This window comes from Thermobia domestica, chromosome 17 (genome assembly GCF_964235325.1).
Source record: "Thermobia domestica chromosome 17, izTheDome1.hap1.1, whole genome shotgun sequence".
Taxonomy (NCBI): Eukaryota; Metazoa; Arthropoda; class Insecta; order Zygentoma; family Lepismatidae; genus Thermobia; species Thermobia domestica.
Window position 1 is genome coordinate 151,549,962 of NC_137470.1, and position 143,790 is coordinate 151,693,751.

Below are 143,790 nucleotides of genomic sequence, written 5' to 3' on the forward strand. Positions count from 1 at the left end.
TGGGAAGGTTTGATTCTTGTAGATTCACTAGCTCAAACACTGTCAAAGATGAGTTCTGGAGAATATGACTCTCAACGAATAACATTCGAACAAATTTATCAAGAATGTTTAGAGATATGCAAAGAAAATGGTCTTAAAATTCCAGAGCCGGAAACAGATAGACAATAGGGGTTCCTCGTGAAAACGAACTGGACATTCGCCATCGAAATATCACAAATTCATTTTGGATGAATCTCTTCCTTTATTTGAGGTAGAAAACGAATTTTCTAAAGATAATATAAAAGAGACATTTTTCTGCTTACTATTGATAAGGCAATCACTGAGATAGAAAACTACTTTGCATTATGTAGCAAAATCATTAGATCAATTATCGCTCTACATCTAAAAAGTTAAAATTTTCTAAATTACAACATCGTGGAGCCTATGACCCAGCATTATGGAAGTAATTTGGAAATATTCAAATGCGAACTCAAAATCCTCCCAAATACAATTAAGTTGTATAAAGACGAGAGAAAATCAAAGTTGATTTCATCATTAATTTCATTTATCTTTTTTTGTGTCTACAAAAACGCATTCCTAGAAATCTACAAGCTAGGTATCATCTCTGTGACTATACCAGTTTCTAGTGCTACATGTTAAAGGTTATTCTCATTTTTGAAAAGATGAAATACATATACACAGTTCAATGACTGATTATATGTTAAAGAACTTATGATTACTTTACATTGAGAAGAAAATTGCTAAATCGTTAGATCTTGAAAAAGTTCTTGATAAGTTTGCTGCTTTCCACAAGAATAGGAAGATCCTCTTAAGTAGAGGAATGAATCTATAAGTTATTTTCTTTACCTGTAAAAGTGTATTTCTCTGCTTCCACAAAGATGAAAACATTCACCTTGAACACACACATTCACACACAAATACACACACACACACACACACACACATATATATATATATATATATATATATATATATATATATATATATATATATATATATATATATATATATATATACATATATTTAATGTGAATAAAATGTTTCAGTCATTGGAGATGGCACCCTCAAAATTTTCTCGGGCACTTCATTGGCCCCCCCTGAAAAAATTCTAGCTACACTACTGATGGCCACAGATTCTAAATCTCTGCTGTAATCCTTACAATCATCTCCTTGGACTTCGAAATCCTCCTGGCTTCTCTCTGACAACCGTCTGCTTCGTTATCGTCGTACTTCCCTCAACTTCACTGCATGCTTAATGTGGTCAAAGGGCCATGTCGGTATCATTGGCAACTGCATTTCTTATGGGGCGTTTACACTTAGTCGATTTGCGTTCGATTCAGTTGAATTGACGTCACTTTCAACTTAATCGACCGTGTAAACGGGACTTCAATTTAATCGCTTGTTGATCGAAGACGACTAATCGACTGGCAACTGAATTGAAAGACGTTCTATTTTCTGTGGTTGAAATAATTGAACACATCAATCGATCTAATTCGGCCTAGTTGCTTCGATTTAGTGGCAAATGCAGCGAGTCGATTTAGTCGTGCGACTAAATCGACCAAGTGTAAACGCCCCATTACATAGCCGCACGCCATGCAGCCCTTCACGGGACTCCCATTGCTCTTTCCGTCTCGTCTTTCGATCTCTTCCCGCTCCTTACTTCTCCCCATTATCAACGCTGGACCGCTTATAATATTTCTCGTGCATTGGTATTGATACCATCCTTGTCCTCTGCGTTCCTCACCTTGGTTTCTCCATCATGAGTCTCCCCCCCCCCTCTTATTTTTATTTCCTCCTCTATAACTGACTTCACATCCTTTCTAATCCTCAACAATCATTTCTTCTTCGCAAACGCACTACTCCTCTCTGTATTTGTGGTTTAGATGCTGGCATCATCAATCATCTTATTTTTTCCTTTTCTGTCTACCAGCAATATTACCTCCAATGTTGCCAACCGTAGCGGAATTCCGCTACGTGTAGAGACTTTTGGTTGCCCTGGAGACAAAGCGGCGACGGACGAAAAATACGCAAAACGTAGCGACTTTTGAAAACCTATTTTAAAACTTCCAATTTCCCTCCATGGCTTGAAAGAAGTGAACAAATCAGCTTAGAAAACATTTATTTATTTCTAAAATGCTTATAATTTTGTGGAGGGAAAGTACACAAATTTCAATAAAAGGGATCGCTGTATGTAGGAGAAGAGGAGAATTGCACAAGTGTCCATGCTTACTGCTGCTGCTGATTTCATTCAAACTATAGGAATTGCAATTGAGCCATAAGGCGCATCTTTTGTTATTGTAACTGGCAGCCAGCGTCTACAAGAAGCCATATAATCGCCGACGTATGCTAAAGTTCTTTAGGCTTTGCTAATTTGAACTATACGTTATTTAAGTACGCAAACATGTACATATGCAGGGTACGAGGACAAGAACCGGGAGAAGAACCAGGAACCCGGAATACAAATTATGTAAATTTGATATAACTTCATTAGCACTTTACAGAGTTAATATACAATTTATGTTCAGGCTGAATTTAGACTCTAATTTGAAAAACTTAGAGATCACTCCCAATAAAATTCCTGGATACGCGCCTGTACGGAAGTTACTATATTTGTCGACCTAAATTATTTACATTTAACTCCATAAAATAGTTTTCCAAGAGTGCATATGAATCGCTGATTTTAGAAACGTCATAAGTCAGCCATATGCCGAAAACGAGTTTACATACATCTTTGATTCTTGAAGAGTAGCTACACCATTGAGATATGATGTAGCAGGAGTTACGCTAATAGTTCATGCAATTTCGAACTGCAACAAGTGTCCCTGAGTTGAGAAACAGAAATCATTGGCTTACGGCATTATTGACATTATTGACTTAAAACTTTTCTCAATTTAGCGATTCATATGTATTTCAGAAATAAAGTGCTAATAATCGTTTTTAAGAAATGTGCTTCTTAAAATAAGATTATATGCTGACAAGTGCATTGATAACAGGTTCGTAGCCATGTTTAAGAATTATCTTTAGGTAGGCTGCATTCATGAGATATCTCTAATAAAATCAAAAATTCTACTTAGATTAAATCTAATAAATATTTTCCGTCATAAAAACTTTAAAATGTTAGGGCTAATCCTAAAATTTCACCATATCTCATTGACTACTAATAAGGGCCAATTCTAAAGTGTCCTCTTATCTCTTTGATTACTAAGTGCTAGTCCTATAATGTCCTGCTAAGCTCTTCATCTTGCAGCCAAGAGGTCCTTTGTTCGATTCACGGTGGGAACACAGATGGTTTGGATTTCACTTTAAGCTGTAGGACAACACATCATTATCATTATCATCATCGCTCTAAGTGCCTGTTCTGCAACATTCTGGCATCTCTCTGATTACTAACAATCAGATAAAACAACGCGATAGTAAAACAAGTAATAACTATAACACTTGTAACAACAAGATCGGGACATTATGTGCGAAACGCAAGCACGGAAGAAAAGCAAATGTTGCAAGAGGGTATTGCAGTAAAAACTGTTTATTGAGAGTGTTGTCATCAAGGATCTTATAAAATAGAGGATCTGCTCTTACAACAAAATCTTGAAGCCATACGTCAAAGTTTCGCCACCCCTACTCTGCTCACTCCGCCTAATAGGATCGCAATGTTTAGAGCCAACAATCATGGCCGAAACGAAAGTAGCCAATCAGACGATGGCAAAAACGAGAGTAGCCAATCAGACATGCCGATGCTCGGTTGTTTTTTGGCTTCATCGATTTAATAGGATGAAGATACATATGGGCAGATCCTCTATTTATAACATCCTTGGTCGTCATCATGACAGTCATTTTGGATTCTGCCCTATTGGATATATTAACTTTTTTTAAAATGGAAGGGGAATGTGTGACTCGTTAATTTAGACTCATTAATCATTATTTTTAAAAGAAAAAATGTTTACAATTACAACTGATATTACACAATGGTAATATGTTCATAAAATCATTATAATACAATAATGATAATCACTGCCCGTGACTTTTACTTCAATAATATTAATACAAATAAGACTGAAATTCTTGTTTTTTTATTCATAAAATTTAGTGAAGCACTAAATCAGGGCTTTCCATTTAGAATTTAGGCCCATTGTTAATGTGTGAAATATTTTGCAGTTTGTTAAAAGAAGTTTAAAAAAAAAAAAAACATTAAAGTTTAATTTTATAATGTAGCAGAAAATAGCGGAATTTCAGTAAGGGTAGCGATAGGGACGGCCGGATCCGGATCTGGCCGGATCCGAAGATCCGGATCTGATTGGGTCCGGATCCTTTGGATCCGGATTTCGGATCCGGATCTCGGATTTCGGATCTGGGTCCGGATCTCGGATCTGGGTCCGGATCTCGGATTTCGGATCTGGATCCGGATCTCGGATCTGGATCCGGATCTCGGATCTGGGTCCGGATCTCGAATCTCGGATCTGGATCCGGACCTCTAATCTCGAATCTGGATTCGGATCTCGGATCTGGGTTTGAAATTCGGATCTGGATCCGAAATCCGGATCTCAGATTTTGATTCTTATCCAAACCAACATCCCACCCAAATTATGATAAACTTGAATATCTAAAATTCGCCGAAAGTAATTTCACTAAGTCCTCACAGTTAAGAAGAGAATAGAAAATTAAGACGAATATTGGCAAGTTTATTTGTTTCCTTCATTCTACTCTAAAGATCAAATGCTTGGCTTACTTAAAAAAAATGATCCGGATGAGAGTTCGAATGTCGAATCTAGGTCCACTCGGTTGCGGGACTGAGATGAAATACATGCATATACCGGAGTACAAAACTCGAATATATAAAATTCCTCAATACACCTATTTCATTGACAGTTAAGACAAGTATTGACTAGTTTTTACGTATATTTATCTTGCTCAGTCTGCTCAAAATATCAAATGTATATTTTACAATTAGATTTAATAATTATTTAGTAAATCACAATATGAGCACCGAGAATAAACTATGAATTTTGGTGCCCCTTATCTAGATTTGAAATTTCGGATTCAGACATAGAATCAGGCTGAAATATAAATATTTGAGATCTGGAAACCGAAACATATGCTAGTAGTTTGGGGAACACGAGAAACTAAAAACAGATAAATATTCTTTTTCAGGGGTAAGTCGCGCTTTAATATGACTTTTCATGAGTGTTGTGTTCAAATATGAAAACTCTAATGGCGACTTGTTTGAAAAAAAGGCCTTTTCATTTTTAACAATAAAGTTAGGTAGTTTCACATTGGGGAAAAATTAGCAAGACACATTCCGCTGATTAGGGTGCTGATTCTTATGGAAGCTTTCACTTGAACCGGAAGATTTCCTCATGTGGGTATCGGATTGCCGCAATTCACCTTGCTGAAAGATGTGGTTTATCAGGAGGTCGGCCAATATTCATTTGAACTTAGCCTGTAGACTGCTTCTGGTCTCAATTATTCCCATATAACAAGACTAACTATATATATAGTTGGTTCGAAATGAGTTAAAATATCACTAATTGACCTTAAGGGGATAATCGTGATTTAAATATTCGTAAATCAGAAAAAATGTGAAAGTTAAGCGTTAAAGTAAATCCGATAATTCCGGAATAAAGAGATTTATATGCAACCTAATGATAGCAATAAAACTATTTATGTAACATTTTCAAAGCTAAGATTAACAGTTATCTTCTTGAAGAGGGTTTACGGAAACATAGAATATTATAAATCCAATTATCATAGTAGTACCTCTGACAGACCCGCATTTCACATCACCATCGCCCTTCATCCTGACAAGTGAGCAATTCACTTACCCACAATGACTTTTCAGGCGTTCCAGTGACATCAATATCTCAGTTTGGGTTTGAGATCATGCTTCGGTGAACCTTGACTATCACCATCAGCAGCTACTAGAGAATCAGAACTTATTTCTGTATTAGATAATGTGGGTAACTATGGCTTTTCGTCTATAGAAGTCGGAGGGTGTATGGTATTATCGCAGGAAATATTTGATACATGACTTAGATTGTCAGTGTTTAGGAGCAACTTTTAAAATAATCAGTTACTTTAAATGTACCACAGATTAGCCGATAAAACTCGACAGCCATAGTCGAGTGGTCTGCGGCATTAGGCTGTGGATCGTTTACTGTGAATGTCTTGGATTCAAATCCCACTTCGGGCATAGGTGTTTTTAACTGTCCTCGTTTACTTCTATGTCTGTGTGGTGTCGTAATGGTTACAGTGTAATCCGTGCAAAGCGTTCAACAGGTTAAATAATCTGATAAAAAGCTGTTACCTTTTTATATATAAAAAACAGTGGTTAGCGCGTGCCTTCTTTGTCCGTGGTCATGGGTTCAATTTCCGGAGAGGCACTCAACAATTTCGATGTTGACCCAGCATCGTGAGGACAATTGGGGAGTTATCTTAAGTAAGAGGTAGAGGACTCCAGTCTAGAAAGCCGGCATTAGGGACTTTGGGTGTCGATGCGTTGACTACACCTTCCCACTTTGAACGTAAGTCCGCTGGTAGGAACCAAAGGACTGTCGTGCCAAGAATTTAGTTTGTTTTAATTATCATAAATGCCTTCTTTATTATTAAATTTTATCCAATATTTTCTTTTCAATCAGTTTGCGAAATTCAGAGCTAGCTACTAGTTTTCCTTTTAATTCATGTTCATAGTTAGCACAACTAATCACAAGGAAAAACAATCTTTTCGATAAAATTTGCCTCGCGTCTCTCGTAGCTTTAAGTTTAGTTATTTTTAGCTTTTTTTTTTAAAAAAAAAGCTGAATGGCGTTTTATCACTTTCCCCTTGCTTTCCCTATTTTTTTAGGTTTTACCTATGCTTCTTTTGCACGGACATTGCGCCTATATGCACATGCTTAGTGTGTTCGTTTACAAGAGCGGGCCATTTTCCTGCCACTATAGAAAGTAAGAGTGCCCTGTATCAGAGAAATATTAATTGACGTAAGTGAATATATCTGTGATGAAGTCATAATTTATCAGTTTTTGCATCGTACATAGTTTCCTCATCCTCATTAATCTCTTCACCCTCGTTTCCTGAATTCCAGTTCTAGTATTCTTTCTTGATGGGGGACTGATGTCTCATGTAGGGTTATTAACTATAACATCAGCAATAAAGAAAGTGGGGTTTAATTTGCACTAATTTTAGAACATCACGTTAATTAAATAATAATAATAATAATACGAAGCGAGCTCAGGCTACTTGTTAGGATTCTTGCTTCGCAATTGGATAATACCGGGTTCGAATTCGGAGACCAGCTATCCTGACTGAGGATTTTCCAGGGTTGTTCCTCAGTTATACTGGGCAAATGCTAGGTTAGTACCTTGATCTAAGGCTCTGGAGACCTTCCTTCCATTCCTTTCCCAATGTTTTCATCTGTTGATTACTACAGTGTAAAGTGGCCGCTGAGCATGTATCTGGTAGCTTATAGTAAATAAACAATAACGACGTAATATATCTTCACGAAACGTGCGGGTTAATTTAACTACAGCCTTACAGTCCCAATAGATAGCTAAAGTATTAATATCAATTTCCTGACTTTTAAATACTATTTTCATATTGTTTCAGCTTTCAATTTTCTCATGTATGTTCCACCGAGAATTAAACCTGAGATCACATGAAGAAATGCGAATATGTTAAATATTTTTGAACACTTTAATATACAAAACACAAAACGCTTCAATGATACGAGGCATGGATATGTTTTGGTTACGTCTTGCAATGTATGATAAAAGAAACCTGGAGGGTGAAGAAAAAAATAACAGAAACCTCTTTTATATTTACTCCAACCAGGGGTGCCCATCCCCCCCAAAGCTGATGGCGCACTCCCCCCCAAAACTAATAATCTCTTCCCTTCTCAAAACGCAAGTCCTCTAAAAACAATTGCCCAGTGTAGCAGTAGTTTTTATAGTACTAGTAATTGTTGTTTTTATTTCCTGTAGTAGTATTATACAATGTTTGTAGTAGTAGTAGGGGCAGTAATAATTATAAAAATGGCATTACTTTTATTAGTAGTCTTGGTAGTGTACAATACTAAATATGTTCTATAAGGATATTGAAGGGTATAAAAACTTCTACACACTGTGTATGGCACAGGTATTCTTTTTTTATAATTAGTAGTATTATTTTTTTCTTTACAAAATATTGATATAATTCCCGTGTACATGAAAAGTAAGACGCAAGTTACAAGTTATTGAGTTTGATACCAAAAGAAAATGTTATCCTCGAAATTAGCCTACAAAAAGAAGTGATATCCAACAAAAAACATTCCTGTAAAAGAGCCAAGTATGAGTGGCCTTAAAAAGAATTGAAATCACAAAAATAGGCGTCAAGTTCTGGTGGACAACAGTTACAAACACTCACTGGCTCACTTCAAATATAGATTTGAAACTTGGCTGTTGTCTGTATGGTTACCACTAGCTCACAATTATGTTAAACTACTTAATAATTTTCAACAGACAACATAGGCAAGTTTCAAATCTAAATTTGAAAGTGATTCCTTGAGTGTTTGTAACCGTTGTTCACCAGAACTTGGCGCCATCCTTTCATATAGCAACTTGCGCGGTACTTCATTCATAGAGTTTCTAAGCAGGGGGTAGGGGGATTCATTCTCGAGATTTTTTTTTTTAAATCGCATCGTGTTCCAATGTTAGTTATTCTGACGACAGCAAAATTACTTATTCTACATTAGAGTAAAATTCTTCTCCAATTGTTTTTATTCCCCCAATTTTTTTCTTGATGGCACAACTTGCGCCATTCATCCCTCCTGTGGGCGGCCCTTCTCTCTTAAAACGAACCAACCTTTCCTTTCATACGGCTACTTGCGTGGTACTTCATTCATCGAGTATCGAAGTAGGGGGTACGGGGATTCACCCCGGAAAACTTTTGAAAATTAGCTTCTCAAAATCGTGTTTTAATGCTATTCCGACAGTAAAATTGCTAGTTCGAAAGTAGAGTAAAATCCCCCCCAAAATTTTTCTCAATGGCGCAGCTTGCGCCATACATCCCCCCTGTGGGCGGCCCTGACTCCAACAAACTCCTGACCTCAGAAGGGCAAGCCATAAGTTAGGTAATAAAGTCATACAACGAATACTAATAATACTAAACAACCATATCGCTCTTCTGAAATTCTCGTGTGTATGTTTACAAATCTACTGTTGTTCCACGCCAACTAGTCTATATTTTTTGCTGTACCTTCGAAGTGAAAGATATTCATAATTACGTTTGTTGATGGTTGGACTCTAGTGAGTCAGAAACTACTATTAATAAAGAGTTTGTTTTGTCCAGTATTCCTGCGATTAGAAGGGTCTATCTAAAAGATATTTCATTTGTATATGAGAAAATAAGAAAGTTTATTTTCTAAGAATAAAATAAATATTTTCAATGTGAAGTTAACAGTAAGTTTCGAAGAGGAGCTAAACAGAAGAATTTGTTACCATTTAGATCAGTCTTCAGACAATTCAGTATACTCTGAAATGGGAAGAAGGCAAACTTGGAAATATTTTACTAAAGAGACTTCGATGTAAATATTGCAAGGTCAAAATAAAATAAAGAACAAAGGTAGCACAAACGTGTTATGGAAACATTTAAAAGCACAGCAATCTACTATATTAGTGAATCTGATAAAAGTTTTGACGAATTTTAGATATTCAATTTTATCATCACAATTTCAGATGCAGGTTTGGATACGAATCAAGATTTGAGATTCGAATTTCGGATCCAGATCCGAGATCCGAGATCCGGACCAAGATCCGCATTTCGGATCCAGATCCGAGATCCGAGTTTCGGATCCAGATCCGAGATCCGGACCCAGATCCGAGATCCGAGTTTCGGATCCAGATCCGAGATCCGGACCCAGATCCGAATTTCGGATCTAGATCCGAGATCCGGATCTGAGGTTCGGATCCGAGATCCGGATCTAGGTCCGGATCCGGCAAGATCCGGATCTCACTGGATCCGGGATATCCGGATCCGAAAATTTTTGGCCATCCCTAGTAGCGAAACGTGGCGGAAGTTCGACGGGATAGTAGCGACTTTTCGAGCTGGGGACCTGGCAACACTGATCACCTCCTTTTCGCTCCGTCCAGTGATGCCAATTGAAGGGAAATTTCCCTTGGCGCAGGGAAATTTTGAGTAAATTTTGGAGAAAAGGAAAAAAGGGAAATTGCTTGTAATCTCTCAATATTGCAGGGAAATTTGAACCTCTCTTCAATCATTTATAGATTGATGTATTTACGTATCTGATTAATCTAATTAAAATTCAGTATAAATTCAACATCCTATTTGTTCCAAAGATAATCCGTTGCACATATTTCACATAAATTCTTACAAGTTATCTTGCTTTGCATTCATTAATATTTATCAAAATTACACATCGATCAACATATTCATTTAAATTCGAAACATTACAACAATGCTTATTTAAAATCTTTTATCAAAATTAATCTTTCCATTGTTGAATATCCTTTTAATAAAAATATTGATGTGAATACATACTTATCGCGTACTTAGAAAGAAGATTCATCATGTAGAAGGCATTATGACGTTATTAATTTCAATTTGCTTTACAACTTATGTTTGGTTTATTGTACGATGTTGAATTAAATGCAATGCAATAAGATGAAATACTTCTCAATTAAATTATCATTCCAACTATTATAACAGTTTGGTTTGGATTCGTGTTCGGGGCGTGTCGTGAATGTAAATATGTTTATATGGGGAATACTGGGTCATTAGTGTATTCGTGTTAGTGTAAGTTTACAAATTTTCTGGGGACTGTGCGCACAGAATTATAAATTCTTAAGAATTCCGTATCTCTAAACTTTGATTTAGTTTGTATTGTGCTTACAAACATTCCTCGTGTACAGCCAAAGACAGCAGCAGCTAGAGTTTTCTTTGTAACTGTTCGTATTCGTTTCAATAAATATTGTAGTGCTGTTCTTAAGTAAGTACATAACAAATATATACTTAATATTTCCTTTGTACCTTAGGTTACATTAATATTAAAATCTATCATGAATAAAAATTAAATTTACATAATATTTATTTTATATTTTTTATGATTTATTTAGGTTGTCCGTCCTGACCAAGGTATTTATAGGATTTTTCCTCAGTCACACCAGGCAAATGCAGAGATTGCACCTTTAACATAGGTCCTGACCTACACCTTTCCATATCCTTTCCCTTCCTCTATCGCGACGCCTTAGATACCTAAACAACAAATCAAGTTCAAATTCTGCATAAGCTCAAAGGAAGGCTGTCAGGTATCTGCTTGTATGTGGTTATAAGATTGGGGTGAGGGGGTGGAAGAGAAAACGATTAAAAATACGTTTACTAAATACAGTACTTGAACAGTTTAGATGAAGGGAAATTTTGTCCGGAAAAGGGAAATTCTAAAGCGTGTGAAGGGAAAACGGCTCTGAAGGAATTGGCATCACTGGCTCCGTTCTTCATAACTTACATGGTTCTGAACCTTTCTATGTGGCTTCGTTAATTTTCACCTTTTCTCTACTCGTGCTTCATGCCTATTATTTATATTTACAACGCTCTACTTTATTTCGCATCTTATAAACATTCTTAAAGATTCATCTCGGTTATCCATATTTTTCTTTTGAGTATGGCACTTATAATTGCCGGAAGGGCTATCTTCCCTGAAAAAAGATAATGCCAAAGAAGAAGAAGAAGATTTTCATGATGGCGGAATGTTTAAAATGTTAAGTATTTCTTTGTAATATAAAGAGAAATATAAAGAATTAGTTTGGGCAAAAGTTACAAATGTTAAAGGGTAATTTGTGTTGTCAAATGCAATAATGTAGTTTCACTAAATTTCATTTCTAATTTCTGATTAAACTAATTACTTGTTATGGCCTTGTGATATGTATGTATGTATAGCCACTGAGTGGGCTTAATGCCTTATGGTACGTATTTTATGTCACAGGAATATTCCCAAAACACTGTTTACATGCGAAAAGTAGGTGGATGCTCTTAGCAGTAGCAAGTAGTGTACTTAGGTAAATTATTTCTAATATTGGCCTTAATTCCTATCGAAAAGGAAAACAAAACGTTCTGATTTACTATCAGCGCACCACTACAAAGAACTGATCAAAAATTATAATTCTATCAGTAATTTCCTTCTTATTGTTCCCTAAAAGATTTGCAATGGGCGACATAAAAATATCTGGCTTAGCAAAGATAAAATTCAAGGGAGCCACCAGAAGTAATTGGTGGAAAATTACAGTTCTTTTACGATTTGCGTATAAATACGGCTTTTGGTTGTATGGCATAAAAACAGCAAACGCTAACCGAATCAGGCAGAGCGAAGTTGGTGAGCCAGCGCGGTTGTGCGTCCGAAGGGAGCAGGCATGTCAGCAACGGTGGGTATACGCTTAAATGACGGTATTAAAAAGAAGTGAGTTTTGACAATAATACGAGTTGCAATAACACTAGTCATGGTTCCATACTAGTAACGCTCCACTCGTAGACATAATATACAGCTTCTGTACACTGTGCAGAAATACACCGCCGGTGGAAAATGGCCTGTAATAGAGTCAGCTTTCATATGTCCTCACTTATTTTATAGTTGTAATGATTTTACACTAGAAATGGGGCCGCGGTGGCTCAGTGGTAGAGCGTTCACCTCTGGTGCTTGTGTTCCGGCTTTGATCCCAACCCCGCCAAGTGAACTTTGTGGTGGACAACCACCGTGTGCGTGGGTTTCCTCGGGGTTTTCCCGTTTCGTCCCACTTTCTTCATTATAGCATTTTCATTCATTACTCATCATCACAGCCTCCTTTAGCGTAACAGGCATAATCGTGGGATGTAAAACTCATTTTTTTTTTCACTAGAAACCCTTCACTTTTAAACCTAAAATATAACCGTATTACATTGTTCTTAATTATGTCACCTGCTAAAATTTGTTCCATATAAATATATATTTTCATGCGAAGTGTTCAATATTACCGGTAAATCTTCCAAAATGTGGTGCTCCCAAACTATACTGGCACCTGACATTCATGAGAAGAAAACGTGTGTTGCATATACAGGGTGGTAAGAAACTATTTAAACAAACTTCGGGAGCTGATTCTCGACTCCGAGACTAGCAAAGAAGTCCTAATATTCTTCAACTACTGCTAGTTTTAATATACACGCCTACGAGCACATAAAGAGTAACTATGTCTCGTTATATACAGGGTGGTAAGAAACTATTTGGACGAACTTCGGAGCTGATTCCTGACACCGAAACAAGCAAGAAAGTCCTATGGAATTTTGGTCAGTGAGGGATGGTTTCGGCGATATAAGGTGCCGAGATTGTTGGAAGATGAACTTCAGAGGGCTGTAATTCAAAAACAACGCAACGTAGAGAGTGCGGTATAGAACATGAAACTCTATAAATCTAATCTAATCCAACCGAAGTTATCATTGAAAAATATATGTTTCAGACCTCCACAAGATGTGTACAAGCTTTTCCCCAAAGTAACTTATGGATTCCCTATAACCTGGCAAGTAATCCCTATGTTCTTTTGGGGAATCCCTCCCAAACATGTTGCGGGGGTTTTGAAGTATACATTTTTCAATCAAGCGAGCATGACTTCGAGTGTCATGTTCTAAACCGCACTCTCTACATTGCGTTGTTTTTGAATTACAGCCCTCTGAAGTTCATTTTCCCGCGTTTCGGCACCTTATATCGCCGAAACTATCTCTCACTGACCAAAGTTCCATAGGACTTTCTTGCTTGTTTCGGTGTCAGGAATCAGCTCCGAAGTTCGTCCAAATAGTTTCTTACCACCCTGTATATAACGAGACATAGTTACTCTTTATGTGCTCGTAGGCGTGTAGATTAAAACTAGCGGTAGTTGAAGAATATTAAACAGTCATTAATTGGAAATACTTTTCTGAAAAAAAATGAGAATAAATAAAGCGTTTTTGGCGAATGTATTCGATCGTATGAAGAGTAGCCTATTGTAACGTAGGATAAGGTAGACTAGCATACCGTAGAGTAGCATAGAATAGACATAAGTAAAGTAAGGTAGACTAAGGAAGAAAATTAGCGTACAGTAAGGGTAGCGTCCACGAATAGGACATGTTGAAGTGGAATAGTATAGAACGATTAATAAGTAATAGAGTACAGTGAAGTTGTATTCATGTAAAATACAGAACAAGATAAAGTAAAAGAACAGAGAATGGAGAAGCGTAGAATAAAGTAGCGTAAATTAGGAAAGGTTGCCAAACAATACAATATTTACAATCATGAAATATGAACTTCTCTTAGCAGGAAATGGATTTTTAGTACCTTAAAATGTGTTTCTTAAGGGGGAGTTGTATTAATGGGTGCAGATTGACTTTAGGAGACCTGAGTATAATTACAGCATGTGCACAGACGGCATAGAAAATTCAGTGCATAAAAATTTAAACTTAAAAACACAAACCAACTTGTTCTAGGTAGCCACTAAAAAGCACGAATGCTATCTAACTGTGTCGGAGGGAGCGGAGCAGGGGGACCGGAGCGGTAGCGAGGAGTTGCATCTGTAGGGAGCAGGCATGTTAGCGATGGTGGGTACGTGCGTTTACGAAAATACTTCCAATATAATTTTCTGCATGCATGGAGATTCCATATCATTGTATTATGTGTATTTTTGGTTCATTCTTATTATAGGGGGCCATGAACCATGTTACCACTCTTTCAAAATAAGATATCAATAATACATATAACACAAGGATACGGGATCTCAACGTATGCCAAAATAGACGCACAAGCGTTGTAAGGTATTACCCAAAATAAATTTGATTTAAATCATAGATTTTTTTTAACATTCAATTTAAATCAATCAACCTCCTTCTCAGCCAATGTCCGAACAATTCCCTTTTTGTTTCCAATTACATCTAAAACTATTTTCTCCCTCCGCTTTTTCTAACATCATCATCTGATTCGTTTTCCATTCGACCCGATCTTTTCCGTTCTTCAAACCCACATTTCCTAGGCTTCCAGTCTTTTTTTTTTTATTGTTTTTGCTCTATAGGGTACAATACGTCATAGGAAATTCAAAGACCCACAAAACAGGCTTCTTCCTCCTAAATCTTTTCTCGAGATTCTTGTAATTGCTTGTATTCATGTTCCCACTTCATATCATCACTAATAATACTACCTAGTTATCGAAAACTGGTCATACGTTCTATTTCCTCTCCTCTTCCTATCCTTCATACCGACTGCTTCATTCTAATCACCATGGTTTTTATCTCTTCTGTTTTCCATCTTATAACCTTCGCAATTCTTCGTCAAGTTTTCTAGGGGCCGCGGTGGCTCAGTGGTAGAGCGTTCACCTCTGGTGCTAGGGGTCTCGGGTTCAAACCCTGCTCCCGCCAAGTGAACTTTGTGGTGGACAAACACCGTGTGCGTGGGTTTTCTCGGGGTACTCCCGTTTCCTCCCACTTTCTTCATTCCACCATTTCATTCATTCATTATCACCGTCTCCTTTAGCCTAACCGGCATAATCGTGGGACGTAAAACTCAAAATTTCATTTCATTTCATTTCGTCAAGTTTTCTAGCAACTAACTATTTTTTTTTTTTCGTATTCCGCAAAGAGTGCCATGTCATCTGCAAACGTATATACCTGATCATTCATCCTCATACCGTCTTCATTATGCAGACAGTTCTTCACTATCTTTTCTAGATAGATTTTAAATACCGTCACCAAGAGACAATATCCCTGTCCTGCTCTCCTCCCAATTGAACTGCTCTCTATCATTTCTTCCCCTACACTAGCACTTACTCGTTGGTTCACATATAAGTTTCTTACGAGTCTTCGACCTCCCTTTCTAACCCGACAAATTGCTAGTTCACCCGGTCAAATACCTTTTCTAGATCAATAATAGAGAAACTAATAAGAAACACGCCAAATATAAAGAAACAAAGCCATTGTCAATTTTTCGTACCCTTGGTACCTGGGTAGTATTAGTAATGATATGAAATGTGAATGTAAAACAAAAGCAAGAACAGGAATGGTGAAAGAAGCCTTTAAGAGAAGGAAAAGACTATTTTGTGGGACCTTGAATAAAGAGTTCATAAAATGTCTCATAAAATGCTTCGTGTGGATTATTGTGCTGTATTGGTCAGAAACATGGGCATTACGCAAAAACAATGAAAGACGACTGGATGCTTTCGAAATGTTGGTGTGGAGAAGAATGTAAAGAATTAGCTGGGTCGAGTGGCAAACGAATGAGAGGGTATTAGCAATGGTGGGGGAGAAAAGAATAATTCTAGATATTATTAAGAACAGGAAAAGAAACTCGTTGAGACGTTGGCTAAGAAGGAACTGTATCATGGGTGACGTGCTACAGGGTATGGTGGCAGGAAAGATAGAGAGAGAGAGACGTAAGGAAACTACAATTAATGTACGGTATCAAAACGGATAAATCGTACAAGAAGACGAAGGGGTTAGCGGAGGACCGTGGAGCATTGAAGTTTCTCAGTTGCAGCAAGTGACCTGCCAATAATGGCATAATACCTATGATAATGATGATGATGTTGCCTATATGATAAGTAGGCTTTTTTCCTTCTTTCAAAATTATAACAAGTTAAAAGGAACGGAAAAATCATCGAACTGCTTCAACTTTTGAGGTTAGCCTTTGTATAATATATCAAAAACTAACCTGGATAATGCTCCTTTTTAATAGAATTTCTGCCGATATTTCCAGCGCGTCCACGGATACTCTTCTTCGCGGCTAAGGCTTAAGAATATTCTCTATGTTGTTATTCACATGTTATGAAATATGCATGCTCTTCCCAGGGTTTGAAAAAACCCGGGTATTTTTGAAAAAGCTCAACCCACCTGGGCCCATGTGGTTTTTTTGGGTATTTTCGGGTTTAACTGTTTTTTTTTTTTCTGGTTTAATTGGGTTTTTCTAAATATTTCAATGTCTTTGGGGTAAAAGTGTTCAAGTTTGATTTATATATCAAGATTGTCATTGTCGCAACTTGCAACAATATTCTGTTCACTACTGTTTTGAAAAAAATGTCCGCCATTTTGAAATTTTACATTGAATCGTCGAGAAAATCTACACGGCAAATTTAGAACGTCTTGCTTCTATTCTTAAAATTTAAACTTAAAAGTCCGAAAATTGCACCCTGTAGCGTGGATACCTTCTAGTTGAAAAATTTCCGCCATTTTGAAATTTTACGTTGGATGGCCGCCAAAATATATATACAGCTAATTTAGTGTGTCTCGTGCTTCTACTCTGAAAATTTCCATTCAAAAGACCCAAAATTGCGCCTTGTGTGGATACCCGCTATTTTGGGGAAAAAAAATTGCCACCATTTTGAAATTTTACGTTGGTATGCCGCCAAAATCTATACAGGAAATTTAGTGTGTCTCGTGCTTGTACCCTGAAAATTTAAGACCGAAAGTTGTACCCTGTAATGTGTGTGTGGTACAGACAGACAAACGAACAAGTGTAGATCAAGTCATCCCAGGAGCCTTAGTAACGTTCGCCAAATATGAATACCAAATATATTAATTTAAAACAAAGATATTCATGGCAAATATTTTACAGCGTAAAATAAATGGTTTTGTTTTTGAAGTTCACTTCCGATACTTTGCGCGTTCAATTACGGGAATTTCCCGAGCACTAGCAAGCGGTTCTTTCCTGAAAATGAATTTAAAACAATCAACAAAGAGATAATCCACATTAAAGTGTTTCAAACTGCCTTAAACGAAATTAAATATCTTTCAGCTTAAAATAAATAGTTTTATTGTTGAAGTATTCACTTCTGATGCTTTGTTCATTCAATTGCGGGAATTTTCCGAACACTTCTTTCACGACATGTTTTCCCCGACGACACTTCCACTAGTACGGAAGTTTAAATTCAGCACTTGAAATAGTAGAGTAACATACAGGTTCGTATCCAGAAGTAGTAGGACTGATATTTTCCCTGGCGCGCGGAGCAATGTAGGGGGGGGCTGCAAGGCCGGATGTTATGGAGGGGAGCCTTGGGAACAGGTGTCGACCGGCGGCAATCGCCTGCGTGCGTTAGTTGAGTGTAGACCACTGTGTTAGTGATCTCCTGTTGTGACGTCTCGTCGTCAGTTGCGATGGAGCGAAATTTGGAGCTGCGGTACGCCATCAAGTTTTGCGTCAAACTGGGAAAATCACCGACCGAAACCAAGGAAACCCTGAAGCCCTGATGTGGCATCGCCGAACTTCTTCCCGTTCCCCCGTATCAAGAGGCAGCTCAAGGGGCATCGTTTCGACTCGGTGCAAGCGGTCCAAGCGGCGACGACGAGGGCGCCGAATGGCATCCCGGAGGACGACTTCCAGAAGGGCTTCGCGACCTGAAAGGCTCGCTAGCAGAAGTGTGTGAATGCCCAAGGGACAGGACTTTGAAGAGTATTAAGTCGCTGTACCAAAATGTTCAATAAAGAAAAAAATCATTCCTACTTTTTCTGGATACGACCCTGTAGTCTTCGAGCCTTAAGCTTCTTAAATCTGACAAGAATTTTTACGCTATTGCTGGTGTTGATTCTACAGAATGCTTATTTGAAGAGTAGCAACTAATGACTTCTGTTACCACCAAATTTATGAAATAATACAAATGTATTTACATATTTACTGCTGGTACAGGCACCTATGGCCTTAAACTCGTCAAATGTATGGGGTATAACGTCACCGAGTCGGCGAGCACACTATTCACGGAAAGATTTTCTAAAATATAAAATTGCATATTTTACTTCAAGTAGGCTATAAACACAATCCATACATTAATTTGTTCTATAATTATCTCAAGCTAAAGTAAGATTTTTTATCCGTTCAGTGCATTCAGAACTTTATATAGGTCTAACGCTCAATGTTGTTGTATACTTTAACATGAAAGCATCTAATTCGCCAAAGGAAAGTTCAAGATCTGATAAAAATCACTTTAAATGTGATCACCTTAGTTGTACCAATAATATACTAACAAAAAGGTCAAAAACCCAGGTGGGTTTTAAAGTGGGTTTTTTCAGGTGGGTCCAGCCCGAAAAAACCCGGTGGCTTTTTTCGGGCTGTGCCCACTTGGACAAACCCTGGCTCTTCCTAAGCAAGCATACTCACAGTAATGCTGCTGCAAGGTTTACAGAAGGTCACTTGGTTAAAGGAAATCACTGGCAGAAATGAAATGTTAAGTACACTTTATTCCAACAAGTCTCAACAAAACTAAATAGGCAACAACTAATAACCAATACATATATATACAGGGGAATGACAAAAAAAAATCTAAAACGTTTGCAAAAGTGTGGGGCCTCGTTTTGCGTCCAAAACAGCTTGGGTTCGACGTGGAATGGACGTATACAGCTCCTGAATATTGGTGTGTGGAATTTTGTACAATTGTTCCTCCAAAACATGCTCCAGTTCCTTAAGGGATGCTGGTGAAGAGTAATGAGACCGAACACGCCTTTCTAACTCAGACCACAATGGCTCAATGATGTTCAGATCTGGTGATTGTGGGACCCAGGGGAGGTGTGATAGCTCCTGGTCATGCTCCTCAAACCATGATTTCACCGTTTTTGCGGCGTGACAGGGTGCCAAATCATCTTGGTAGATGCCATCACCATCAGGGAACAATATTTGGGTCATGGGTAGAACCTGGTCCCCCAAAATGGCCTCAAACGCCTTAGCATTCATCATTCCATGCAGAGCTATGACGGGACCTGCAGAAAACCACGATATCACTGCCCATACTGTAACAGAACCACCCCCATGCTTTACAGTTGGGAGCAGACAGTCTGTGTCATAGGCCTGCGACGGTGTTCTCCATACGTAAACACGACCGGTTGTTGGAAACAAGGTGAAGGTCGATTCATCGGACCACATTATCTGTTTCCACTGCTCATGAGTCCACGCCTTGTGGTCCTTGCTCCACTGAATACTCCTCTTCGTATTTACTGCTGTGATCAGGGGTTTGACGATAGCGGCCCTGCCATGAATTTTCATTTTATGAAATTCCCGTCGCACTGTTTTCGATGAAACCGGGTTCTGTAGGCCGGAATTGAGTTCAGACGTAATTTTCATTGCAGCGGTCTTCTTTCCAGCTGCTACAATCCGTTTTAATGCCCTCCGGTCCCTATCTGACAGGATTATCTTTCGGCCGCTGTTGTGCTTTGCAGACGTTGTTTGCCCATAAATTGTGTATGCCCTCGTGACATTGGACACAGTGTCTTTCGATACCCCCACAATGTTCGCCACTGTTGCCACTGAAGCTCCAACCAGACGGGCACCAACGATCATGCCTCTTTGGAAGTATGTCAGGTCGCCCATTTTACCGCACCACTTTCACACCACGACACTCACAGGTGAACTGCTTACTGCTGACGGAAGAGGAAGGTCCACATGACACATTGAAAACAAAAACGATCGGCAACCGCAACACGTGTTGTACAGGGGAGGGCCAAACTTACGTGTCCTGTATGAAGTATTTTTATTTTGTTCTATCCCCTGTATATAAATACACTAGCGTCAATTACCCACTTCGCTTGGTTAAAATAAGAAGCGCTCTCTGATATCGATCATTTTATATATCTCCCCCTCCCCCAAGTTACAGGGCTGAATTTGGATTCAAACAGCATCGAAAGTGTCACTGTTTATCTCAGTAACCTCGAAAACTATGGATTCGATACTAATATCGGTCATTTTCGTTCATTTTTATATATCTCCTTTCTCCCCATCCACCAAGTTGCGAGAATGAATTTGGATTTAAACGGCATTGGTTTTGTCACTGTTTATCTCAACGACTCCAAAAACTATGGATTCGGCACTAATTTCGATCATTTTTAAATATTTCCCTTTCCCTCTCCTCTAAGTTGCACCCCCAGAGTAAAAAGATAAAAAAAAAAAAACACCCAGGCCCGGATCCGATCTATGTTGAAAATTTGATCGAGATTGGTCGGGCGGTTCAAGAGGTATGACGTCACAAACAATCATTTTGATTTATATATATAAATACGTAAATAAACACTTCATAAAGTTCTAGTTTGTTTCCGAAATATAAGAATGATTTAGTTTGTGTTAAATCGTCGCATGAGAACCAGACAAACGTAACTCCATTTTCGTAGGTTTACAGGCGAGAGGACAAAAATATTATTTGCTTAGAAAGATGTATTTTCAATAAGATGGTAATTGAGCTACATTACAACAGATGATGGACAAGGAGAATAGATGGCGTTACGTTCCATTTACACCAAGTGGGCCTTTCAAAATTATGTCCAAATATGAAGAAAACGAAAACCGCACTTTTGGAGTTACGTTTCTCTGGTTCTCATGCGACAAAATGATTTAAACTTTTCTGCTGTTGAAAGTGGATTTTGTTAATTTTCACCTTTGCTTATAATTTTATGGATATAAATTTGCAAAAACTTATTTCTAATAAGGTAACCTGAAGGGCCACCAGAAATAAGGGCATTTGTATGCAAACACATATTGATATTTCACGAACTTCAGTTAAAATGAGTTACTATCTGTGTCAACAAAAGGATAGTACCGTATATTACCCACTTCGCTGGGTTGAAATCAGATGTGGACTGGGCCGCCCGAAAATTTCCGGGTGGGCTCTGGCCTCTGCAAAATCATTAAGATATTGCTTGATTAGTTATAACTAATTCAAAACTCCGTTCTCTTTCATAGTAACCAGTGGTGTAACTAACGGTCTCGCAATGCTGGCGAAGGGGGGAAGGGGCACTAGGAAAAGGGGTCGTCTGTCCAACCTGTAGCCTTGTTTGTTGAAAAATCAGTGAGACAATAAAAAAAGTCTCAAAAATACATGTAAGTTTTTAACTATGGAATTTTAAGCTATGGAACTATGTAAGCTATGGAATTTTGACATGTAAATGTAGCTTTCCCAGCTTGCTTTTAGTCAAAGATGCCTAAAAGCAATGAATTGAGTTGTCATATGTGGGGAAAAGGTTTGCAAATTTATTAAGTCCGGCTTTCTAAGTCAATGTGTCCGGCTATTTAATCACTGCCTTCTGGCCACCTTACATATAAAGAGCATGGAGCTGATTCCCTTACGGTAAGGAAACCGTGTTAGACATGGAGTTGTTGTACGTGAGTGCTGGCGATAAATAATGGTCCCCTGGGTACAGTGGTGATGTCAGAAAATGGTCCTGAAACTCCAGAAATCGGGCCCCTAAATTTCGAGCGTGTTCCCTATTATTCACAATGAAGTATGCAGTTATTAAACGTGGGAGGTGGTAATGGAAAGGTCATGGTCCCCTGAGCACAGCGGTGATGTCGCAAATCGAGGCCGGGGCCTGATGTCCCCAGATATCGGGCCCTGAAAGTATAGGGTCGGGTTCCTTCTATTCACCAATGAAGCGTGGAGTTTTTGGACGTTGGTGGTTGCATTGGAATGGGTCGGTTTCCCCTTAGCACACCAATGATGGCGTAAATCTGACCCGGGACCTGAAGCCCAGAAAATCGGGCCTCAAAGGATGTTCATGCTTTTTGCCCATAAAAGTAAGTTTCCTTATTATACTGCCTGAATGTTATTCAACCGAACATTACAATACAATACTGTTAGGGTTGACAATGACACAAGTAAGGTGAGTCATTTGATGGTGCTTCCAATATGAGAAGTGAATTTTCGGGGTTATAGAACTGTATTCGAAATGAATCGTCCGAGAGCGTACACATTTAGTGTTATTCTCACATTCTGAATTCGTGTATTACTGATGGATGTGAGAGTGTTGTAGAAGTGAAAACATTTATTGGCAATGTGCAACAGTCGATTACTTTAGTAAATGAATCTTTCAAGCGAATGAACATGTGGAAATCGTTCATCGCTAGTTACCAAGTGGACACGATAAATAAAAAAAAAAAAAAAAAAAAATGGGTGGGATTCGGTAGTGGTCGAAAAGTCGAGGTGTACAGAGATTATTTGGATGTAAAGATAATGGAGAAAGTGGGGTGTATGTTGAATTAATTGTTATGTTGCGTGCAATTGTAAGTTCTGGAAAATTTGATGCACAAGTAGAGGTAGTGGCTTTAGGATTGATCTCATATTGGTTGAAATTCGAGTCTGTGGTACTAGGTATTTTCTTTGTTCACTTGTTTGATATAATTTGTCCAGTTTCTTAGTACCTTCAGACAAAGGGAGTGGATATGCTAGCTGCATTCCACTTGTTAGAGGGCATCAATAAGGAGTTGAACAAATTGGTGCCTGAAGAAATTGTTGATCAAGGAAAAAAGCAGTTTGCTATGTGAATGAAGTACTCGAAACGTTAAACAATGATGATGAGGTAGAGTGAACATTTCTAAAGAAACGAGTTCGAAAAAGAAAGTCATTTTCTGACGAAACGATGATAGACACACAATTACCAGATGAAGTTGCAGCTTTCCGCGTTGGTATATTTCGACCTGTGCTCGAAGAAATCCAGGGTAGAATAAATGATAGATTTACAAACAAAAAATTAATCTTTGATGCTTCTTGTCTTGATCCTCGCCGATTTACTGATTTACTAAATGAAGATATTTCAGAAGGTGCTTTGCAGGAGATAGCTGAAAAATGTTCAGCTGAGCATGAAAATTTGAAATCTGAATTGTTGAATTTTGCTAAAATTTAAAAAAAAAACTCCAGAAAACTCTGCCAGACTATTGTGATAAGGCAAATAATAAAGACTACACTGACATACAATCCGACGTAGATGTTGCAGAATGCGACAGTTCTACTGAGTGTAGTGCCTCGGAGGGCGAAAGTGATCCTGAGGGATGCATTGCCTCCTTTCCAGAAAGCCAGTCTTATAAGATGTGCAACGAAAATCATCTGTTTAAGCAGTGTTACTTGTGTTGCTGCAGGTTGCTACTAAGATATAATATGCACGTTTCCACTTTCCAAACACTGATTACTTTATATAAATATTTGATAACTATTTCAGTTTCTAAAATATCGTGTGAGCGACCATTCAGTTACCTTAAATTAATTAAAACTCGTACACGTTCGTCTTTGTTAAGTCATATTCTGGAATAATTTGTGCTTATGGCTATCGAAAGGGATGTTCTGCAAAACATCTTTGATGATGAAATTATCGATGAAATTGGGAAATCTTGTCTTTAGAAAAATGCTGCTGTAAAAGTTGGTTTGGTAAATGAACTGTATTGCCCATGTATTTTATAAGAATTGCAAAACGCATCAAAAACATGACTAACAAATGCGTTATCACCTCTGTGTAGTCAATACGTATGCGAATTTTTACATCAAAAGATGGTGCTGTTCATTCCAGTTTTCTTTCTTGATTTTGAGAGGGTGATTCCTAACTGCCGTTAGTAGAAAAAATATTTTAGGCTGTCATGTTAATATATTGTAGTAATGTTCCAATTTAATTAGTGTTTAATAAGTCAACAAGAAATTATTTCTTAACAAACTCAGGGTGCTTTATTAGAAATGTTTTAAAACCAATTCTCTAAACTTTCTGTGTTTTCAAAATGTTACCTTCTTTTATCTCACCTCCATAATTGGATGGATACTCAATGTTCTTCATTATATATCATGTAAACAAATCTACAAGAATAGACTATCATTTTACGCGATAAAATTAAGTTTATTATAATTTATTCACTCATTTGCATATACTATTCATGAAAATTAAATTCCTCGTAATTCTGAAGATGAAATCGTATCATATTCAGATCTATTTCAATATAAACGGCCGCTGCTTTGAAGGCACATCTACGATTCATTGCAAATATTTTCAGAGTGTAGAAAATAAAGAAAACGAAACAATACTTGACTATAGATACGCTTGAAAACTTTACATTTCGTAGGGGCGGGGGTTTAGGCATGTAAGTCTCCAGCTAAGGGCTCATTCTTAAAAGGCCAGTCCAGACAAACTCGGTATTCATCAAGGCCCTTAAGCATCATTCTCCAGGTGGGCCCTTGTAATCCCAGTCCGCCTTTGGTTGAAATGAAAATTTAAATGCACAACTCCGTTTCGATCATTTTTAATTATATATTCTCCCTCCCCTCCCCCAAGTTGCGGGGTTGAATTTGAATTTAAACGGGATCAAAAGTATCACTGTTCACCTAAGCGACCCAGAAAACTATAAATTCGACACTAATAGTAGCCATTTTCGATAATTTTTATATCTCTTTCTCCCCCTTCCCCAAGTGGCGGGGCTGATTTTGGATTTAAACCGGATCGGAAATGTCACTGTTTATATGAGTGATCCCAAAAACTATGGATTAGACACTAATATTGGCCATTTTCGATTATTATTATTATATATAGCTCCCCCTCCTCCGTGCTGCAACACACGACATCAGAATTGTCACTGTTAATCTCAGCTACTCCTAAAACTATGGATTCGACACTAAAATTAGTCATTTTCGATCATTTTTAAATGTTTATCCCCCTCCCCTACGTTGTACCCTCCCCCTCCCTAACTATCAAGCTGAACTTGGATTGAAACAGCATCAGAGGTGTCAGTGTTTCTCTCATCGACCCCGAAAACTATGGATTCAACACTAATATCGTTTTTTTTATCATTTTTAAATTCCTCTCCCCTCCCCTTCGGTATATATAGATCCCCCTCCTCCGTGCTGCGACACACGGCATCAGAATTATCACTGTTAATTTCAGCTACTCCTAAAACTATGGATTCGACACTAAAATTAGTCATTTTCGATCATTTTTAAATGTTTATCCCCCTCCCCTCTCCAACTATCAGGCAGAACTTGGATTGAAACAGCATCAGAGGTGTCAGTGCTTCTCCCATCGACCCCGAAAACTATGTATTCAACACTGATATCGGTCATTTTTGATCATTTTTAAATTTCTCTCCCCCTCCCCTACTTTGCATCCTCAAAGTGAATAGCCTTAAGTAATCCCTGCCCATAAACTCATGTATGTTGAAAATTTGATTGAGATCGGTTGGGTGCTTCAAGTGTGATGAAGTCACAAAGGCAGTCATTTTAATTTTTTTTTTTTTACATATATCTCCCCCTCTCCCTCCCCTAGGTTGGCTCGTCAAAGTGAAACGATAAAAAACACCCAAGGCCCAACCCTCATATATGTAGAAATTTGATCGAGATTGTTTTAAAGGTTAATAAGTTCAAAAGTTAATAGGTTTTATTAGTTTTTATTTATACGTCACCCTCCCCCTTCCCTATTATCTACTGTTAAAGTGAAATTACAAAAAACTTTCCAAATCCGAATCTCATGTATCTTGAAAATTTGATTGAAATCGGTGGGATAGCTCAAGAGTTATTAAGTTACAAAAATAGTCACATTCAGTCTTATATAAATTGATTTTTATATATCTCTCCCTCCTTCTCCTCCACTACGTTGCTCCGTCAAATTTGAATCACAAAAACGATCCCAGGCCTGAACCTCATCTATGTTGAAAATTTGATCAAGATCGCTCGAGTGGGTCAGGAGTTATTAAGTTTTATTTATTTTTCTATACCTCCTCCCCCGCCCCTCAGTTCTACCATCAAAATGAATAGCCTAAAAGCAGCCCAGCCTCGAACCTCATCCATGTTTTAAATTTGATCGAGATCGGTCGTGCGGTTCAGGGGATTTAGAGTCACAAACATAGTGATTTTCAGTTTTATATATATTGATATATATATATATGAAAGTGAATATGTTTGTGACTTAATGATTCTTGAACCACCAGATCGATCTCGATGAAATTTGCCGCGTGGATGAGGTTCAGGCCTGGGAGCGATTTTATCATTTCACTTCGACAATACAACGTAGGGGTGGCGGGAGATATATATATAAAATTTAAAAAAAAAAAAAAAAAATATTAATGTTGAACCCCGAGACCGACCTCGATTAAATTTGCCGCATAGATGAGGTTTGGGCCTGGGATGGTTTTTGTCATTTCACTTTGATGGTATAACTTAGGAGAGAGGGAGGGGACAAATATAGAAAAATACATAATAATGAAAGAACTATCCTTGGGACTTAATAACTCTTGAACCACACGACCGATCTCGATCAAATTTTCAACTTAGATTAAGTTCAGGCCTGGGAGTGCTTTTATCAGTTTACTTTGGTGGTGTAACTTAGTTGAGAGGGTGGGGGGAGATGTTTAAAAATGACCAAAATTAATCAATATTAGTATTGAATCCATAGTTGTCGGGATCACTGTGATGAAGTGACACTTTCGATGCTGTTTAAATCAAATTTAGCCCCTCAACTTGAGGGAGATATATAAAAATGATGGAAAATGACCAATATTAGTGTCGAATCCAGAGTTTTTGGGGTCGCTGAAATGGAGAGTGACACTTTCAATGTTGTTTAAATCCAAATTGAGGCCACAAAATAGTAATATTTAGTTTCACTGTCATTTTTCCCAAACACACGACATAAGGAGTTGTCAGGATTCCCACTCGTCCTGGAAAACCTGGAAATCTCCTTGAATTGATTTTGTCCTAAAAATATCCTGGAAATGTCCTTGAAATGTGTAGCAGTACTGAATTTAAGATTTTTTATAGTTATAATGAAGATTTTAATTGATTGTCATTTTTGTTTGCTATTGTTGTTTTTGTGCTGAATAATAATTTGTCATGATCCTGCATGTGTGGGTAGTTGGTGGGCTTTCTTTCTCCCGATAAGGTGGTTGGCTGGGAGAACTTTTCTCTTCTTCTTTAATCCAGTAGTTTGTCAACCCATTTTTGGATGCTGTCTTCACTAGCACTATCCTCCAGAAACTGTGCTTAGTACCAGTATCAATCCTCCATAATCATTCTATTTTTGCAACAGTACTTACTCTTCAGTAATATTTCATATGAATGCTATTTGTGAGAAGATCATGTCTAGATGAAACTCATTTCCTTGCTATGCCAAAGAAACTTTTAAGTTTTCCTGAGTTGTTTAAGTTGTTTAAATTAGGATTTAATTAGAAGTTAGTGAGTCCTCTAATATTTATTTGTAACCCCGAGAAGCTGGATTGTTTTTACACAAAACTGTTGTTTGGTTCGGAAGAATTTAAGGATTTGCTAATCATAAAGAAGCGTCTGGTTTTCTCTCATGGAGAGACTGCTGTCGAACGGGGCTACAGTATAAGTAAATATGTGGTTGTTGAAAGTATGAAGGAGAAATCGTTAGTCCGTTTTGAGATGTAACATTTCCCATAAAGGCGTCACTTCAATCAACATCACGAAAAAAATGCTGCATCATGCCTTCCATGCAAGGCAGCGCTATATGATAGAGCTGGAGAAAATGAGAATTGTTGGAAGAGAAAGTAAAGTGCAGAGCAAGAGGAAAGAGATAAGTAAAAATGTACAGCAGTTGCAGAGAAAGAAAAGGAAATTGATGAAACAAGTGAAGCTTTGTAGACTGAAGCAAACCAGCTTGCACATGAAGCAGAGCAGAAATCTTGCGTTACTTTATTGACAAAATCAAGAGCAGCTTCGCTAAAGAAGAAAGAGATTATGTTTATAGATGGGGAAATCACACAACTCTATACTCAGTTGAAAAACTTGTAATATAATTCCTTCCTCCCCCCCCCCCCCCCCGTAGTTATATCTGTCACGCTGTCATGCAATGAAGATGAAATGTACGAAAAGTAGATTTTTGTTGTTTGTAAATTTGTTCGGTGCACAATTAAAATGTCACGTAGAGAGAATGAAAATACATGGTCTGGATGCGAGTGGATTGGATGGCTACAAGGGGAGTTGGGAGGCCACCAAAAAAGCAGCGCATTACGCTCCGCTTTGTGTATTTAATTATTATGTATTAAAACTGTACTTGCATTAATATTCACTGCGTAAGCTACTGTTTCATTTCATTGTTGTGAGTTTTGAACCTACAGTTGCAATCCTGTTATACCTTCCTGTGTTGAAGTCCTGGAAAATGGGTGATTTGTCCTGGAAACGTGCTGGAAATGTCCTGGAAATTTTTGGGGAACCCTGAGTTGTGTATTTAATTTTTTTATTTCAATACAGCGAAGCGGGTATATTGAAATCAACGCTGGTAAATATATAAGAAAAAATAATGATGTTAATAAGCACAAATACTAATTAAACCTTTTTGAATATAGATCCTACATTTGTACACAACTACATACAAACTTTATTTTTTCCTACATTATGTTCCACTTATTCAACATCTCAACACAAATTTCACAGGCCATTTAACTACAAGGCAATAAACGCAATCCGCGCAATTATCTTTCTTTGAATTCGCGGCTGACAGCGTGAGAATATTGCACGTAACCTTTATAGATTACAGCACCACTTAGAAGTCGCGTCAGCTCATATCCAGTTTTGTCATCTAACACAACAGACTCGTTGTACTTTTTTTCTCGAATAATGTTCTATAGTAGTCTTCTTCGTGACTAAAGCTTAAAAATATCCTTTATGCTGTTATTCACATGTTAATATTTTCACACGACTGTTTGCTAAAATATTAACATGTGAATAACAGAAAAGAGCCTTACGTCGAAGAAGATTACCGTGAAATATTATTCGAGAAAAAAATCAACGAGTCTGTTGTGTAAGACGACAAGTGCACTAACCCTAGAACGTTTACATCTTACATGGTAGGTTCACCTCTGCTATTACAAAATAGCGTGAAGTACCTTGGTGTAACTTTCGACAAACATCTCTCTTGGAACGCCTACCTCTCCAATTTACAAGCTAATATTCGTCTTCGGATCAATTTGTTGCGGAGTTTGAAAGGCACTAACTGGGGTCTTAACACCAAACTCATTCTTTATACATATAAAGGTTTAGTTCGTCCTGTTCTTACGCATGGACATGTCGCTTGGTTATCATCTCCACAAAAGTCTTGTGACAAGCTATAGGTCCTCGAACGTCATGTCTTACGCCTTGCTTATTCATTACCATCATAGACGCCAACATAAGAGCTCTACCATCGTACATCTGTACCAACACTCTTACCACATCTGTACAGACTTCGTTCTTGTTACATTCAACGCTGTATAGTGTATCTGATCCTCCATGAACTCTTAGGCAGACTCCAGCTCTACCACGTTACGCATATTCACCTTTTGATCACCTTCTTGCTATTCATGAACATGACCAGGTTAACGCTCACTATAACTCCCGTTCTCGTGTATATTATCAGCATCCATACATCCGTAGCACACAATTTCATCAGTGAACTCCTTTGTTTTCTAACTAACAGGGCTCCAAGCTTTTAGACCTGCTCTGAGTTGCCCCAGAGTAGAAGATTACCACCATCTTCGTAACTAATATCATATATATATCCTTGTGTTATGTTGCTGCACTTCATTTCATCATGATATTACATACCATGCTAAGGTCACCTTCTTCTGTATGTCTAACTAGATAAATATATCAATAAATATATAAATCCTGATACCCATTTCCCAATAATACTGTCAATAAATGAATGCTCATGGCCCCAGAGAAGGCGTTACCTTCCACAGTCCGCCCATCTTCGGATGGGAATGAACTTGTAGGTTACCAAAAAAAAAAAAAAAATCTAAAACCACCTGTTATGTATTTTTTAATAATATCTATTGCGGTGATCTTCTGCTTTCCATATGTCTTCCAACCTCCGTAAGTTTAAATCTTGTATGAGCAATATTTCTATACTTAGCATTGTTGCCAATTTAAGTCCTATAATTTTTTTTAAAAAATTTCCCATTTGTATTCTTCTTACAAGTTTTCTATTATTATTATTATTATTATTTATAAAGTGTTTGTATCTTAATAAGTATTTGTATCTCTTGATGGACACCAATTTTCATCAACGAAAAGCTTAAAATATTTTGCAAACTTGAAAAAGTCTGGTTTCATCATTGACATAAAATCTTCAGAACATCGTTGAGAATGGAAAAAGAATGGAATGAAATCTTTAAGGTTAACGTCCCACGGTTATGCCGGATAGGCTAAAGGAGACGGTGATGATGAGAAATGAGTGAAATGTTGGAATGAAGAAAGTGGGAGGAAACGGGAGAACCCCGAGAAAACCCACGAGCACGGTGTTTGTCCACCACAAAGTCCACAGGGCGCGAGCTGGAATCGAACCAGAGACCCCAAGCGCCGGAGGTGAACGCTCTACCACTGAGCCAGCGCCCTCCCCCTCCCCGTTGAGAGTGAAGGGTATTAACTATCATCAATCAGTTGTGCTTTAGTTGCTGATTTTCCTCTCGTCCAAATCATGTGTAAACGAGCACTGCCAGCCTTAGGCAATTTGGCGCCCCGTGCAATGTTATCATTTGCTCCCCCTGCCCCTTTCTCCAGAAAAGAACAAATCTTAAAAGCCAAGATTTTAAGTATGCTACCCCATCATGAACAACAAAGGTGAGGGAAACGGCAATCGCACTCAGAAAGGCCTAAATACTACAAATACAATCTCGTTGTATCTTTTTTTTTTTTTTTTTTTATTTAAACGATAATCTATTATGTTAGTAAAAGATGAAGCAAACAGATCTGCAGAGGAAAGATGGTAATCCTTTTTATAAAATTCAATATCGAGTTTCAATCTCAGTATATTAGTTTGTAATTCAAGTGCAACTATGTCTGTTATTGTTATTTCTTAATTTACCTTTTACATCTGTTAAAAAAATTAAAAATAAACTTGTTTCCACTTTCAATGGCAAGAAACTTGTTCATGACAAAGACAAGACTAGTTTTCATACCACAACTGTGATAACTAAATGGAACAGGTTCTTGTATTTGACAACAATCAAGCAATTGATGTTGGTATTTGATTGACCATTTGCTTTAGCACTGTCCATGTGATCTTAAACTAATGCGACCTAAATATGATTTATAAACGTAGTATTCAAATAAAAGGGTTCAGTTGATTTTAGTTCAGCGTCCCGTTCAGCAGCGAGGCTATATGAGACGTGGACCTACTGATTAACGTGTAATCCGAACCACATGAGCTCCTGCTGGGAATCGAACCCGGGTCTCCCACGCCATCAAATAAAAGGTCAACTTAGTAAATTTAAGTACCATCATTAAGAAGTGTGTTCCCAACAAGAAACATTTATTTTAAATAATATAGTTATGACAGATTTTGCCGACCCGTGGAAATGCACGTATTGCACATATGATAGAGCCGACCCTGTAAACGGGATATACTGAAAAATAGAAACAAGTTTAAGAGGGACAGCTTGTTTTGATTTTCTTTTGTTGTACATAGCCAATACACTGAATTGTGGAAATGAAATACAGTGAGTAGAAATTGCAAAATAATTTTATCACAGTTAAAAAGACGAAGTATTAAAAAAAAAAAAAGACTCGAGGAATAAAAATGCCTATCAACGTAATGCTTTAATTTTCATGCAGAATTTGTTTAGTGGATTTCAGTAACAACCTCAGAAAATTACCTGTGTCTCATTGTGGTTCCTAATAAATATATATTAGGGTCGTCAAGTCTAGAAGGCTTAGATGGGCGGGTCATGTAGCTCGAATGGAAGAAAGTATAAACGCTTTCAAAGTCTTGACCGGAAGACCAATCGGAAAACGACCATTAGGAAGACCTAGGCGCAGATGGGAGGACAATATTAAGATGGATCTCGCAGAGATTGGAATACAAAGTAGAAACTGGATCCAATTGGCTAAGGATAGAAGTCAGTGGAGAGCTTTTGTGAACGCGGCATTGAACCTCCGGGTTATAGGCCATAGAGTTATATATATATATATATATATATATATATATAGTTTCTATCATTCCACTTTGACGGACATCGTAGGGGAGAGGGAGGTGGAATATATATAAGAATGATTGGAAATGACCAATATAAGTGTCAAATCCATAGATTCCGGGGTCACTGAGATGAGCAGTGACATTTCAGATGCGGTTTCAACATAAATTCAGCCCACAGTAGTAATCAGGGTTAGCAAAAACCATTGTTTTTATTGAAAAAAAAACTTTTTTTAAACCTTTTTTTTTTGTTTGTTTGTTTGTTTAAACCAGGTTTTTTTGGTTTAAACAATTTGCTCTATGTATTTATATTACATATGGACAGAAATAAGTTTGTTTCACCTTGGTGTTATTATGCAACAACAGGATTATGCTGGAACGGGTCACATAAGCTTAAAGTGGAATCAAAATCGCTTCTCGGCTTACATCCAAGAGAAACTGTCCTCCATTTGGACTCGAAACCGGGACTAATTGGCCACAAAAGCGATGAGTCTTCCGACTCACTCACGAAGGACTCTTCATAAAAATACGTTGTACTGATCTTTACATACTTGTTAATATAATTGTTAAGAGTCATTTCAGAAGGACAAAAAGATAAAGTTTCACAGAATTATATATAAATCGAGAAACTCCCTCCTTGGCCATTGGTAAAATCCTGTTATTACTTTAAATGCAATTATTGCTTTGCATGTAAAATTTTAACGTCAACGTATCGTAATCAGTACCCTAAAACTGAGGTATTAAATTACAAATTTAGTACTTGCATATCATTGAAAGTCTAATCCTAGCTAATGTTGGTAGCTACGTAGGCAATCGATTAATTATGCCAATTCCTATCAATATATTTAAGCAACCTTGGCTTAGTTTATAAAACAGGCATTCAGGCAAGCAGAAATATACAATTTGGTTTCGTTTCATATGTTTATGCTTAACATCCTTACGTAATACCGAGGTTGTCAAGAAGACTAGCGTAAAGTGACATCCGTACCGCTATTGATTTATACTTGAAAGCGACCGAGAATTGAACATGGGACACCTTGACTAAAAAGTGAAAAGGAGATAAAACTAGTGGAGATGGTCTGATATGTGGAAACGTCATCATGATGTTCACATGATTTAAAGCATTTTTCGTCCCTTTCTTTTTCTTTCTTTTTCTTTTTTTTGGTTTAAACCAGTTTTTTTTTGAAAGAAAAAAAAAAAACAGGTGGTTTAAACCAAGGTTTCAACCTCCTTGGTTTAAGCCAGCCAGCCCTGGTAGTAATATTTAATTTTATTTATATAGATTAATTTTTGTTTTCTGATTTTTCCATTATATTTTCTTTGTTTCTATCGTTTAAGAATGCTTCAGTAATACTAAAAAGTGACTGAAAAACAGAACATATTACTAATTTTTCTTATTTTAACCTAGCAAAGCGGGTAACTGACGCTAGTTCTAGAATCTAGATAACGGTGTAGGGAGGGAGTGGGTAACAGTAAAACATTTAATGTTACGTAATAGTCTTCTTTCATTCGGCAGCTTCTCTATTACAAAGGATTTCAGTAACATTTGAGATTGAAATCCAGTTTTCTAATATGGCTGTCGTTCTGACAACATGTGCTTTTCCTCGTCAGGCAACATTAGTTAGATAAACTACAAAGTGTTTAATTTGCAACTTGAGCTGGGCCGCGGTGGCTCAGTGGTAAAGCGTTCACCTCTGGTGCTTGGGGTCCCGGGTTCGATCTCAGCTCCCGCCAAGTGAACTTTGTGGTGGACAGACACCGTGTGCGTGTGTTTTCTTGCGGTTCTCCCGTTTCCTCCCACTTTGTTCATTCCACCATTTCATTCATTTCTCATAATCACAGTCTCCTTTAGCCTAACCGGCATAACCGTGGGACGTAAAACTCAAAGATTTCATTTCATTTTTTTTTTGCAACTATATATTTAAGATACTCGATAGAAATGTTTTTGAACTGATAGACCTTTTCAAGTTTTCTGACGACTTTCGATTTTCTTTCTTTCTTTTTTTTTTTTTTTTTTTTTTTTTGACGAAGTATTCTGACGAAGGACGCGTACTGCACCAAAGAGATCAGGTCGAGAATTGCCATAGCCAAAGAAGCATTCAACAAGAAAAGGCCACTCTTAACTAGCAGCCTTAATATTGGACTAAGGAAGAAATTAGTCAAGTGCTATATATATGGAGCATTGGACTTTATGGTTCAGAGACTTGAACATTATGGAAGTTAGAGAAGAAATATTCAGAAAGTTCGAAATGTGGTATTGGAGGAAGGAGGTGGAAGTTAAAATAGACACAAAGACTAACAAACGAAGATGTTTTAAAACAGATAGGAGAGAAGAGAACGCTTCTAGCCAGCATCCTTCGTAGAAAGGCAATTGAATTGGATACATCTTGGGAAGAAATTGTCTTCATACCGCCAGAGAAGGAAAGCGAGGAATAGGAAGAAGAGCGAGGAATAGGAAGAAGAAGAACACAAGTGATCGATATTCTGAGAAATAGAAGAAAATATTGGGAGTTAAAAGAGGAAGCTGAAGATTGAGAAAGGTGGAAGAAAGATTTCCAGGCCCAAACTGAATATTAAGAAGAAAAGGAAAAAAACCCTCATTAGTACCAGGGCCTGCCAAAAGGCAAAATACTTAATAATAATAATGAAAATTTGCATTAAAAATCAAAGTACTATGAAAATATATAGTGTAGCCACAATTACTTGCTGAAATATCACAATTATTAAACCGTAGGTCAACACTGACATTTTTTTCTAATACACGAATAATATTATGTTCTGGAGAGAAACCAGGACATTTGAAGTTTTGAACAACATTTTGGCAACAGATCTGGGACTGTTCCTACTAAACTGTGATGTCTGCGAGCCTAAACATGTCGGTAGTTTAGTAATGAGTAGACAAAGTTGCTGCAAACATTTGGTTGGTGCTGAGAGTAGAATTTTTCAGTTGATACCTATACAGATAATAATGACTGGCTTGTTTCCACACAACCTCAAGAAAACATTTAAAATATTTCGATTAGAATGTATGTTCAATTATTAACCCAAAAGTGAATGTTAACTCGCCTACCCCCTCCCTGCATAAAAATAACGTGAACGCTACTACGGGAGTTTGGCTATGGCATATAATTTGAAGTACTCCCCAACTACCTCTATAAAAATTGTTGCAGAAGTACCACAGGATTCTGAAACATGGATGTTTGGATAGGGCACATACTAGTTCCTCAGTGAATTATTGATCCGAATACGGTAGGTCCCGTAGTATTAGAGCTATGTACCTTTCAAGTTCATATTTTCTTCAGCCTATAACTCCGAAATGGTGGATTTCTTCACCCAGGTTGGTGTATATTTTCTTGTCTTATCTTGATGTCAGAAATCACCTCCCAAACGTAGTCTGTGTTGTTTTGAAACACCCTGTATTTACCACAATCTTTCGTCTACCCGGCAGATAAAAACCTCGACATTTACTTGATCAAATTTGATCAGAAAGTAGAGGATCAAATATTAGGAATCGAGTTTGTTTTTGGACCCGATACTTAAACCGAAAGTGGCAGAAAGTAACCAATTCCGGTTTTATCGTTGATCGCCATAGAAGAAAAATGTAATATATAGCAAGAGGCGGTTTTCTATAATCAATTAAGCGCTCTAAAAATACATTCAATATCTACTCTAGTCTTTGTATTAACACCGGAAGTTGCAGAAATCAATCATTTCCAGTTTAAACGTTGATGGTTATAGAGTAAAAACGATAACACACAACGAGTTTTTTTTTTTTAATTAGTTTAATGTTCTAGGAATAGGTACATTCTTTCCTAACACTACTAAAACCAGTTCGCGCCAAGATGGCTTTGTGGTGGACAAACACCGTCTTCGTGGGGTTTCCTCGAAGTTCACACGTTTCCTCCCACTTTCTTCATTCCACCATTGCATTCATATCTCATCATCGCCGTCTCCTTTAGCCTAGACGGCATAGCCATGGGACGTAAAACTGAAAGAGTTCAAACCGGAAGTGATACATGTAAACCCCTTCCGGCTTTAGCATTAATCACCATGGAACAAAAACCGTAATGAATACCACGAAGTGGTTTATATAATTAATTAAATGTCCTAAAAGTATATTTTAGTTGGTGTTGTTTTGAAACACCCTATATATATAAAGGAGTTTCGGTAAACCAAACTCTTTAAACATGAAATAAGTTGCACTTGGAGCAAATTATGTTATATGAATGCACGGAACAAAGATATACATATGCTAGAATAGTGTGACGTCGTATCCTGTTCATTGCTGTAGTGATTCCTCCCCCCTCCTATGCAACTAAGATGACTAATGCCCAAGTAAGGGAAACTGATGTCCGTTAGTTGAATTGGAAGCGATGTTGCCAAAAGCGCTGAAACCGTAGAGACAACTACTGTGCCGATAAACATAGAACGTTTAACAAGTCATGATTCTATATTCGTAATAATATGTGAGAGAATGATATGTAACGGATGATAAACAACAAAAATAATATTTTTTGGAATATTTGACAGAAGATTCAATATTGAACTGCCGGCAACAGCGCGATCAGTCAGCTTGGTTGCCTAGTAACAGCTTGGAAGAACGCTGCAGTAATCAGTAAACAACTCTCCACTTCGTTTTGTTTACAGCACGTGCAGCTATCTGTTAGTCAGCTTTCTTTAACTGCGCAATAAAACAAAGCGAAAATGACACATTTTGGATTGTGACCTTGTAACCAGCACAATAAGAGAAATACTACTAAGTTTTTAGAGTTCCAACAGATAATGGTAAAGAAAATGGATGCTAGCTTCAATTTTGCCAGTAAAAACAATCGAGGGCGTAATCGCGGGACAGTGCAGGCAAGCGGTATAGAGTAAAGTGCTTATATAAGAAAAAGAACGTGGTAACGCACAGGAAATGATATATTTTTTTTTTTAAGTCAGAAATGATATCTACGGCTAGCCACCAGACAGCTACATTGTGTCATCCTTCCGTACATCCGTGAATCTTTTTTAAAAATCGATTTCGCATGCCTTTGGTGCACGTGGTGAAGAGCATTAAACGTATTACTGTGCATCGGATTTCACTTTAAAACCATAGGTTCACGTTTCATATAGCCAGGAGGCTGAAAAGAAACCCTTAACTTCAACAAATGCATTCTGCAGTTATGAAAAATCACTGTCTTAGTCGTGATATTAATAACAGTTGACATTTTTGAAGCGAAGTGCTGCTTCATCGGAAAAATAGGATATTTTTACTTACATTTGAACTTGTCCATCAGAGATTGAATTGAGTTGATTTTGAGTTTAACGTCCCGTTCAGCAGCAAGGCAATATGAGACGTGGACCTACTGATTAACGTGGAATCCGAACTACTTGAGTTCCCGCCGGGAATCGAACCCGGGTCTCCCGTGCCAAAGGCGCGTACGCTAACCGCTTAGCCACGAAGGAGCTCCTCCATCAGAGATTGAAATACCGGTAAACACTTTGTGCAATAAGTGCACTAATGTTGAATCATGTGGTAAGACAATCTGACAACCATATTTTCAGTAATGGTTTTGGAAATCTTCAGATTTCTCTCTCTCTCTCTCTCTCTCTCTCTCTATATATATATATATATATATATATATATAAATGAAATTGACTATGCTTGTGACTTAATAACTATTGAGCCTCCCGACCGATCTCGATCAAAGTTTCAACATAGATGAGGTTTAGACCTGCGAGTGATGTTATCATTTCACTTTGACGGTACAACGTAGGGGAGGGGGAGGTATATAAAAATAAATAAAACTTAATAACTCTTAAACCACGAGACCGATCTCGATCAAATTTGCCACACAGATGAGGTTCGGGCTTGCGATGGATTTTATTATTTCACTTTGACGGTGCAACTTAGCGGAAAGGGACGGGGTTAGATATTTAAAAATGATCGGAAATGAACGATATTAGTGTCGAGTCCATAGTTTTCGGAGTCGCTGAGATGAACAGTGACACTTCTGATGCCGTATAAATCCAAGTTCAGCCTCCATTAGAACTTTATCTCCAAAATGATTCTCCCCGCGCAAAGAACACGGGTTATTCAGCTAGTTCTATATAATATATATATATATATATATATATATATATATATATATCGTTGCTTGATCATTATTCCAGTGTTGTACAGAGTAAGAGAAGTTTTCTACTAAGTCATACAGAACAATACACTTCGTATCAATAATTCCTTCTTTCAGGAATAAAACTTGTTGACTAGCAATAAAGAAAGATTGAAACAGATGTGAAAGTTTTGCCAACAGGTTTTATATGAATGCCGCTGCAAACTTTGTAGTCTTTTAGTGTTGATCTATTGAAATCTATTGTTTACATGTTACTAATCTCAACAAAATGTTCTAAGAAAGTGTTAAAAAAAAAACTGAACAGTAACGCCGTTTCTGTTCACGCACTTTTTCTGTGCGGAGACATTATCAAAGTAACAGTTGTACTGAGTTACATGCTAACGCAAATAAATATACTTCGTTTGAATTTAGTAATACCAGGTGATTTAGAAGTCTATTTTAATATCGTATTGATAGAGGGAGAGAAAATCGAAGACATTGAGACGTTTCCTTATTTTGGAAGTCTAACATCCTCGGACGGCAGAAGTGGAAAAGCGTAGTTCCAGAATAGCGCAGGCTAAACAAGCATTCAATAGAAAAAGAAGACTGCTAACATCAAGAAATCTGTCATTGGACGTTCGTAAACGATTTATTAAGACCCTGGTATGGAGCGTGGCGCTTTATGGATCGGAGACGTGGACATTGAGAAAAACTGAAATATCCAAGCTTGAAGCATTTGAAATGTGGTGTTGGCGCAGAATGTTGCCCATATCATGGACCGAAAGGGGAGGAAATGAAGACGTACTAAAGGAAGCTGAGGAAGAACGACAGATCATGAAGATAATAGGAAAAAGAAGAAAGAGTATGCTTGCCCATCTTATTCGACACGCAGAAGGAAAACCAGGAAGAGGAAGACCAAAGATAGAATCCAGATGCAGTTACTAAGAAGAGACCTTATCAAAGTATAAAACATCTCTCCCAAGGGAGAGAAAAGTTTTAAAATTTCCCATGTTCCCCACCAACCTGTGGTTGAGGTAAGAAAGATGATGATTTTAATATCAATTTTAAATCGTACAGACGCAAATCCTGTGTTCCACTACTTCTAGCTTCTTTCTACTTTGGGCACAACTCGGCACAAAGTTGGAAAATCCAACATCAACATTTTTGTTCTCTTTGAACTAGAATCAATCTTAGGTTTATAATCAATCTTTTCACACGCATTTCGTTTTTTTTTTTTTTTTTTTTTTTTTTTAACGACATGTCCAAAGAAATCACTTTATCAGGTCCACTGTTATGTCCCAGAGAGTCCCTGTTAGACTTTGAAAGACGTATTTTAAAAATTCGATTTCTTTTCATCAATTCTGTCGCTTTACGGGCATTGTAAATTTTTGTTTCGGTTGTGTTTTGCTCTCATTTTCTACTGCATTCATTATTCGTGATTTTCAGAAATATTTAATACGTTTGTTCTGATAGCTGATTCTTTTGTGTTTTCCTGATTTTCTTTCCAGGGTATGTACTTGGCAAAGAATGCTATTACAAGGTAACAGGAAATGAAAGAATCATTCCTTATTCATAAATATAAATCGGCTTTAAATCTGGAATCTGGCAACATTCATGAAATCTGGCAATCTACCTTTGATGTATATTTTGGATCTGGCAACAGTGATGTAGCATAGACAACGTGCTTCTTCCAACCTCAATTCTTTCTTTCGTTCGTTCGCTGTGCTTTGCTCGTTCCCGCGGGAAGATATAATGGTAAGTATTTTTTTTTTTTTTTTTCTAAGCTTAACTCTGTGAATGTTCCGAAGATCGCCCCTTTTCATTCCTACGTTTGAAGATTACAGTAGATAATCATATTGGCAACACTGCAAATTAGTGCAGTCTGTGATGACGCTGGTGGATCGTTCCAGTAAGAACGTAGGCGAATGTTTCCGTTAGTTTGCTCAACCTTGCGCAACTTGCGAGAGGCGCCATTTGTAATAAAGAGGAGGTAGAGGAAGCCTACTGACTAACAGTGACTTACAGCGGAGGCATTCAATCAAGAGTTTTATTAGAGTTAGCCAGTACTTTTGCCATGTCGACGATGGTAAGTAAAGACTCGAATGCGGAAAAAGTGACTAAGTATAATAGTGGGTAATATATTAGTTATATTACCTTTATGTGTAAGTGGTCACATGGCATGCAACACCGGAAAAATAGCATTGATAAGAGCTTTTGTCATTGAGGGCGTGGTTGTGGTTTTCCAGTATTTCAAATATGATTTAAACTAGTAAATAGGGCAGCAGTGGCTCAGTGATAGAGCGTTCACCTGGTCCGTGAGGTCCTTGGCTCCATTTCAGCTCGCGCCACGTGGGCTTTGTGGTGGACGAACACCATGTGCATGGGTTTTTTCGTTTTCTTTCATTTACTTCATTCCACCATTTCATTACATTTCTCATCATCGTCTCCTTTAACCTACACTGCATAACCGTGGGACGTAAAACTGAAATATTTCATACCTGAGCAAAAATAAATAAATATTTACACTTTGGAATTTGAATCTAGAAAATGTGTATAAAATGGAAAGAAAAGTCACATTTCGGCATATTTTAATACAAAGTGCTTACTCATAGTTTTTGTTAACAAAATGGCGACGCGTGGTTTAAGGTTTATGTCACATTTAAAAAAGTTCTACCGGTAAGATTTACATTTGTAAGGAAATAACACGAAGTAGTCATAAGTTGAATATCATACCTGTTTGTGTATTAGTAACAATGCGAAGATACTTAAAGAAAAAAGTTTTATTTGTTCGTTCCCAGAACGAGAGTGAATTAGATGTCCGATAAATTCAATTAAGTTGCTGCCGGATATGAATAATATTACTTGAGTTGATTCTTTTTTTCTGATTCGTAGGGACCACGGTAACTCAATACTGGAGCGTTTACCTCTGGTGCATGGGGTCTTTGGTTCGATCCCATCTCGCGCCAAGTGAACCTTGTACTGAACAAACACCATGTGCGTGAGTTTTCTGGGGGTTCTACCGTTTCCTTTCGCTTTTTCTCTGCACCATTTCATTGATTCCCGACATCACCACCACCTTTAGCCTACATGAGTTCAAAAGAGTTCCATTTTTCTGATTCGCCTTTGGAATCGGTGAACCAAATGAGTTATTAAGCATATCAGCCTTGACTGAAAAAATAGATAATATAATTTTCTTGATTCTCGGTCATTACATTAAATTTGCATTTTTATCCTGTACTGCTTCTAATGCTTTGGCATGCAATATTTTAGAAAGGAAGAGGTTTTGTCTGAACAGAATTCGAACTTATAAATCATATAATAACAGTAAATACAAGCTTGGGCCACGGGGGCTCAATGGTGGAGTGCTCATCTGTGAGGTCCCTGTCTAACTGACTATATCGTGGCCTTTGTGATTGACAAGCACCATGTATGTGGGTTTTGTCGGGGTTCTCCCGTTTTCTTCAACTTTCTTCATTCCACCATTTCGTTCATTATCTTCACCACCTCTCTTAGTTTAGAAGCATAATCGTGAAACGTTAAATGTTTTTTTTTAAAAAATAAGTTAAAATATCTTATACCGTAAACCATCTGTGCGAACGGTTTCACGGTACTTCTGTCATCTTCCTCACAGGGTCTGTAGGAAAACTTATTGGTACATAGAAGGCATATCTGAAATTCTCTATTGTGTTTCAGTAGTTTTTGAAAAGTTTGGAGAGCTTTTTGGATCAAAATATGTTTCAATCAAAAATTTTCTTGCACGCTTTATATCTGGAGAACTAGATACAGTGTAGCCAAACCCAAACTATCACTTAACTCAGTATCATGTGCTTATTCTGTAGGAAATACGAAACCTGGATTAGGGCCCGTTCAAAAATTTTGAGGCTTCTGATCCAAAAATTAATTATTGGCCAAGATCGTAATCTTTTGATCAATTTTTGGTTTTCCTAAAATTCTTTTTGTATCAGTCATTCAAAGTAGTTTTTTTTTTCATTACAAATGTTTCTAAAATAGTATTATTTTAAGATAAAATTGCAAACTATAATGCCCAAGAACATAGAAAATAATTCAAACCAGAGCGAAATGTCTTGACGTACTATTTACAGCTGATAAATATGATTTATGACGCAATCCTTTTCTCAGCTGAAATAACATAACCGAAACTATCTACTCGCTAATTCTTAGTACTTTTTACGTTTTGGAGCACTGTATTTTCCACATTTTAATTTTTCTTTTATAATTACGTACATTCTAGTGTTAAAAGTTGCAGAATTTACTCTCAGTAAATCTGTAGTATTTTATGTGACCTTTTACTGTACTGTATACTTTGTGTTTGTTGAAGTTTTCGTATAATGCATTCCCTTTCTAATTTTCAGGATGTGTATTTAATGATACGGCGTAAAAAGACTACAATTTTAACTGATGCCAAAGAGACAACTTCTGTCTACGTGCTCAAGAAAATGATCGAAGGTGAGCATAAGAAAAACTAATCAACAAATTTAAAAATTTTGTTATTGAATTCTCTATGTCTGTGTATGTATGTATGTATGTTATTTGCGCATTTTTCAGTTTTTTCGCCCTCCATTCGATAGAGCATCAAAAATTATCTAAAGAGTGATGAAATTTTTCGCGTCACTCTTACCGTTCCTGAGATATTGGTAAAGAGATTCCGATTTCGAAAGATTTAAGGAGCCATATCTCGGGAGCCGTAAGTCATAGGAGCCCTTCCAGGTCAAATCAACTCAATTTAAAGACAAAATTTACCTTACCATCACAGATTCTCATGAAATTTTGCACAGGGGTACTATTCATATAGATTAAGAAAAATACCAAATTTAAACTTTATATATCAACCGATATTGTAGATAAGGCTATATAAAGTTTCAAAAAAATTGCCTAAAATAATAGGGGAGGGTGCTGTACCTACGGCCGGTTGTACCTACAGTCTGTGCTCATTAAAAGTGTTGTTGGGAAAGATCGGCAATTGGTCAGAGAAGATTTCGTTCGGATCCCTTCAGTTCCATACGTGTCCATGCTCCGAAATCTTGGTCTGTTAAATAACTGTTTGCTTTTTTATGTTTTCGGGAGGCCAAAGTAAAAAAATGAGGACACAAACTGTAATTTTTCTTTCCCCCACAGCATACGAAAGTATCGACAATTCCTTAAAACTATTGATAAAGATTCTGTTGATTGATTCCCGGTTTTTATTTCGATGAAGCCACGTTGGGTTTGTCACCGACAATCGGTAAAGTAAAGATGGCGAAGTGCTGTACCTACAGCCATTGAATCAGTTGTACCTACGGCCACAACACTAAGGCCCATAAACAAATAGCAGATGACAATGAAGCAGGTCCATCCACGAGGAACAAGGATGAACAGCATTTAGTACCAGAAATAGGCATAAATCAGCAGAAGCCTCATATCTCGGAAGCTACCATTATGCCTGAAGGTCTATCAGCATCGTTGTTGATATCGCCAGAAGTTTTGAGGCCTTATCCCAAGGCCCTCTCCGAAAAACGAAGTGGCGGGGGCGACAGAAAGGCAATTCAAGGACTCTGACAAGCTCACAAGATACTAAGAAACTAGAAAAAGCCTATCAGGAAATACAGGAAAAGCTTCTGAAGAGAACTTCAAAAGGAGCACCACCAAAACTAGTAAATAAACAGAAGATGACTAAACGGGCCTTGACACTCACGAGTTGATATCTTAAGAAGCTGCCATAACCAAAAGTCGGATCCACTGCACGTCAATCTCGTCTTCTCTCATTTTCAGCTGGTTTCAACGTCTTCAACTTGCGTTAAAATTAAAATTACATTTTTCATACAAATGTGTGCGATTAACGAGCATAACTCTTGACAACTTTTGCTCAAAGATCTTGTTTCCTTTACTACCTGTTTATTAACAAAAATAAAACAGTATTCGTGGCTTATGCGTGACTATTTTTGTCCAATTTCAACCTGTTCGCGGTTCAAATAATAGGTGGTCGTAAATGGGGTCTTGGGACAATAAAAGTAATTCTTATTTAACAAAACATTTTGAGCTAGACACAAATTTTGTGTATTCATGAGACCCCAAACTATGTGCCTAAATTTTGTATTTGCGAAAAAATGCATTACAGGGATCAGAAAATATTCAAATTCAAATTGGCCGTAGGTACAACACCCTCCCCTATGTTCAACGCATTTTGAAATTGAAATTGCGGCTCTCCTAATTGAGCTAGAGAGCTGGCTGAGGTGTCAGTTTACAGCATTTTTCATGCCCTTTCCTGTGATGCACAACATCACGTATGCTAATACAGAATTGTTTTTTTCAAAATCAAAATTTTTCAAAAAGTACATACTTTAAAATTTTGAACTTCATTCCGTGAATAGATAGTATTGTTGTAAAGCACCTGGCAAAATATGAATTTGGGATGATAATGGGTTCATTGTTAAAAAAAAATCAAAACTAACACTCGAGTTTTCATTAATACCCTGTACCTAGCTGAAAAATACAAGTACGCAATGTTTTTTTGTTTTACTTGTGGGAATAAATGTGAAGAGTAATGTGTCTAAAACATATCACAAAGACTTGTAATCTGCTGGTAATACTTATTGGCTCATACTTTAAAAACTTTAACTTAAAACTAAGTTAAATTGCTGCTACTTTTGAACTTCAGTTTTATTGAAGTTAATAAAATAATATTAATACAAGTTTCACAAAAATGTTACTGTAAATAAACGTGGTTTGTAAAAAGTATACATCTAGCACTGGTACAGCAGCAGAGTTGGATGGTTTAAACCAGGTGTTTCTTTTTCTTTTTTTTTAATATATTGGTATAAACAAAAAACATGCCACAAATCCTGTGAATTTCATAGTGACGTTTTCACATATCTCAAATCATCTGTGTTAGTTGAATTTAATTTTCTCTTTGTAATTAAGGGGTCCTGATGAGCCACAAAACTTCTCCCAGTTGGAAACCCAGTAGTGGTTCAGATGCCACTTTAGGTACTATGTCCAATTTTTCATAACCTCGCTGTTACGTAAGGACGTTAAGCCTAAACAAACCAAACGAACTGAAACAGCTTTAGCGGGTAGGCCCAGGCCTATCCAAATATTTTGAAAAATATAAGCGTCTAAAAGATAATAAATGTATATTTACTGCTAAGGAACAAATAATATACATTTTTATATTTTAAAAAAATTAAAAAATGGCCTACTCAAAATTAAAATCCTGAAGCCGCCCCTGCTAACGAAATAAATTCTATCTTCTATATCTTTTTGCCTGAGTGTCTGTTTCATAGTTATCAATGTTTTAAAGTTTGCTTAAAAACATTGAGCAAAGTTACATTGATAAAAAGTAGACAAACTTCATCGACTACATCTGTACCTTATCAGTTGGACTTTCTAATTTTCTTGAGTAATATCTCATACTAAATTTTTAATTTTAAAATTGCATTATTCATTGTATAGATGCCATTTTAGCACACTGGTTATCAGGGGCGTAAGCAGGAATTTATTTCCGGAGATCCACAGCTTTTCAGGGGGGAAGTTCAAATTCAATATGAGGGCAAATTGTATTAAAATTTTCAGATTGTTTACAGGCTGGGGAAAAGGAAGTGTCAAAATCACCAAATAAACTTCAATTAGAAGAAATATCAGGCTATGTCACCACTCTCTATGAAGGAAATTGGTGGCTCGAGTAGATTTTACAGAAAAATGAAAAACTTGATGAAGTAAAAATAACTTGTTCATCCACCTGGGCCATCTCCATCACTCTCACAACCAAGAAATGCTTATGTTCTGTGGATGTTAGTAGTGGACGTTCTGACAAAAGTGAATCCTGTAACTCCCGATGGAAGAAGTTATGTTCTCCTTGAAAATGATGTGTGCCGAACAAATGTGGCTTTTTCAAACTTCAAGTGCTAAACATATCTTACTACTTATTGAAAAGTTTTACTATGGACTAAATTATACTCTTTCTTCGAGTAAGTGTTCATTTTTATTTTCACAGAAGTGTAAAAATTATCATTCTTGCGTTATTACCCTAAGTACAGAGTATTCTTGAAAAATCAAGTGTTAGTTTTGAATTATTTTAACAATGAACCCATTAGCATCCCAAATTCATATTTTGCCAGGCGCTTTATAACAATGCTATCTATTCATGGAATTAATTTGAAAATTTTAAAGTATGTACTTTTCAAAAAATTTTGAAATAAAATTTTGATTTTGATTTTGAAAAAACAAATTCTGTACTAGCCTATATGATGTTGTATACCACAGGAAAGGGCATAAAAAATGCTGTAAAATGACACGTCAACCAACTCTAGCTCAATTAACAGAGATGCAATTCCAATTTCAAAATTCATTGAACATGCCATTTTGGGATTTTTTTTTTTTTTCAAACTTTACATAGCCCTATCTACAATACTGGTTGATATATAAAGTTGAAATTTGTTATTTCCCGGTGGGGGCACTCGGTCGAAAAAGGCCAGCTATCCTGAATGAGGTTTGCCTGGGTTTTCCTCATTCACATCAAGCAAATGCTGGGGTTGTACCTAACTTATAGATCCCAGTCCGCTTCCTTCCTTCCCTTTCCCCGGATATTGTGCTCGCCGAGGGACGCCATCCCTCAAAACGTGACGGGCTAAATGGCCTTAGATGCCGAAAGCCCAGAAATCTAAATCCTAAGTCCCCTGAAATTTAGTATTTTTCCCAATCTATCTAGAGAGCATCTGTGTACCATATTTCATTAAAATCTGAGTTGGTAAGGTTAAGTCACTGTGTTCAGTTGATATGGTATGACCCATAGAGAGATTATATTTTGCGAATTTTTCAATTTTAAGCTCTTCATTTTGAACATGTGTCTTCGTAAAACAACATGTCGTAGAACGTTTTAATAGAACTCTTAAAACAAAACATGTGGAAAAAGTTTAGTACTGAAGGAAACTATAAATGGATAGATATATTACAAGAATTATTTAATGAGTATAATAATAAAGTACATAGAACAATTTATATAAAGCCTGTAGAAGTTAATAAGAAATATCATTCTTTTTTAAAGTTCGTTCTGGCAATGTTAATAAAGCATTCTCAACTTTTTTTTATGTGATCAACGATTCAGTCCCGCTACTGGACTTCTGTATTTGCCCTTATCTATTTCTGAATGTGTGTGTGTGTATGTACGTCTTTCTACTTTTAACTAACATCCCGCTCCTTCCAACGGTAGAATAATCTACTAACTATATAACGTAAATAGGAAGAACTTCAAAAACTTAGTCGACACTTCGCTATGAACATAAACATTTATAAAGTCATTATTAACACTTTCTCTTGAACAAGTTTCTGATACAACTAATTCACTAAAAGGAAAAGAACCTAACAGAACCTTAACCTGATAATTCAATCTTCTCACAAAGAGAGATTAACCTAATTAATAATGATTTCATCATCAGATCTGCTAATTGATTCTGTGTTGATATCTGCTGTACACCTAACTCTTGTTCTGTAACTTTTTCTCGAATAAATAAAGAATTGCTTAGTTTGTATATGTTTCGTTCTCTTGTGAACTTCAGGATTTTCTGACAATGTCACGACTGCGGAGTTGTCAACTCGGATAACAAGTATCTCCTCTAAAGTGTGAAATTTCGGAAAAGAGTCTCTTTAACCAAATTCCTTCTTTCGCAGCTACTAATTCTGCTTCTGTAGTCGACATAGCAAACATACTTCCTCTCTGAACAATCCAAGAAATTGCAGCTTTTGCACGTAGCACTACACTCCTGTTTTCTTACAATCACTAAAGCCTGTGTTACTGTAACGCTCCAGACTTCCTGACTCTCACTCCGAACAATATACCTAAACAAATCGTTCCTGATAAATAGTAAAATACTCCTTTGAGTCTTAGAACGTCTATTCTTGATGTATTTTCTATGATCTGGAGAGAACACCTATGCTATAAGCTAAATCTGGTCTAGTTCCAACCATGAGGTACATAAGTGCTCTTACTACCTGACGGTAAGGAAATTACACTGATATTTTCTTATCGTCTTGAAGGCATCTGAACTCTTCAACATCGGAGTTCTAACAACTCTACATCTATCAAAATTGAAACGTTGAAGGATTTTAAGTGTATAAGATTGTTGACTTATCTTAATGTCTCGATTGCTCTGTCTGTTTCTATAGCTGAGAAATAAGTAGCATCTTTGTGAAGGTGATCTTAAACTCCTAACTTTATTCTTCTAGAAACTCTTCAACTTCTTGTTTACTTGAGGCTGATGCTAGTCCATCATCAACATACAAAACAATAAGTAATCTCTTGTGATGTCTTTCCCTAATAAAGAAAATGAAATGAAATTTTTAAGTTTTACCTCCCACCTTTATGCTAGCCAGGCTAAAGGAGACGGTGATGATGAGAAATGAATGAAATGGTGGAATGAAGAAAATGGGAGGAAACGGGACAACCCCGAGAAAACTCACAAATAAGGTGTTTATCCACTACAAAGTTCACTTGGCACGAGCTGGGATAGAACCAAGGATTCCAAACACCAGAGGTGAACGCTCTATTACTGAGCCACCGCGGCCTCGCCCTAATAAAGAGACACGAATCACTATCACTTTTTTGAAAATCATGTTGAAGTAGAAATTTACCGAACCTTTCGTTCCAGCATTTTTGTGCTTGCTTTAGACTCATAGGGCCTTATGCAGAGTCGTTCTGAAGCGTGATTAGTGACATACTAAAGAGTTTGACTAACATATGTTTCCTGCAGTAGTCAGACCTTTAGTATGACGCTAATCATACTTCAAAATGACTCTGCATAAGGCTGATAGAAACTCGTCGTCAGCTTACGGACACGATCTGGTCCATCGCTGTAAGCAACTAATTATTGCATGTTAGAGTTCTTCATCAAGTTTACCATATAAAGAAGCAGTTGAGACATCAAATTGAACCAAATACATTCTTTCATTTACAAAATAACTCAATATTGAATGTATAGTTCCTAGTTTGACTTTAATCTATACGTCTTCTTTTGTTATACCCTGTTGCCACTAATCTAGTCTTATAGTTTACAATGTTACTATCAGGATAAGTCTTCACTTTGAAAACTCATTTGCAGGGAACATTCTTCATCCCTTCAGGCATATTCTCTAATTCCCGTGTTTCATTTTCAAGCGCTGACTGCATCTCACTCTTTATGACTTTCTTTCATTTTAAGTTTTCTTCGCCCTTCATACGTGTCTGAATGTGTAAAGCTAGGTTGCGATGCTGCATCAATTTTGTAGCTGTCATTAAAAAATCTAGCAACCACATCTTTCTATGTACTGTTTATACAGTACAACTTTCATATCTCCACCCATTCAGCACTGCACTCTAGTGGACAAATAGTGAACCTCGTCATTTAAAACGTGTATTTTGGCGCGCTACACCTCCCCCCCCCCGCGTCCAAAGAATCCGTCGTTTCGGCAGCGGCGAAAGTTATTATTATTATTATTATTATTATTATTATTATTATTATTATTATTTGTCAGTCGGAGAGCGATAGCAGGTAGCAAGCAAGACGGCCCAGAAAGTTGCACATGGTTTGACTCCTTGCAAGATGAAAAAATGTTGCATGATCCCTTCTAAGACTATGTCTACATGGAGAAATATTGTAGGGTTGTACAATACAAGATTCTTGTAGCATGGCAACCTAGCTTTACTTACTTGTTCAAACTCATCAATAGTCATAACATAATCTTCAAAACGTGAAGATAACTTTATTCGTAATCTATAAAGGACATCGTACAAAAAGCATTGCATTCCCTCGTCTGTCCGATTTGGGTTATTTTTGGATATATTGTAGCTGAGGAACCCCAGTCAATTGTTTATATGGGGCCAACTCCCTATGATCATCCTGTGACCTCCAGAGGTCACCAAAGTTCATACCGTACAATAAGCATTACATTTCCTCGTCTGTCCGATCTGGCAGATTTTTGGATATGTTGTAGCTGAGGACCTCCCGGGAAATTGTTTATATGGGGTCAACTTCCTATGTCCAACCCTGTGCCCTCCAGAGGTCACCAAAGGCCACACTGGTTCAAACTTGACATACAAAAAATAGTTGTGTATTATACTGGGTTACGGCAAATGAGGAATAGTTCACGTAACGGTGTGAATTTTGTTGACCTCTGGAGGGTCATAGGGAGTTGACCCCATATAAACAATTGGTCAGGGGGTCATTATTATTATTATTATTATTATTATTATTATTATTATTATTATTATTATTATTATTATTATTATTTAAGTCAGTCGGAGAGCGATAGCAGGTAGCAAGCAAGACGGACCAGAAAGTTGCACATGGTTTGACTCCTTGCAAGATGAAAAAATGTTGCATGATCCCTTCTAAGACTATGTCTACATGGAGAAATATTGTAGGGTTGTACAATACAAGATTCTTGTAGCATGGCAACCTAGCTTTACTTACTTGTTCAAACTCATCAATAGTCATAACATAATCTTCAAAACGTGAAGATAACTTTATTCGTAATCTATAAAGGACATCGTACAAAAAGCATTGCATTCCCTCGTCTGTCCGATTTGGGTTATTTTTGGATATATTGTAGCTGAGGAACCCCAGTCAATTGTTTATATGGGGCCAACTCCCTATGATCATCCTGTGACCTCCAGAGGTCACCAAAGTTCATACCGTACAATAAGCATTACATTTCCTCGTCTGTCCGATCTGGCAGATTTTTGGATATGTTGTAGCTGAGGACCTCCCGGGAAATTGTTTATATGGGGTCAACTTCCTATGTCCAACCCTGTGCCCTCCAGAGGTCACCAAAGGTCACACTGGTTCAAACTTGACATACAAAAAATAGTTGTGTATTATACTGGGTTACGGCAAATGAGGAATAGTTCACGTAACGGTGTGAATTTTGTTGACCTCTGGAGGGTCATAGGGAGTTGACCCCATATAAACAATTGGTCAGGGGGTCCTCATTACAACATCCAAAAATCACCCAAATCGAACAGACGAGGAAATGCAATGCTTTTTGTACGGTGCCCTTTTCTCGCAACTGAAAAAAAAAGTTGTTTCTGCATAGTGAAAGAACCTGTCTCTGATACATTATTTTCCACAATTTCTTCATTTGTAGAAATACATTCTTTCTCCTGAAGTATTGGATCTGTTTCCTCTTCACATTGGTGTTCTCCTTCTTTGAAGAACGAGTATCTTGACCTTTCTCTTCATTGCTAGAAAACTCTTCTAAATTTTGAAAAGTCACATCTCGAGGAAAACTATCTTTTGTTCTTTCTCGATTCATGTACGATAACTTTCTTTCCCATTATATCCTAACATACAGCCTTTCTCTGCTTTCATGTCTGTTTTTCTTCTGCTCTGACTTGGCATATGTACCTAAAACACAGATCTTATTGGATCAAAAGATCCAATATATTTAAATAAAAAATTTTCTTGTATGTCTTATATCTGGAGAATTACATATAGTGTAGCCAAACCCAAACTATCACTTAACTCAGTATAATGTGTTTGTCCCGTACAATATACGAAAACTTGATTTAGGGGCCGTTCAAAAGTTTGTGGCCCCTGATCCAAAAATTAACTATTGGAGAAGGTTGCAATCTTTTGATGCATTTTTTGGTTCATTCCTAAAATTCTTTGCCAAGATCGCAATCTTTCGATCCATTTTTTGGATCATTCCTAAAATTCTTCCTACACGTATATGCTTTAATTTAGGTTTCTATTTCACTTATAACTCAAAGAAACTAACAACTTTCTCTGAAAATTTCTTTGTCGTATTTAAGTTATAGATAAATGTAGAAAGCAATTCAGCCCAAATATCTGGTGGATATTTCAAAACAGGATTAGCATACTTAAGAATTCTTGCCATCTCGACAATAGTTCTTATATACCTTTCACAACATCCATTTTTGTTGAAGTGTGTAAGGCGCTATAAGTTACTGCACTATCCCATTAGCTTTGAGAATTTCACTCACTTCCTTGTATCAAATTTTCCACCATTATTATTCAAAAATTTCTGAGTAACATGACTTTGTGTTTTAGCGTTCACAATTTACTTAAATTAATAATTGCTTGAGTACATATGCAACTTCTAACTTAAGTTTAAGAAATGCACCATACCGAAACTTGGAGTAATTGCACTCGAAAACTACTACATACTTCTTGTTTTGAAAAGAACCATGAAAAGGACTAAAAACGTCCGCTGATATAACTTTTTCAACACTTGCGGTTGGTTTTCTATCCCAATGGGTAACCTATGATCTTTGTCATAAATGCATGGTTCACAATATTGTCTAGCTTCACAGAAATCTCTACCTTTTTTATTTTATTTTTGTTAGATCCCTAACATGCTGTTTGTCCTGATAACCTCATCTAGCATGATATAATTACAATATTTATTTATTTATATGAAAGTACACAGTCATACATTCTTGACATACATAATTGAAAGTAACATGAACCTTATAAGGAAAAAAAAAGTAAAACATGAAAAGAAAAGAAGTAAAAAGAGAAAAGAAAGAATGTACAATCTAGCAATGAAAAAAGTAATATACACATGTATCAGTACGTTAACAATGATAAATCATACATGGTCATTATTCAGTATTTCATACAGAAGTTTAACAAATTTAACTTCCCCATTTGAAAATAGGTCTATCCTATTATTTAATTTATAATAGATTCTCAGCATTCGTATAATAGGTGAGAGAGCAAGAGTTAAACTTTTCGACATAAGCATATAAAATATATTTTGATTTCTAGAACGATATCTTTGTACGTAGAAACGGGTATGTTACAGCAGTGTTGAACTATTAATTATATTTGCAATATATTTCTTACAATAATAAAAGAATGTACAGCTCTAAACTTTGAACTACTTAAGTTGAATAACGAGCATAACAAGAACTTTGGGAGTGATCCAAAAAATGGATCAAAAGATTGCGATCTTGTCCAATAATTAGTTTCTGGATCAGGGGCCACAAACTTTTGAACGGCCCCTAAATCAAATTTTTGTACTTTTGCGGAATAAGCACATCATACTGAGTTAAGTGATAGTTTGGGTTTGGCTACCTACATGTAGTTCTCCAGATAAAAGAAAATTTTTGATTGAAAATTATATTGGATCTTTTGATCCAATATTAAGAGAATGTACGGTTCTTCTATCCTTTAAACTACTTAGGTTGAATAACGAGCGGAAAAGCGACACTGACAGGTAAGTTGTTGAGCCTGATTTAAATGTTCTGTAATATAAATGCCTCAAAAATTTATTTTGAATCACCTCAATTGATTGGATGTATCTCTTAAAGTGGGGACTCCAAATTACGGATGCATACTCTAGTTTGCCCCTAACGAGGGTTTCATATAACTTAATAAACTGATGGTTGTGAAATATTTTGTTGTGTTTCTGATAAAGCCTAAAGCTCGATTTGCTGAGTTTATAACACTAAGTAAATGATTGTCAAATGTTAGTTTACAATAAAAAATTAACCAAGATCTCTAATCGATATAACAGTCTTTATTTGAATATTATTAATTTTCTATACATATTTAATCAATTTGTTTTTTCTATTAAAGGTTACACTTCTACACTTATTTATAGTCAATTGCAGTTTATTTGAATTACACCAATCTATGATTCTACTCAAGTCTTGTAAATGTTTACTGTCTCCTTCAACTGTAACTGATTTATAAACCTTTAAGTCATCGTCAAATAACAAACAATTGGAATTTTCTACCACTTCAGGCAAATCATTGATTAAAATTAAGAACCAGGGAGGACCAAGGTTGGAACCTTGCGGAACACCAGATGAAGCTACAAACTGATGAGAGATTTCTTGTTGAAAATCTACGTATTGATGTCTATTGTATAAATAAGATAGAAATAACATAATTAATTTTTTTATACAATCCAAATTATATAAGCTTCTTGATTATAACGAACGATCAAACATCACTGCTTTTATTTTCTGTTCATTACCAGTAAACATTACTTGAAAATCTGCCTTAAGTAATGAGCATTGCACTTTTCGTGTTCCATATATTACTACCTGATTATTTACTTTTAATCAGAAGTTTGTTGTAGTAGACCTAAGTTCACCAATAGAATTGCTATCTTGAGCAGCAAAAACTGAGAATAGGTTTCTATTAATTTTGAAAACGTATCAAACATCAGAAAGTGTCATTTCTTTAATTCCTTCATTAACGTGCAAAATAAGTTTCACATCACTTTCCCTAAAGCAGCAAGTTTTTCTTTACTGGCTGCTGTTACACTATAAGGATATTCAAACGTTTTAAAATTACTCAATAAACCTGAACAGTTCGTTACATGTCTAGTAGCACCATTGTCTATCCACCATATACAAGGAATTTCTTCATTTGTACTTCTTTCATTATTAACTACACTGATTAAATTTGTACCTATTTGTAAGCGTTTCGGAGAACTCTGCTTCTTCGTCGGTTTACCATCTGCAATTCATTTTCTGCAGGACCTAACCAATAACCTTTCATTTTACAGTAATTATATGTATAATCATTCCTAGACTTCTGAAATGGCTTTAACCTTCTCTGATTGAAAAGTAATGCTTCTTGTGATGATTGTGATGATGTCGACAACATTCCTTTCCAATATACACAACTGAGTAATTAAATCATCACAAGTTCTCTTCTTATTTTTCGTAAGTAACATCCAACTCAACTTCAATGTTTCAGATTCAACAGCAAAAATTTGAAACACTTTCCATACTAACAAGTTTGAAAGTGCTGTATAGAAGGTCAGCTTTAGGCAATTTGTTGCCCTGTGCAATGGGATCATTGGCCGCTTTCTTTCTCCAGTGAGAACAAATCTCAAAAGCCACCATTTTAGCTATGCTACTCCATTATGAACAACGAAGGGGGGAGGGGAGAGCACTCACAGTCAGAAAGGACTAATACTACAAGTACAATCTTATTGTCTCTGTTTTTTTCTTTAAATGATAATATGCAGAGGAAAGGTTGTAATCCTTTTTATAGAATTCAATATCGAGCTTCAGTCTCAATATATCAGTTTGCAATTCCAGTGCAACTAGCTCTTTCATCTTTATTTCTTGATTTTCCTTCTACATCTCTTAAAAGAACTAAAAAGAAAACTCGTTTCAGCCTTCAATGATAAAGAATTTATTTGTAACAAAGACAAGACTAGTTTTTATATCAAAACTGAGATAACTAACTAAATGCAACAGTGTTCGCTACTGTTCGAGAATTGAGTTCTTGTATTTGACAACAACAAAGTAATTCATGGTAGGATTTGTTTAACCATTTGCTTTACCACTGTCCATGTGACCTTAAACTAATGTGACCTAAACATGATTTATGAATGTAGTATTCAAATAGATCAGCTTAGTAAATTTAACTACCATCATCATGAAGTCTGTTACCAACATGAAATACTTATTTTAAACAATATAGTTATGACAGATTTGGCACCCCTCGAAAATTGCCGCCTCGTGCAAATGCACGTGTTGCACATAAGGTAGAGCCGGCCCTGGCTGTATGTCCTTTTTCTTGAAGCCTACTATTCAACTATAGTTTCTATTGCTGTTGTGCAGTATACTATCTATGATCTTCTGATAAGAACTGGTACAGCACTCGTACAGCAGCATATCGATACAGTTTACTCTTTTTCTTATATTTCTTCTATTGAGGTTCTTTTGCTGTCATCTAACGGTGCCGTTTTTTTCTTTTCTTTTAACGATCAATGACGTCAAAGGTTTCTTCGTGATAATCCAGCAGGTTCATGTGTCTTACGTTTCCATATAGGTCAGTCCCGTACACCACTCAAGATTTTACATTCTTTAATAATTCCATAATGAAATTCAATGTACGAAAAACACTTACTACACAAAGTATACCTACCAATCTTAAAACTATTTAAAATAACCCTTTTAGGATTTAAAGTAACTTTTGTTACCATAGCGTAGTGTTGTCTTTGATTGCTTGTTTAGTTCTATAACAGGCATTAAAGCCGGTTCTTTTTATTGTTTAAGTCGTGCATGAACCAAAGAACACCCCAACTTGGAACCGGATGGTCAACTTGGCGGCGCCAAGTTGGGGAGGAGGGGCGTGACATTTTTTTCTTAAAGTAAATTTCAAAAATTTGTCACACCCTTAGTTTTCAAGATATCTAATTGTAATTTTGCATACAGATTGTGTGCACCTTTGAGTATTTCTCAAGTTTTTTTGAGATCTCTACGTGAACCTGGGCCCGGGGCTGAGGGGCGCAACTATTCCCAGTAGATGAGTTTTTTCAGAAAAAAATCCGGTTTTTCCTGAATCTCCCGATTCAGGTGTATGACGTGGACATTTGAGTGGTTCCATTAGAAAGGTCGCTTTATACTGAAGAAAATGGTGTTTGAACCATGATCATAAGCCAAATAGTAATATATATAAAGTGATTTTTTTCTGGCAGTACGCAACGGTACGGCGTACCGGCAACTTTTTAATGAGAATATAATATTTTCTTTTATGTCTTAAAAATGGGTTGGCAAGAAACTACAAAAATACCAAATAGTAAATATAGAAGTTTATAGAAAATCAGAGTTTTTATTGTTTTCGTTTTCCTTTTTTTCTTTCTAGAGAAAGAGTTGTGAATCTTTGTTCCTTCTTGAAACCAGTTAATAGTGTTCAGAGACTAAAAACACATGGGCCCTTCTGTCTTTCGCTCGCTGGTACATCCTTGCGCTTCCCTTTGTTCATTCCTTTTTCTTACGGTATTATAAACCATAAAGGCTCTGAACCGACCAGCTTTTTTTCTTTTTTTTTCTGGAAAGACTGACGCTTCACAACAAACTAATGCCAACAAATTTATCCGACGCTGAAGTTCAATGGTCATTATAGATGATAAGTTGAGGGTTGAATTCCTGAGATAAATAAATCAATAAGGGAAAAGTGGTCGGTGAGCAAAAGTCAATCTTTCTCTCTCTCTCACCACACACACACACACACACACACACACATATATATATATATATATATATATATATATCAGGGTTTGCCCAAGTGGGCCCAGCCCGAAAAAACCCGGTGGGTTTTTTCGGGTTGGACCCACCTGAAAAAACCCACTTTAAAACCCACCTGGGTTTTTGACCTATTTGTTAGTATATTATTGATACAGCTAAGGTGATCACATTGTAAGTGATTTTTATCAGATTTTAGACTTTCCTTAGGCGAATTAGAGGCTTTCACGTTAAGGTATACAACAACATAAGACCTTTATAAAGTTCTGAATGCACTAAATGAATTAAAAAAAAAAAAAAACTTAGCTTAAGATAGTTATAGAACAAATTAATGTATGGCTTATGCTTATAGCCTATTTGAAGTAAAATAAGCAATTTAGTACTTTAGAAAATATTTTCCGTGAATAGTATGCTCGTCGACATGGCGACACCGAGGGACATTATCGCTCATACGTTTGACAGCTTTAAGGTCATAGGTACTGGTACTAATAGTACATATGTAATTATATTAGTAAAACTATTAGTATTATTTCTTACCTTTGATGTAAAACACAAGGTTCTTCAACTGAAATTTGGTTTTCCAACAATAACAGTTTAATTCAGTCATCGGTTGCTACTCTTCAAATAAGCATTCTGTAGAATCAACACCAGCAATAGCGTAAACATTCTTGTCAAATTTAAGAAGCTTAATGCTCGGGGTTCCGAAGACTATGTAACGTTTAGTATTTCAAGTGCTGAGTTCAAATTTCCGTACTAGTGGAAGTTTTGATGTATACGCCGTGAAAGAAGTGCTCGGGAAATTCCCGAATTAAACACAGAAGGATCGGAAATGAATACAACAATAAGACTATTTATTTTACGCTTAAGCCTTCCATACGTCCCGTAAAAAACGAGTGTGTCCCGTTTTTGGGCCCGAATGCCCCGCATCCCAGTAAATTTAGTCGGGACACGCAAATGTCCCGTATTTTAACTCCGTTCCATTTCTGCTATCAATATCAGCTTATTCGAAAAGTGAAAAACAAAAAATTCTGACATTGGCTGGGAATCCTGTAATTAGTGAATGAACAGTACGCTGTTGCATGTAACAGTTTCGAGGAAGTTATAACACCACCCTGTTTGACTTGATAGCGAGCGAAATTTGCAATGCACTTGATGGAAACTCGGATACTCTCCGGAACATTAAAAAAAAAAAAAAAAAAAAAAAAAAAAAAAAAAAAACTTTGAGTGTTTCTACATTTACAAACACAGGGAAGATGACTAACCTTTTCTTCAGCAACACATTAGATAAGTTAACAAGAATTATAATCTTTTTCAGAGGCTAGGGGTACAGAATTGTGCTTTGGCCCAGGTTTTAGAAAAACGTAAATCCGGTCCTGAGTAAAATCAGCTTTTCATCAGATTAAACTGACGAACGTAATTTTGGCAGATACAGCCATGTAAATAAATTGCGGTTACGCTATGAGTTATCTATGATCTACATAGAACGGGACGTACGCAAGAGGTGTCATAGCAATAACCAAAACTTTCTTAATAATCTAGACATCGATAAGTTGTACACCAATAAGTTCGTCATTAATCATTTCGGTTAAAATAAAAGAATAGGATCTGTGGGGAATGTTTTTAATGTGTGTAGTTTTGATCAGTAGCGTCTATTTGAAACTTCCCAAGCACTGACTCATGACTAGGCATTGACAAATATTAACAGGTACATACCTTTTCTTATTGATGTAGTCTAGATAAGCAATATGATCCACACTAGTGACTAGGTGTTCCTCCTGATGGATTTTCGAAGCTACTACCCCGACTTTGGAAGAGCCCAGTAGTTTTGTTACTCCACTCGAGACGAGGTTATGGAACTTCCTGTACTCGTGGTGGAATACGTAAAGACGTAAACCTCTGAAATTCACTTCTGTCATCATATTTGTCAATGCATAGATCTTACGTGTTGAATTGTGAAAGCTAGCTGACTTCAGTGCTTGGCAATGATTTCAAAGACGGAATTACATAGCAGTTTTACAGATAAAGAATTCATTAATTAAACAGAATTTGATTTTGAAATATCCATAATTTCCTTTCGCTGTTCGTTGAATGTCCTTTGAAGAACATTGAACTAAAATTACAATCACGGACAAAGTTTAACGATGATATCGATGAGCGTCCGTGACACCCCCCACCAGAAAATCTGGCGTCACTCGTGCGACAGAAAAAAAATTTAAATACAAAGAGACATAATTAAAATGAATAACATATAGAATGAAATAAATTATAAAAGGAGTAAATATGAAAAATCGAAATAAAATCCCATTATATAGGGAAATAAATATAAAATTATTTGCAATGTTCGCTCATCAAGTCCGGTAATCGACGAGATGAAAACAGAAGGCAGTGTCTGGTCGCAACCAAACAAAGTCCACAGAACGCAAACAGACTGACGCTGAGTTCGTAGTTGACTTGAAGAGAGCGGTTACGCAACATACATTCATGTATCACAGCGTTTCCATCTGCCATTCTGAAGAATGTTGGGATAAGAATAATGACCACTACACACTAACACAAAAGAAAGCACAAAATCCATAAGTCACCATCACCATACGTCAAAAGATAATGAAATATTATATATAAATAAATAACATATATGCCGCACTAAAGCACTAAAATAAAAAAAAACATCACCAAAATAAAATCACTGACACCACTTGTAAATTTAAAAATAATGGAAGCACTGAAAATATCATCTGTAGCAAGGTAACTCGGCTACACAAATCAAATTTCTGCGGTGCTCAGCAGGGCGCAGAGGAGAAGACGAACGTTCCAATGGATGGTGTTCGGAAACATTCTCATCCTGAGAACTATGTTGCTTATAGTTGAAACTGTCCGTCAAAGGTCCTTGTAACTTAGAAAAGTCGTGCTGTGACAAATCCTCAAAAGATGGATACTGAAGAGCACAACGTGGTTGTTGCGGGAAAACATCGGCGGATGGGACATACCTGTTACCATTTGAACAACGACCAATAGTCTGGAGGTCAGTACTTGGGTTACGTGGGAGTGTGCGTGTAACAGTGGCGTATACAGGGGTTGTTAGTGGGTCAAGGGTTCGAATATCAGAAAGGGCGGAAATGCTCGAATTAATTGCGTCGGTTGACAGATCCAAAGGTTTATCATCTGTGTCGTCTTTCCGTAATTCATTTAATGAAATACTCTCCTTTGTAACAGTATCGGCGAAGCGGTATTTATGGCAAATACAATAATAATAAATGAGGAGTGAGAATATAAGGATGCTAAGGAGAGTAAGTGAAATAATAACCAAAGACGGACCCAACTCCATTCTGAAAAGAAATGGAGAAAGACGTATAAGCACGTAGAATAACAGAAAGGAACACTAGTTTATTAGCAAAATTAGGCCTACCTATAGTCGCTTTTGAAGTGACTTTATGCAAAGAAAATAGCCTTATGAACCAAATTTGATAAGGATAACCATTTCCATTCTTTGAATTGACTCATTTATCCATATCTGCTTGAAATTTCCAACTGTATGTGGCAATCCATATGCTGATTCTTTGAATCACGGTGTTCGTACCACATGAAATGTGAACTGGTCTCGAATGTAGATCGAAAGAAGGAATCGAGAAGCGAGTTAAAGGTAACGAATTTATATAAATACTCGCCACTCCCCCTATTTATATCATTATTACTTGTATGAAAGTGAATAGTGCACTATAAAAGAAATGAATCGTATCGCGACGATTTCTTACACAAACCGATAAACGTACATTGATGTTGGTTGAATATAGAAGTTCGAACAGAAAGATGATGATACAGACGAGTTAAAAATTATTAAATTCATTGTTAGATGAAAAGGACGTGGTATCATTGTGGAGGATTTTTTTTTTTTTTAATCAAGAGTGACAATATACTGAAGCGATCAATATATGCTACCGAAATCGCGGTCATTTTGGCATTATATTTTTCAGGGTACCTAAAAGAAAGGCATTTCCTCCTTCCTTAGAAGTCTTTGGTTGTTAACCTGCGGACTTGCTCGCAGTTCAAAATATAATACCAGAATGAATAAAAAAATATATCGAATTCGCTCGGATAAAACAGTTTTTTTTTTTTTTTTTTTTGTCATTCTCCACTCAAAAGCATTTCCGTCCTAGTTTTCGTGTCGAACCTTGTATTTATTTAATAATTTTACTACCTTGACATACGTAAGAATAGAACCCACTATAATAAGTATTAGTAAGATTAGAATGGCAACAATAGTAAACGTAATATTCGAATTTGAGGTTTGTAATGCCGTGAGTGTGGAGTTAATCTGAAGATTTAACAAATCATCAGCTAAGTTATCCAATAAATAAGTAGAATTCGTCAAATTCAAGTGGAAAAGTGTCCAGTTTCCCACTAAATCTATTTTGTCATGTTGCACTTTTACCAATTTACGAGTTGGCAATACTGTAGTATCAAAAATCAGACTATCAAAATCAACATACTCGACAAAGTATGACCTATTGTTTCCGAATTCTAAATGTTTAGATATTAATAGGTTAGTTGGAGATGTTATAGTTCTAACGCCTGGAACATGCGAAGAATACAGAATACCTGCATTTGTGTATTCAAAGATTAAGCTCGCCTTATATTTTTCCGAAAGTAGCGTACAACCTTGTAAGGTGTTGTTAAAGGCAATGTTATTTAAACATTCCGACTGAGATGATATGGTAATCGTGGTAGTGTGACAAAAATACAAAAATGATTTCCATTCACAGGAAGTTCTATCTAAATTATGAAATTTGCCATCTGCCATGTAAACTGTTGTCGGTAAATCATAGCGATATTTCCTGTCTCCAATTAAGAATCCTAGAGATTTGACCTCATACATTTTAGATACACTATGAGAATAAATTATCGGTGTTCGCAATAATAAGTCGACATTATTGGATTCCAAATCAAACCGTATTAGATAAATATTTGATAATTTATAGAAAAGTCCCAAATTATTAACGTAAAGTGTCGTTTTCAAAACATCGTGTTCTTCGATAAATTTCCTTGCCTGATCATTATTCAGTATATGAAAAGTGAATTCGTTTGCCATGATGTTTGAAAGCATTTCTAAGATATGTTGTTGCGCTGAATGCAACAAGAAATTAGACAAAAGTTGTTGTTCAACTGAACTTATTCTACAAAATATGTAATCTAATTGACTTCGAAAGTTAGCCAATACATGTTTTACTGTAACAACGACATTGTTTATTATTTTTATTTCCTGGTTGAAACGGGATTTGAGTGTTTCCAGTTCTGCAGTCAAAAGTTGATCATGTTCCTCTAATGCTCTGATTGAATGTGAAAGTTTTTGTTGTTGAATTAAGTTATAAGTTGACAAACCTATAGAACCTAATCCTAAAATCCAAGAGAAAATAGAACGTTTATTTCGATTTGCTGAGATGCAAAATGCCTTATCATTTTGAAATTGAAAAGCACAAGGAATGGTATTCACTATCCGTTCCCTAAACAATAATTCGTTTCGTCGGATTCCTTCCTGAATATTTCGAAGTCCTGGACATTCCGAAATTATAGGAATCGCCTCATGAAAATTAATGTGGATTTTCAATGTCGTGTAAATGTCTGCAGTCGTATGTACGGCGAACGAATTCTCAGAAATAGCTATTCCTAATTTCTCCATTGTTAGTTGTTGAGAAAGAGAATAAATGTACATTACCAAAGTTGTCAGAAAAATCAAAGCTGTATAGAAATGCATCCTGCAATGAAAGAGAAAAAAAAAACTCACTTAGAATGTTCCTAAACTTGTTTTTTTTTTTTTTTTTTTTTTTTTTTAATCTAATCTAAACTTTGTACTGTTTTAAAGGGTTTCAACCTCCGAATGTCAAACGTATCTACCTTTTCTTCATTTTTGTGCGTGACATACTTAATGCGATACGAATTCTCATTTACTTTTTCCAAAATTTCTCCTTTCGTTTTGAATTTTTGACTAAAACAAGCTGGAACTCCTGGTTTTTGAGCTATATCTTGTATCAAAACTTGCTGACCGGGTTCAAACGTTTGTGACCTAAATTTCTTTTCCATGTATTTTTTCTGAGATTTGTATTTTCGCTGAAGATTTTTATACGCTATATCACGTGCTTCTCTTAACTGCTGTAAACGTGATTCGTTTTCTTCGTAGTCACAAGGCAAGTCTAGCGATGCGTCTAGATTTGTCCTGGGGTTGAATCCGTGGAGCAAATAAAAAGAACTGTATCCTGTCCCCTCATGTATATGTGCGTTAATCGTAAATACTATCGATTGAAGAATCGAATCCCAATTCGTCATTTTATTGTCTACATAGTGTTTCAGACAATTCTGAACTATATCGTTAACTTTCTCAGCGAGTCCCGGAGTGTAGTGCGCTCCAGTATTTGCAAAATTTAAATGAATGCCGAACCTCTCTGCCATCTCTTCCATTAATTTCCCCTTATGCGATGCCAAGCGGTCTAACACTATCTGCTTTGGCACACCGTACTTTAAAATCACCTCTTCATAAAGTACTTGACTTATTGAATCGGCACTGAGGTCCGGTATAGATTTCGCTATTACATACCTAGTACACATATCAACAATAATGCATACATATTTATGTCTATAGGTGCTAGACAAAGGCAAAGGACCAAATTGATCTAAAACGAGCGACTCCATGGGTGCGTATTGTGGGTAGGTCTGCGGATGTAAAGGTGTTTTCCCCACACGTCTTTTATTGACCTGACAAGTGACACACGTGCTGCATTTCTCATGTAAAAATTTCTTCATATTGGGCATGTATATTTTCTTTAGTGCATTGCTGTAACACTTAGAAAACGAAAAATGACCACCTCCGTATTGTTCAGTATGTAATTGTTGAAATACATATTCACGAAGCGAATATGGAATACAGAGTAAATATTTAGTCTTATTTGCGAACCGGTGTTTACGATATAATCTACCCTCTCTTATTTCAAAAGCTGAAGCTTGTCTCTCCATTTTCCCGTTGCATTCTTCTGGATGTTCTAATGCATTGATAATTGGACCGAAATGGGCGTCACGTCTCTGCAGTTCGGCTACATCTACTCCCTCTTCAAAGGAAAGGAACGCTCTTAGGTCTTCCATGTCGTAGTCTTCCTTTGTTGGCTGAATATCTGTGTCTCTACTGAGAATGTCACTGGGATTATTTTCTCCTTTTACGTGAATTGGAATGTAATTGTATTCCTGTAATTCCAACGCATACCGTAGTAATTTGGGCGATAGTTTAGTAATTTGGGCGATAGTTTGGGTGCTGTCTTTAAATATGTAAGAGCCTTACAGTCAGTGTAAAGTTCGAATTCATTTCCATATAAATAGAAATTAAATGCTTTACACGCCGATAAAATTGATAATAATTCTAGTTCTACAATATGGCGCGAACTTTCGGACGGTCTTAACAAACGACTGTAATAACCTAACGGCGTCCATTCTCCATTTTCCTGTTTTTGTAACAAACAACTGCCTATCGAAAGAGTCGAAGCGTCTGTCGCTAATCTTAGAGGTCTATGTGGTACGTAGGGTGATAAAAGGGGTGCCTTCATCAAAGCGTCCTTAAGCTTCTGAAAAGCAGCTTCATGTTCTTCCGTCCACTGAAACTTTTTACCTTTCCGGGTCATCAATTGTAGCGGCTGGACTAAAATAGCGTAGTCCTTGCAGAATCTCCGGACGTAATTTGTGAGACCAAGGAAAGATTTGAGATGTTTAGGCGATTTAGGTGATTTAAAAGCCTTAATTGCGTTTATTGTTTTATCACTTACTTGGTAACCGACAGAACTAACTATGTGTCCTAGCGCAAGTATTTGTTCTTGTAAAAATTTGCACTTTTCTACTGACAATTTCAAACCTGCATTTCTCAATCTTTCAAATACAGTGCCCAGAATGTCTACCATTTGGTGTTGATCGTTCCCAAAAATAAATACATCATCCATGTAGAACGAAACGTTTGCTGGTGCTACATTCGCTAAAGTAATAGACATTATTCTTGTGTAAACAGCGGGCGCTGATAGATATCCCTGTGGTAAAACTCGAAGTCTAAAACTACCCTCACCTGGGATATTAAATCCAGTATAATCCCTAGATTCTTCACTAAGAGGGATTGTATAGTACGCAGATTTTATATCGCAAATGCTGTACCACAAATGTCCTCCCATTGTTGATAGAATATTATGTATTGGTGGTAATGACGTGCTATGGAAAACTGCGTGATTGTTTAAAATTCGCATATCCAATACGGCACGAATAGAATTGTCTGGTTTCTTTATGAATAACATAGGACTATTGTATGGCGACGCGGCCCTCTCGATGATTTTTTGTTCTAGTAGAATATTGAGCTGTTCTCGAACCAACGGCTTCAGAGCTATGGGGATTGGATACTGGCTACGATGGAAGGGAACTTTAGTTCTTAATTCTATGTGGTGTTCGTAATTTTTCACTCTTCCTATTGTTTTAGAATCCCACGCAAAAACATTACTATATTCATAGCAAAGATCTATCAATTTCTTTCTAACTTCGGGATCCGCCTTTTCTCCTATTATCAATTTGTTTGCATCAAATTTTAATTTTTCTCTTGCTAATTCTTCCTCTTCCGACTCTGACATATCTGCTATATTACATTGTTTCTGAGTGATATAATCCTCACCATAGCCTACAACTGTGTTCGCTTTTAGCACTACTTTCTTGTCTAATGGGTTTGTTATTTCTAACAAATTCTGATCTTTTGAGAGTAATGATCTAGGAATTAAAATTTTATACTGATCTTCTAATTTCTTGTTTGGTTCCAACAAGTATTCATTTCCCGACCAAGAATGTTCTAATTTTACTGGTACATACACTTTTGTCCTAGGTGGGAAATAGACGTTTCTACTAAGTACAAACTTAGGCACTAAACACGCTTTTAATATATTATGCACTGTTTCTGATACAGATACTGTGATATTATCCACTTGTGATAGCTTGGATGGTGGTTTTCCAAATCTATGTAAGGCTATTGTTTTACCTTCGTAATCTAACTTAACTCCATGTGGAAATAAGAAATCATTTCCAATCAATAAATCATGTGAAAACTCAGGAATAACTCTAAAAGTATGATGGAATGTTTTCCCCGCTACAGAAAACCTAATTACAGCTATTTTATTTACTGAAATGGAATTCTGAGTAATACCTTTAATTCTCGTTTCAATATTTCTGACTAGAGCTCCTGGCGGAATTAAATTCTTGTTAATAATCGATAACTGACTCGCAGAATCAATTATAGCTCTAACTGGTTTATTTTCTATATTTACAGTTAAAAACACCATGTCGTTTTCACACTGGATTGAGGCTAATATTTGTTTTTGTTTCTGTGCCCTATACGCTGTAAATGTGCCCCTTTCATTTACAGACGTTTTTAGTTTAAATTCTGGGATTGGCCTTGTCCTTGGCAGTTTTGACAATTTGGGCATGGAAAAGAACCTTGATTATACGGAACAAAAGGCGCTGCATTGTAGTTTAAATTTGGTTGAGGTTGCGGTTGCGCGTGATTTTGTTGGTAATACATTGGGACAGCCTGTGGATTCCAATTATTCCAACCTTGTCGTCCATTATTATTATAATATTTCCTACCTCTACCTCTGTTCGGATTATGATTTCCTCTACTTTGACCTTTGTTATGGGAATTCCTACCCTGATTCCAATATTGTCCGTTCTTGCCATTTTGATTTCGAAAATTCTTACGTTTATCCCCACGAGCACTATTTTGTTGTGGTTGTGATTGTTGTTGTTCTTGGCTATTAGTATTATTGCTGCCTGACTTGTCATTAACTTGCATTTGACTTGTCATTGAAAGTTTTAATTCCTCAAGAGTTTTCTCTATCCTAGCCATGTATGAACTAGTCGACGGTTCTATTTTAATTTCTTTTTCTTCGGGTTTTTGATTAACATGTGATTTTTTCTTTGGTTCCTTTGCTACCACTACACCATCGTCTGAATCACTATCTGACGAATCACCTACTTTTACTGGTTTTCTTATTCTACTTATCAATTCCTGTACTGAAGTTGATTCTGAATTCTCTCTACCTTTAGCACGTTGTTGTCTACGTTCAATTTTACATTTATTCTTCTCCACCTTTAATAAATCTTCTATAAAACCATCTAGATCATCATAGGATTTTGTCCCTACCTTGTCTATGTAATATGGCAAAAGACCTGACGCGATTAATCCTATCTTTTTAGTGTCTGTCATGTCCTTGTCAAACTTCTCTATTAATGCTAGCATGTCATAAACAAAATTTATTATAGGTTCACCCTCTTTTTGTAACCTATCTCTAATTCTTTCTTCTATGTCTAAAACGAAACTGGAATTTCGAAACTCATCTATCAGTTCCTTTCTCAATTCATTGTATGTTGTTTCGCCTACATTTTTCCTGTCAAGAAAAATCTTAATCCACTGCCTACTCTGACCTTTAAATACAACTGGCAACAACGCTTTTTTTCTGGTGTCATCGTATCTGTTTATCTCACAGCAATCGTCAAAGTCCTGAAAAAATGAAACTATATCCTTTCCGGATTTAATATCAAAACGCGGCAATTTACATAGTTCTGTCTGGACATTAACATTAACTGGATTTGCCTGCATGTTTGTTGAACTTTGCTCACCTTCGCTTCGAGAACTACCAGCTGATATAAATCGTACTCTCGTGTCAGAAACCTGAGTGACTGTGTATTTCTGTGCGTCTGCTTTTCTTTCTTTCCTTTGCCTAGGCGGTGTTACACATTGAAGTATCTGGTCTAACGTCGCATCTAATTCATCAGTTATACGTGATTGCTTTTGAATTACTTTTCTAAAAGACATGCCATTAATAAATTTTGTTTGAATCGAAAACAAAAAAACCGAAGATGCATTATTTTAATTCTAATGGTGTTGGGATCGATGCTTGACTAAGACAATTAAATAAAAGAAAACTAAAATCGCTAAGTTTTCATTAGAAATTTTAACGCCTCCACCATGCGGTTACGCTATGAGTTATCTATGATCTACATAGAACGGGACGTACGCAAGAGGTGTCATAGCAATAACCAAAACTTTCTTAATAATCTAGACATCGATAAGTTGTACACCAATAAATTCGTCATTAATCATTTCGGTTAAAATAAAAGAATAGGATCTGTGGGGAATGTTTTTAATGTGTGTAGTTTTGATCAGTAGCGTCTATTTGAAACTTCCCAAGCACTGACTCATGACTAGGCATTGACAAATATTAACAGGTACATACCTTTTCTTATTGATGTAGTCTAGATAAGCAATATGATCCACACTAGTGACTAGGTGTTCCTCCTGATGGATTTTCGAAGCTACTACCCCGACTTTGGAAGAGCCCAGTAGTTTTGTTACTCCACTCGAGACGAGGTTATGGAACTTCCTGTACTCGTGGTGGAATACGTAAAGACGTAAACCTCTGAAATTCACTTCTGTCATCATATTTGTCAATGCATAGATCTTACGTGTTGAATTGTGAAAGCTAGCTGACTTCAGTGCTTGGCAATGATTTCAAAGACGGAATTACATAGCAGTTTTACAGATAAAGAATTCATTAATTAAACAGAATTTGATTTTGAAATATCCATAATTTCCTTTCGCTGTTCGTTGAATGTCCTTTGAAGAACATTGAACTAAAATTACAATCACGGACAAAGTTTAACGATGATATCGATGAGCGTCCGTGACAAAATATTGCTAAACGCGCGAATAATATTGGTAGTAGACTGTACCACTGATTTAAATAATTTGCATATTGTTTTCCTGTAAAGCATTTTTATAGCACATCTTAAGTTTTTAGGCACCTTCAGTCTGTACAATTAATTGCAGGGTACGAACAGAGAAAAGCAGCTGCTGCTTAGTGAACTTTCGCCTATTATATTATTGAAAAAAAATTAAATAAAATGAAATCTTTTAGTTTTAGTCTCACGGTTATGCCTGCTACGCTCAAAGTGATGGTGATAATGAGAAATGAATGAAATGACAGAATGAAGAAAGTGGGAGGAAACGTGAGAATCTCGAGAAAACCCACGCACACTGTGTTTGTCCACCACAAAGCTCACATGGCGCGGTCTAGGATCGAACTAGGAACCCCATGCACTAGAGGTGAACGCTCTATCACTGAGCCACCGCGGCCTATTATACTTTTGTTCATAACCAGACTATACAGTTCATTGCATTGTGTTGGAAAGTTGAGGAAGGGGGGGGGGGGGTCTGAGGTGTCCCGTATTCTCATGGAGAAAGTATGGTAGGTTTATTTACGCTGGAAAATGTTAATTTCATATAAGACATTTTAAAAAATTTATTTATTTCATTCAACATGAATTGTACCTTTGTTTTAAATTAATAGACCCCTTTCGGTATTCATATTTGGCGAACGTCAGTCAGGCTTCTGGATGAATTGATCTACATTTGTTCGTTTGTCTGCCGAGCTCCTTCATGGCTATGCGGTTAGTGTACGCGTCTTCGGCGTGGGACTCGGGTTTGCCACCCGGAGGGAGCTCATGTGGTTCGGATTAAACGTTAATCAGTAGGTCCCGTCTCATATAGCCTCACTGCTGAAAGGGACGTTAAACACAAAATCAACTCAACTCATTTGTCTGCCTCTACCACACACACTACAGGGTACAACTTTTGGCCTTTTAAGTTAAAATTTTCAGAATGCAAGCACGAGACACACTAAATTTCCTGTATAGATTTTGGCGGCATACCAACGTAAAATGTCAAAATGGCGGCCATTTTTTTCAAAACAGCGAGTATCCACGCTATGAAGCGCAATTTTCAGTCTTTTAAGTTGAAATTTTGACGGTGGAAGCACGAGATATGCTAAATTTGCTGTATAGATTTTCTCGGCGATCGAATGTAAAATTTCAAAATGGCGGCCATTTTTTTCAAACCAGCAGTAAGTAGAAAATTGTTGCAAGTTGTAACAATGGCAATCTTGAAATATAAATCCCATTTTAACACTTTTACCCCAAAGACATTGAAATATTTCGAAAAAACCCGATTAAACCCGAAAAAACCCAATTAAACCCGAAAATACCCGAAAAAACCCATATGGGTCCAGGTGGGTTGGGCTTTTTCAAAAAAGCCCGGGTTTTTTCAAACCCTGATATATATATATATATATATATATATATATATATATATATATATACACACGACATGGGGAACAGTAAATGGAAATGTGCATTCAAGATGCAGAAATACTTGAAAATTTCCATTTAAAGATCTATACAAGCCAGCTACTAGTCTTTTGTTTTGGCCACGGGTGCAGTCCGAACTACCCTTTCCTCTTACCAATTTTACACTTTAGGATTCAGCTTCTTATGGGAAGTGTAGCCTACCGAAGGACTACACAGATGTTATCGAAACTATTGTTTCTTTGTATGCTCAAGAAACAAGTAATTAAACTTTGGCAGACACTTCTTTGGATATCGACACCCGCTTATTTTTGTTACTTGCGGACACATTGAGGAAAGCAATTTAGTAAACCAATCTTTGTGTCAAAAATCTTACGTTTTTTTTTTTTCGCACTTAGAAGCAACTTTACTCGTCGCACTCTCGAGTTTGTGCTGAATTACAGATGGAAAAGATTGACGTTCCGACCACGACGGCTCAAGAGACCCTATGAATCTGAATATTTTGCAAGCGGCTTCTGTTTCGGGGACACTAAAACGTCTTGTGATGGATTTTCAGCAATTAAGTAATCTGTCATTTAGTTGGTCGTGTGATTTGTTGTGTGGTGTGGCAGACAAGAAAGCTGTAAATATTTCCGAATTATGAACATTTTAATTGAATCTTAACGTTCGTATAAGTATGTAGCGTGCAGAGGAACGTCGCACAGTGCGTCGACCAATGGACAAAAATGAGAAAAGAAACAATTTTCTTCGGACTTGCAAATACCACGGAATAAAGCACAAATGATTCACAAAACAGAAATCCCTAGCCACAAACTGATGACAACCCGTCAGCCTACAGAGGGCGCGCGCAAAGTTACCACATTAGACCGACCCGAGTCAAGATGACACTCTTACAGATAACGATTTGCATGCACAACTACTATATTAGACCGACCTGAGTCATTATCTCCACAGCGATCGCCCTGGTGTTTCAGACCAAATCGAAAGGTGAGACTTTTTGTCTCTAGTGGTCAGTTGTAGCACAGGTACGTTCTTTCCTTTACGACGAACGATTGGTAATCATTTTTTACTGGTATATTTGGAATATCTCAAAAAAGCCTAAACATGTCTTGAGATCTCTGCAGGAATATCTTCCTTTAATGATTTCCTTTGGATTCAGCAATAGTGTGTGTGAAAGTGTCCGCAATTGTAACTGTAATTAGTGAAATTGCAAAAGAAGACGCCATGAAAAACAAGGACATTTATGAGACATGGATAATAACCACCAGTGCTAGTCGGAAGAAAGCGGAAACTATGCAGGCTATTTGTAATCGTTATAAACTTGAAGACGCCACAGAAGATGTGTAGAACAGTTTAGAGAAATTCAGTAAGTTATTAATATGAACTTGAGCAAGAAAATGGAGGATGTCGCACAGAGTTTGGTCGGTTTTCCTAGCTAAAAATAAAGAGTGGTTTGATCGTACATGTGCACTTTCGCACTATGTCTCAACAGTGATAACTGCTCGGTATCACGTGAAGACCGATGTAGCTTGCTCTACTCGCGGTAGGACCAGTAAACAGTTTGCAGAGTGTTTAGTAAAAACAAAGAAAAGGCGCTTAGATCCTCTTGTAGCGACTAAATCGGCAGAGAAGCTTGCCTTTGCTGCCAAAGAAGCAGCAGCGAAATTAAATACACCAAGAAATGACGAATAGTCCAAAGGGTTGTCGGTTATGCACAAGAAGCTTTAGAAGCCCTCCACAAAGTCTTCTGTCACACTAGGCTCAAGCTTCAGAAGCCCTCCACAAAGTCTTCTGTCACACTAGGCTACATCTTATACGGAAAACTTCTCTCTTCAATACTTATTTAGACCTGATGAAGCATATACTTATTCTATCTGACTATTGTCTCCTCCAAAATACAGATTCACGCAAAGAAAAGGACAGATACGGATCTGGAAAGTTATTTCAAAACTGATGCTGTCCACCTTCATGATTCTGTCGCTATGGAATTCGGTAACTTAGACAGTGATGGTACTGACTGATCTTTAAAAAAAAGAAAAAAAAATCTAGAACTGCTTCAGTCCTTATGCAGAGTCCTTTTGACGTATGTTTAGCGTCATACTAAAGGCCTGACTACAGCAGGAAACATATGTTAGTCGAACTCTTTAGTACGACACTAATCACGCGTCAGAACTACTCTGCATAAGGCCTTAAATGTCTAACATAGTTTTTTTTTTTTTTTTTTTTTTTTTTTTTTTTTTTTTTTTTTTTTTTTTACACACACACACACGTCTTTGAATGGGATATTATTTTCTATATAAGTACAGTTGTCAGGTTCGGTAACTTCAAGAACAACTTTGCTTCAGTCTAAGTGAGCAAAGAACGCCTTGTGACACAATAAACATGTGATAAAAAGCTTCAGTATGATTTGTTTTATTTTTGTCCATTACTCTCAAATGCTCGACGCACTGTGCGTCGAGTAGTTATCTCCAGATATGACAAAAAATATAGTCGCTGTTTTAAAATTGCCAAGGACCATGTAAGTGCATTTCTTATCTTATGAATCATGTTTAAAATATTATGCTGTCTTTTCGTAATTTACATTGCTGTCTGGAATAGGCTATTTCAACAGCGACTTACGCAGGGGGGTGGGATTTGGGAGTCCGGACCCCCAAAATCCCGATTTTTCTGCTAATTTAGTCTAATTCTAGGTGCAAGTTTTAGTATAATTTATCCTCAAATTGAATTTGAACCTGCCCGCCCAATGACTTTGACCCTTCCGAAATAAATGCCTGCGTATGTGCTTATATTTGAATGATCTTTTATGAAAACGCTGTTTTACACACAAGTGTAGGGCTTCAAGTCTAAACTTTGGTAGCTAATTGTGCTATATATTGTGCTTATTATTATTATTATTATTATTATTATTATTATTATTATTATTATTATTATTATTATTATTATTAGCACCCTGAAAGGTATTCAACCAACTTTTTAACCATTGTAACCGGGTCACCTTCAGATTCTCAAAAATTTTTCCTGCCCTTTGTTTTCAAGATATTAGATTGAAATTGTGCACACGCATTGTGTACATAACTACGTATTTCTCAACAGATTTACAGATCCCTACGTGAACCCAGGCACGGACAGAGAGGCGAAATGTTCCACGGGGGAGGGGGGGGGTGATTTTCAGAAAAATTTCCTGTTTTTCCTGGTTCAGGTATATGATACGGACATGTGAGCTGTACCATTGGAAAGGACACGTTATACTGAAGAAAATGGCGTTTGAACCATGACCCTAGGCCAAATAGTAATGACGTAGTAAATGTTTAGAATATATATATATATGGGTCACCTTTATATTTCAAAAAATGTTTCCGCCCTTTGATTCTAAGATACAAGATTGAAATTTTGCACGCGCGTTGTGTACATAACTACGTATTTTTCAAGAGATTTTCAGATCCCTACGTGAACTCAGGTCCAGGCCAGAGGGGCGCAAACTTTTGAATTTCTTTCGAAAAAACTCCTGGTTTTCCTCGATTTTCTCGTTTCTAGTGTATAATACGGACAATCGAGTGGTACCATCAGAAAGATGCTCTATTCTGAAAAGACAAGGTATGAACCATGATATTACGATAAATAGTAAGGAAGCAGTAGCTGTTTGAGTGAAAGTCTTAAATTTACCTAAATAGGTGGAAATCTCAAAAGGGCTCAGAAAGATATAATTGATGCCTAATTTGGATATGTATGCACTCACTAATTTCGTTTTGTTGAAAGTGTTCCACTTGAAATCTGGGTCTTACTTGAGATCTGGGCCCATAACCAGAATATGTTAACAAAAATTCAACATATTTAGAATAACGTAACAAATTTGTAAGTCTACTTTATTATCCAGTTCCCACCACAGTATAATGCGCATGGAGACATCCCAATGGCAAATCTTTGCAGGCACATTAAAGTTCAGTTTCCCTGTAGTATATTATTTTAGTGCTGTCCATAATCTACTTACGTTTCGTGGTTTTCTTGTTTGCAAGTTGAAGTTTCTTTCTTCGTGTGCGTATAAGCATTAATGTTTTTCTTCAATAATATCTTCTCTGACCAACAGTTCAGTCTTACCACTTGGTTCTGTCTTTGTCTGTATTTATATCTGTGTGTATATACGCTTTTTGCGTTTAACTAACATCTTACGCCCTCTAGCGGTAGAATAATCAACTAACTATTTAACGTAAATAGAAGGAGCTTCAAAAACTTAGTTAACACTTCGATATGAATATAAACATAAAAGAAAAATCATTATTAACAGAATTGACACAGCTTAAGAATAGAGGTGAGTGGATGTGTGTAAGAAAATTCTGGAAAACACGCGTGATCTTCGTTTTCTGAAGAGAATAATATTGTATGACGAAATGTAATTTTCAAATCCTATTGTTCATAGGCAGAGATTAAATAAGGATCAAATGCCGAAACCCATCAATTAACACGGGTGTTTCGAACACAAGGTGATACTTGTCTACGTCTGGTGGGGATAATTCACTGCAAGTTCGTTCAAGGCGGTCAGAAACTATCAATGTCAAACTGTACACGGAACAGTTGGAGCAGATGTATGCCATTGTCTGCCACAAATTCCATTCGTTGGAAGGAGCTATAAAAAAAAATCCAGAATAAACTAGAGTTGTTAATGAAAATGGAGCAGAAAATGCTTCAATTTCCTGTCCCAGAATCTAAATAATCTCTTTAATTAGTATTGTTCGAGAAAGAGAACCATTCCTTCTAATTCGAGCACCCTTATTTGCGTGGAAGTAATTTCGTAATGAAAAGACGACGAACATTCCCAGTGGTCCTTAGGTTTTGAAACCATTTTATTATTTCAAAACCGAAGTTCAATTTCAATTTTTATAACAGATGTTTGATTTTTAAAACCGAAAAATCGGTTTAAAACCGAAAAGTAGTGTAGACCAGTGCTATTCAACCGGGGGTACGTAATGCTGTTTCTGGGAGTCTGCTGGAAATGTCTGTTGACAGTTCACTGCAAGTGAAATTCGATAATTTGTCAATAACTTGTCAATTTGTGACCTTTGTATTTATGCTCGAAAAGAGTACAATGATATAAGTGACAGTGCTATTTCACAACTCCTTCCATTTCCATCAACATATTTGTGTGAACAGGGTTTCTCTGCATTAACATCAATAAAAATGAAGCACAGAAATTGCTTGAATCCAGAATCAGCTCTGATTTCCACACTCTCGAAGATTTGACCAAGAATCTAGGAGTTGGCGTCCCGGAAACAAGCTCAGTTATCTCATTAACAGGTTAGTTCTAAACTTACTTTTAGTTTTTAAATTTTTAGCATGTTCACAGTGTATGTATTATTAGGAATAATGAGGGGAATATCCTCCTCAGTAGAACTGGATGTCTCTCATGTTTTGAAATTTCCCATGTTATTTTTATTTATTTATTTATTTATTTATTTTGATGTGCACTTTATCCCCCTGTAAATAGTCTTTCGATTGGCACACTGATTGTCCCTCTTTTGGGTCTCTATTTGCCCCCTTTTAATCAACAGAATGTGTGTATTAAGTTTAATAAGTTAATTTCGATTTAATTTCTTTTAAAAAGTTTCAGGGGTACACAATTGGATGGCGAACTGTGTCTAGGGGTACGCGGGAAAAAAAGGTTGAATAGCACTTTTGTAGACCGCTTCTATGGCCTTCTCGGTTACCTAATCACGATATCAAAGTCGTGTACGTTAAAATATAAACTTCGCGTATTTATAATCTTTTGTGGGGAGTTTTACGCCTTTTATACTATTTTTTCGCGCATTTCGTAGCCTTTTATATATCATTTTATGCTTTTTTTGCTTTTGTACTCTTTTTCGCGCAGTTTATTACCTTTTATGCTGATTTTCTTACATTTTATTCCCTTTTATAGTGATTTTTACACTGTTGCCATCTAAAATTAAGTTGATGGGAACATTTTGCTAATATAATTTTGATATCAAAACCAACCCCAAATACCGGTTTCGGTTTTCAAACCGAAAATTGATTTTCAGATATTAGATTTTTCAAAAAGCTGACAACCGAAAATGTCACGAGACGTGAACAGTACTACTCTCGCTTTTGGTGCGAGTGGTCCCGCGTTCGATTTCTGGTGGGGATTTGGTCAGAAAAGTGTAGAAATTTTTCAGTCACCTATCTTGCGTGAGATTTTTCCTGGGTTTAACCATTTACACCAGGCAAGTGCTGGAATGCTTCCTAACGTATAGGTCCCAGGCTGCTTCTTTCCTTTCCCATTTCGCCGGGTAGTGGAATCACCGAGGAACGCCATCCTTCATATATGACAGGCTAAAATGGCCATAAATGTCAGAAGCCCAGAAATATAATTCCTAAATAAAAGTTATCAATTATTGTTGGCACCGAACTATGTTTTAGCGCTAGAAAATTAGTTTTTTTTTTTTTTTTTTTCGATTTTCTCGTTAACCACACATTAGAATTTACACTCCGACATGTTGTCTTGTTCATTCGATGTGACCTGTCGACTAATATATGTTTTATCCTTGGACAACATTTAGTTGGAATTACTGGGGACAAGGAGGGGAAATCTCCCTCTGTAAAGAAACATAAGTATCACTGGAGCATGTCTTTAAACGGACGTGTACTGCAAAATATAATGCTTTGATACATTTCTTCTCAAATACATATCATATATGTATAAGACCTTTAACTCGCTCACTGATTATATTAAAAGTAACCTAATAAGATCATGACATTGTTGTTAAATACTGAAAATGTAAATAGGACTAGCTATAATGACAATGACATTCTTCGGAAAAAATCAGGAATAGTTGTCTTCCATGTAATCCTGCGAACACGAGTTTCTGATCGATATTTGTTTGTAACTGTTGGATCACCTGAAGGGATCAATTAAAGATTTATTTTCAAATTGCAGAAACTATTTTCTGTGTGTGCGTATAAGCTGAGAATAATTCTTGTCCGTTATGAATACATTCCTAAAACATTTGGAGTAAAGAAGATTATCCGTATCCGTAAACGGGGAGGTTCTCTGTCCTAATAATATACTTATTTTTACCGAGACAGAAAAGTTTATTCGCATTGTGCAGGTGTCCGCTAAGGGATTTTTCGCTGTACTCATTAATAAATATGCCATTAATCATATAAGCTCTTTCACTAAATTTCTCATTAGATAGGAAGGAAACACGAAGGGTACCATAAAGTTTTAATTATCATAGTAAAAAATCAGGCTACAGGGATTGTTGTGATTTGTAGTTGTTAATCCCACCCTTTGTAGTCACTGCCCAGATTTATAAATTTCTCCCAGCGTTCCTTCACTTTACGCATACCGTCATTGTAGAAGTCTTCCCATTGTGATTTAAAGCACTCTTCCACCTCATGAATGACGTCATCTGTGATCTCAAAATGGAGGCCACGCAACGAATTCTTCATTTGGGGAAACAGGAAAAAGTCACTGGGTGCAAGGTCGGGAGAATAAAGCGAATACTGCAATACCTGGAAGCCACACGCCCTTGCTTTGTCGACAGTAACTTGAGATGAATGAGCTGGTGCTTCTGAAAAGGTGTCAGTAAACGAGGAACCCAGTGCGCAGGTACCTTAGACATGTGAAGTTCGTCATGGATAATTTTCCATACACTACCATAACTAAGACCAGTCCCATTCATAATCGTTAGATGGTTACACGTCTGTCCTCGAGGATTAAACACTACTTTCTTCACAGTGGCCGCATCCTCCATCAGGGATGGTGTTCCAAATCTTGGGTCGTCTGTGAGGGACATATGGCCAGTTTGGAATTTCCTTCTCCACTTTAGAATGGTGTCATTGACATACACAGCCTTCATCTCGTCAGGAATTTGTCTGGCATTATTACCCTACAAATGCAGGAACTTTATCACACTGCAAGCCTCAATCTTATGCATCTTCTACTTCGGTCAATTTTGGCACACACTGTAAAAAATAACAATCATTAGGAGCTAATTCCCTTAACATCATGCACATAAGAACCAGACATAGTACTGACAAAATCTCATCATCATATCTTAATAACTTCCTGGTGATAATTCAAACTTTACGATACCCCCTCGTATGTAGGAAGAGAAAATTAAAGGACAGACAGAGTTCTGGTTTAATTTTGTAGTTTAACATCTCACGGCAGTGTTCAGTAGGCTAAAGGAGACGGTTGATCACTGGAAGTATATGATTGTGATATGAATTAGATTTATTTTTGTGTGCTCCCACCAAATATCGAAACCGGAACTACATACACTGAAGACACACACGCTAGTCACTGGATCAGTAGGGAGGGCTCTGTCAAAATCCAATTGGGTACCATATTAGAATGCAGAGTTCAACATACAACCAGTTGAGAATGCTCCAAGGGCATTGCCAGAACGAACTTAAAAAAAGAATTAATATTTCTTATTAACTTCTACAGGCTTTATACCAATTGGTCTATGTACTTTATTATTATATTCGTTAGGGAACGCGGTTGCGTTCACCTCTGGTGCTTGGGGTCCCGGGTTCGATCCCAGCCCCCGCCAAGTGAACTTTGTGGTGGAGAAACACCGTGTGCGTGGGTTTTCTCGGGGTTCTCCCATTTTCTTCGTTCCACCATTTCACTCATCTCTCATCATCACCGTCTCCTTTAGCCTAACCGGCATAAACGTGGGACGTAAAACTCAAAGATTTCATTTCATTTTTATTATATTCGTTAAACAATTCTTGTAATCTATCCATTTATAATTTCCTTGAGTACTAAATTTTTTCCACATGTTTTGTTTAAGAGTTCTGTGAAAACGTTCTACGGTATGCTGTTTTACCAAGACACATGCTCAAAATGGAGGGCTCAAAATTGAATAATTCGCAAAATATAATCTCTCAATGACAGTTCCCGAGATATGTCTCCTTAAATCTCCCGAAATCGGAAATTTTTGGTCAATATCTCGGGAATGATAAGAGTGACGCCAAAAATGTCATCACTTCTTTTGGATAGTTTTTGATGCTCTATCGAATGGAGGGCTCAAAATTGAAAAATTCGCAAATAACAGACACACAAACATAAAGACATAGAGAATTCAGTAAGGAACTTTTTAATTTCGTTGAAAATTTGCACTGTGATGACGTCTGATTAGACGCTTTACAGCTATTTCTGTCCTTTTCTCTTTCTTTTACCGAAAAGGATGTATCTTAACTTTCTTTAGTGTTAGATGCTGATTTTTTAAAAAAAATTATTTACAAACTTTCAGCATTCCACAAATGAAATAATTGAGACTTCCGTACTTTACAGGTATTCTGAAGGTAGCTCCACAAAATCAGCAACTTTTCCACAAAGATATTGAGATAATGGAGGACGACAAGATTCTCCAGGATTACGGCATTATTTCTAGTGTGGCCAGACCAGATTGTCCAGCTTTAATAGGACTTGCCATTCGGTACAGTATCAGTCAATTATTATTCCACTAGGGTCTGAGGTTGTATAGTTTTATATCTGGGCTTGTAGTAACTCAGTTTACGCAAAAATAAGAAAATTCTGTAGCCTCATAATCAGAGGTTAGTACGTTGCAAGTTGAAAATAATCATAATATTGGAAAAAGAGGCTAGCTTATAAGGCAACAAAAATATCGGGCTAAAAGTGCTTTAAATCAACACTAGCACGAATATAAAAAGAGAAAGGAAAAAAGAAATTATAATTATATAAATACACGTTGTTGTCATAAGATCTGTGAATATCCTAACTATATAAAACTAATGAACTGGCATAAAATAAAGGGGTACTTCCGGTTAACGTAGAAAGTTGAAATTTGGCATGATTGTAGCTTTAAGGGGGATAACTACAGGAAAATTGCCAAAAGTGAATATTTTTTATTTTTAGGGAGTCTAAAGAGGAGATGAAGAAATTCCCCATTCTATATAACGGGCCTTTTTCTGGAACTATAATCTCATGTTCAGGTACTTGGAATTGGAATATAAACTTGAAACTCGGTATACGTGTACGTTTTCGTTAGCGTTACTAAATTAGATCACTAAAAATAAAAATTTTCAGCTGAAGAGTGTTTTTTTTTTTTTTTTTTTTTTTTTTTTTTTTTTTTTTTTTTTTTTGGGAGAATTGAAAAATCTTTCCCATGTTATTTATATGGGACATATTCTACACCCCAAAACGTTTAAGCACTTCCGGTAGGATTAAAACGATGAAATTTGGTATGACTAACCCATAGGCGTTCCCGGACTAACCCACAGGAAAATTGTCAAAAATGAATATTTTTAGTTTTTAAGGGGTCTAAAGGGGGAACAAAGAAATCCCCATGTTATTTAAATGAGAGTTTTCTTGGGATACAAAATCTTATAGATAGTTCAAATATGAAAAGAAACTTGAAATTTGGTTGAATAGTGATTTAATGAGGTGCGAGGTCATAGGCCGAGTAAACGGGGGGACCAGTGGGCGAACCCCTAACTGGTCCAAATTCAGGAAATGTTAAGAGATAATGCACGAAATTCACTCTTGGTGCAAAGGCTGATATATTTATTTATTTATTTATTTATTTATTTATTTATTTATTTATTTCATAAAGACAACACAACAGGCTTAATGACCAGTTATAGTGTCATATAGAGAATTATTTAACATACACTATTAAACATACACAAATATACGTTATCTAATTATACATAAGTTATTGCATGATAATTCTTTTGAACTTCTTCTCTGACATACTAAACACATCTATTACATGAAATCTAATCATTTCATTATATGAAGCACACATTCTCCACAGAGGAGACTTATATAATATTTTTGTTCTTGCTTTTCTACAATAGAATGTCCCAGCGTTTGCTGTTCTAGTCTTACCTGTTGGGACACGTAATGATACTTCTGAAACTAATTTTGGACAATCAATTTTACAATTTAATAATTTATGTAAAAACAACAAATCAAAAACACATCTCCTTTTTTCTAATGTTTGAAAATTAAAATTCCTTACCAAGTCTTCATAGGAGACATACTTTGGATAGAAACCGGTTTTCTTGTATGCAAGCATTTTTAAGAATTTAAATTTTATATTTTCTATTGCATCAGTGTATTTAGTGACATTTGGTGTCCAAACAGTACAACAGTATTCTAATTTTGACCTCACATATGAAAAATATAACCTTATAAATGTTGATTGTTTGCAGAAATCCTGTCCTATCCTATAAATTAAACCCAGGTTTCTATATGCACTACTCGTTATCGCGTCAATGTGTTGGGTAAAGGTTAATTTGCTATCAAATATAACTCCTAGATCTTTGATAGTATTTGGGGTAGACAAGGAAGTGCCACTTATTGTATACGTAAAGTTAATTTGATTTTGTTTCCTCGTGTGAGATACAGATTTACATTTGGAAACATTCAGGACTAATTTATTCTTATCACACCACATTTGAATACTCTCTAAATCTTGTTGAAGTTTCACGCAATCATCAATTGAACCTACTTTGGAGTATAATTTGAGATCGTCGGCAAAAAGAAGAACTTGAGAAGTTTTAATACATAGAGGAATATCATTAATAACAAGAAGAAACAACAGAGGACCTAGATTAGATCCTTGAGGGACTCCTGATAGAGTATTAAATTTTTCAGTAACAAATCCTTTGTATGAAACATATTGTTTTCGGTTATGCAAGAATGATACAAGATACTCCATTGCTTGTTTCGAAAAGTTCAGAGATGCTACTTTCAGTAGCAAGACATCATGATCAACGACGTCAAATGCCTTGCTAAAATCAGTATAAACGACATCTACTTGACCGCCTCTATCTAATTCTGTTACTATAAAATTTGTAAAAAATTGAAAGTTTGTCGAAGTAGACCCATTACGTAAGAAGCCGTGTTGATAAGTTGAAAGAACAGGTTTTACATGATTTAAAATTCGCGCATATAATATACTTTCAAGAATTTTTGCAAAAGGCGACAGAATAGCAATTGGCCTGAAATTTTCTATTTCTCTCTTGTTTCCAGATTTTGGTAATGGACAGACTAAACTTTCTTTCCATTTATCTGGGAAAGTGTTTGTTCTAATCGAAATATTAAATATAGTGCGAAGTGGATATTTAAATATATCACTGCAACCTTTCACAACATAAGGGGGAATGTTATCAGGACCACAAGATGCTTTTGGTTTCAACGCTCGTATAGCATTTTGTATTTCTTCGAGTTTTATTTCATCTAATTGAAAGTTGTCTAATATATTACATTCGGTTCGATTAGCGAGAAAAGAGTCAACGTTGTATGTGGCGGGTATATTGTTGTACACTGAATGGAAATAATGTGCAAATGCCTGTGCTATTTCACTGACATGTTGAATATCATGACCATTGTATGTAAGGGAGTTTGATGACAAATGCTGTGTTTTGCGTTTAATAAAGCTCCAGATCTGGCTTGGGTCTTTCTCGATAGAGTATTCTGAGTTTAAAATAAAAGTTTTGTAGGCTAATTTTATGTCAGATTTTATTTCTTTACGCAGTCTCTCAAATTGATCGCGATGATAAAGTATATTTGTTGATCCATTTTTCCACTTGTTATGGTGGTATGTCTTGGATTTTATTTTCTTAATTATATTATAAGTAAACCAACATGGATAACTTCTGCTGATATGTCTTTTAAGTGGAACACACATATAAAATATGTTGTTAATCATTTGATAAAAGTTTGTTAATGCTATATTTACATCATCCGATTGCGAAAGGCAATCCCAGTTTACTTTAGAGAATTCTATGTACATCTTTTGGAAATCTGCTTTTCTAAAGTTAAAAGCGGGTTCCTTAATTTCTTTCTTAGATTTCTGCAGGTGTTGTAACAGGAAAGAGATAAGTAAAGCTGGGTGATGCCTGTCTTCATTAGTAACAAGAGAACACTCTTTTATTACGGAAACGTCATTAAAATTTGAGAGTACTAAGTCTAAGGTTCGGCCATTACTATTTTGAATGTCATTATGGGAAATTAAGTTATACAGGGACATGAAGTTATTTAAGTCTTTACATTTATTTGTTGAAAGTAGGAGGTCAAAATTAGAACACGTTATTTGACTTATATTAAAGTCCCCTATGCAAAGAACGGTGCTTCCTATTGGAACATTACTCTCAATAAATTCATAAAACAATTCATATGTTGTTACAGTTGAATCCGGAGGAATGTATACTGCACAAATAAACACCTTTAGTGAGTGACTGGAGAGTTTGACAATTACACATTCAAAATTTAGATCACAAGAGTTTATATAAGAGACATTGTAATTTTGATGTACTGCTATTATTACACCCCCTCCCTTACAATTTTTTGATAGTTCAAGGTTCCTGTCTTGACGAAAAACTTGGTATCTCTTATCAAAAAAATTCTCCATCAGTATGACATTCTGTTAAAAAACTTTCGGTGATTGTGATTACATCATAATTATTTGATAAGACATTTGTATAGAATTCTAGAGCTTTGGACCGTAAGCCAAAAGTATTTTGATAAAACACTGAAAACAATTTACAAGTATGGTTTTGAAGCATATTTTCGGATACACAGCTATTATCTACAGAGCATGACAATTAATGAGCCTCGGGGCTTGGCAATACAATAAAACTTGAAGGTGAAATTCTGCTTTTAACACACTTGGTATTTACTAATTTTGGTGTACTTACTAATTGATGCAGTTCCTGAGCACAAAATTCTCATCTGTTGCAGGTCGATTTCCGCTTCACTGACTCAGGGCTGGGTAGTTGGTTTCTTAACAATGGGGATGGATCAGAGGGAGGGTTAACATTCTTCAGAGCACTGTACTTTCACTTTGAACTGCCTTAGGCTGATTTGGTGACAGGGGCTCAGAAGCTGTAAGCTGGAATGTGGAGTCTCTTGTTCTGCTTGGATGCTGTCTGTTTCTATTTTCAAGTGCACTTAAAGTGAATTTTTCCCCATCAATATACAGATAAGGAAACTGCAGATAAGCATAACTACCGCGTTGCCTTGCCTCTTTCATGAAAACTTGTAAATTTTTGCGTTCATTTCTCACTTTGTTAGAATAATCCTGTTCAATGTAAATGTTACTACCACGAAGTTTGCGTCTGCTTTTAAGAACATCTTCTTTGGTTTTGTCTCTTAAAAACTTACACACGATAGGTCGATTTTTATTCGCAGTTATCTTTCCTACTCTGTGAGCTCGCATTATTTCGTCGTCTCTTAACTGAATTTTTAATCTGTCTTGAATTACTTTGCACACTTTTTCTTCAGTTTCTGTCCATGTCTCTCTTTCGCCCTCTTCGACGCCATACAACACAATGTTTTGCCTTCTACTCCTATTTTCGAGGTCATCCAGCCGTTCTTCCAGGAATTCAGTGTATTTTTGTAGTTCACTGACGTCGTTTGTTATGGTCTCGAGTTTCTTGTCAATCAAATCAAGTCTATCCATAATTTTTGTCACGGTTTCTGTCAATCCACGCACTTCACTGACAACAGCTTCATTTGAACTTTTCACTCCGTTTAGTATTGCCTTGATTTCAGCAATATCCGATTTGTTTGAACTAGTGGGGCCCGGATTGGTTTCAACACCTCCTATAACAAGCATTACGAGAATCACTATTCCATATACATAATATGGTTTCTGGGTTTCGTTTCGCGCACCAACAATTTCTACAGAGAATTCATTTCTTGATTTACTACAATTGAATAGACCGATAGCGGCCCTCCAAACACTGAGCGAGACACCCATCTTTCGCTTTACGCTCTGCTGCACTTCGGAGCTAGACACACACACGTCTTTTCACCTGGCCAGTAACGCGAGGCCGTAGGCCGAGCAAACTTGGGGGCGGAGCCCTCAGCTAGCCAAAGGCTAGTACAAATATAAAATTAAACAGAATTTATATGTAAAAAAAAGTTTCTCAACGAAGGAATCTTGCAAGTATTTGATTTCATGAACAAAGCAATATAAGTGGCAAATAGTTATCGTTTTATTTGGTGCCGGAAATTGGTGACAGTGGAAATAGAAAAGAATGTATATATTGTGCCAGCTATGAGTATAAAAAAATGAATAAATAATTTATATTTTTTAATTTCGGAATAGAACTAGCAGATTAAGATTATATGAAAGGACAAACACCAATGGAATGTGAGAACATACTCACGGATTGGATGGAGTGATACGAGGATCCCCGATAGAAATGATTTAGTTTCTTCAAGGGGGTTCAAAATTTGAGTAAGGGTGTATTTCTTATCCCTCCTCCCTCCCTGGTAATCCGCACTCTGACTATACAGTGGGTGTAAACCATTTCGCTGAAAAAACAAGAAGTAAATAAATGGGAAAGAATCATTAAAGAACAGTAGATTAATTGTGCATTACTGTTTTTCCTTTTTTCCAATTTTTAATAAAGCGTTTAGCGATAGCAACCTTTTCTCTGTGTGTGTTATTTTAATTTATCTATTTCCTGGTATATATAAATGCATTTCAGCATGTTTACCAGAAACGAAATGCCCTTCAAATAATATACATACGGTGTTTATAGTACCTTTTTAATTTTATAAAATAACTAGCCTTTGGTTACTATCCCAAGAAAACGCCCATTTAAATAACATGGAAATTTTTTATTTCCTTTCCCTTTACACCCCCTAAAAACTAAAAATATTCAGTTTTGGCAATTTTTCTGTAGATTACTTCCAGAAGGATACAATCATGCTAAATTTCATCATTGTAACTACACTAAGTGCCGAAACATTTTGGGGTGTAGAAAATGTCCTACATAAATGACATGGGAAAGATTTTTCATTTCCCCATAAAACCACTCTGCAGTTGGATTTTTTTTTATTTTTGGTGATTTACTTAGGTAACGCTAACAAAAACGTACAAGCTTACCGAATTTCAAGTTTTTATTTCAATTCCAAGTACCTAAAATATGAGACTATTGGTCAAAAAAGGTCAATTTAAATAATATGGGGAATTTCTTCATTCCCTCCCCACCCTTTAGACCACTTAAAACTTATAAATATTCACTTTTGGTAATTTGTGGGCTCTCTGTGGGCTAGTCCCGAAAAGCTACAATCCTGCCAAATTTCAAGTTTCCACGTCAACTGGAAACAGGGTGGAAAAAAATCATGTTTTTTTTAAAAAAAATCATTTTTGTTGATTTTTTTATTTAAATCGATTTTTTTGATTTAAATCAAATCTTTCTCCTCGTATAATACAAGGCGCGAACTGAAGAAAAAGTATTAGGAATTAGTATTAAATGCTAATTATGCCATTTAAGTGAAAGTATTGGGGTTGAATTTTGAATTATCCCAAATCGTTAACCTATATCAATCCCAAACAATTTTTCTTAACCCTTTTAAATTATGTCTCTTTTTAAAGGTAAATTATAAACTTTCAGTCAAGCAGCTACAGCATCATCCCTATTTATCCTAGGATCATGGTACATACATCACTCTCTTTAGAATAGAACAGCTTTTGAAACGGTAACATTCACATTTCCCTATCATGTCCCTGAAGCGGGAAATTTTGAGTAATCGGCTTTTTTATTTCTGATCCCCTCTTGATTCCCCTATGTTAACGCACAGATCTCAAAATCAACTGGGAAATATTAAGGGGTGTACTAAATGTGTGTACAAAACTTCAAGCTTCTATCTTGAGTAGTAAGGGTGAGGAAACTATTTAACAATGAGCTAAGAACATTCCCACAATGCCCCCAGATGACCCGGATGTAATATAAAAATTTCCTCAGACATTCCTATTTATCCTCGGATCATGATTTTTACATTATTCTCTTCAGAATAAAACAAATTTTCAAACGGTATCCTTCAAATGTCTCTATCGTGTATCTGGGTCGGGTAAATCACGAAAAAATGAATTTTCTTTTAAATATATATATATTTACCTCTGTGGACCCCTCCCCATGTTTTAAGGCAGAGATCTGAAACAAATTTGAAAAATACTGAGGGGTGCACTGAGTAAATGTGCAAAATTTCAATCTGAGGTGCAGAAGTAAGCCCGCGAAAAATAATATTCCCCAAATACCTCATTCCCGTATAAAACAGGATCTCAGGTAACAGTTTCCTGAGACATCCAGTCCTAGGAGCATAGTACGTACATCATTTTCTTAAGAATAGAACAGCCTTTCAAACGGTACCATTCATATGTCTCCATTTGAGGCGGGAAAATCACGAAGAAAGCTATTTTTTGTTAAAAATATCCTTTTTTAAACCTTTTTGCCCCTCTGGACCCCGCTGTTTCCACGCAGAGATCTGAAAATTATTAAGGAGTGCACTGAACGAGTGTGCAAAATTCCTGTTTTCTGAATGCAAAATGTAACCCGCCAAATAATAATAATAATAATACGCATAACAAAAAATATCTTTTTAAATTTATGACGTCATCACACACTATGCCTCAACACAGAAAGGCGTGAAAGCATACACTGTGTAATCAAAAGTATCCGGACACCTCCAAAAATACGTTTTTCATATTCGGTGCATTGTGCTGCCACCTACTGGCAGGTACTCATTATTAGCGACCTCAGTAGTCATTAGGCATCGTGAGAAAACAGAATGGGGTGCTCCGTGGAACTCACGGACTTCGAACATGGTCAGGTGATTGGGTGTCACTTGCGTCAGAAGTCTGTACGCGAGATTTCCACACACCTAAATATCCCTAGGCCCACTGTGTCTGATGTGATAGTGAAGTGGAAACGTGAAGGGACACGTACAGCACAAAAGCGTATAGGCCGAGTTCGTCTGTTGACTGATAGAGACCGCCTACAGTTGAAGAGGTTCGTAAAGTGTAATAGGCAGACATCTATCCAGACCATCACACAGGAATTCCAAACTGCATCAGGATCCACTCCAAGTACTATGACAGTTAGGCGCGAGGTGAGAAAACTTGGATTTCATGGTTCAGCGGCTGCTCATAAGCCATACATCACGCAGGTAAATGCCAAACGACGCCTTGCTTGGTGTAAGGAGCGTAAACATTGGAAGATTGAACAGTGGAAAAACGTTGTGTGGAGTGACGAATCACGGTACACAATGTGGCGATCCGATTGCAGGGTGTGGGTATGGCGAATGCCCGGTGAACGTCATCTGTAGGTGTGTGTATTGCCAACAGTAAAATTCGGAGGTGGTGGTGTTATGGTGTGGTCGTGTTTTCTTGGAGGGGGCTTGCACCCCTTGTGGTTTTGCGTGGCATTCTCACAGCGCAGGCCTACATTGATGTTTTAAGCACCTTCTTGTTTCCCACTGTTGAAGAGCAATTCGGGGATGGCGATTGCATCTTTTAACACGATCTAGCACCTGTTCATACTGCACGGCCTGTGGCGGAGTGGTTACACGACCATAACATCCCTGTAATGGACTGGCCTGCACAGAGTCCTGACTTAGATGCTGTAAAACACCTTTGGGATGTTTTGGAACGCCGACTTCGTGCCAGGTCTCACAGACCTACATCGATACCTCTCCTCAGTTCAACACTCCGTGAAGAATGGGCCCCCATTCCCCAAGAAAACTACCAGCACCTGATTGAAAGTATGTCTGCGAGAGTGGAAGCTGTCATCAAGGCTAAGGGTGGGCCAACACAATATTGAATTCCAGCAGTACCGATGGAGGACGCCATGAAGTTTTAAGTCATTTTTAGCCAGGTGTCCGGATACTTTTGATCACATAGTGTATGTAACGTGTTCTAAAATGCCTCCAGTCTTGAAGAAAACGAAGTAAAAAGTCTTATTGGTACTTTTTTAATCAAATAATGAAGATTCTACCCTATCACCTAAAAATAGGTGATATAATTTAAAAGGTTAAGCATTAAGGAAAAAGTACAGCAACGTTTATCAAAATGACACTTTTTTTTTTTTTTTTTTTTTTTTTTACAAAAGTTACTGATATTTCTCAAGGGCCTATTTTTAAAAAACTCAGAACTAGCTTGCGGCATGAAATACATAAATTTCGCCTAAAGTTATAAAATTAACAAAGGACAATTTGGAGAGGGGATAGGACCCCTCTAAATACGCCCTATTATTTGGGAACAAACAAACAGACACGAACAAAAAAGGATTTTCGTCTTAAATGTCGATGGTGATTTCCCCGTTGGAATAGTTAACGATTTTAAAACCTAAACCCAATGTTACGAAAAGAAGAAAGCAGGATTGCTCCATTAACTGTTTAAAACAGGATTTTTCCTAATCATCCTCTGCATGACACTTTGTTTTCATACTATACTGTACATTTGAGTCTCATTGTATTATGATTATTAATTTCCATAATCGAAATAACAGAACAGAAACGGGATTTCCACTTTAAATTAATTTCCACTCCGCTTTAAATTAATTTATTTCGGAATTCGATTTAAATCAACGATTTTTATTTAAAAAAATCAAGTGATTTAAATCAATCCACCCTGACTGGAAGTACTCGTTATTTTATGTCAGTTTATTTAGTTTTATATATAGTTATTAATAGGAAAGGATATCTGGAGAGTCAGGAAACTGAGGAAGCAACCAGTCGTTCCTACAAAACATATCAGGTGTACTTCGTTTTCATTTCTTCCTAAGACTAAAAATACCATATAGTGCCTGGCCTATTCTAGAATATTTGTTTAGTAGATAGAGAGATTACCATCTCGGAAGGGTGTGTCGATTTCCCCCCTTCCCACAAATTTGAAGTAATTCGGGTTTCCTAAATTTCTCACCAAATGGCTCTCAAATCATGTGACAATGGATTGGACTGAAGGTCGCTATGACGCCGTTGTTGTCTCAATACCTGAGGCCTAGAGCTCTTTCGGACCTGGGTTCCATTCGCAGCACGAGCTGATGTGGTTTGAATCTCACGTTAAGACAGCGTTTCCCAACCTTTTTCACCTTGCGGCACACTACGGGTGTTACTTGGATTCTCGCGGCACACTTATAGATATTATTATTTGTAAATACAAAACACAGTGGTATTTTCTTTTGTGATTATTGATCTTCTCACAGAGAAGAAATCTCGATCACTGTTTTTTCCCGCTGGTAAATCATTATGCTTATTTTTCATTCTAATTTAAAAATAGAAAACAATTGCAATGAAATATTGGACTCAGGTTTTTAAAAATACGTTTTCTTTTTAAAAACTGTATCCAACCTTTTTACTAAGAAGGAAGATCACTAAATGACGAACGAACAAACCAATCTCTTTTACTTTTAAAGCACAAATATAGGTAATTTGTCGAAAGGATTGAATGATATTTTAAATTTTCAAATTACGAAATAGTCTGCAACAATAAAGAAGCAATAATGGTCATAACAATGATAACAAATACTTTTTTCAATATTAGAAATGTACAGAACAGTAACACGGTATGAAACTTAAAATTGTAGATTCATAGTAGAGGTTCATATTAATGTGAAATACAAATATACAATTTTCAATAGGCTTTGCAATTTGATTGCTATAAAATTAATAATTTTGTTTCGATTCCTCGCGGCGCACCAGTGGCCCATTCACGGCATACCGGTTGGGAAACGCTGCGTTAAGATGTAGGTTCACATTTGCTGTGGCCTCGATGCTGAAAGAGAGTCTAAATTAAAATCCAACACTCGAGAATTGAAAAGGAGTTTGTGTCGTTCTCGTTGAATTCTCTGATTTTTCTGTGGAAATATTTTGGAATCGGTATATGAATTTTGATAATGGTGAATAGCAGAGTCGGATTTCGGTTTACTGGGGCCCTAAGTTGTTGAAAGTAATGGGGCCCTTTATATGTCCAGATGAACTTATTCACCCTATGTACAGAAATGAAGACATTAGTGATATTTCGGAAGCAGGCTAGCAGATCTATTACTTGCATCATAGAAGCCTACACAACGTGATGCACTGTTGCTATATATAGATTTTGTTTTACTTATTGTTTATCTTATTTATTTATTTATTTATTTATTTATTTATAATAGGTTTCAGATACAGCACTAGGCCATTTTACACTGAAACATTTTAACAATTTGTAACATAACAATAGAATAACAATTTGAAATCAAGATGGTACAGTACAATGGCAACATTACAAAGATCGTTTATTTATAGATGATCTCAAGGTATGCTCATTTGAAAAAAACGTACCTAGAAAGATAAGGTATTTTGGATTGACAAGAAGAAAAGCTCAGGTGCGTTAACTTCAGTTTTAGCATAGTTAGTAGGGACTATAGATTCATCCACTATAATAGTAGACATTTAAAATGAAAAATCTTTAAGTTTTACGTCCCACGGTTATCTCAGCTAGGCTAAAGGAGACGGTGATGATGAGAAATGAATGAAATGGTAGAATGAAGAAAGTGGGAGGAAACCGGACTACCCCGTGAAAACCCACGGACACGATTATATCCACCACAAACTTACCTGGCCGTGGATCAAACCAGATACCCCACGCACCAGAGGTAAGCGCTCTACCACTGAGCCACCGTAACCCTTTAAAAGAAATTCATTATTTATTTTTCAGATATTGAAGTCGCGAATATTTGAAGAAATTGTGTCGCGAATATTTGAAGAAATTCTGTCGCGAATATTTGAAGTCGCGAATATTTCTTTCCAAATCTATTTTCTTGTGACTAGTTATTTACTGTGTGCAAGTTCGTGGCTTCATAATTAGAGGCGTCAAAGTATTAAATATATATACAGGGTGTTAATGAACTATACCAACAAACTTTAAGAGGTGATTCCTCACATCAAAATAAGAGAAAAACTCCATAGAGACCTATGGCGAAAAGTACGTAGTTTCAGAGCTAGGGCTGTACAAAATCGCAAAAAAAGACAAATTTCAAGAGGCCCTCTTTCGAATTCGAGAGATTGTGGATGGTGGTCCTTATCAGCATAAAGGAAGTCACGCATACGCAATCCAAAAGTGCATATTTCATTAATGTTCAATGGGTGTACAGATTATTTCCTGCAGGCTGAAAATCCCAGACATGCCATCAACCGAATTTTGAGATATGCTGTGACTTTATGATTGGTCCAAAGTAGGCAAACGATAAGCCTTGATAGCAGTGAACACGGAATCCTTAGGCGCGATGTCGGAAGTGTTAAGAATCGTCAGCAGCACGGTTTCTCATACTCGGGAAATCGCATGGTACAATGTTTTCTTTCACGCTTATAAGTGAAGAGAACGTGAAATATGCCGTGACGAAATACTTACCATCACACGTTATTCCGAACACAAAGAAACATGGAGCTGCCGGTTCCCAACACTTCCAACTTCCCTCCGAAGCACTGGATGTCCATTGTTGTCAAGGTTTTCCTCCTGCTTACTTTGGACCCTTCTTGAAATCAGGGTATATCTGAAAACTCTATTGAAAACATCCCTGAGAATTATACTCTTTACTCCTATTGACAATTGATGAAATATGCACTTTTGGCTTGTGTATGCCTGACTTCCTTTACGCTGATAAGGACCACCATCCACAGTCTCTCGAATTCTAAATAAACCTCTTGAAATTTGGCTTTTTCGGGATTTTGGACAGCCCTAGCTCTGAAACTATGCACTTTTCGCCATAGGTCCATATGAACTTTTTCTCTTATTTTAATGTGAGGAATCACCTCTTTGTCGGTATAGTTCATTAACACCCTGTATATATATAAAATAAAGTGTTTGTGTGTCAGTCTGTGTGCGGCCTGGAGACCAGACGAGTGGACGGAGAGTTAATGTACTTTGGTCCAGACCCCAGACCAAGACGAAGCGTTTTTTTTAAAAATTTTGAACCAGGGGGTCTCAAGGGGGGAGGGCATTTACCGGGACATGTAAAAGTAGTAGAAAATGACCGATATTAATGTCGAATTCATAGTTTTCGCGGTCGCTGAAATCAATGGTGAAACTCCGATTGTATTAACTTCCAAATTCACCCCATTCGGCTGCGGGCCATGAGTCACCGGGGGAGGGGGTACCGAGGCATGTAAATATAATCCAAAATGACCAATATTAGTGTCAAATCCATAGTTTTCGCCGTCCATGATGTCAATCGTGACACTTCCATTAGTGATAACTCAAATTCAGCTACCATTGTATGCGGGCCGGGGCTCACCTGCAGAAGGGAGATTACCGAGACATGTAAAAATAATCTAAAATGACCAATACTAGTGTCAAATCCATAGTTTTCGCCGTTCCTGATGTCAATCGTGACACTTCTATTATCGATAACTTTCAAATTCAGCTACCATTGTATGCGGGCCGGAGTTCATCTGCAGGGGAGAGATTACCGAGACATGTAAAAATAATCTAAAATGACCGATATTGGTGGCAAATCCATGGCTTTCGCGGTCGCTGAGACGAATGGTGATACCCTCACTGGGACGTTGACTTTCCAATACAGCCCCTATGCGAAGAATGTGTATTTCAGCTATATTGTAATAAAATTAACCGGGAAAAGTTTATATATAAAGAGTTGTTCACCTTGAACTAAAAGGGGAAGGACTATTTTGAACAAGAATTAGGACTTTAACTCAAATCTTGTTTTGTGTTTCTCTGCTGGCCCTTTTAAATTTATTTACAGCCAGTTTGATTTGAAATACTGAGCGGGCCACTACATGATATAGGTAAAGGGAAGGGAAAACGTGAAAAAGAAAAGGAAAGAAGAGATGACTCACTGAAATCAGAAAGAAAACATGCCGTGCTTGTAGGTAGTGACGAAAAAAATCTTTGAGTTTTACGTCCCACGGTTATGCCGGTTAGGCTAAAGGAGACGGTGATGGTGAGTAATGAATAAAATGGTGCGATGAAGAAAGTGGGAGGAAACGGGAGAACCCCGAGAAAACCCACGCACACGGTGTTTGTCCACCACAAAGTTCACTTGGCGGGGGCTGGGATCGAACCCGGGACCCCTAGCACCAGAGGTGAACGCTCTACCACTGAGCCACCGCGGAGTAGTAACCTTAGGTAGGTAGTAACGAGAATTTTATATTGTTTCCTTAGAAATTTTAAAAAGGGTTCAAATTTACCACTTTCTACAAAACGGGAGGGGTTCACCCTTTACTGGCTTACTTCACTTTATTTTTCAGGTAACATAGGTTAAATGTAACGTTCAGTTATAGTGTCTTGTTTCCTGCTACAGTCTGTAGTTAACAACAAATATAAAATCACTAGCATCAATTACTCGCTTCGCTGGGTAAAATGAAGGAAAAAACATGTTCCGTTAGTTAGTTTTTACTATTACTAAAGCGGTTTCTGATATCGGTCATTTTCCATCATTTTCATATTTCTCTTCCCTCCTCCTCCCCCATGTGATGACACTGAATTTAGATTTAAACGGCATCGGAGGTGTCATTGTTCATCACAGCAACCCCGGAAACTATGGATTTGGCACTAATATCGGTCATTTTCGTTGATTTTTATACATCTCCACCTTTCCCTTCACCATGTGTCGGAAGTGTCACTGTCCTCAGCGATCTCGAAAACCATAGATTCGACACTGATGTTGGACGTTTTCGATCATTTATATATATATATATATATAATATACTTCCTGCCCCTCCCCCAAGTTGCGGTGCTGAATTTGGATTTAAACAGGATCGGACGTGTCACTGTTCATCTCAGTGACCTCGGTAACTATGGATTCGACACTAATATTGGTCATTTTTGATAATTTTTTATGAATCTTCTCTTCCCCTCCCCAAGTTGCAGTGCTAATTTGGACGTAAACGGGATCGGAAGTGTCAGTGTTCAACTCAGCAACCACGAATACTATGGATTCGACACTAATATTGGTCATCTTTGATCATTTTTATGTATCTCCCCCTCTCCCTTCCCCAAGTTGCAGGGCTGAATTTGGACGTAAACGGAATGGGGAGTATCACTGTTTAACTCAGCAACCCCGAAAACTATGGATTCGGCACTAATATTAATTATTTTCGGTCATTTATATATATATATATATATATATATATATATATATATATATATATATATATATCCAAACACCGTGCTCGCGGATTTTCTCGGGGTTCTCCCGTTTCCTTTCACTTTCTTCATTCCACCATTTCACTCATTTCTCATTATCACCGTCTCCTTTAGCCTAACCGACATAACCGTGGGACGTAAAACTTGAAGATTTCATTTTCATATATATATCTCCTTTCTCCTCCTCCTCCAAGTTGTGGTGCTGAATTGGGATTTAAACGGGATCGGATATGTCACTGTTGATTTCAGTGATCCCGAAAACTATGGATTCGACACTAATATCTGTTATTTTCGGTCATTTATAAATGTCTCTCCCTCCGCCTCCTCCTCCCCTAAGTTGCGCCATCAAAGTGATATAATAAAAATCATCCCAGGCCCGAACCTCACCATTGTTAAAAATTTGATCGGGTGTTGGTCGGAGTTATATATATATATATATATATATATATATATCCCTCTGCTTCCCCTCCCCGAAGTTGCACCGTCAAAGTGATATGATGAAAAGCATATCAGGTCCGAACCTGATCTATGTTGAAAATTTGATTGATATCGGTCGGGTGGTTCAAGAGTGATGAAGTCACAAAGACAGTCACTTTCATTTTCTTTTTTTTACATATATATATATATGTATGTATATGTATATCCCCTTCTCCCTCCCCTACGTTGAACCGTGAACCTGAAATGATAGAAATCATCCCAGGCCCGCACCTTATCTGTGTTGAAAGTTTGGTAGAGATCGGTCTAGTGATTCAAGAGTTATTAAGATTTATTCATTTTTATATATCTCCTTCTGCCTTCCCGCTCCCTAAGCTCTAGCGTCAACGTGAAATGATAAAAACACTTCCAGTCCCGACGCTTATCAATGTTGAAAATTTGATTGAGATCGGTCGGGTAGTTCAAGAGAGTAGGAGTCACAAACCTAGTCATTTTCAATTTTATGATATAGACTGGCCTTTGGCTAGCTGGAGGCTCCAACCCCAGCGTTTGCTCGGCCTAAAGCCTCGCACCTCTTAAACCCACAATTCTATCTAACTTGAAAGTTCTTTAGGTATTTTAACTATCTAAAAGATAAGATTTTGTATCCCAAGATAACGTCCATTTAAGTAACATGAGGTAATTCTTCATTCCTCCTTCAGATCCCTTAAAAATATTCACTTTTGGTAATTTTGGTGTGGGTTAGTCCCGGGAAGCTACAATTAAGGCAAAATTTCAACTTTCCACGTCAACCGGAAGTGCCTCTTTATTTTATGTCAGTTCATGTATTTTATATATAGTTTAGGATAGCAATAGAGCAGCGTACAAGGGATGAAGTGGACACTTTTATTGAAATGGAAACGTTACTTACTTTCAAGTTACCTAAACTAACCTTAACTCACAACCTATCCTAACACACTATTGTTCCAATACTTTTTCGTAAAGTTTCAATGCTGTTACTCCCAGCCTGGCCCAACCCACTTGTTTATCCTCGCTGATCTGGAAACACGTGGAGTTGATGCTGTGTTGCAATTTATCGCACAACCATGAACTTCCCCAGCTCTATGGCTTTTGCTTATTGGGGTGATGTGGCAACAGCGGAGTGCTTCATCAAGTCATCAGCAGCCAACAACAGGCACACTGTCTTCTGCTTTAGATGGTACTGTTGTGTAATTGGAGATGGTTCATACAGCGACATAGCTTTAGTTCCGATACTGATTTTGTTTTCATAAGATATACATTTTACAGTGTTGTTCTCAATATATTTCTTGATATAAGTTAAATAGTAATTAGTACATTAATAAATATACTGTGTTCGATTTTTATTCCAGTAAACAACATATAAGAGACCGGCTTTTCTCCTAAAATATTTACATTAAAATTTTTCAGGAAATCTGACGGTGGGGTAACTGAGTTACTCCACTTGGTAGAAGAAGGCTTAATAATGTTGTGGCTTTTTTTTTCAGATTGGACAATGGCGAATTTGAGCCTTTGGAAATCACTCCGTATTCGTCTCCTCCTGAGCTACCTGATGTAATGAAACCTGAAGAAACATGTGGCCATACTTCCTTCCGATTCCCTTTTTGAAAATTTGAACAAATTTTTGTGCTTCTGTTCAATTCATGAAAGAAAAACAAACCTTTCCTCAACCTTTAAGATGTTTAAACTTGCAAGATTAAAGTTTAGTTCTTGAGCTCATAAAAGACTGTTGAAATAAATTAAAATTTCGTGTGTCCATGTGAATATCGTTGAGTTATTGATTTCATTATCTGTTGCTTATAAATGTCTTTTTCTAAATTGTACAGATTTAACTAATCCATAATCTGTATTAGGAAAAAGAAATGGTTTTGTGAAATCTATTTACTATCATGTTTTTATGTACACAGAACATTGTTAATTTATAGAAACGAAATCGCTCTTTTGTAATTTTACACAATAAATAGTATAAAAATGTATTTCACTATTTTAATTTTTTGTAATTATCTTGTAATCAAAATGATATTCACGAAGTTAAATGTCGATTAAAAGGAGGGAACTCGTGTTATTATTATTATTTATTTTATTTTATTTTTTATTTATTTATTTATTTATTTATTTATTATTTTTTTTTTGTCGCGAATTCTGTCGAGGAATTTGAAACTTAAAATATATAAAATGATAGTCATGCCTGTGGGTCTGTCTGGTTGCAAAACATGGTCGCTTACACTGAGGGAAGAACATAGACTGAAAGTATTTGAGAACAAGATTTTGAGACGAATATTCAGACCCAAAAGAAACGGGAACGGGGAATCACGGAAAGTTCATAACGAGGAACTACATAATTTAAACCGTTCACCAAACATTGTTAGAGCCATCATTTCTGCGAGGCTCAAGTGGGGCAGTCGTGTTGCCAGAATGGAAGAAGTAGGAACGCTTTCGAAGTTTTAACTGGAAATCCAATCGGAAAACGACTATTAGGAACACCTAGGCGCAGATGGGAGGACAATATTAAGATAGATTTCGCAGAAATAGGAATATAAAGTTGAAACTGGATCCAGTTGGCTAAGAATAGAAGTCAATGGAGAGCTTTTTGTGAACGTGTCATTCAACCTCCGGGTTCCATAGGCCATAGAGTTAATTAGTTAGTTAGTAATTATCTGGCAAGTATTGCCATGACGGAAAGTATTTTCTGTATACGTATGATGGACATTCCGAATTTGGCTGCGTATAGGACGCACTTTCTTCATTCTATAATAAGTACAAAAATGGAATGCATCTTATACGTCGACACAGAGATTTTTACTATTTCAATTTCAGTAAGAATTGAAATGAAATCTTTAAGTTTTACGTATCACGGTCATGCTGGCTAGGTAAAGGAGACGGTAATAATGAAAAATTAATGAAATGGTGGAATGAAGAAAGTGGTAGAAAACTGGAGAACCTCAAGAAAACACCCCGGACATGGTGTTTGTCCAACATAAAGCCCACTTGGCACGGGCTGGGATCAAACCAAGAACCACCTTCAGTAAATATTCCTGGTTCTGTGTTTTTTGATGTCTTCCTTGGGGGCCGCGGTGGCTCAGTGATAGAGAGTTTACCTCTAGTGCGTGGGATCTCTGGTTGTATCTTAGTTAGCACCAAGTGGTCTTTGTAACGGAGTTTCTTCGGAGTTTTTCCGTTTCCTCTAACTTCATTCTCATCACTAGCGTCTCCTTTAGCCTAGACGCAGAGTCGTGGGACCTACAGTTGAAAGATTTCATTTCATTTTGATGGCTTCTTTGTTTCCTTTCTTGCTGATGTACAACAGCATTCCAGGTACATACAGTTCAGTGATTCAGTAAGTGTATTTCCGATACAAGCGTATTATTCACCGTTTCATATACTATGAGTGATTTTCTCTGAACATACACATGCGCAGAGACTGACAAACTTAGACCTGGCCGTCCGGTAACCGTTCGAACTGACAAAGTTGTTGAAAAAGTGCGGAAAAAGCTGGCTGCAAATCGTTGTAAGTCCCTCAGGATGATTGCGGTGGACTTGATATTGGTAAGGATACTGTTTAGAAGATGGTGGAACAAGATGGTTTATTCGGGTGACTGGTTCTTTTTGCAAGACAATGCACCAGCCATAGCGCCATTAAAGTACAGATATTTTTGGAGGAAAAAAAAAACAGCTGACATGTTTCAACTATTCGCCCTACTCACCTGACCTGGCTCCAGCAGACTATTTCTTGTTTCCAAAGGTCAAAATGACATTGAAAGGAAAACATCTTGACTCAATTTTGGACATCCAAAGTGCTATGACGAAGAACTCAGTACTGTCGGACAAGAGGACTTCCAGAAAGAATCCAGAAACTGTACAGCCATGCAATTGCCCGTATACAACAAGGAGGGCCATATATTGAAGATTAACAGCCAACCAAGATAATTGTCTCCTGCATTATTTTCTGATAATAACAGTCTTAAAAATTAGTAGGCGCACTGTGAATGTACTTTCATCTTAGTAGTGTCATAATGAAGAACTTGTTGAGGGTATATATATATATTTCAATATGTTTCACCTCAATAAATGTCATGGTTCTCGTACATCATAAGTTTTTAGGTTCACAAAGAAATTCGTTTTTCTCGAAAACTATGCATTAAATTTTACATTCAAGCGTTTCATTTATTCAACTTAATGAGATTTATCCATTGATATATGTCTCATCTTCGAAAAAAAATCCTTTAGGCAGGACAAGCATTTCGACATTTTCTGCCACCTCGAGCTCATTCTCTCCTATATCGTTGTTCACAGCCGCGTAACATTTCAAATATAGGAGGGGGCAAGTCTTTCTGTTGCGCCCCTCTCTCAACGGCGCCTCCCCCTCATCACAGCGCGTAATTTCCACTAATTTTTACAATATTACTGTTATGTATTTTTTTTCGTGTGTATGAGAAAATAATTGTAATTTACGAAAACAGCTATACATTTGAAAAATTAAAATATTAGACTTACTTGAAGTAAAAACAGCTTTTTCACCCACCCAATGCATTCATTCAACACAAGAGTCATACATTAGTAAAACTAGTAGACCTCATTTGATTTGCGTTGGGCTACGTATGAAGTACAGTTTACTATTAATTAGTCACTAAATAGTACGACATGATTGTTCCGTATACGTTCGGCACTAACGCCACATTCTCACTCTCCAGAGCTCATAGGCTGAAGACATATCACAACCACAAACAATTTTTTCTAAAGTGATCAACAGATTTTCACAATATACCTACACGCACACTTTTCTTATTTTACTTTCACACCACATTAATCTTCAAATGTTTCAATACATAGATTGAACTGCACTTTGTATTAATATACCGGATATACTTATGAGATGTAAAATATCTGGATTTTTGAGACGTGCTTTATTTTCATTTTTAAAAATCGGCTTTTGGAAAGAAAATGGAAATTTTCGCTCTTTTGACACAACTAGCATCTCATAAGTCTCACGTTGGTTGCCTAACTATGATATCAAGTTCTTGACATTTATACATTTTGAAATGTGTTGTTTGGGTTGCTTAAAGTCAAACTGGCAGACAAGAAAAAGTATCAAATACTCTTCAATACCTAATATTAGAGCCGAAAAGGCTTCATAATTTTGTTCATATTTCAGAAGAAAATGTTTCACTAATAGCAGCAGCATAATATGATTTAGTTTAAGGAACTGGAGCAACAAAGCTTAGTGCGATGGCTCTTACCTTTTATTTTTCTTCAGAATACAGTATTTTTTTAAGGTGGTACACTTCGAAACGTTACTTCATTACAAACAAAATGAGGTACGAACCATGGTCCTACAATGAACACTCTTGACGCTAGAGCTTATTGAATAACAATACATTAGTAATTATTACCCAAATATGGGGAGGGAAATTTAGTAAATCAGCTCTAGCACCAATACTATTTATTCTAGGATTGTGGTTTGTACCTTTTGTTTGTAATGGACCAGCGTTTTAAATCGTATCACTTGCATGTCCCTATCATATACCTCAGGGGAGAAATTCCCACCCAAAATGTATAAAGACAAGTGGAAAATTCAAATTTTCAAAAATTAACTTTCTTGGAATTTTATCTCCTCAGGTACATGACAGCGCAATGATAGTGGTACCGTACAGACCATGATCCTACGACAAATAGGGATGACCTGTAGCTACTTTACTAAACACATTGTCTAAAAATGTGTAATAGGGGAAAAATTCAGATTTTTTTTTTGAGAACTCACTATTTACCCTACGATCATGGTTTGTACCTTGTTTTCTTTGGAATGGTGGTAGGTTTTAAACGGTACCACTCACATGTCCCTGAGAGGAGGAATTCCCGAAAAAATAAAAAAGATATTAAAAATATCCTTTTTCCATTTTGGGCGGTATATTCCCGTTTCTGGTGCATAATAGGGAAATTTGAGTGGTACAACTGGAAACATTTCCTTATTATGAACACAATTTGGTATGAACCATGATACTAGGATTAATAGCGATGTGTTAGGATTTTTTTTTAAAAAAAAGAGTTCTAAAATTTATCCTTTTCTTTTTTTCCTTTGTCCATGTTTGTGACGTCACTGCCCCCAGGCATCGCAAGCATGACTGCAAAATGCCCATTAAAACACATTCTTTGATGCTTCCCCGCTTGAGTGGGCCGCGGTGGCTCAGTGGTAGAGCGTTCACCTCTGGTGCTAGGGGTTTCGGGTTCAAACCCTGCTCCCGCCAAGTGAACTTTGTGGTGGACAAACACCGTGTGCGTGGGTTTTCTCGGGGTTCTCCCGTTTCCTCCCACTTTCTTCATTCCACCATTTCATTCATTACTCATCATCACCGTCTCCTTTAGCATAACCGTGGGACGTAAAACTCAAAAATTTCATTTTTTTTTTTTTTTTTTTTTTTGCTTCCCCGCTTGAATGAATGCAAAAAGCACGGTGTGAAAAGCTATACTAGAGATTAATAAAGCAAATTCCGAAGGTCAACACCATGGTTCAGACCTGTACCAAAAGTTCCCAAAGGGTTAATTATTTGCCCTTCTTTCTTATGAGTGATCGATTATTCTTGATTGTTGAACTTCTCTTATTTATTTTTCTTCAGAATGCATTAATTAAGTCTCTTTTTCTTCTTATAATGGGGAACAAAGGTGGAAAGTAGTTTCTTCGTCTGAAAGTTAAAAAAAAGAAGAAAAAATCAAAATTTGACAGGCATAAAAGCGGTGAAAAAAACTTTTTTAAAATCCGTAATATAGTTTTAACTTGATTAAATTTCAATGTAAAAAATAACGAGCCACTGTGATCCTATAGCTCATTTCGACAGAAAAACTGCACACTTCAAAGAGCAGAATTCACACTTTTCCGAAGACAGTCGCACGGTAGGAGCTATTTGTGAATTCTCTACACGGTTCCTTCACGTCCAGTGAGTCAAGCCTGTCTGGGTAACTGCAAAATGGTTCAGTCTTGCCTGGGTCATTGTGGACGTTAGATAAGTTTTGAGACGCCGCAACATTGAGAAACTTCTCTCGGCAGTTGCAGATCTCGCCGGGATGACAAGCAGGAGACGAAGGACTTTCAACACTTCAGAAAACAACTCTCTTGTTTCTTTACAGAGTTTCTTGAAGTTCTCAAGCAGGTCTCTCAGATTTTTTGAAGTGGGAATAGCGGTGAGTAACTGTTCCATCTGTTATTGTAGTCTGTCCAGATTGACATGGTATTCTTTTAAAATTTCACTAATGTCTTGAGAAAAGTTACCTTCCAGAATTGCATCCTCTATTGCACGATACTTTTTCAGTTCAGGCTGATGGAATCGACGCAATTTTGCAAATGATATTATTCAAACGTTCATAATAGGTTGCGCGTAATTTCTCTTCTGCGGTGTTGAATTGGTAATTTTTCGCGGATGACTGCGAGTGTTCTAGTCTTTTCGGGATGTGTCAGTAGATCCTTGCGCGGTAGCTGAGGAGATCCTTGTTTGTTCTATCGAAGGCCCCCCCTATACAATCAGGAGCGACAAAAGGAATATTTAATATATCTACAGCGTTCTTGGTGCAATATTATATCCCATTTTGTTCTATCGAAGGCGCCCCTATACAATCAGGGGCGACAAAAGGAATGATTAATATATCTACAGTGTCCTTGGTGCAATATTATATCCTTTTTTGTTCTATCGAAGGCGTACCCTGTACAATCAGGGGCGACAAAAGGAATAATTAATATATGTACAGCGCCCGTGGCGCAATATTATATCCTTTTTTGTTCTATCGAAGGCGCCCCTATACAATCAGGGGCAGCAAAAGGAATAATAAGTATATCTACAGCGTCCTTGGTGCAATTTTACATCCTTTTTTCTTCTATCGAAGGCGCCCCTATACAATCAGAGGCGACAAAAGGAATAATTAATATATCTACAGCGCCCTTGGTGCAATATAACATTCTTTTTTGTTCTATCGAAGGCCCCGCTATACAATCAGGGGCGACAAAAAATAATTAATAAATCTACAGCGCCCTCGGCGCAATATTACATCCTTTTATGTTCTATCGAAGGCTCCCCTATACAATCAGGGGCGACAAAACGAATAATAAATATATCTACAGCGCCCTTGGTGCAATATTACATCCTTTTTTTGTTGTATCGAAGGCCCCCTATACAATCAGGGGCGACAAAAGGAATAATAAATATATCTACAGCGCCCTTGGTACAATATTATATCCCTTTTTGTTCTATCGAAGGCGCCCTATACAATCAGGGGCGACAAAAGGAATAATAAATATATCTACAGCAGTGTTGGGTAAGTTACTCGTAAAAATGTAACGCGTTACAAGTTACTTTACTTTCTTTTAAAATGTAACGCGTTACTTGCCTCCAAAAAGTAACTGTTACTTTACTTCGAAAGTAACGCGTTACTTTTAGGTTCGAAAATTTAAAAATGTGAAAAAATTATGACTTCAATTTTCCGTACTACTATTACTACCGCTATTATTATTATTATTATTATTATTATTATTATTATTATTATTATTATTATTATTATTATTATTATTATTATTATTATTATTATTATTATACGTTCTGAATCGCTTTATGTAAATGCAAATTTTTACTTGATATATGAACATTTTCATGTAATGTAACATTTATAGAATGCCATACTGCGTTACTCGTAGGGATGGACACGAGCGAGTTCGAACGAGCTTTCTTTGACACTCGATTCGACTAGGAACAGACATCTTTGAGCTCGACTCGAAAAATTTCCTCCAGCTCGACTCGAATTGGGGTCGAGTTCCGAGTCGACTCGAGCCAAATCCAGTATATAGTTTCGAGTACATTTTTTAAGTATATTACATAGACAGTATAATTATTATCAATGACACTACTACTACTACAACTTTTATTATTATTATTATTATTATTTATTATTATTATTTATTATAACAACACTGTATATAAAAAGAAAGATAGGCGGTTTGTATTTGAATACTAAAAAACCAGTTGATTGGAAACCTCGGTAGTCGTGGAGTCTAGGAGTCAAGGACATTGTTCACGAGCTTCTGAATTTGGGTTGAGGGTCTAGGTTGAGTATTCGGGCTCGAGCCAAACACTGTTAAAAGTTATAGGGCACTGGCCAAATATCTTCAAAACTGCTCGGCCCGGGTTTAGAATTGTCAACGACTCGATCAGCTCGACTCACAGCTCATTCACTATCGACCCGAACCGAGAAGTGATCCGAGCCAACAGCTCACCCAACCGACTCGGCTAGAGCCCTTCGCTCAGCTTAGTCGAACCGAGCAGATGGCTCATCCTTACCAAGCCTGCTCCAGCCGATGGTTCACCCCAAGTGAGCCGGCTCGAGCCATCTTCTCAGTTGAGTCAAGCCGAGCTGAGCTTGTTATAAAAAATATCTTGTGGTCTCGTTATCGAGACGAGACGAGATGCGAGCGGTGTCCCCTCTCGTGAGCAACACTAAAAGTATTCCATGGCTTTCGTTTTCCAGTGTAATCAGGCCATGAAAACGAACGAGCAATTTATCAAACTCGACTGGACTCTAAACTCGACGCGAAAAACTGAATCGGCTCGGAACTCGACTCGAGGATATTACCCTTGACTTGAATTCGAGTCGAGACGAGTTTTAGCTTGACTCGTGTTCATCCCTATGCGTTAGAAAAAAATGGTTGCTTATTATTATTCTGCTAAACTACTTATATAATAATAACAATGTTATCTAAAATTAAGCATAAAGAATATAGAGAAACATCACACTACTCTATAATCAACGGGACTCTAGGATAAGCAAACTGATCTGAAAGAACTCCAATATTACATACCATCAGCAAACTATCTTCTAGTAATAAAGTAGGCCTGCTCATCAAAACACAGTTTATTCATATTAACCCCTTACTGTAAATCGTTAATTATGGCACCCTAGTTGTTGATAAATATTTTCCGCCGAGGCACTTCAGACACTTTACTTTTAAATTCTGTCCACCATCATCCTCAGCTCTTAAGAAAAAAGTATTCTTTCAAATGTTCGAACGGTAAAATATTTTCGTTCTCCATCTTTATAAAAACAACACCAATCAAAGTAAAATAGACTACCGGTATCATTGCACTCCTAGTTCACTCACTGAATGTATTGAACTGGAGCTGTCAAAATCTACGGCAAAATCTTCCAGGTGCTTGCAATCAGTGTTGAATTCAGACGTTTTCACCCGGGGTGGAATGTGAACTCCCCGGGAGGGAGTTTTTTTTTTCAATAAAGCAGCATATTTAACAGTTCCATTTACATGCACATCTTACCTAATATTAAGACTAATTGCTGATAAATATTCAATGTGAGATTATAAATAAAAAAAAAAAACACTCGTTTAATTTTATCTAAAACATTAAATAAAGACTGGCAAAAATAATTTAGACTAAACTTTAACTGCTATTTACAGTAGCTATTTTTGTTATTATTTCCTATATTCAGTAGTTATTATTTGTTACTAATGTAGAAGTTTTTTAAAAGATTTAAATTAACTCAAATATTTTTTGTCCTAAAACAAACATAAATAGGAATATCTTACCAAAAAATTATCATTCTTGCTCACACTTCTGATTCTAAATCAAACATATTAGCCTTGGTTTCTTCACTGCATACACATCAATAGCTTAGTTTACAAAATCTTCAGTAGGATTAGTGTCGTGTCATGGAAAATCAGCGCTTGGGACGAATGTATACGACTGTACTCCCGTACATATGAGTGAGGTTGACAGACCAGCCGCGAAAGGTGAGAAAATTTTAAAAAGTAAGCCCTGCTTTTCCTTGATTTTGAAGACTTTTTATTAGATATTTTTTTCCTTTCATTTTATATATATATGCACATGCCCACATGTGCACATGTGTGTCATTCCTCTCTTTTTTCTTTCCTTCTTTTTTCTTTTTCCCTCCCGAATTTCACGCCCCTTACTTCGGCGCCCGGGGCCGTGGCCCCGCTTGCTCCTCCCCCATGGCACGGCACTGAGCAAGATCTTCGTCACCATCAATAGGAATCTTTCACTTATATACTACTATTATATTGATAAACTCTATATAAATCTCTAACCCAGGAGGGATAACTGTTCCTCCCTGATCCCACTAAATGACGCCCTCTGAACCTCACCCTTTAACTGACTTATTTTTAGTTAAAGAAAGGTGTGTTTACTTTAACAATCGTTAAACACATTTACGTCTGTTACTTCCGATGCGATAAATGGGATTTAGCTCTATTTCAAATAATGCAAGAACTGTACATTTTCAAGAACTGAAGTCTACTGACATCAGAGAACATATGGAATGATCGAAAGGTCTTCCCTATCTTTCCTTTCCTATCTCAATCTGTGTTAGTGCTACCTACTCATATATAATATAGGGCGGGAGTATAGTACCTACTAAAATACAAACCTTTCTTCAACAGTTGACAATTTCATGTTCTGCTAAACTCGGTCATAGCGTTACGAAATACAGGTTTGATTGACTATTTGGTATTCTATTTTAGATGTTACATGTTTAATATTTATATAGAATGGGTCTGCGTCATTTATATGTATATTGAGAGATCGGATTTCGTCTGCACGTGCACAGAAAGAAAAGCAAATAATTGGGTGAAATAATTTATATATTTTGTGACTGAAATTTTAGGAGTTTCTCCGGGGGGGAATGATTTTTTTTTCGGGGGAGGAGATTCCCCCCAGGCTACCCCCAGAATTCATCCCTGCTTGCAATCAGTACACGTGATTTCCCTAAGGCTGTCCTCATCTTAAAAAAAAAAAAAAAAAAAAAAACAGCAAGTGGCACTACGAACTTACCTGTTTCTCTGTGTGTCTGTGACTGTCGGTCACTGACATACGTAATTCATACTCGATTGTTTCATTCTGAGAAATTCATTTACAGGAAAGAAACATTTGTTTCCGAAAAACAAAAATACATATATTGTAGTTACTCATCCGAAATGTAACGCGAAAAAAGTAACGCAAACTAGGTATGTTACTTAAAAATTTGTAACGCGTTACCGTTACAGTTACTTTGGAAAAAATGTAACGCGTTACTAGGAAACGTTACTTAATAGTAACGCGTTACTTGCGTTACGTTACTTCCCAACACTGATCTACAGCGCCTTTGGTGCAATATTACATCCCTTTTTGTTGTATCGAAGGCCCCCTATGCAATCAGGGGCGACAAAAGGAATAAATAATATATCTAAAGCGCCCTTGGTGCAATATTACATCCTTTTTTGTTCTATCGAAGGCGCCCCTATACAATCAGGGGCGACAAAAGGAATAATAAATATATCTACAGCGCCCTTGGTGCAATATTATATCCCTTTTTGTTCTATTGAAGGCGCCACTATACAATCAGGGGCGATAAAACGAATAATAAATATATCTACAGCGCCCTTGGTGCAATATTATATCCCTTTTTGTTCTATCGAAGGCGCCCCTATACAATCAGGGGCGACAAAAGGAATAATAAATATATCTACAGCGTCCTTGATGCAATATTATATCCCTTTTTGTTCTATCGAAGGCGGCCCTTATACAATAAGGGGCTACAAAAGGAATAATTAATATATGTACAGTGCCCTTGGTGCAATATATCTTCCTTTTTGTTGTATCGAAGGCCCCCCTATACAATCATGGGCGAGAAAAGGAATAAATAATATATCTACAGCGCCCTTGGTGCAATATTACATCCTTTTTTGTTGTATCGAAGGCGCCCCTATACAATCAGGGGCGAAAAAAGGAATAAATAATATATCTACAGTGCCCTTGGAGCAATATTACATCCTTTTTTGTTCTATCGAAGGCGCCCCTATACAATCAGGGGCGACAAAAGGAATAATAAATATATCTACAGCGCCATTGGTGCAATATTATATCCCTTTTTGTTCTATAGAAGGCGTCCCTATACAATCAGGGGCGACAAAAGGAATAATAAATATATCTACAGCGCCATTGGTGCAATATTATATCCCTTTTTGTTCTATTGAAGGCGCCACTATACAATCAGGGGCGATAAAACGAATAATAAATATATCTACAGCGCCCTTGGTGCAATATTATATCCCTTTTTGTTCTATCGAAGGCGCCCCTATACAATCAGGGGCGACAAAAGGAATAATAAATATATCTACAGCGTCCTTGATGCAATATTATATCCCTTTTTGTTCTATCGAAGGCGGCCCTTATACAATAAGGGGCTACAAAAGGAATAATTAATATATGTACAGTGCCCTTGGTGCAATATATCTTCCTTTTTGTTGTATCGAAGGCCCCCCTATACAATCATGGGCGAGAAAAGGAATAAATAATATATCTACAGCGCCCTTGGTGCAATATTACATCCTTTTTTGTTGTATCGAAGGCGCCCCTATACAATCAGGGGCGAAAAAAGGAATAAATAATATATCTACAGTGCCCTTGGAGCAATATTACATCCTTTTTTGTTCTATCGAAGGCGCCCCTATACAATCAAGGGCGACAAAAGGAATAATAAATATATCTACAGCGCCATTGGTGCAATATTATATCCCTTTTTGTTCTATAGAAGGCGTCCCTATACAATCAGGGGCGACAAAAGGAATAATAAATATATCTACAGCGCCCTTGGCGCAATATTATATCCTTTTTTGTTCTATCGAAGGCGCCTTATACAGTCAGGAACGACAAAAGGAATAATTAATGTATTTATAGCGCCCTTTGGTGCAATATTATTTCTTTTTTATTCTATCGAAGGCGCCCTATACAATCAGGGGCGACAAAATGAATAATTAATGTATTTACAGCGCCCCTTGGTGCAATATTATTTCTTTTTTATTCTATCGAAGGCGTCCCTATAGAGTCAGGGGAGACGAAAAGAATAATTAATGTATTTACCATGCTTCGTCATTGTAACATTATTTCTTTTTTTATTCTATCGAAGCATTATGTCGCCCGTACATAATGAGGGGCGACAAACTATTAAGAAAATGTTTATATCGCTGCTTGGCTGTCATATAGGTAATTTTTATTTCTTTATTTTATTGTATCAAAGGTGCCCTGGATAATCAACACAAAAGGAACAGAAAAAGTGTCAATTAGTTATAATAATAGAAAGCACTGCACTCTATATTTTGTCGAAGATTTGGCAGTGCATACAAAACACTGCTTTTGTATTATACATAAACTGTTCATTCTTTAATCGGCTTTGAAAAAGGCAAAGTAATCATTAGGTGACTTCGGCGCCCCCAATAACTTCTACCAGAACTTTGCCCCCCCCTTGCCAATGCCCCCTTGCACTCCCGTCTTGTTACGCCACTGGTTGTTCATTTGATAAATATTCATCAATTACTTTGATTCTATATGTTGAGCAGAGTTTCAACCATCCTGGAAAAGTCAGGAATACAGCTTCATTGTAAAATGTCCTGAAAAAAAAAAAAAAAAAAAAAAAAAAATCAGCGAATTTCGTGGATAGCTGAAAAAGTCGGAAAAGTCAGGGAATTTTAAGTACGGAGTTTAATTTCTCAAAAACCCATTTCTTTTTTGCATCATATGTCTATTCGGTAGGGGATATTTTATAAAATAAATTACTTTCCTTTGCAAACTTCTCTGCAAGCAACTACACACATACATACACACTGTGTGTATGTGCACAAGAAAACATTTTTTTAAAAAAAGTCAGAATCTTTAACAAGAATTAACCATTACTACTACCAGCAACACTGTAGGTCATGTTTATTTTTTTTCTCCCCTTTTCTCATAACAGTTAGTAGTAAAACTTAAGCAGACAGAAGGGAAAGAGGATATTCTTTTAAGTGGAAACAGAGAATATACCACACGGAACCAAAGGATTAGTTCAATATACAAATAGATACTGGTGCTATTCAGCCGGTTCGCACCGGCTCGCTAGAACCGGTTGTTGAAATATTTTGAGTTCGCAGAACCGTTTGTTATACTCAGATATAATAGTAAATTTTACTTATTTATATTCAGGACCAATAAATTAGTTTAACTCTGTTTTTCGAAATGCTTACAGCTACAGTTTTAAACGTATGATCTCTCAGAACAAGGTATGAGCTTTTATTCCTTATTCTCAAATGCTCAGATATCAAGAATGAGAACTAGGATCACATGAGTGTATTGTTGAGGGTTATCAACTAACTTAAACAGTTCGTTAATGAATTCTCTGTCTGTGTGTCTGTTATTTGCAGTTTTTCTTTTCAATTTATAGCCCTCCATTCGATAGAGCATCAAAAACTATCTGAGAAAGTGATAGAATTTTTCGCGCCACTCTTACTGTTCCCGAGATATTGGCCAAAAAGTGGCCGATTTCAGGAAATTTAAGAAGCTATATCTCGGCAACCATGAGTTATAGACAGATGATATTGGTATTGATCAATACCTAAGAGGAACGTAAATATTTTGGCACCAAATAGTAACCGGTGGCTACTGGCCACTGGTTTGGCCAGTATCCACCAGTTAATATTGGCACCAAAATGTTTGTCATCCTCTTAGCTGTTGATTAACAGCAATATCTCTCTGTGACTTACTGTTTCCGATTTATTGGCCAAAAATAGTTCCGATTTCGGGAGGTTTTAGGAGCCATATCTCGGGAACTGTAAGTCATAGAGAGATGATATTTTGCGAGAAACAAAAGGAGGTGTGGATAAAAATATTTACTTTTACATGTAGGAAGAATCACAGTTATCCTTCCCGCTCCACCTCTCCATTCTTTTTAAGATCGTTGTGGCAATGCTCTTGGAGCATTCTCAACTGGTTTATATTTAAAACGCATACATACCATTATCAACAATTGTCTATCCATTGCTGGATTAAAGTATTGCAATTACTTTTTGACAATCATCTAATCTTGGGTAACTCGTTTCCAAGATATTTGCATTGCTACCTAATGTCATCACACCACCTTGTGTTCTGATGATGTGTAGATCTCTACTTGTTACTTGTGGTATCCAGTAAAACATTTGCTATTGTCTACCTTGTATGGCTTGTTTTCTAAGAGTTATACTGTATCTATCTATCTGTCTATCCATATGCTATCTCTCTCTAAACGTGATAAAACGAAGACAAGATAGATCGTTATTGCATCAGCATATACTACAATATACCTGATATTGTAAGTTACAGCTACACATTTAAGTGTTCACTATGCTTAAATGTCTCAGATGGATGAAAATAAATGCACATCGATCAAATGTGCATATACTAAAGCTTACTTAAACATCTGTATTAAGGAGTTTCCACGTGGCTAAGTGGTTAGCATACGCATCTTTGCTGCAGAAAATTCGGGTTCAATTCCTAATAGGAGCTCATGTGGTTCAGATTTAATGTTAAGCTGTAGATGTGTTACTCACATAATCTTGATGATGAAGAGGGACGTTAAATTTGAAACCAATCGATCAATCTGCATTAAGATTTACGAAACACGATTCAAGCTGCAACATTTCTTAGCATATATTGTAACTCTATAATCCTATAACAACATTATAACCTGAGCACAACTATTCTTTAGCAGCAGTGGTCGAAGTAGAGATGCAAAAAAGCCGGCTTTTTTGAATAGATGTTTTTTTTTTCACATAAAAAGCCGGCCTTTTTGGAAAAAAAACGAGAATTTTGGAAATTTTAGCTTTTTTCATTTTCATGATTTTTCTACCTAAATAGCTTTCTTATAGTATATTCTATAATTAGATAAGAATTCCATGACCTAAATGCCATATTTCGCTGTGAAATTCACCATCAAGATGGATGGAGCGCATGTTTTACGAATTAAAGCTAACATGAAGAATGTAGTATTTGAGAGCAATTTTAGAGGCTTAACTTTATGTTAACTTTTGAGTTTTCGACATTTTTTTCTTTTCGGGATCATTTTAGTTTGTCATCTGAGTTTCATTTCTAAGAGCTTAGTACTCTAGCTTCTAGCGCAAAAGTTAAACTTACGTTTTTCTATATATCCGTCAAAGCGTACGGTACGTTTTCAATATATTCGTCAAACCGTACTTCCACATTATTATTATACTGTAGCTGTGCAGTGATTTAGCAATAATTTTCCAGACACAACCTTGAATATACCAATTTATACAAATAATCAGTAGCGGATTTAGAAAAGTACTTTAGGAGGGGTTTCTCTGATTGTTTCGTTTTCTAAAATGTCCTAATTTTATTTGGGAGGTGCTTGAAGTTTATGAGTACAGGCATGACTAATATTCCGTTTCGTTTATATGTTTAGCAATAATCTTCCGGATACAACCTTGAAGATCATTTTATACTGAGAATCAGTGGCGGATTTAGAAAACTATTTTGAGAGGAGTTTTTCCATATTAATGTTTAGTTTTTCTAAACATTCGTAATTATTATTTGACGGGAGCTTAAATTTATGAATAAAGGCATAACTAATAGATATTTTGTTGGTTTTAGACATTCCGTAACTTTGGGGAACAGGCTTCAGTCCGAAAGACCGCCCCTCTAACCTTCGCAAAACCGTCACTGCTGGTAATTAGTGATAATAACGATTTATAAACAAAAGAAACGAAGTCGGCCAACTCACAGTACACGCACTATTTCTACATTCAGAGATGGAATGAAGAAAAGCTTTGTCAGAATGGTCGAATGCTGGATTGAATCCCGGACTTCCCAATAGAACTGCAAAAGCTAACCACTCAGTCACTTTTGTTGTGCAGTTGTATTTAGCTTAACTTAAAAATATATTCTTGCTTTTCTTTGGGGGGGGGGGGGAGTTCCGTAATGATATGTTGAATCCCTCTTGTTAAAATTTCAGAAAACTTGAGGATGGGGTAAACCGTGATGGTGGTTGTATAAAACTTAACTGTAGATTTTCAGGAATATACAGAACCAAAAGCTCTAGACGTGCAGCCTTTAAGTATATCGTATAAATCCAAGTATTTCTCTTATATTTAATTTTAATTTTATTTTGTTTCAAAAAGAGGTTATGAAATATTTTGAAGTAAAAATACTAGATACAATTTTGCTAGTTATTTGTGTATTTTTTTTAAAAAGAAGTGTTTACTTTTAGGGTTGTCTGGTTTACATCAGCAGTTTTTTTATTTTGTATTTTTTTAATAACTGGTTTAAACCAAAAAAATAAAAAGAACGAAAAATGCGAATCGTGTGAACTTCATGGTGACGTTTCCACATATCAAACCATCTGCATTAATTTTATTTCCTTTTCACCTTTTAATTAAGGTGTTCCATGTTCTCTCTCGGTCGAACCACAACTCTTCTTTCATGCGTAAACCAAGTAGCGGTTCGGATGTCACTTTAAGCGAAAGTCTTCTCCTTGATAACATCGGTATTACGTAAGGATGTTGAAACTAAATTGTATATTTCTGCTTGCGTGAATGCCTGTTGTTTTATAAAGAAGCCAGGGTTGCTTAAGTACAGGTATATTGATAGAAATTGGCAAAATTTATCGACTGCCTACGTAGCTTCCAACATTAGCTTGGATTGGACTTTCAATGATATCTACATATTAAATTTGTAATTTAATACCTCAGTTTTAGCGTACTGATTATGATACATTGACCTTAAATTTTACATGCAAAGCAATAACAGGATTTTTCCGTTATTGTTTTACATTGAAAGTAATGACGGGATTTTCCCGATGCCTAGGGCGGGAGTTTCTCAATTTTAGAAATTTACTGACCGGACTTCTTAAAGCTTATGGGACCTCTTCCAGCATAACCACGTTGTTGCATAACCAAAAGGCGAAACAAACTTATTTCTGTGAATATGTAATATAAATACATAAAGCAAAATATCTAAATAAAAAAAACCTGGTTTAAACTTCCACCAAAAAACGGGTTTTGGCACTTTCAAAAACAACCATGGTTCTTGCCAACTCTGCTTACTTTTGTATAGAAGAGGTTAAAAAAATTCTTATTATATACATTGGTTAATCCTTTGGAATTCATAATGTAAATATGTTGAAGTAAAATTGTTTGAAATATCTTTTCGAAATTCATGGTTTATTTGTGAGGTTTTATATTATTATCAGCATCAACCACTAATTAAATGACTTTTTGTGTTATAGAGAAGCAAAACAAAGTCTGCTTTATTAATTTAAAGCAAAACTTTGAAAAAAAGCCCAAAATTTCCCAAGCAAAAAAGCGAAGCAGAAGAAACCGAGATTTAAAAAAAATAAAAGCCGGCTTTTTTCTGAGCCCTTGCATCTCTAGGTCGAGATGAGACGGTATGCGGTGGTATTCCATATCGCTTCTGGTTTTTTAGTGATGAAGGCATATCGTTCTCTGGTCTTTCAATGATTAAAACATACCGTCGAGGAAAGAAGATGCTTCATACCTTTAATAAATCCATTTTTTTTACACAGTAATTGACGAATAGCTTTTCACGTAAAAAGATTTTATTTCTTATGCAGAAATAATTTCTAAGTTGACAACACGACATTTTTCTTACCTTTCGTTTCTAAAATGAGGTGTCTTCAAAGAAGATCACCTAGTTTATATTTTTATGTGCTATATTGAATGTTTCTTTGTTACGTATGTGCATATGTCTTCTTCCCTTAATGCATATAAATGCCGTGTTTTGGACATGGAGGATTCAGGGGTTGTCTCCTGCAAGGGCGAGCCTTCCGGGTGTTTGGAACAGTCAAGTGGGAAACGGGGGCTTTTTCCGCAGAAAATTGTTAATATCCTCATTCGGTTATTGAGCATTTTCGTGTATAATTCTGTATAATACAACATAAGGGGATATATTTTTATTATTTTTTTCAAAAAGTTGTTGACGGGGAACAAAGTTTCTCCACATTACCTCCCCCTTTCCCTGCGTTACTACAGAGAATCCCTCCAATATTTTTCAGTCAATATGTAAATAGAATTGCAATCTGTTAGGCAACATACCCTCACTGGATTTCAACATTTAGATAGCCGGTATGTCGAGTCAAAATCGTTATAAAACATGCCGCCTCTGCTTTTTTTTCCACTTCGAACACTGCATAGCAGGAATCCAGATTAAAATATTTTCCCACAGTTATTTCTGTAGTTTCTTCTTTTCTTTTCAAATTGTTACGGTTTTGTCGTTTACGCCAATTACATATTTATTTATTTATTTACATTTTAGCTTTTGTATTGAGTCGTTATACAGCATTGCCGGACTGGACTTACTATTAAGGCGTGCTATACACTATAGGATAGATCCTAGGAAATCTCTTACGATTTGTCCTAGAGTCAAAATCTCAACGTGTATGGCATCAGATCGCATGTCTTTCCTGTGTTCTGAACGATCCTATGAGATTACTCTTGTTTAGAGCACGCTCTATTTCGGAAAGAAAATTCGTAAGATTTCGATTTAAGCGACATCAGGTAAGAGAAAGTGAAAACAAAACAAGTAAAAACACAACTGATGAGGAATCGTCTAATCGTACAGGTTAACTTTAGGTGTACCACTCGAAATAATTGTTGAAAAATTATAATTTATCACTGTTTCCTAAATGATTTACGTTGACCGACATGAAAACTATTCACATAGCATAAATAAAATCCCTCAAGAGAACCATCAAAAGCAATTGATGATAAACTACAATTCTTTTACGATTTACGTACAAATACAGGGTGCGGATATATAGCATAAAAACTATAATGCAAAAAACGCAAACCAAGTTTTGCTAGGTGGCGTCTGGAAAATACGAATGCTATCTAACAGTCAGGGCAGGGCGAAGCCGGGGCCCCAGCGTCAGTCAGAGGGTGCAAGCGAAGGAAGCAGGCGCGTCAGTTAATATAGTGAAAACAAGTGGGTTTCGGCAACGATACGAGTTTGAATAGTAATTGTCATGGTATCGTGGTGGTAGCGCTGCACTTGTAAACATAAAATATAGCTTCTGTAAACTATACAGAAATAAACCGGTGGTGGAAAATAGTATCACCGGTCATATTTCATATGCATTCACTTAGGTAAATGTTTCGCAGAAGGGTCCAAAAGTAGGCAAAACATACAAAATTTACACGAGAAATGGAAGATACAAGTACTTGGACATAACCAAATCTAACCTAATGAAATTAACTAACTTAAACTAACCTAATATTAATAGAAGTAAGCGAAATTCTATCACTTTTTGAAAATTAGCTGGAGCCATATACTAATATAATCTAACGTAACATAACCGTAACTAACCTGAACCAGCCTAAACTAAACTAATGTAAATAGAAACTACCGAAATTATAACATTTCTTAGAAAAATTAGCTGGACCCTTTCTGCTAAACATTGTCTCTCACCTATTTTATCGGTCGTTAAAACATTTATAATAATTTTACACTAGTAACCCTACAATTGTAAACATAAAATACAGCTGTATTACTTTGTATTTAATTCTGTTGTTTGCAGAAATTTGATCCTTATAAATATATCTTTTCATGCAAAGTATTAAATTTTATTTGTAAACCTTCTAACAAGTGGTGCACCAAAAGTATACAGCACCCTTCTGACATTTATGTTCTTTTTTAGAGGTATCCAATTTAACAATATAACGTCTGTTATTAATATCAGTGGGATGTGCAGTATGGTTAGCATAGTAATTCTTCAATTTTGTACTTTTATTAAATAGAACTATTTCACAATGTTGATACACGTCATTCGGTCAGACAGGAAAACTCTTCACGTGTATGGCACAAAAAGGGTAGGATTTCCTACAAGATATGTCATAATATTTTTCCGAAGATAAATCCTAAGACATTTCCTAGAATTGATCTCGTGGTGTATAGCACGCCTAACGTGAGCTCCTAACCACCACGGGGACTTGAATCAGCTATAGTTGGCGGGCGCATAAGCTATCACCAGTGGCGGCGCTACAGCGGGGCTAGGAGGGGGCGACCACCACTCCAATATTCTTTCTCGACCCCATTTTTCTATGTACAACTGGTGAATAATAATAATCATAATAATATGTTCCAAGCAAAACAACTATGGTTGGCTCGCCTCCTCCAAATTTTTCTTGCCCCCTACTATTATGAGCCTACCGCCGCCACTGACTATCACACAAGATTATCCATCAACTATAGGCCGTTTCCAACCTATAGTCCTAAAAGGTCCAACCTATAGCCCTCAGTTCTAAAAGAGAGTTAGATTATAGGTCCATTCCACCGGTCTAGGTATAGTGTGTTTACTCAACAGAAGTGCAGTTTGACAAATTTCTTTCAAGTTCCCATGCTAATTTTTACAACAGCACCCCTTCCTCCTTCCAAACGTCTTTCGACCACATTTGCGGGGTTGCAACGCCTTAACACTCACTGTGTCTGTTCTTTCTTCCCAATTCTATGGGTAATATGAAACTGGTGCCAGGCAATGTAAAAACAAGAAGTTGGTCTTGGGAACAGGGAATCGAGTACCACTTTAAAGGACAGAATTTGCAACTGTGGCAACTAAGACTCCATTTTGGGAGTATACAAACGACTGTAAATTGTTTGAAATGATGGTTTTGATTAGCCATTTAGTTATATGGGCTCTTTTCGGCAAGATACCTCGGACGATAATCTTTTTATCGCACGAACCATCACTCGTAAAGGCGGCATTTTTTATAAATAAAATGTTAAAATAAAATGCAACGTTGCCATTTACCTGGACCCACAACATAACTGAATGAAGTTAATATCTTTTGCGCTAACATGTCGATGGCTACCCCCGTTTCAAACAATAACTTCATTCACTTATATTGTGGGTCCAGGTAAATGGCAACGTTGTATTTTATTTTAACATCGGGCGCATAAAGAGTGTACAGCCCAAACGGCTCGTCCGATTTAAAAAGTTTCTTCACTTTACATTGAAAACATCATATTTGGATATGGTTTTTCCTCTTAAATTTTGTTGTAACTCTGATAATAACAGTGTTGCCCTATGTCAGGGGACTTTTGAGACACCCTGTATACGAACTGCACTTCAACTGAATAAACGAATTATAATTATACAAGTTGTCAAGTTAACAAGAAAGTGATACTGGGTATGTGCATTGTATGATGATTTAGTTTCAGGTGAGGGTCTCTTAGGAAGAGTAGATAAGAGATCTACTTAAGATCAACATAGAATCAGGTATATAAAAGGTATTAATTGCTGTATCGCCGGACCATTTTTTTTTTTTTTGGAAATTTATCGGGTCAATTGGGGAATTGGAGAATTTGTTTAAGTTTGTGATAAAAAATGAGTGAAAGTCAGGTAATGGGAATAGTAAAAGTTAAGAAAGTGGTTGTTTTCGATGTAAGCTTCACAGTATGTGGAAGCGGATAGACTATTTCGCGGAGACATACACTTGTTACGATATAGTGGCCCGAAAGGCAGAGTAGAAATGGTGCGTGTATGTCAAGGGAATGACATATCATGTGTGAGTTATATAGAGCTATTAAAAATAAGAGGCGCGGTGGCTCAGTGGTAGAGCGTTCACCTCCGGTGCTTAGGGTCCCTGGTTCGATCCCACCTCGCGCAGTGTGGACTTTGTGGTGGACAAACACCGTGCTCGTGGGTTTTCTCGGGGTTCTCCGGTTTCCTTCTACCATTTCATTCATTTCTCATCATCACTGTCTCCTTTAGCCTAACCGGCATAACCGTGGGATGTAAAACTTAAAGATGTCATTTCATTTTTTATTAAAAAATAACGAGGGACAGTTAAGAAACTGTAGTACACGATTTTCTTGAAATTGCAAAAGTTGACAAGCCTTAGTTTTGAGGGTAACTGGTTTCTAACTCAACAGCACTGTACGAAAGCTGTATTTTATGTTTACAACTGAATCGTTACTAGTATGAAACTAAAACAAGTGATATTGAAATACAGTATGTATGATTACCAAAGCCCACATGTTTTCACTGCCCTCGCTTACGCGTATACCCACCGTCGCTGACGCACTGCTCCATCGAACACACCCCCACGCTACCGTGCGGGCCCACAAGCGTCGCCCTGCTCTGACTCAGTTATATAGCATTCGTGCTTTTTAGTGGCCAACTAGCACAGGTTGGTTTGTGTTTTTTGCACTGTAATTTTTATGCCCCTAACCTAATGTGACGTAATCGAACGCAACTTAATCTAATCCAACCAAATATAACCGTTTGGAGTACGTTTTGGTACATTTTTTTTAATTTTCAAATTGGTCCTGTGATACAGCAGTAATTCCCTAAATTTAGGTTAGGTTAGTTTGGATAATTTTTAGATTAAGAGCTCTGGCTTACTGTTAAAGGTGATAACTTGATTTTGTCTTTTTGTGAATAGTTATTGCATAATAGAGTGAAAAAGTGACCCGCAACGTTTTATTATGGCAAAAATATTTAATAAAGCGAGGCGGTATACAGGCTGCACTCCTATAGTACAATGAAAAGAACGCTATTTCCAAGCTGAAATCCGTACTCCAGGGGAAAAACGTCAGCGCGGTGTGTGGTAGAGCCAGTTTGAATTTCTCCGCCACCACATACCTTTTATTACAATATTTTTATTTCTAATTTTTACTTCATTAATTTTTATTTAAATCTCATTTTACAGAGGGAGTAGGACCCTTGTACTTTACAAAGTTTAGAAAATCACATTTCGCCACATGGGAATCCGCCATGATTTTCATTGCATTGCTACGCACCTTTTCTGCTTTTCGCGGACGGCTCGGAAAGGCTACTTTCCAGCGTCGGAGTCGGCGCATTTTATGCTCGATAGGACCTCTTTTCGATGTCGGTTTCCCGATTCTCTCACAGGCGGCATCCGACCTCTTGCCGCCGTCGAAAAATGGCCCTTTGCCGACTGGAAATCAACCCTTCAGGAAGACAAAATGTTCACCACCTTTTACAGTAGCTTTGCCTAACTCTGCCTCCGTGCTATGATTTCTCGGCAAGGGCACAATTGCTAGTTCTGAAAGTATATAATACTTGCATGTCCCATTCAATTTCTTTTTTGGCTGAGAGTGCTGCAAAAAAGCAAAAAGGAAGAAATTTTATACTGGAACACACAAACAATGCAAGTGTGCTCCTTGTCGAGAAATCATAGCATGGGTGAAGGCTTAGGCAAGACTAATGTAAAATGTGATGAAAATTTTGCCTTCCTGAAGGGTTGATTTCCAGTCGGCAAAGGGCCACTTTTCGGCGGCGGCAAGTGGTCGGATGCCGCCTGTGTGATAATCGGGAAGCCGACATCGAAAAGAGGTCCTTTCGAGCAGTCGGCAAACAGCCGGAAAGGTGCATAAAATGAGCCGGCGCCGCCGCTGGAAAGTAGCCTTTCCGAGCAGTCGGCAAACAGCAGAAAAGGTGCATAAAATGAGCCGACGCCGCCGTCAAATAGTTGCCTTGGCGAACAATCGGCAAACAGCAGGAAATGAGCATTAAATGCGCCGTTGCCGTCGTCAGAAAGTTGCCTTACCGAGCAGTCGGCAAAAAGCCGTAAAGGCGCGGTAAATGCACCGGTGCAGCCGTCGGAAAGAGGCCTTGCCGAGCAGTCGGCAAACAGCCGTAAAGGCACAGTAAATGCTCCAGCGCCGCCGTCGAAAAGAGACCGGCATAAGGGGTCGGCAGAGGGTCGGAAAGAGGCTTTTCCGACTGTTTTGCCTCTCTGACGGTCAGCAACAGTCGGCAAAGGGCATATTTTTTTTTACGATATTTGACCGCTTGCCGCCTCGGCAAAAGGTCGGCAACTTTGAACAAGTAGATCGTCGTGCCGCCGCGGACGGGTGCCGGCTGTCTACCGGCGGCCTGTCACCGTCGATGGCGGCAATCTTTCTTGCCGACCTCGACTTCCTGATGGGGATCATATTCTCAATTGAGAAACTTTCTTTCTAGGGAGATTAAGAGTTTGTTCCGAGGTCGTTTCTTTAAGTTTCATAATTATTAGTTGTTTGATCTTGGCTTAGAGGCCGCAGCAAATTATCAATCAATGTTAGGATTTAAATTAAGTTTTAGAGCAATATCCTGTCTCTGGGAGGCCGTTCAAAATTCTGACACATTAAAGACGACCTTGAACCTAATATGTTTCGGAACCCTAGCTTAAGACATTCTTATAGTTTCTAATTTTTCATTCCAGCAATTAATACACTTTATGCATTTATGCCCATAAATGTAGTTAGCCTACAAATAGCAAATAGGAAATATAGTTGCCTAGTCGAAGATTAATAAATTTCTAGAATGATGAATAATTCATTTAAAAAAAAAAACTGTAATTGAAGGGGTGAGCACAACAGTCGTCTAACCCACATTTTTAAAAATGGAGAAAAATCAAGTTAAACTAAAACACATGCGGTTTTTGTACAATGTATGTATGTACAATGTATGACAGATTCAACCACTTGTGCTTGCATTTGGTATATTGTACAAAAACCCACATGTATTTAAGTTTAACTTGATTTTTCTCCATTTTTAAAAATGTAGGTTAAACCACTGGTGCGCTCACCCCCTCAGTTATTATATTCAGTTACCTCAAATCAAAAATAAGTTTTATTTCGGTGAGCCTATTTAAATTTGAAGGAATAAAAGCCCTCTTAAGTTATTCCTCAACCCAATAGAAATTATCCAAATTACTACCATATTGATTTTAAATTATCTATATTACCTACCTTTCTAAGAGGTCGCTTTTATATTGTCTCAAAAACCTTTACATTACTTCCCAAAGTCCATGCTCTCCTATTTTTGACACCAGGGCCGGCCTTAGGCAACTGTCCCTCCTAAAAAAAAAAAAAATAATAATAATAAAAGCCACGGTTTTAAGTACGTCACTCCGTCACAATTATAGTAGCATTAATGGAAACGCAAGATTCATCGAATAATAATGATATTCTATTAATAAGAAATTGTAGACAGATTAATAGAATTACAGTATGTTTGTCAGGGATCAACTTTGAATTACAAATATGTATTTTAAAGAGTAATTTTTTCATGTTTTGTATACTTTATACCAGTTTTTCCTCTCCCCCTCCCTGTGCAAATGCAAGTGTTACACATGTAGTAGAGCCAGCTTTGTTTGACATGGAGGATATCATTTCTTCCGTTTTCAACTATTTTAAGATCTACCTTTGTATCTCTCAATGATTTGCAAAATTAGTAGTAAAGTAAAATTATTATTACTATTGCTCTGTAATGCAGTCACAAGGTAACGTGCCTTCCCAATTAATATGAAGAAATATCGTTAACAAAAAATATGGTCATTTATTCGTGTATACGAATAAGAAACGATCGAAGAAAAATAATAGTTATTTTAATATGGAGTTCGCAACCCTAATTGGTGTATATGATAGATTTTGCAACATAGTGTAAGTCACGATGCTTGATGTCAGTCTCTGTTCACATGTTGTGATCACGTCTTTCTATAAATATACCACATTGACTTGACACTTAGTCTTCCGTTTCAGGCGCTGCTATCGGCTGAACGAATTCCACTCTCTTTCGCTAAGGCTCTCTCACTTAGCACCTGCTGAACCCTTATTGGCTCAACGCATGGGTGTGTTAGGGTGTGAGCTTTAGTTCGCATTTTTGCCACTGCTCAAGACATTTTGGCAGCACAATAGAAATCGCCTACCTCAGAAAGCAGCCCTTTAAACTCTTCCCCTTACGGACAATGTAATCACACATTTTTTGTGATGGAAGAAAAGGACCAGTTTCGCTCGGCAGATATTGCCACGGGAGAAGAGGAAGTAGGAAGGACCCGAAGCTGTGTGGTTGTGCTGAGGCACTCAATCCCAGCAAAGTGGGATGGATTTGTCCCTCTTCTCACAACGCAGACAAAACAATGAAAAATATTTTATCAAAGACGAGAAGAATCCACAATAGAATTTTTAATCATTGATTGTTTGCGAGTTCATATTCGATTGTTATAAAGGAAAAAATAAGAACACTTTCGTAGTGTATTTACAATTTCGGAATTCAATAACACCTGATGTATGTCTAAGTAATTCTTCTTGCAAGCATTTAGAGAACGAATCAATGTTCTTGAGCTATATTTTAAATTGATTTACAACTGAAATGTTATTGTAAAATCAAACATGGGATGCTTCAGACAAATATGTAAGTGTTACACTTGTAATTGAAAATTATAAAACAACAATAAATAAAGAATAATTAATTATCAAGTGATGTAAAGTATGTTTTGTTAAGGTCAAATTGTTAACTAAAGTTTAAAATTGTGAATATCCTATGGTTAACGTTTTGTCTGAACCTTCCTGTAGGTAATCCATTTTGGTTACTCAGGTAAACTTACTATTGTATTCCTTTTTATTTGTAAAACAGAAAGTCCAGAACCTTGATTTCGTTAAATGAAGTTGCACGTCAAGTAACAAAGTTTTCTCTTAGCTACATATTGTTCGTGTTATTTCCTATTCTATTGCCTATCACTATCTCCAATGCAATGTGTTACTAAAAAACAAATCAAATAACACTCCTCGCCATTCACGCTCTCGAACTCGAAATACATAATTTATAGTTCTCTGTGTTAGGGAAAGGCACATTTATCATACTATTCTTTCAAATACAACGTTTCCCAAGTTACTTTACTTTCAATGTGTAATTTCACATCAGTACTAACAATCGTCTTGTTCTGATAGGAAAATATTCCCCTCCCAAAACTTGAATCTGACCGTATCGGAATTGCGTGAACCTTCTTTAGGTGATTAATCAGGCCCAATATTTCAATAAAAGAGGATATGTCCCTCCATACAAATATTACAATAAAAGAGGAAAAGTCACTCAAACATTGTGAATACCCATTTTTGGGCCAAATTTTGTTCGTTTGGAACTTTTTAAGAATTTGAGCGGCCGCCATTTTGAACATTTCATCTGATTGTTCTGGCTAACGAACTCAGCCAAAATATTTCAACAATTAATGTTTGTGCCAAGTTTGGTCTCAATCCGCTAAAAGTTACGGCAGTTATGGCGTTCACAAAAAACGTTATATGTATATACAGATAGATAGACAGATACACAGAAGAGGACAAACTCGAACTGAGGGTGGTTTTAGTCTCAGAGGGTGATTATCAGCAAAAGTCCATAGAATTTGGCGGCATGTCTTACATGATGGTCTCTGCAATAGGCACATTTCTGAATAAGTTTTCCTATTGCAGAGACTCACATGTGCGACATTCGGGAAAATTTTCTAGTTTTTCCGATCACCGCCCTCTGATACATACGCCTGATTAGATATACCTGCTTCCTCGTTTCCATGATTTTGCTTCTCTAATACCGTGAATGTCAATGGAATTTTTATCTCGTTTTCACTTAACATATTATACAAGTAATACGCTCTTTTTTTACCACCTCTCATGTGTTGCATGCATTATTGACAAAAATAAAAATACACCTTCAAGTGGATTCTAACTGACGTGCTTCGGATTGGTAACCTAGTGCCTTAACCACCACACTGAGATCGTTGTTTGGTAAGCGTTTAGTTGTCGGCGTATTTGTTTGCATTTGTATTTTATGTCCTCACTTCGACAATTTTTACTCTTTTTTTCTCCGTTTACCAGCTGTTTCTGGTCGGCACGGTATCGTCCTTTATTTACACTATGCACTATTTGTATTCATAGTTTGTGCCCCTCTGCAACGTCTTATTCAGATTAGACTTTTCTTCTTGCCCCTCCACTATACATTTGATTGATTTAATTTTCATAGTCTCCACGGTTAGAACGCAAGAATGCCAGACTCAAAAAAGAGTGGTACACTCATGTCCAAAATGATTGTCGCTTATCTATAACTGCCTTCTTATAAGAAATATATATTTGTGGTAAATTTCATAGGAAAGGAATTATAAATACGAAAATTAGAATGAGTAAAACAAAATGCTGCTAAATGGACAAGAAAGTTTTATTTTCGTTTTATTGTTCTTATTTACTGCTCTTTTGACATGTAATTTGCCACATACATGTCTTTGCCGATTAAACACATACTAATATTATAAAAAATACCGTGCGAATTCGTTATCAAATTATATTCCTACAACAACATATTTATAGACATTCGACAATAATTTTGGACATGAGTGTATATTTACTTTTCTGACAGAAAGTAGGTTTAGCAAAATAAGTGAAAAACTTCTTTCAAGTGTTACAAAACGAACACCTGAAAAATATAAATGCTGGAGATAATGTCAAATTAAAAGGATGAAAATTTAAATGTTTTTTATATTACACTGTTAGCTGCATTTTAAGATTGTGGTATTTTAACCATGAAGGCACTTTAATATTGCGCTTTGTTGAATTTACATATGTGAAAATGCTGCAAGTGTATTTCATTCATCGAATTATTCCAGCTTAAGATACCTATTGAAATCCGAGACTACTCGAGACTGAACGAAATGTAGTACAAACATCTTCCAGTGTTTGCACGACAGACAAGTATATCCATGGGGAAAGCGGCAGAGGTCCTAAAAGGTACAAGTCCTAAGCGGCACAAGACCTAAACGGCACAAAACCTAAACGTCATAAGACCTAAACGGCAGAAGTCCTAAAAATCATTTCGGGGGCACAAGTCCTAAACGACAGAAGTCCTAAAAATTATTTCGCGGCCCAAGTCCTAAACGGCACTGGACCTAAAACTTTCTTATGGCGCTACCATCGCGTCCGTGCCAAGAATACTGTCAATCTGTTAGTCAAAGTTTTAGATTTACTGTTTCTTATTACAGAACCTTATTTCTTACAAGTAATTTGTATAAATACATATTCTATCGTTCTGAAATAAAAAATAAATAAATGAAACCTATTGTTCTTTCTTGCTGTTTGCATGATAACATTTGTCTGGTGACAAAATATTGAAAACGTATCAAATGTGTTTCCCAGGTCTGTTTTTTTTTTCATTCCTATACCGTTGACCTCGTATTAGTAACATAATGTGTTTTAGTTATATACGTCATAAATTTTGCTTTCTTTGTGTTGTTTTGAAGTAAATTATTTTGCACATATATGTATTGTATTTAAGTCTGTCTGTAGCAAATAGTTGTCATGCTGTAATTAACTACTCCTTACTCGTTATCATTATTAATAATAATTTTAGTATTACTAACATAGTTGTTACCGTTGGAACTAAATACATTCATATTAGTATTGTGACGACTACTTACTACTGAAATGCTTTATCGAATATTTAAGTCTGTAGTTTATAGCAGGGGTGGCTACAGAAGTTGTCTTGCTGTAATTAACTACTCCTTACTCGTTATTATTATTAATAATAATTTTAGTATTACTAACATAGCTGTTACCGTTGGAACTAAATACATTCATATTAGTATTGTGGCAACTACTTACTACTGAAATGCTTTATCGAATATTTAAGTCTGTAATTTATAGCAGGGGTGGCTACAGAAGTTAATGGCTTATAGCCCATTGTGCGTCACTGAAATTTTAGAGGATCGTTGAAAAGCAATTTAATTAAAATTATTGAGAAACTTAGATATATATTTAAAATAAATTTATTTAATACAAGATCATTATCTTTAATCAATGCCGCACCTATGGTTGGGGAAGGGAAGTACGAACCATTATAATAGTGTAGAAGCAATAGCTGAGTTTTTTTTTTTTTTTTAGTTTATCGGCCTTATGCAGGGTCATTTTGGTGTATTATTAGCGTCATACTAAAGGATTGACTACTGCAGGAAACATATGTTAGTCGAACTTTTTAGTATGGCACTAATCACGAGTCAGAACGACTCTGCATAAGCCTCTATGAGTTTTGCGTCCTTATACAGCGTCGTGATTACTAAGGAGGGATTCGACTTTGTAAGATTCCCAGATTGCCAATGGCAAGAAGTGGACCGAAGTGAATGAAATTGTCTACAGATATTGTAGACGAAAAGGAGGGAATATGTGTTTCGTATTTTCCTAGAACAAACGGTTGGGTGGGGCACGGACATCTCCAAACCTTTCATTACGAAATATCAAAAATGCTAATAACAGTATGTCAGAAGTGCCTAAAGGACATGAAGAACTGCAACGAAACTTTATGTAGGGACAATAAACTAACACGTTTTTTTTTATTTTCTTCGGAAAAACGGTTTTAGGAGCCAAAGCACCCACTCAAAATTTTGAAAGTTGACGCTCGAAAGGCGAAAAGAAGTAGACCGAAGTGAATGAAATTGCACACAGATATTGTAGACGTAAGATTAGAGAATACGTGATTCGCATTTTCCTAAAAAAAAGAAAAGAAATAAACTGTTGGGTGGACCGAAGCGTTGAGTGGCGGAAAGAGTGGACCGAAGCGAATTAAATTGTGTGTAGGTATTATAAATAAAATCAGGCCTTTTGCGTTCAACAAGTGTCCCCATCCGATTTCTTCAAATTTGGCACATAAACAGTAAGCAGAACCAGTATAGCGTATTTTATAGTATTTCGGGAGGCCCTTTTCATCTTACATTGTTTTTCCGCATAAACAAAAACACGTGTCGATTTATTTTCTGTTTACTGTTGATGTGCCAAATTTGAAGCAAATCGGATGCGGATACTTAGGAAATCCGACAAGCCTTACTTTACATCTACGTACAATTTCATTTCCTTCGGTCCACTCCTTCCTCCACTACTACGGTAATATTTACTTTTTTCGGAGGGGGCCTTATCCCCAAAACTGTTTTTCCGCACAAACTAAAAACACGTGTTCATTTTATTTTTGCACAAAGTTTCGTTGCAGTTCTTCATATCCTTTAGGAACTTCTAACGTACACTTATTTGTACCTTTCATATTTCGCAACCAACAGTTTAGAAGGTCAGTGCCCCACCTATTTTTTTTTTAAAGGAAAATACGAAACAAATATTCCCTCATTTTACGTCTACAATATCTGTGCACAGTTTCATTCACTTCGGCCCACTTCTTCTTGCATTTCGGGCATCAACTTTCAAAATTTTGAGTGGGGACTTTTGCCCTCTAAAACTGTTTTTCCGCAGAAAATAAAATAAACACGGTTACGTTTATTTTATGTGTAGTATCTGACTGCCAAATTTTATCACAATCGGAATGTTAGATTTGGGAAGTGTTACATGTTGGTTATATAAGTGAATAACAAAGCAGTTCTTCATCTGTAGGAAGAGGGTGAAGCTTTTACTTGAAACAGCATTCCTTGCTTATGTAGTTGCTATCGCGTGTGACTTGCACCCAGGGTCTCAAGTTCGATCCTCATCGAGAGTCTATTATACAAGCTTTTTCCTCAAATTTAAGAATTCCGTATATATTCGGCACATCTTTAAAAAAAAATTAAAATTTCAAGTGTTCTGGAGTTTATTAATGTAGAAAAAAGGGACTGTTTTATATAAACACATCTCCATATTAGAAATTTTAGTTTGGAGTTCATGATTCATTCCCGTTGTGCCTAAAGGCCCTCCAGCACTTTGCAGAAAATATTTGAAATGATCTTTTCTTTAGGCAGAACGGGAATTCCAGTTCTGCCTAATCTTTGGAGACAGGGAATTTTATGCTGAAAGGATTTATTAAAGAGAAAAGTAGCACCGAAATGCTTGACTCCTAGCGTGTTTTTATGCACATCGGAATGCATGTAGTGCATATAATGGCTGTAGTAACGAGAGCGGGGACAAAACCCAAGCGATAAAAAAAAATCCAAGAACAATTCTGAGAAGGCGGACAAAATCCTATGGACAGCATTATATGAGCATATGTTTGATTTACCAGTGCTCGCCCTATATGATTATTTTCTCCTTCAATTGTCACATTTTCTTTCTTTTAATATACAGAAAACCCAATAAAACTTATTCCTATAAATGTTATAATAAAAGGGTAGATTGGTTTTAATTACTTTCACACCCACCCACATGAAAAGTTCTGGGTACTCCTATTTATTATACATTTATACATTTGAAATACGTTCAGCATGTTATTGTTAGACCATTGATTTTAATTGTGAAAACGAACTGTGATGGTATTTCATTATTTTTAAATGTTCATCTTCATGACGTAGCATATAGGAGCTTATTTTGAGCGTTGCATAAATATTTATTTATTTTAATTCTGAAATATTGATCAAGATATTTTTTAACAAAGATCAAAATGTGAAATATAGTCTATCCTTACTACAGATATGTTCAAATATTAGACTCGACATTTAGTTTCTGAATATTTTACATTTCTTACAATATTACATCAGAAAACGCTTTTCAAATTACAAGGGAAGAGAGGGAGATTATGTATCGAAGTGGAAGATGGTTTATACACCAACCGAAAGCACTAATGACACCTATTACGAAACTGTAATAAAAATTTTCCAAATGCATATACTGTGCGAGTTATATGAATATACAGGGTGTCTAGAAAATCCGTTCCCACCCCTAGACAGCGCAAACGGTACGACGGATGCCAAGACAGGAAAACACGTGTTTGATCATTTTAAAAGTACAACGTATCAAAGCAAAAATTATTGTCCCAGGGCCACCAACAGGGTCTCAGGCGGGGTCCAACTCAAAATTTGCAAATGGTAACGAGATCAAGTAGCGTATCGTTGGAAAGCTGTTGGGAAATGAACGAAGACGAAACAAGCCTCTACTCTCTAAAATTACCATGTGCAAAATGGTGGCCGGTCAAAATGTCAGCAAAGCCACCATTGTAAAGTCTATGGCCACCTTATAAATCTGAAATGGTGCGACAGATGTCAAAACAGGAAACACGTGAGTCATAATTTCAAAAATAGTATGATTGAAAGTAAGAATATTTTTCCTAGGGTCCTCCACAGGGTCCCAGACGGGGCCCTACTCACAATTTTCAAATTTCAAGGGCGGTCAAGTAGAATATTGTTTGAAAACTGTTGTTAAATGAAACAATTACATGTATATGGAAGTAGTTATTCACCGTGCATGTAAAATAAACTACGATTTAGCACTTTTGTCAAACACAACCCACATAGCACACTACGTCCCTGGGATGTCCCATTTTGATCCCAATCATCCCATTGGGTTCCCGGGATTATCGGGGCAATGAGAAGACATCCCATGGACATTCTGCATGGGACGTCCTGAAGGATTCCCATGTAGGATGTCCACGGGACGTCCCAGATGGGACAGGAGGTCCGAGGCAAAACCAATAGACATCCCTTCGTGGTCCCGTTGAATATCCCGTATCCCGGGATATTAGCGGACATCTGGATCTCCCGCGGATACCATGTGGATGTCCAGGGAGCACATTCGGATATCCCGGGATGTCCCGTCGTCCGTTGCGGGCTCAGTCTCGGACATCCCGTGGACGTACTTGTGCTATGTGGGAAATATCTAGAAAATCAGTTTCAGACTTTATTCAAACCATTTCCGATGTTATCCGATAAAATATTCGGTGACAATGGGAAAACTTACAATTCAACATGCATATGACTCGCACCGTATATGCATTCGGATCAATAATAATATTACAGTTTCTTAATGAGCATAGTTTGTGCTTTCGATTAGTGTATAATCCATCTTCCACTTCAATATAATTATCTCCGTCCCTTTTCGTTTTTTGTTCTTGTCGTTTCTTTCCTTTTTTTTCCTTTCGTTCTTTTTTTCTTCACACATTAATGGGCCCCGAAGAGCAGAATCTCATAGTAGGCGCGTTTCCTTTCTTTACGTTGCGTTCACGAATTAAAGTGAAAACAAACGAACACCCGACTACAGTAAAAAGAACTAAAACGCAAGATGTTTGCACAGAGTTATCGTAGAACGTCCAGACTTCTTCCATGTACTTTCATTTAACAACAGTTTCTAAACAATATGCTACTTGACCCCCTTGAAATTTGAGTTTTCAGTTGGGAGTTCCCGTCTGGGACCCTGTGGAGGACCCTAGGAAAAATATTTTTACTTTCAATCATTCTATTTTCGGAATGATGACTCACGTGTTTCCTGTTTTAACATCTGTCGCACCATTTCGGGTTTATGAGAGTGGCCATAGACTTTACAATGACGTTTTTGCTGACATTTTGACCGGCTACAATTTTGCACATGGTAATTTTAGAGAGTAGAGACTTGTTTCGTCTTCGTTCATTTCCCAGCAGCTTTCCAACGATACGCTACTTGATCTCGTCACCATTTGCAAATTTTGAGTTGGACCCCGCCTGGGACCCTGCGAGTGGCCCTGAGACAACAACTTTTGCTTTGATACAATGTACTTTTAAAATGATCAAACACGTGTTTTCCTGTTTTGGCATCTGTCGTACCGTTTGCGCTGTCTAGGGGTGGGAACGGATTTTCTAGACACCCTGTATATTAATATAACTCGCACATTGTATGCATTCGGAAAAATTTTATTACATTTTCGTAATAGGTGTCATTAGTGCTTTCGATTGGTTTGTAAACCATCTTCCACTTCGAAATATAATCTTCCTCTCTTCCCTTGTTAATCCAAATTACTGTTCTGAAACTCTGTTCTAATTTCTTTTGGTCATGGCACATGCTTTCCAATATCAATTAAACAAATGCGTACGTGACATTTAAATGTAAATACAATACAGTGTGTGTATCTAAATTGGAAACAAAAAATGAAATGGAATACTTACAAGAAAATGATCTCTCACACAAAGATTACTACTTCGTATGAAATCCGTTATTCTTTATTAAGTCTTTTATCCTTTGTTTCATGCTATATACGAGTTTAGCACATTTTGACTTCAATTCAGCATCATGATACCACAAATTGTTGATCTCCTCGATCAATTAATGTTTGTTTGTAATATGCTTCTTCTTAGCTTTTCCTTCATGAAGCTCCAGGGGTTTTCAATCGGGTTCATATTAGGACTATTGTCAGGCCACAGAAGAACACTAATTTCGTTGTTGTAGAAGAATTTAGTGACTATTTTACCCCTGTTGCATGGGGCTCCATCATGCATAAAGATGAAGTGTGCGTCATCATACCAGATTGCAGTCTGGGGAAGCAGTTCTTCTTGAAGAACTTGTAGGTATTGGTCGTGCTTCATTGTTCCCTCTAATATAGGAGAGCTTGCCCCAGTACCGGACACTTAAGCTTTTTTCTATTTGCTTAAAAAGCAATCAACAAATCGATACAAGAAAACACAGTGACAATATTCACAGCATAACATTTTTATTATAAGATTTCAACATTAAATTTTTCGATTTTCTAAAATGCTCAAACTGGCGTTGGTCAAAAAACTCCCAGTGCCGGACAGATTACTATAAATATCAAAGCGAGGAATTGTTGTAAATATGCAAGCAAATGATATGTTGTAGTTATGAAATACAATTTATTTGCTATGTTAATAGTATTACATAATCCACTTCTTACAATATTAGCTGACAAGATGAGCTATAACCTCTATTAGTACTTTCGGTTTAAAAGTATGAAAATTGAGTAGAAAATTTATAACCGCTTTCCGTGGTCTGTCCGTTGTCCTGTCAATGAGTATTTTCAAGAGACCTGGACTTACCTGGTTAAGACATTGAAGGACATCTCCAAAAAGGGATTACAGAATTTGCCCCAAATTGCCCGCCGTTCTCAATAACGAGATGAGCATTTGGCGCCAAGAGGTTCGGATGTCTCGTCTCGAAAACCTCACGGACGATCAGATGGTCACTCAGACCACAACGTATACAAACATTACTCATTACTCATACACGCAAGAAAAACACATTGAATAAAATGCCACTATGCTTATTTATTAAAACACTATTAAAAATAAATAATGTAGGAGAGAAAAACAGTCACAACACTCCATTTCGCTTTTTCACTACACAATAGCCCTTTTATCACTTATATATATATATGTGTGTGTGTGTTTGTGTGTTTGTGTGTGTGTATGTATGTATGGAAGATTATAATTAGGATTTCACTATAGATACTTTCCTCACACTGTGAATGCACATGGGGAATTAGGACTGTGGGGGCGACACCGGCATAATCCCACAAAGTAACTTTGGCTGCTGCACAAATCCACAAAATTGACATTAGCCTCTAGCAAAAACAATGTAGACAATTGACAAAATAGAATGAATATGTTGGAGGACGCGTTTACAACTGATACGCACTGGGTTTACGAACCCGGGACTTCACTGATTGGGGCTAGACGTAAGATACGTCCTCCACTGGCTAATTAGCGTGTGCCCCTTAACATAATGTTATGCTCGATGCCACGGACGTGGTGTCTTCTTGGCGATACGGAGTAACACTCCTCGAACTCAGAGGTTCAAGATACGAGCTGCACTGACCGACTAGTTAATGTTGGCAGTTCATTCCAAAATGCACTCAGGTTAAATCACCTGCATGTATATACATATGGAATATAAAAAAGAATTGAAATTAATTTTTAGTCCATTGGCCACGACGCACAAGACATTGCGATGCTTTGGGTGTGGGAACATTTAGATAACGAACTGGCAAAGCGATGTGGATGTCGTAGTTCTGGCGTTCGAACATCTGGTCAAATAGTATTTCCATAAATGATTGAAGAATACACTTGATTCAGTTCCAAATAACTATAGAACATAGTTTTTGCATATTAATGTGTAAGGAAAAACACTCAGAACCTTTGTCGCTCACTAAAACATTATCACCACAAAGCAACGGTTTAGATATATATATGAGTGACCGATAAAATACTCCTTTGTCCTGTTGCGAGTGAAGAAAAACAGTTCCCATCGAAAAAAGAAGTTATTTGCGGCACAGAATAAAGTATAAATCGAAAAATAATTACTGTTTTACGAAATATACAGAGCGTCCACAAAAAATACTTCTATAACCTGATGATGGTTATAAATTAAAAAAGCAAAATAAAATAGTACTTCACCGCAACAATGTTTCTATCCCTACTAAATTGTATACAAAAGTGACTATTGTTACAACCGTTGGTACAAGCAAGATATTTATAAACTTCTACAGTAATAATAAAACTAAGACTATAGTAACAATAATGTGTAGGGAATTAAAGCTAAAAGATTTTTCAAATTAAGTGCTTTTTTCTCAGTAAACTCTCTGCCTACAATTTTCACAAATGAAGTAATCAATATTTTCACTGTCGGTACACCTAACATGTGACCATCCTCAGCAACTGAAGCACTATACTCAATCCTCATCAAAACCTCCACAAATAAGACACTACGCGAGAGTATTTTCCTCTGCTTTGTTCAGCAGCTCTCTGCTACAGTTTCCCGCTAACGCACTATCCACAGCTTTCTTCATTCCGTTTCACTTTCTTGTATGGAGCCAACCTTGTACCAAGTTCCTAGAAATCAAGTCCACCCTAAATATCTTCTCAACTAAGACTAATTGGGTAATTTCTTCTGTCCGGTACTGGGAACATTCGGAGTGTCCGGTATTGGGACTACACGATCTATTAGAAAAAAATATTACCAACTAAAGACCATGGAAATTTTAGTTAATGCTTCCATACTGTACAATTCTTTAATTATTAAGAAATATTATGAGAGTAATATAAATTTAGTTCACTTACCCCAGGAGGGTGCAAATCTACTATAAAAGTTATATATGTAATGCAAAATAGCAGCGAAGATCAATTTTCAGCGATTTCGTTTTTAAGACTGGCGCGCACGACAGACAAGTGGCGCCAAACACTTACCCCTGCTCATAAATGCTACAGATGCATGTAGAACAGCTACTGCTCTCTAACGCCGAAATGCTAGAATTAGTACTTTCCGACACTGGGAAGAGTCCGGTACTGGGGCAAGCTCCTCTATACAGTTTCTCAGGTCCAAAGACAAACATCACACCCCAGACCATGACTGAAGTAGGATGATTCACTGTTTGTTGGAGGCATTTCAACTTGAATTCCTCCAGAGGTCGACGTCGCACATATTTTGAACATTCATCAGACACGAAGACACATGATTCATCACTGAAACTCCAATTCTCCAATCATCAGCAGTCCAATGTTCTAGGCCTAGTGCCCAATCAAGGCAATTATTTGCAATGAATAGAGGAATTTTTGCTTTCTTTCTTGGCCTGAGTGCTTTTCTTCCCTCAAAACAAAGAATCCTTCGAACATTTTCAACCAAAATATCTACACCATACTCATGCTTAAATCTCTAGAAGCTGCATTTCTGTTTCCCAGAGCCATTTTTTTTTTTTTTTAGTTTTTTGACACTTCTTATCGGTAGCTTTGGATCTAGCCCACACTTCCAAAGCCTATTTTGCTGATATATTTGCTTCTTGCTCATCACAACGGAGATTTTACTCAGAGATTTTTGCCCTACCCCAACTCTAATAGTAATTTGTCGTTGTGTACATCTTCCTTCCGCCAAAAGTGTTTTGACAACTTCCACTTTACGGGAAGAAAGGTCTCTGGCTTTTCAAATTATGCCGCGATTACGGAACTTCATAGAATAAAAGATTAATACACAAAATACGTCAAGATCACTTTGAACTGGCCCATTTGAACTGTTGAACGCTTTGATTATCATAGCTGCTTACGACTGCAAGCACTATATTTCAGATTGTAACTTGGTCTTAGATACCACAATAGCTGTCTACAACTGAAATACCACTTTCAGAACTATTTCCCCTCTACTAATGCCATCTGTTGTTCAACGGTGATACCACCACTTCAAGTGTACAGTAAACAAATGAAGGACCCTATATTGGTTATTTAAATTACATGTTCAAGAACTCCGAAATTAGGACTGCAACATCAATTTCGCATTTTTCGAGGGTGAGTCTATTAATTTGAACACATCTGTACAACAGTCTTACGTATTTTATTGAGTTTTCAATATTTTGAAAAGGTTACTTCAATGAAGTGAAGAATTACAGATAACATTTTAGGTGAATGACATCATCATCATCATTATTATAGGTATTCTGCCATTATTGGCAGGTCACTTGCTGCAACTGAAAAGCTTCCATGCTCAACGGTCTTTAGCTAACCTTTTTCTCTTCACGTACAATTTTTCTGTTTTGATATCGTCCATCAATTGTAGTAGCCTTCGCCCGTCCCTCTGTCAAAGGTGTGTGACAGTTGAAGAAAAGAATAATCATCCATTTATTAGGCTGCGCCTATGATTCTGTCCCTTGATTTTAGTTCATTTTGTCAGAATTTTCAAGGTCTTGTCCTCTTGGATTTTGTCCTGCATTCGTAATAATCTGATTAGTATTTCTAACAAAGTCTGTAAGAAGAATAACCATATCTTCAAGTTTCATCATGAATTTTAGATGTTATTCTACTTGTTATTTTCGGGAAAATGACTAGGATACAGTTCTGTCATTAGCAGTGTTATTCACATCTACTTTAGTAAAAATGAATGTAATTTTTTAACATCTAAAGGGAAATGGAAAACTGATTGATTCAGTTGCAGGAAAGCCGTCTGACATTGTGACTGAAACGAACATAAAACAAACCTAATTCGACCTAATATAAAGTCATTTCACATCAAAATTTTATTAAGTTTTCCAGAAGTTCATTTCCAACATGCTAAGGCTCTCAGTACGTAAAATGTATCACAGTTTGCATCCTCAAGAGATGTTTGGCCACATATTAAGTAAACAATGCAAGAGAACGCATGAGGAGGACCTTACGAAGGAGTCTTAGTCTTGTGCATCACAACTCCTTTTTCAGCATCACCTTATCAGCTGATTTGTGTTCTATAGATAATTCTATACTATATGCGATAACATACTTCTATTCTCATATTTATATTGTCAATGTACAAGCTTGTAAATAGCACCAATACAAAATATCAATATATCACATTCAAATACTTGTATGTTTTTTATAGAGTTCCAACCAAATCAAGAGGTCAGATAATCGGGGATAAGGGCCGTCTTATGCACCGTCTTGGATTATTTGTTTAATGTATGGCCAAACATGTCTTAGGGTGCGAAATATGATACCTTTTATTTACTGCAACCTTAGCATGTTCGACATGAATTACTGGAAAACTGAGAAAAATTTTGTTTTGAAATTACTTTATATTAGACCGAATTAAGATTTTTTATGTTTGTTTCAGTTACAATGTCAAACGACTTTCTTGCAACTGTGTCAATCAATTTTCAACTTCTCTGCAGGTATTTAAAAAATGACATTCATTTTTACTAAAATAGATGTGAACAATACTGCTAATAACAAAACTGTATCTACTCATTTTTCCGAGAACAAGCAGAATAACATTTAAAATTTATGATGAAACCTAAAGAAATACTTATTCTTCTTACAGAATCTCTCACAATTAAGAAGGAAAAAATTCCTAGAAGAAATCCTTCCCTGTACAGAATTCCCCACCTCCAAAGATTAGGCAGAAAGGGAATTATTGAAGCTTTCGTAATCTGGAAATAAACTTTTTGTTTGCTTTTAAAATACAAAAAGCCTGTTCCCCTAGAAAATTTTGCAGGCTACACCCCTAAATGACTATATAGTGGTTTCTGCAAACATATTTTATTGCATATTACATTAGTAATTTAGCGTTATTTGTTGATTTTTTTTTGCTTATACATATCAACTCTATCAAAGCGCACACTGAAATATAATAACTGTATTGAATAATAAATGTTCTTTGTTCAATTTTATATGTACTGCGTTGTTAATGTATATAGTTGGTATTTAATGTTCACTCGTGAAATGTCTAGTGTGCTTTTGTCCTAATTAAGTAAACTTTGGTGGATTTTTTCCTACTCTTAATAAAATACATACCATACAGTATATATTGCAATTTTGAATGTTTGCTTGGTTTCAGAAGTCTGGTAAATTATGCTTTTTAATCATTATTTAATTCTTTTTTAAAGGAATTTGTCTTGGGATTATCGTATCTCCATTTGAAAGAAACGAATTTCTTAACCAATTATATAATTAATTCTTAGAATGAAATAGGTTATAGGGCTATTATGTAATTCGTGTATAATTGCCGAACAGATAATGAGAATAATAATCTTAGTAGTACAAATATTGCTGTTACCGTTGGAATTAGCTACATTCGTAACATTATCCCTACTAGTTGCTTCATCGTCGCAAATTCGTGTGGTGGTGGCGAATTTCAGAAATAAGGCAAGTGAATAAAAAAAGCACAAGACCTAAACGGCACAAGTTCTAAACGGCATAAGACCTAAACGGCACAAGACCTAAAAATCATTTCGCGGCATAAGTCCTAAACTGCACAAGTCCTAAAAATCATTTCGAGGCACAAGTCATGAACGGCAGAAGTCCTAAACGGCACAAGACCTAAAAATTTAGGTCTTGTGCCTATATTTTTAGAACTTATGCCGTTTAGGACTTGTGCCGTTTAGGACTTATGAATACACCCTATCCACGTGGAATGGGACTTGGAAGTACATGTACAAAAGCCACGCGTTAGGTGTTCGATCAGGAACTTTTAATCAGTACGTAGGCGTAAATAGCCCCCCGCAATCCGCGAGGCGCAGGGGGGAAGCACGAGTTCCAGGGGCGCAAAATATGTGGAAAGTAAGGGCGCATAGCTAAGGGCTGCGGAGGGGGGAGCTGAAGTTTCATGTTACCCCACTGTATCAGTAGCTACTTGAAGTAGATGAAATTTTACGAATAAAGATATAAATTGTTGAAAGAAAATTACAAGAGCCTTTTTGGTAGATTGGTAAGAAATTGAACTCCAATCTTGTTTTCTATCCGGACTTAGTAGGAGTTCAGGAAGTTAGGTGGGAAGGAAATGGATCTGAGAATTCCGGAAATTTTACGTTCTTTTACGGGGAAGGAAATAAAAATCACCAGTTAGGAACAGGGTTTTTCGTTCACAAACGAATATTACCAGCAATTAAACGGGTTGAATTTGTTACTGACAGACTTTCTTTTATTACTCTTAAGGGACGGTGGTGTGATATTATTGTTTTAACTGTACATGCTCCAACTGAAGATAAGGGTGACGATATAAAAGATAGTTTTTACGAAGAAGTGGAACGGATGTTTGACCAACTCCCGCGATACCATATGAAGATTCTATTAGGGGATTTCAATGCGAAGGTAGGACGAGAGGATATTTTCAAACCGATTATAGGGAACGAAAGTTTGCGTAAGGAAAGTAATGACAACGGTGTTAGACTCGTGAACTTTGCAACATCCAAAAACCTAATCGTGAAGAGTACAAAATTCCCACATCGCGACGTTCATAAATAAACTTGGACATCACCAGACGGAAAAACACATAATCAAATTGATCACGTTTTAGTAGATAGAAGAAGACAATCTAGCATAATTGACGTCCGGTCGTTTAGAGGGGCTGATTGTGACACTGATCACTACCTGGTAGTAGCGATAATACGGGAGAGATTATCGTTGAATAAAGGTAATATTCAATGTCCGAAAACGGAGAGATTTAATTTAAAGAAATTAGAAGAGAGCCAGGTAAGAGAGGAATACCAGATTGAAGTTTCGAATAGATTCACGTTTTAGAAGACTCGGAGTGCACTAGTGTTGAGGATACTTGGATTAAAATTAGAGATAGCATTAAAAGTTCAGCAATAGAAAAATTGGGACACGCGGAAATACGTAGGAACAAACCATGGTTCGACCAAGAATGCATTAAACTAGCAGAGAAGAGAAAACAGGCAAAATTACGATGGCTACAAAATCCGAATGAAACAACTACACAAAATTTTGCAGATATCAGGCGGGAAACTTCCAAAACTTTTAGAACAAAGAAACGGGATTTTTTGAAAGCTAAAATTAAGGAACTTGAAGATAATAGTAAAAATAAAAATATTCGGGACATGTATAAGGGGATCAGCGAATTTAAGAAAGGCTATCAACCTCGTGCTTATATATTAAAGAAATCTGACGGTACAGTGCTCACTGATACGGATAGCCTCTTAAATAGATGGAAAGATTTCTTTGACGATTTGCTGAACACGCAGCCAAAAACTAATGTGCGTGGAGAAAGGGAGATATACACCGCAGAACCGTATATTCCAGAACCCAATCGAATAGAAGTGGAAGCCGCTATAAAGAAATTGAAGAAACACAAATCTCCGGGTGTAGATGAAATTCCGGCTGAGTTAATTTTAGCTGGAGGCGAAAAATTGTGGAACAAGATACACAAACTCATTCTCCTTATCTGGAACAAGGAAGAATTGCCACAAGAGTGGAAAGAATCAATCATTGTTCCAATTCACAAGAAAGGCGACAAAACTGATTATAATAATTATCGAGGCATTTCTCTTCTGTCAACATCCTATAAAATCCTTTCAAATATTCTGTTAGCAAGATTGACCCCATACGCAGATGAAATTATTGGAGATTATCAGTGCGGATTTAGACGAAATCGATCAACTATCGACCAAATATTTACCATTCGCCAAATACTCGAAAAGAAGTGGGAATACAATACCCCGGTACATCAACTATTTATTGATTTTAGAAATGCTTACGACTCGGTTAGGAGAGAAACATTATACAACGTTCTTACAGAACTTGGAATACCGAGAAAGCTAATTAGATTAATTAAGATATGTTTAAGTGAATCCCAAAGTAAAGTCCGGGTAGGAAAATTTTTGTCCACGAGCTTCCACGTCGAAAATGGCCTGAAACAAGGAGATGCGTTGTCGCCATTATTATTTAACTTTGTGCTGGAATACGCCATAAGGAAAATCAAAGATAGCAACCAGGGCCTAGAGTTGAACGGCATTCACCAGGTTATGGCATATGCTGATGATGTAAATTTAATAGGGGATGATAGGAGAACAGTAGAAATAAATGCAGAGATCTTATTAAACGCTTGCAGGGACATGGGTTTAGAAGTAAATGCAGAGATAACTAAATACATGGAAGTGCGTCGGGACCGTAATACGGCAAATTGTGGAGGCGTTAAAATATTAAATAATGCTTTTGATAAAGTGGATACTTTCAAATATTTAGGATCAATATTAACAGACGAAAATCATATTCACGAAGAAATTAAATGTCGACTAAAAGCTGGGAATTCGTGTTACTATTCGGTTCAAAATCTCTTGTCGTCGCGAATTCTGTCGAGGAATTTGAAGCTTAAAATATATAAAACGATAATCATGCCTGTTGTTCTGTATGGTTGTGAAACATGGTCGCTTACTCTGAGAGAAGAACATAGACTGAAAGTATTTGAGAACAGGATCCTGAGAAGAATATTCGGACCCAAGAGGAACGAGAATGGGGAATGGAACGAGGAACTACATAGTTTATACGGTTTACCCAACATTGTTAGGGTCGTCAAGTCTAGGAGGCTTAGGTGGGCAGGTCATGTAGCTAGAATGGAAGAAAGTAGAAACGCTTTCAAAGTCTTGATTGGTAGACCCATAGGAAAACGACCATTAGGAAGACCTAGGCGCAGATGGGAGGACAATATTAAGATGGATCTCGCAGAGATAGGAATACAAAGTAGAAACTGGATGCAATTAGCTAAGGATAGAAGTCAGTGGAGAGCTTTTGTGAACGCGGCACTGAACCTCCGGGTTCCATAGGCCATAGAGTTAGTTAGTTAGTTAATATATAGAGTACTTGTTTCCGTAGGTTTCCTATTATTATTATTTTTCATGTGTGTAGTAGTACTTGATATTAAAACTGCAAAGAAAACACACGATAATTTTGGGACAACAACGATAATTTTAAAGTACTACATACAATAATATCTTCCTCTCTGGTTGGCAACACTCCTCAGAAGAAGTAAAGTCAGTGATGCCAATTGAAGGGAAATTTCCCTTGGCGCGGGGAAATTTTGAATAAATTTTGGAGAAAAGGAAAAAAGGGAAATTGCTTGTAATCTCTCAATATTGCAGGGAAATTTGAACCTCTCTTCAATCATTTATAGATTGATGTATTTACGTATCTGATTAATCTAATTAAAATTCAGTATAAATTCAACATCCTATTTGTTCCAAAGATAATCCGTTGCACATATTTCACATAAATTCTTACAAGTTATGTTGCTTTGCATTCGTTAATATTTATCAAAATTACACATCGATCAACATATTCATTTAAATTCGAAACATTACAACAATGCTTATTTAAAATCTTTTATCAAAATTAATCTTTCCATTGTTGAATATCCTTTTAATAAAAATATTGATGTGAATACATACTTATCGCGTACTTAGAAAGAAGATTCATCATGTAGAAGGCATTATGACGTTATTAATTTCAATTTGCTTTACAACTTATGTTTGGTTTATTGTACGATGTTGAATTAAATGCAATGCAATAAGATGAAATACTTCTCAATTAAATTATCATTCCAACTATTATAACAGTTTGGTTTGGATTCGTGTTCGGGGCGTGTCGTGAATGTAAATATGTTTATATGGGGAATACTGGGTCATTAGTGTATTCGTGTTAGTGTAAGTTTACAAATTTTCTGGGGACTATGCGCACAGAATTATAAATTCTTAAGAATTCCGTATCTCTAAACTTTGATTTAGTTTGTATTGTGCTTACAAACATTCCTCGTGTACAGCCAAAGACAGCAGCAGCTAGAGTTTTCTTTGTAACTGTTCGTATTCGTTTCAATAAATATTGTAGTGCTGTTCTTAAGTAAGTACATAACAAATATATACTTAATATTTCCTTTGTACCTTAGGTTACATTAATATTAAAATCTATCATGAATAAAAATTAAATTTACATAATATTTATTTTATATTTTTTATGATTTATTTAGGTTGTCCGTC

General features: G+C 36.7%; 1 protein-coding gene across 8 annotated transcripts; it reads left to right on the top strand.

Annotated features, from left to right (window-relative positions):
* Positions 1–11,465: 11,465 nt before the first annotated feature.
* Positions 11,466–98,264, top strand: LOC145674415 (elongin-B-like). Of its 8 annotated transcripts, none has more exons than XM_081744444.1 (6): positions 11,467–11,741; positions 14,468–14,582; positions 40,248–40,494; positions 43,113–43,206; positions 80,220–80,364; positions 97,776–98,264. In XM_081744444.1, the coding sequence occupies exons 3-6, from the start codon at positions 40,492–40,494 to the stop codon at positions 97,894–97,896; spliced, it is 363 nt and encodes a 120-aa protein (XP_081600570.1). In that variant the 5' UTR covers positions 11,467–11,741; positions 14,468–14,582; positions 40,248–40,491; the 3' UTR covers positions 97,897–98,264. The 8 variants fall into 8 exon arrangements, with proteins under 8 accessions (XP_081600575.1, XP_081600570.1, XP_081600572.1 ...); XM_081744446.1 differs by having other exon boundaries at positions 14,468–14,578; XM_081744445.1 differs by lacking the exon at positions 11,467–11,741 and adding an exon at positions 11,796–11,813.
* Positions 98,265–143,790: the final 45,526 nt, after the last annotated feature.

Excerpts from the sequence above, each read along its gene's own strand:
- LOC145674415 (XM_081744441.1), top strand. Across the intron at positions 43,207-80,219 it reads GCTCAAGAAAATGATCGAAG|GTATTCTGAAGGTAGCTCCA; the intron begins GTGAGCATAAGA and ends CGTACTTTACAG. Across the intron at positions 80,365-97,775 it reads TTAATAGGACTTGCCATTCG|ATTGGACAATGGCGAATTTG; the intron begins GTACAGTATCAG and ends TTTTTTTTTCAG.